The sequence below is a fragment of the Bufo gargarizans genome, chromosome 5 (assembly GCF_014858855.1).
Source record: "Bufo gargarizans isolate SCDJY-AF-19 chromosome 5, ASM1485885v1, whole genome shotgun sequence".
NCBI lineage: Eukaryota > Metazoa > Chordata > Amphibia > Anura > Bufonidae > Bufo > Bufo gargarizans.
Genome location: NC_058084.1, coordinates 399,781,441 through 399,925,619, shown reverse-complemented (window position 1 = coordinate 399,925,619; position 144,179 = coordinate 399,781,441). Strand labels below are relative to the sequence as shown.

Genomic DNA, 144,179 nt, shown 5'->3' with positions numbered 1-144,179 from the left:
GTTTCGAGGCTGTCTCTGTGCAACTCTGAGCTTGAGCTCCCTCCATAGGTTTTCGATTGGATTAAGGTCCGGAGACTGACTAGGCCACTCCATGACCTTAATGTGCTTCTTCTTGAGCCACTCCTTTGTTGCCTTTGCTGTATGTTTTGGGTCATTGTCGTGCTGGAACACCCATCCACGACCCATTTTCAGTTTCCTGGCAGAGGGAAGGAGGTTGTCGCTCAGGATTTCACGATACATGGCTCCGTCCATTTTCCCGTTTATGCGAATAAGTTGTCCTGTGCCCTTAGCAGAAAAACACCCCCAAAGCAAAATTTTTCCACCCCCATGCTTGACGGTGGGGACGGTGTTTTGGGGGTCATAGGCAGCATTTTTCTTCCTCCAAACACAGCGAGTTGAGTTAATGCCAAAGAGCTCTATTTTGGTCTCATCAGACCACAGCACCTTCTCCCAGTCACTCTCTGAATCATTCAGGTGTTCATTGGCAAACTTCAGACGGGCCTGCACATGTGCCTTCCTGAGCAGGGGGACCTTGCGAGCCCTGCAGGATTTTAATCCATTGCGGTGTAATGTGTTTCCAATGGTTTTCTTGGTGACTGTGGTCCCTGCTAATTTGAGGTCATTAACTAACTCCTCCCGTGTAGTTCTAGGATGCTTTTTCACCTTTCTCAGAACCATTGACACCCCACGAGGTGAGATCTTGCGTGGAGCCCCAGAGCGAGGTCGATTGATGGTCATTTTGTGCTCCTTCCATTTTCGAACAATCGCACCAACAGTTGTCACCTTCTCTCCCAGCTTCTTGCTAATGGTTTTGTAGCCCATTCCAGCCTTGTGCAGGTCTACAATTTTGTCTCTGACATCCTTGGACAGCTCTTTGGTCTTTCCCATGTTGGAGAGTTTGGAGTCTGCTTGATTGATTGATTCTGTGGACAGGTGTCTTTTATACAGGTGACTAGTTAAGACAGGTGTCCTTAATGAGGGTGACTAATTGAGTAGAAGTGTCTAACCACTCTGTGGGAGCCAGAACTCTTAATGGTTGGTAGGGGTTCAAATACTTATTTCACTCAATGAAATGCAAATCAGTTGCTATCTTTTATTTAAAGTTATTTTTTCGATTTTCCTTTTGATGTGCTATCTGCCACTGTTACAATAAACCTACCATTGAAATGATACTGTTCTGAGACTTTTCATTTCTTTGTCATTGGACAAACTTACTAAATCAGTGAGGGGTCAAATAATTATTTCCTCCACTGTATATATATATATATATATATATATATATATATATATAATACAGATAGTGGGAGATAGTCAGTGTAGGTTATATCCTGATATAGTGTAGCTGTTGCAGTGCAGTGTGTTAGGCAGCCTGATAGGTTCTGCTGTCCATATATACATGCAGACCTGCTAAAATGTGAAGTTTCAGGTATTGCGCCAAAATATTTGCATCATTAGTGCCGATTAGCGCAATCGCAAATATATTGTTGCACTCTAACTGCATATAAAGCCATTTTTAATGTTCTGCCATGCCAACCATTTTCTCCAGTCTCAGGAAACTTCTAGCAGCTTGGAAAATGTAGCGAAAAGTGACCCACGCCTGTATTTCACGTGCATTTTGCGAATATTACATTGCCGATTTTTCGCAATCAAGAAAATAATCTCGAATTCGCGAATATATGACAAATATTCACCCAAATATTTGTGAAATATCACGAATTGGAATATAGCCCCTGCCGCTCATCACTAAAGCTGGTATCTGATAGATATCATGAGCTTTGTACTGGGCATCTGATTTACACTTTGCACATCGAGGGACTTTTATAAAACACGCAATGTCTGCACTTCTCTTAGTTTTTTGTAAAGTTTCCATTTGCCTTCTTTTATAATTTAATGTATTTACTTCCTGGCATCTGCCCTCACAGTCGTTCTAACCTGATGTGACCTGTTCATTTCTGCTTTAGTCAACACATGTACAGTATAGTGACTAATAGCGAAGCAGAAAATGACCGCAGGAGATAATGTACAGGAATACCAGAACACTCTCATCAATGCTCAGTGCAGGGAGAACCCAACAAAATGCCTACATCACAATATATGCAATATACCATGGAAAGTTCATTAGCTCCCCAACAGTCACATCAACAAATTGGAAAAACTCTTGGGAAAATGTCACTTTTTTATTGCAGACTTTGAATGAATGTCTCAAGTATATATAGCTGGCGCACAACTCAGGTGACTTAAGTGCATTTTAACACTTAGGCTAGGTCTACACTTAGGCTAGGTCGCGCAACATTTTGTCGCACCAATATCGCGCAACAATTCTTATAATGATAGTCTATGGTGTTGCAATGTAAAATGCTGCGACTGTGACGTGACCATCGCAGAAAAATCTATCTCAAATTGATTTTTTGCGACTGTCGCGTTGCAGTAGCAGCATGTCGCGGTGCAACACCATAGACTATCATTATAAAAATTGTCGTGCGACATTGGTGCAACAAAATGTTGCGCGACAAATGTCGTTGTGTAAACGTAGCCTTAATGACGTAATTAATTTAAGCCTAAAAGGGGTTCTGCAGTAGATAGATCATCAGCATCTGATCAGCAGGGGTCTGACACCCGGGACCCCTGCCGATCAGCTGTTTGAGAAGGCAGTGGCGCTGGCAGTAGTGCCGCAGACCCAGTGACGTCACGACTAGTATCACTGGCCTGGGTGCGGCTAAGTTCCATTCAAGTGAACAGAGCTTAGCACCGCCCAGGCTATTGATACTAGTCGTGACGTCACTGGACCTGCGATAAACAGCGAGAAGGCCGCGGCGCTACTGCCAGCGCCGCTGCCTTCTCAAACAGCTGATCGGCAGGGGTCCTGGGTGTCGGACCCCCGCTGATCAGATGCTGATGATCTATCCAGAGGATAGATCATCACTCTGGATAGATCATCAGTTTAAAAAAACTGCAGAACCCCTTTACGGACCAGTAACATTTTTCACCCTCTGTATTCCAACAGTTATAACTTTTTTATTGTTTCTTAATTTAGCTGTATGAGACCTTGAATTTTGTGGGACGAAGGGGGAAGATAAAAAATGCCCTACACCACATGTTTTATGCTTAAGATCTAGCATGTGCAGGATAGGGACAGTATAAGATGGGAACCTTATTGATGTTTGTGTGTGTGGAGTACAAATGCTTGCTGCAACTTATTTGACAACATGATCCGGATGCTGGTAAACGTCAGGGTCCTGGCATCAACGAACATTCTAATTAGGCGCAGAGGAATTGCGGTATTAGATGGACAAACACTCATCATCTCACTCCTTTTCTGGAAAAGACACCCATTTGTCAAGCAAGTATGCTGTTTGATTGATAGCGTAGAGGGGAAATAGATAATATGCACATAAGTCCACGTTACCCGCCCCTGGGACAATGTACAGTGGATTTGGAAAGACCTTTCACTTTTTTTCCACATTTTATGTTGTGGCCTTGTGCTAAAATTAAAATAATAATAATAATTCGTTCTGGGGGCTCCCATTTTCTTGAACTTCTTTAAGATGTTTCTACACCTTGATTGGAGTCCACCTGTTGTAAGTTCAGTTGTTTGGACATGATTTGGAAAGACACATTGCTGTCTATATAAGATCTCACAGCTGACAATACAATACAAACCAAATCATGGGGAGAAAAGATCTGTACACAGGAACTGATCTGGAGAATGGTTAAAAAAGTCTGCTGCACTGAAAGTTCCCAAGGGCACAGCGGCCTCCATAATTCTTAAATGTAAGAAGTTGGGAACAACCCGCACTCCTCCTAGAGCTGGCTGCCCCACCAAACTAAGTAATCAGGGTAGATGGGCCTTGATAAGAGAGGTGACCAAAAACCTAGCTGAGCTCTAAAGATCCTGTGTGCAGATGGAAGAATATTCCAGATGGTCAACCATCACTGCATCACTCCTCAGTAAAAGACACATGAAAGCCCACCTGGACTTTGCAAAAAAGCATCTCAAGGACTCTCAGACTGTGAGAAACAAAAATCTGTATTCTTGATTAAAAAAAAAAGATCAAACTTTTTCACATAATGTCTGGAGGAAAACAGGCACTGCTCATTACTTGCCCAATACCATCCCTACTATGAAACATGTTGGTGGCAGCATCATGCTGTGGGGGTGTTTTTCCGCCGGTGGGACAGGGAGACTGGTCAGGGTTAAGAGAAATTCTTAATGAAAACCTGATCCAGAGTTCTCTGGATCTTAGGCTGGGCCAAAGGATTGTCTTCTAACAAGTCAATGACAAAAGGCACAGATCAAAAGGGCCCTTTACACGGGGCGAGAATTGCATAGATCATTGCTAACGAGCGTTCATAGTAACGCCTGTTAGCGATGAACTGGCGGTGTAACTGTACTGACAATTACCCGATGAACGAGCGAAATGAGCAATCGGGTAACATCGGATAATTGGATTGTTTGTGCGAACACAAAAGTCCTTATTTCCCGACAGCAAATTGTGCTGTGTAAACACAATCTGCTGCCGGGAAACAACGTGTTATGGGGAAGAGCGATGGCATTAGCGACTGCTCCTCCCCATCTCTGGAGGACATCCCTGCATGTAAATTCAGCGGTCTCCTCCACCAGCGAGCAGCAGATTGTAATATCGTCCTGTGTAAAGGGACCTTAAGACAACAAAGGAGTGGCTTAGAAGTGGACTACTCTGTGAATGCCCAGCCAGAGCTCTGACTTGAACTCAATCGAACATCTCTGGAGAGACCTGAAAATAGCTGTCCTCATCCAACCTCACAAAGCTGGAGAGGATTTGCAGAGAAGAACAGCAAAAAATCCCTGAATCCAGGTGTGCAAACCTTGTGGCATCATACCCAAGAAGACTAAGGCTGTGATCGCTGGAGCTTCAACTATTTTCTGAGTAAAGGGTCTGAATACCTACAGTGGATATAAAAAGTCTACACAATCCCTGTTAAAAATTAGACAAAGATAAATCATTTCAGAACTTTTTCCACCTTTAATGTGACCTATAAACTGTACAACTCAATTGAAAAACAAAACAAACTGAAATCTTTTAGGTAGAGGGAAGAAAAAAATATAAAAATAAAATAATATGGTTGCATAAGTTTGCACACCCTTAAACTAATACTTTGTTGAAACACCTTTTAATTTTATTACAGCACTCAGTCTATTTGGGTATGAGTCTATCAGCATGCCACATTTTGACTTGGCAAGATTTGCCCACTCTTCTTTGCAAAAACACTCCAAATATGTCAGATTGCGAGGGCATCTCCTGTGCACAGCCCTCTTCAGATCACCCCACAGATTTTCAATCGGATTCAGGTCTGGGCTCTGGCTGGGCCATTCCAAAACTTTAATCTTCTTCTGGTGAAGCCATTTCTTTGTTGATTTGGATGTATGCTTTGGGTCGTTGTCATGCTGAAAGATGAAGTTCCTCTTCATGTTCAGCTTTCTAGCAGAAGCCTGAAGGTTTTGTGCCAATATTGACTGGTATTTGGAACTGTTCATAATTCCCTCTAGCTTAACTAAGGCCCCAGTTCCATCTAAAGAAAAACAGCCCAAAGCATGATGCTGCCACCACCATGCTTCACTGTGGGTATGGTGTTCTTTTAGTGATGTGCAGTGTTGTTTTTGCAACATGTCTTTTGGAATTATGGCCAAAAAGTTCAACCTTGGTTTCGTCAGACCATAACACCTTTTCCTACATGCTTTTGGGAGATTTCAGATGTGTTTTTGCAAAATGTAGCCTGACTTGGATGTTTTCTTCGTAAGAAAAGGCTGTCGTCTTGCCACTCTACCCCATAGCCCAGACATATGAGGAATACAGGAGATTGTTGTCACATGTACCACACAGCCAGTACTTGCCAGATATTCCGGCAGCTCTATTAATGTTGCTGTAGGCCTCTTGGTAGCCTCCCAGAGCAGTTTTCTTCTCGTCTTTTCAGCAATTTTGGAGGGACATCCAGTTCTTGGTAATGTCACTGTTGTGTCATATTTATTCCACTTGATGTTGACTGTCTTCACTGTGTTCCATGGTATATCTAATGCCTTGGAAATTCTTTTGTACCCTTATCCTGACTGATACCTTTTAACAATGAGATCCCTCTGATGCTTTGGAAGCTCTCTGTGGACCATGGCTTTTGCTGTGGGATGCGACTAAGAAAATTTCAGGAAAGACCAACTAGAGCAGCTGAACTTTATTTGGGGTTAATCAAAGGCACTTTGAATGATGGCGTGTATGCTGACTCCTATTTAACATTATTTTGAATGTAATTGCTTAATTCTGAACACAGCTACATCCCCAGTTATAAGAGGGTGTGCACACTTATGGAACCACATTATTTTAGCTTTTTTTGTTTTCTTCCCTCCACCTAAAATATTTCAGTTTGTGGGGGTGAGGGAATAAGGCCTGGAAACTAGGGAAAGGAGATGGACACCTCCTAGTAAAACCCAAATCGAAGTCCTGACTAACTACCAGTATGAACAGACCCCAGAGGTAGGTGAGTTCATACACAGGAATACCTAGTGCCCTAACTCACCCTATAGTACCCTGGTACTAATGTCAGGACTGAGACAACCTGTTCCTCCAAAAGGAAGGATGAACAGGAGTCTCCCTCAGGTCTTAATACAAACGACAGGGAAATGCAACACACAAAATAACCAAATAAAATACAAAAGGGAAAGAAAACACTTAACTTCAAGTGGCTATGGCAGCACCAGGAACTCAGCTGAGATCCACACACCAGCTATCCACAACTCAAACAGAAGCTATAAACCGCATAGCATAGTGGAAGAAACAACACTAAATAGAGAAGGTTAAATGACCATAATAGCCACACCTGAGGAAAGAAGGTGTGGCAAGCACCAGAAACAACACAGACGTCATTTGATCCAAACAGAAAACATGTCAAATCAAACCACGTGTTGCCAGTCTCACCGATCTCCTGCCACTTGTCGCAGGAACGTCCGTGACAGACATCTGCATCTCAGCCGGCTGAAGAGGGAGGGGAGCTGCTTTAACCCTTTATATCTCAGGCTGTGTATCTATTACAGAGGTTAGCCTATTATAACCAGGGATAATTTGTTCTAATTCAATTTTGATTTTCAAATTTGTTTTCTCATGTGATGTATATGGTCACAAGAAAATATCAGAATTTGTTCTAGGATAATACACTCTGTACAGAGTTTACTATGAATATTGGATTACAACATGGTAGACCTAGATCGAAGCTCTGAAAACAGAAAGTGATACAAACATGTAAATACAGCGAGGTTCCATTAATGCCCAAAGCTTGTAAAAACCTAGCTTTTTTTTACAGCAGACATTTTTTGAATAAGACACGTTGTCCTTTTTTTTCACAACAGAGGACAATGAGCCTGTTAAGGAGTGTTCTACCTGATCATTGAGGGAGAAGTTCAGGGGAGCAGACTTTCCCTGACAAGGGAGGACTGGGAACCTAACGTGGCCCTGGAAAAAACTAAAAGTGGTCCCATATTGTAGGCAGGTTCAGACTAACAGAAGATGGGGCAGCACAAGCAGACTGGGTCAACACAAATAGGTAGAAACAACAGAAGTAATGAATGCTGAGAGCATCAGATCGTTATGTACCCGGCCAGTGGCCATGAGGAGGGCTTGAATGGCCTCCTGGCCATCAGCTCACTGGGAAGTTTCCCTGAGCAGAGAGAGTTTTCAGTCTGTGCGGCCAGCAACCAATAGAGAAAGGTCCGGTTTGAGGTGACATGTTCCTGTGTCAACAGGCATCCCAGGACAGCACCGAAATCCAGGACTGTCCCGATGGATCCAAAACATTTGGAAGGTCTGTATTATGTTAGCACCAAGTGATTGATGATCCTGTTTTAACTTGATAAGGTTTTTTTATTATTTATTCTTCATCACATGCAAGGCTGTACGCTGAATAATCTGAAGCTTATATGATATAATCAGAATGTCCTGAGGAGCAAAGAATATGTCATGTTATTGGTATGTTGATCTTGTGAGGTGCAGCAAACTCTCTGCTTGTGGACAGGCATGTGACTGCTCACATCTAATTACATATATTGTAAGGACAGTCACACTATTAGATTTTTCATTCACACTGGAAAGGATTAGGCAGAAATGGGAATAGTTTACTGATGCTATATCCATAATTACCTAAACCCTCTGATCCCACTTTAGCCCAGAATAATAGTGAGGTTGTATGGATTTAGTCGAAACAAACAGTACAATGTGTGTGTGGTTTTTTGACAGTCAGTAATGTCCTAGCTCCAGAGTGGTAGACTGAACTATAATAGGTTATAATTATATAACATAATGATCTATTCCAGTACGCTGTGAATAGTCCTTCATTTTTTTACCTTCTCTGTTTACACATAGACTTAGATTTTACAACTTAGTAAAATTCCATTAGCTTTAGACCTAGAATTATGTGAAAAACACATGGAGTTGTGCACACAAGAAATGGTGCAGAAAAGAATATATATTTTGCTAATTTCAGCTGAATCTAACTAGTCTATTCCTACTTTTATCTATGCCGCCTGCGCCGTCCTGTTCAGTATTCGGCGCAGGTTCTGCGCCGAATACTGAACGGGACGGCGCAGGCGCGAGATTTACACAGCAGACAGGGCCGGCAGTAGGAGACCAATCCTGCCTGGCCCTGTCAGTCTAGTGTAGCAGGGCGTGGCCAAGGTGGGAAAACGGAGCATCTAGGAGCAGGGGCTAATTAGCAAATTATAAAAGTTAGATTTCTGGAGTAACAGGGGCATAGATAGAAGTAGGAATAGACTAGTTAGGTTCAGCTGACATTAGCACATCGCTAATGTCAGCTAGTTTAATAGGGTTCATTCTGGTGACAGAAACCTTTTAAAGGGTTTGTCCGGGTTCAGAGCTGAACCCAGAAATAACCAGAAGTTCACCCAGGCAGCCCCCTCTGATGTTAGGGTACTTTCACACTTGCGGCAGAGGATTCCAGCAATCTGGACGCAAACGGATGCATTTGTGAGACGGATCCGTATCCGTCTCACAAATGCATTGCAATACCGGATCCATCTTTCCGGTTGTCATCTGGAAAAATGGATCTGGTATTTATTTTTTTCTCATTTTTAAAGGTCTGAGCATGTGCGGATGCATCTGTGAGACGGATCCGGATGCGGATCCGTCTCACAAATGCATTGCAATACCGGATCCGTCTTTCCGGTTGTCATCCTGGAAAAACAGATCCGGTATTTATTTTTGTCTCATTTTTAAAGGTCTGCGCATGCGCAGACCGGAAAGCCGGATTCTTTTTGCCAGAACACTTAATGCCAGATCCGGCACTAATACATTTGAATGGATATTAATGGCGGCTTTCCGGCAAGTGTTCAGGATTTTTGGCCAGGGAGAAAACTGCAGCAAGCTGCGATATTTTCTCCGGCCAAAAAATGTAAGAGGGACTGAACTGATGCATCCTGATGCATACTGAACAGAATGCTCTCCATTCAGAATGCATTAGGATAAAACTGATCATTTTTTTTCCAGTACTGAGCCCCTAGGACGGAACTCAACACTGGAAAAGAAAAACACTAGTGTGAAAGTACCCTCAGCATCGGAGCATTTTATGCGCGATCCAGCACAGGGCAAGGGCTTTTTTGTTTATAATAACACACTGCTAGGCGGAGGCTTCCACCCAGCAGTGGGTTTGTTGACATCATTGACTCTGATGGGCCGGCTTTAGCGCTGCCCTAACCCTAGCCTACAAGCTAGGGCAGCGCTAAAGCCCGCTCATCAGTGCCGGTGACATCACCGGGCTCACTGCTGGGTGGAAGCCTCTGCCTGGCAGCCCTATGGAGAGCCCGGTACATCACCAGATCTACTGAAAATGCCTTTGCATAAAATGCTCCGATGCTCATCTTAGTGAGGCTGCGTTCAGCTCTGAACCCGGACGCGATTTTTCCGTGCGAGTGCAAAGCGTTTTGCAGGTGCGTGAGAAAGATCGGCATGTTTGGTACCCAGACCTGAACCCGGACTTCTTCACAGAAGTTCGGGTTTGGGTTAGGTGTTGTGTAGATTTTATTATTTTCCCTTATAACATGGTTCTAAGAGAAAATAATAGCATTCTTAATACAGAATGCATAGTAAAATAGGGATGGAGGGGTAAAAAATGTATAAATAATTAAACTCACCTCATCCACTTGTTTGCGTAGCCCACCTTCTCTTCTTTCTTTTTCTTTGATGACCTGGGAAGAAAAGGACCTTTGGCGACGTCACTGAGCTCATCACGTGGTCCGTCATATAGTCCATCACCTTTGGTTCAGTATAATTTATTAACCCCAGCCTTTTGCTATGCATATATAGATTATGTACAGTCTAAGGCCTTATGCACACAAATGTTGTTTGTGTCCATTCCATTTTTTTTGCGGATAGGATGCGGACCCATTCATTTCAATGGGTCTGCAAAAAATGCAGACAGCACACCGTGTGCTGTCCGCATCAGTATGTCAGTTCCGTAGTGCCGCAAAAAAAATAGAACATGTCCTATTCTTGTCCGTTTTAGGCATTGTTACAATGGATCCGCAAAGAAAAAAAACGGATGGAATACAGATCCGCAATTTGTGGATGGCAGACAAAAAAATGGATGGCATACAGATTGCGAATCCGCAATTTGCGGACCACAAAACACATACGGTCATGTGCATGTAGCCTAATCAGATAGCCTTATTTCTGGGCTGCTTTACTGCAGCAAACCTGTCACCTGCAGGCAGCATGCTATAGAGCAGGAGCAGCTGAGCAGAATGATATGTAATTTTATAGGAAAAGATTTAACTAAAAGTGATATACATACTCTGATGAAGAGAAGACTGTCAATCACTGATAAAACCGCCCACTTGACTCGCAAACTCAAAATAACACAAAATTTAAAGAAAATAAATGACATAAAATTACATATTAATATGCTCAGCAACTTCTGCAGATTGCACTGCATTTTCAAATTGACATGTTCACTTTAACCTATTCTTGGGTGATCAAAGCTCAGGGATGGAGTTGTTTAGCTATACAATAAGTTCAATCATAACAATAGTCTATTAGTAACTATGGTACAATTCATACATGTCAGTACTAGATTGACATCTCAGGAACCTCTTCCTTTTTGTAGTTATGTAAGGTTATATAGGATTAGTAAGGCCCTTTTCATCATCATGAGTCCTTAGGCTGGTTTCACACGGGCGTGACGGATTTGATCCGGATGCGTTCAGGGTGCGTTCAGTGAAAATGCTGTGATTTTGGCACTAAAACAAGTCCGTTTTGTCTGCGATTGCGTTTAGTTGTTCAGTTTTTTCCGCGCGGGTGCAATGCGTTTTGATGCGTTTTTCACGCGCGTGATAAAAAACTGAAGGTTTACAAACAACGTCTCTTAGCAACCATCAGTGAAAAACGCATCGCACCCGCACTTGTTTGCGGAGGCAATGCGTTTTTCACGCAGCCCCATTCACTTCTATGGGGCCTGTCCTGCGTTACAAACGCAGAATATAGAACATGCTGCGATTTCAAAGCATTGCAGAAGTGATGCGTGAAAAAAAAGCTCATGTACACAGACCCATTGAAATGAATGGTGCCGGATTCAGTGCGGGTGCTATGCGTTCACGTCACGCATGGCACCCGCGCGGAAATCACGCTCGTGTGAAAGGGACCTTAGAGGTCTGGAATGTATTGTATAACATTGACAGCATTATGTCAGAGTTATCTAATACATTCCAGGACTTGGGGTGTGTCCAGTGAAACTTGCACCATTTTGCAAGCAAGTTCAGTCAGTTTTGCGATCGTGTTCAGTTGTTCAGTTTCTTTCCGCGCAAGTGCAATGCGATTTGATGCGTTTTTCATGCGCGTAATAAAAAACGGAAGGTTTACAAACAACATCTCCTTGCAACCATCAGTGAAAAAGGCATTGCATCCGCACTAGCTTCCGGATGCAATGCGTTTTTCACTTCTATGGGGCCAGGGCTGCATGAAAAATGCTGAATATAGAACATGCTGCATTTTTCACGACTGATGCGTTAAAAAAAAATGTAGACAGACACATTGAAATGAATGGGTCAGGATTCAGTGCGGGTGCTATGCGTTCACATCACGCATTGCACCTGTGCGGAAAACTCGCTCGTGTGAAAGGGACCCAAGGATTACATAGCATCATAAATCATTATAATGCTATGCAACCCCGGCAGTGCTGGGAAGTCAGGACGGAAGCTGTCTTATGCTCTGAGTCCGATGCGTGAAACTCGCTGGTCTGAAAGGGGTCTAAATCTGGGCCACTGTTCATGCGTTGTTAATGGTATTGCAGCTCAGCCCTCACAAACACCAGCGGGATACAGGCACATCAGGTAAATGATGATCTGTTGTCCTTTTTCTGTCTTCACTGTTCTAGTGATCCTACAGATAGCAGAGAGTCCTCCCCATAGTGAAATACCGTAAGTCACAGTAGATATACGGTAAATGGATTTATTATACTCACAAGACTTCTTATAAAACAGGCATACAATGTATAAATATATAAGGCTAGGTCTACACCACGACATTTGTCGCGGGACAATAAGTCGCGCGACAGATAGGGTGCAACATTTGTCGTGCAACATTTTGTTGCACTAATGTCGCACGGCAATTTTTATAATGGCAGTCTATGATGTCGCACTGCAACATGCGACATGCTGCGACTGCGACGCAACAGTCGCAGAAAAATCCATCTCAAATGGATTTTCTGCGACTGTTGCGTCGCAGTCGCAGCATGTCGCATGTTGTAGTGCGACACCATAGACTGCCATTATAAAAATTGTCGCGCGCTATTAGTGCAACAAAATGTCACAAGACAAATGTCGTCGTGTAGACCTAGCCTAAAACTCCCGCGTCCTCTCACAGTGGATAGATCATCAGTTTAAACAAACTGCAGAACCCCTTTAAGCAAACGCATAGATGCGAGACTTCAGCTAGTATATGAGCACGTCACCACTGCATTTAGGAATGCAAAGGTGTTGTTGCAGTTTTTATGCCACCACTTCCTGCTGGAGTGAAATTTCAAAATTTTTCGGATTTCTTCTTTAATGTTTCAAAAGAATTTATTGAAAGAACATTAGGTACAAGTTATGTAGAATAAGAAGGCAAAAGTTAAACGTAGCTCTTTTAAGCCAAATATTTGGTCAAATGTAATCGATTTTAATGGAGTAAAGATAACAGAACACGGAACAAGTGTCGTCATCTTATGCCTTATTCACACATCAGTGGTTTGGTCAGTTATATTCATCAGATTGTGCGTCAAAAAAGGAAATCAGACATCATATAGTACATGACAGTCTCTGTCTAAGGCCTCTTTCACACGACAGTATGTCCATTTCAGTGTTTTGCGGTCCGTTTTTCACGGATCCGTTGTTCCGTTTTTTGCTTCCGTTGTGGTTCCGTTTCCGTTCCGTTGTTCCGTTCCGTTTTTCCGTATGGCAAATACAGTATACAGTAATTTCATATAAAAAATTGGGCTGGGCATAACATTTTCAATAGATGGTTCCGCAAAAAACGGAACGGATACGGAAGACATACGGATGCATTTCCGTATGCATTCCGTTTTTTTGCGGACCCATAGACTTTAATGGAGCCACGGAACGTGATTTGCGGCCAAATATAGGACATGTTCTATCTTTAAACGGAACGGAAAAACGGAAATACGGAAACGGAATGCACACGGAGTACATTCCGTTTTTTTTGCGGAACCATTGAAATGAATGGTTCCGTATACGGACCGCAAAAAACGGCCCGCAAAACGGAAAAAAAAAACGGTCGTGTGAAAGAGGCCTAACAAAGCTAGAACCAGCCCTGTACCTCACATGGATCCAGAGATCTCCCCATTCATTGCTCCAATTTATCTGCTGGATTTATTTCCAGCTGACAGCACAGGGGGCATTCATTTTCTCGCGTCCGTTATGTTGCGGCTGGTGGCAGTTGAAGGATGGAACTGAGCTTGTGTGTCCACCTCAGTGAGCTGGACAGAGAATTTAGAAAACATACAGATAGATTTCAGTGAATGAAGTTATACATCTTCTTGTATGTATAGTGATATGGACCATGCTGGTATAACCTGGGTATCTCCTGTATATAATTATATACAGTTGTGTTAAAAAAAATAGCTGTCAGACATCACTAACCTGATCAATCACTGTTTTTGGTATTTCTACATGGCAAATAATTTACTAGCAGGTGTAGTAGAGTAATAGAAATCCAACAGACCCAACAGTCATGACATGCATGCTGCTTATTCTCTGTAATTCAATCACTAATTGAAAGGGGCATGTTCAAAATAATAGCAGTGTGGAGTTCAATGAGTGAGATCATTCATTCTTTGAAAAACAGGTGGCAATTATTGCCCTTATTTAAGGAAAGAAGGCAGCAAATGTTGTACATGCTGGTTACAGTGCATTTCTCTCTGAAATTCTAAGTAAAATGGGTCATTCCAGACATTGTTCAGAAGAACAGCATACCTTGATTAAAAAGTTGATTGGAGAGGAGAAAACATATAAAGAAGTGCAGAAAATGATAGGCTGCTCAAGCTAAAATGATTGCAAATGCTTTAAAATGGCAACCAAAACCTGAAAGACGTGGAAGAAAGCGAAAAACGACCATTCCAATGGATAGGAGGATAGCCAAAATGGCAAGGACTCAGTTAACAATCAGCTCCAGGAAGATCAAAGAAGGTCTAAAGTTACCTGTGAGTACTGTTACAATTAGAAGACTCCTATGTGAAGCCAAGCTATCTGCAAGAAGCCCCCGCAAAGTCCCACAGTTGAAAAAAAAAGACATGTGCTGAAGAGGTTACAATTTGCCAAAGAGAACATTGACGGCCTAAAGAGACATTTTGTGGACTGCTGAAAGCAAGATTGTTCTTTTTGGGTCTAGTGGCCGGAGACAGTTTGTCAGACAACCCCCAAACACTGAATTCAAGCCACAGTACACTGTGAAGACAGAGAAGCATGGTGGCGCAAGCATCGTGATATGGGGACGTTTCTCATACTATGGTGTTGGGCCTATTTATCGCATACCAGGGGCCATGGCTCAGTTTGAATACATCAGAATCCTTGAAGAGGTCATGCTGACTTATGCTAAAGAGGAAATGCCCTTGAAATGGGTGTTCCATCAAGACAACGACCCCAAACACACCAGTAAACGTGCAACATCTTGGTTCCAGACCAACAAGATTGACGTTATGTAGTCGCCAGCCCAATCCTCAGATCTTAATCCAATAGAAAACTTGTGGGTGACATAAAAAATGCAGTTTCTGAGGCAAAACCAAGAAATAGAGAAGAACTGTGGAATGTGGTCCAATCATCCTGGGCTGGAATACCTGCTCACAGGGGCCAGAAGTTGGTTGACTCCATGCAACATAGATGTCCAGCAGTTCTCAGAAACAGCGGTTATACAACTAAATATTAGTTAAGTGATTCAAAGGAAAGCAAAATCTTCAAACATTTTTCAGTTTATATAGTAAATGAGTTTGTAAAGAAGAATACAAACACTGCTATTTTTTTGAACAGTCTAATATTCACTTTTCGTTAAAAATTTGAGGAACAACACAAATTTGTGTGTATGGAAATAAAAGCTATTAGAAGGATTTTGAGCTTTATTAACTTTTTTAAACACACTGCTATTATTTTGAACACAGCTGTATGTACAGATAGTATGAGTTATACTTTTTCTTGTATATAGTGATATGGACCATGCTGGTATAATCTGGGCATCTTCTTTACATAATTATATAAGTACATGGTATAAGTTATATATCCTGTATATAGTGCCAATTGTAACATGGCGTTGTGACATCATGCAAAGTTCGCGTAGCTGCCCTGGTGATGTTTAAAGGGATCGCCAACAGGAATAGAAAACCGCTATTCAATTGTGGTTCCCTGGTTTCTTCTTCATCCACAGGATGCAGATACAGTTTAAAGCTGTGGTGCTGTCTGACCCACCTGTCAGAGGGTTCAATAGGGCCCCATGACAGGAGGGGGTCTCATGCAATTGTGTGGTTTGCATGGTGGTAAAGAATGCCACTGAATGTCCCCAATGGGGCTCACAATCTAAGTTCCCTATAAGTATGTCTTCGGAGTGTGGGAGATACTTTAAGGAGATCCATGGAAACATGGGGACAACATACAAACATCATGCAGATGTTGTCTTTGGTCGACTCGGACTTGAATCCCAGAGCTGCAAGGTACCACTGCTAACCACTGAGCAACCATGCTCTTGCAAACAAGAAGTGCAAACAAACTAAAAGACAAAATGTAACATGTGACACTTTCCAAAGTGGAGAATAATATATTTTATTCATTCAAACTGGTTTATTTAACAGCTAGAATACACTGGAAAAACTTTTCATATTTTTAGATATATATATATATATATATATATATATATATATATGAAAGCAATCACTGCCTACCGGTAATTAGCAGACTGAGATTTTATATAATAAGTTTACTTTGACTGTGCTCACAGGAAAATGAATGCAAAATCTGCAGTGTAAATGTTTTTCAAAATCTGAACACTAGGTGTCACTATATCAATATCATGTCATTTCTCAGGCAAGCATGGATTTCCTTGATTGCAAATTTATATACAGGTGAAACTCGAAAAAATTAGAATATCATGCAAAGTTCATTTATTTCAGTAATCCAACTTAAAATGTGAAACTAACATATGAAATAGACTCATTACATGCAAAGCGAGATATTTCAAGCCTTTATTTGTTATAATTTGGATGATTATGGCTTACAGCTTATGAAACCCCAAAGTCACAATTTTGAGGTACCCTTTGCTCAGGGAATATGGACTAATTATCTGACTAGAGTGTGACACTTTGAGCCTAGAATATTGAACCTTTTCACAAAATTCTAATTTTAAGCTGCATTAATGCAATTCCTTTTAATTTGCATTACTAAAAAAATAAATGTACTTTTGCACGATATTATAATTTTTCGAGTTTCACCTGTATATATATATGTTATTGGTGATGCACGTTTAGTATGTATGCCAGGAAAACAACTGTACCACTGTACATTCTAAGCAAACCTACAGGGCTTCACTCGCCAGAAAGGCTGAAAGAGTGGCCATTAGGCCTCCACCAGGCCGGTATATGTTGGTATACTGCAAGAAAAAGTATACAGTGAAAAAAAAAAGTATAACGTGCAGTATATACAATAGTATAGTCAGATTTATTTCATTTAGTTTGGATGAACTGCATGGTTAGTCTGCACAGTATGGGGGAGGGAAAACGGGTGGATATTAGATGCCTTCGGGAGAAACAATACCAGAGTCTGGCAGCCCCATGGTGGACGATAATTATGTAGCGAATGAAAGACTGGACGAAAACGCTTGTAAAATTGTTTATGTAAATAAACTATTATCATTATTGAACTGTGGTAATATAAAGGTGCAGCATGTGATCGTTCGCCGATGAAAACGGTGTCAAAACAGACGTGTTTTATGCAAATCATTGCTGTCTAAATAGAGAGAACAGTTATATGTACCCCACAGTGGTGCCAATAAAACTAACAGTTGTCCCACGACGGAAAAATAAAAATGTTATAGCTCTTGAAATGCGATAATGAAAATTACATTTGCTTGGTCACTAAGGCCCAAAACAGGCTTGTCATTCAGGGGTTAAGTGAGTAAATGGCTGCATGCAAAAAAAATTGTACATGATAATCTTTGATAATGAAACTGCTAGTGTATCATGTGCGTTATATTGCTAAATGCGTTTGTACCATTAATCGGCTAAATGATCATCTACTGATCTAGCTATGCCTTTACAGAAGTACACAGAGGTGATGACTTCTAGCACTATAGGCTCTGGACTGCAGCTTGTCACTAGTCAGCATATTAGGTAAGGGTGTGACTACAATTCAGGTCCCTGCTAATGGCACTACTCATCCAGGATGATGGGATTATTGTTCATTAAAGAAATTATAGTCAGTGACACGGCAATCTGCATGTCTTAGGCTACTTTCGGATCTGCGTTTTTCCTTTCCTGTTTTGAGATCTGGCAGAAGATCTGAAAGCCGGAGGAAAACGCTTCAGTTTTGTCCCCATTCATTGTAAATGGGGACAAAACTGAACAAACCGGAACCGAGTGCACCAGAATGCATTCCGTTCTGTTTTGTTGCGTTCCCATGCCGGACACGAAACCGATGCAAGAAGTGTTTTTGTGTGCGGCATGGGAAACCGAACACGCCGGATCCAGCCTCAAAACCATGAAAGTCGTGCATTGATTTACAATGGTATTTGATAACGGATCCGGCGTGTTCATTTACGAAATAATACAACCGGATCCGTTCTGAACGGATTCAGTCGGTTGTAGTATTCAAACAGATGCATTTTCATCGGGTTTTGAGATCCTCTGCCGGATCTTAAAACCGGAAAGGAAAACGCAGATGTGAAAAGTAGCCTTACTGAATACAAATGACATCTTATAATGTGCAACAGCAGCTTTGGGATGATAAAGGGAAGCCCTGCCCGAAAACCCAGGTTTGACAAGAGTGTTTTTCTAGGAGCTATTTTCAGTGGCCATTTGGGCTGAGAAGAAGTGACACTTCCATGGCTGTAATCTGATGCAGACAGAAGGCTCATGGGCCCTGGTGCAAAAGTTCAGCTTGGGGCCCCCTTCCGCTTGCTTTGTGGCAAGGGAAATTGAAACGGCACCCCCCATGCCCAGTTTTCAATTTAACCCCTTCTCTCCAGCCCTACTGTTTTAAAGACATACTTGGAAAACGTTACATACAGCACTACAAAACATACAGCGTAATACAGCGCACATACCTCTTACATCCTATGACGTTGTCACGGCCACGGTTATGGTCGTGACTCCTCAACCACATGCGGTTGCCTGCGGTTTGGTTTTGGTGTTCAATCACAGGTGAGGGCCGCTGGTGTGTGGCCTCACTTGTGGTTGCCGTGGGCAACTAGTTGTATGGTGTTGGTCGCAGTATCGCAGCCTGAGCGGTGCTGGGCAGCTTGCTACATGGCATGCGGTTGCACCCAACAACCTTCATGTTGGGTGTTGTGTTTGTTTGTCTGGTGTGCACTGCGTTTTGTGTTGTGTGTGCACTAGGACTCTTCCCTTCACTGTGGCTGCCCGTGGCAACGTTTGGTTGGATGTGTACATGTGGTGGCAGTGTCCCGGCCTTCGGGCTGACTCCCAGGACATGGTTGCCACCCATGTCGTTGCCTGCGGCAACAGCCACAGTGTGATCTTGGTTTGGTCACTTCCCCTTTAAGTGGTGTTTCCCTTCCCTGGTGTTGGAAGGGTTAACTCCCTTTGTGTGTGTGTGAGACACTGGGTGTGTCTGTGTGGGTGTGGCCTCTATGGCCTATAAAGCCTCAGTGTTTGGCATGTGTCAGTGGGTTGCTTCAGCCATGCTTAGCTGGAGCAGCCTCCTGTGTATATCATCTGCCAGTGGGGGCCACCCTTGTGGTCATAGGTTTATCTGTGAAGTTTTTAGTTTTTTTTTTATAACTTGTTGCCCGCGGCAACCACAAGTGAGGCAGCACACTAGCGGCCCTCACCTGTGGTTGAACACCTACATACAAACCGCAGGCAACAGCGTGCGGTTCAAGAGTCACGACCATGACCATGGCCGTGACAGACATGTCCTCTGATGTAGACGTTCTCTTTCCTCATCTTCTCCATTCAGACCAGACCACCATGATGATTTCTTTCAGCCATCTCTCAACTCTGCAGAGTTTGACAAAAAACACATCTTAGTTTCCTACTTTTCCATCATCCTCTCTTCTTTTCAATACCACAATACTGTGCTCCCCAATACTATACTGCAGAAACAGAACTACAGCCCCCATATCAGACCTCAAATCAGGCCCCAAATGAGATCCTCAGAACCCCTTATCAGTTCCTCAGACCCCCATATCAGACCCAAACCAAAAAAATGTACTTACCTCTCCTGCCCCGCAGCTGCTGCATTTTCAGCTCCTGGTCTTCTCAGGGCCCGACCTGAATGTGTACAACATCAGGTTATAGTGATGCTGTACGCAGTCAGGACAGTGCAGTGTGGCGCCCGGAGAAGACCAGAGAGGAGGGGTGAGTACCATACTTCACTCCCTGCTCCTCCATAAAGGAAGCACTTATTAGCATTCGCTTTATAAGACACACTGCATAGGTAGCACCTGAAGAGGCCACAAACCTCTCCTCCCACATAAGACATCTGTATAGCAGTGAAAACACATGAGAGGTGGGGACCCTGTTACAGATTTTAGCTCAGGACCTTTAAGTTGTCCCCTACCTATTGCTGGTGAGCCACAAAGCCACACGTGATATTATAAAAGGATGTCTGTCAAAGACATGATCAGGTCATACCAGTGATATATTTGTGACCCAAGTATTTAGTAAGGTCTCTTCCACGCATCAGTGAATCACAGACGTGTGCTGTCTGTGGTCTCCATGGACAGCACATGTACCCATTGGGGCACATTTACTAAGACTGGATTTTTACACCGGTCTTAGTTTCCCCCTTGCGCTGCTGTAAGATTTGCCTAATTTATGACGAGGCACATCAATGGCAGTCCTTGCAGAACTAGCTGACTGCCTCAATGAATACTTCTGTTCAGTTTTTACAAAGGAAAATGAAGGAGAAGGACCTCAGACTAATGAATCTTTTGATGCATGTGTCTTTACAGAGGAAGAGGTTCTAAGTCAGCTGTCTAAAATTAATACAAATAAGTCACAGGGGCCTGATGGGATACACCCAAAGCTATTAAAAGAGCTCAGCGGTGAACTAGCAAAACCATTAACAGACTTATTTAACCAATCACTGGTAACAGGAGTCACCCCAGAAGATTGGAAATTAGCAAATGTTGTGCCCATTTACAAGAAAGGTAGTAGGGAGGAATCGGGCAACTATAGGCAAGTAAGCCTGACATCAATAGTGGGGAAATTAATGGAAACCATACTTAAGGAAAGGATTGTGGAACATCTAAAATCCCATGGATCATGTCAAACTAATCTTATTGATTTTTTTGATTGGGTGACTAAAATAATAGATGGAGGAGGTGCAGTAGACATCGCTTATCTAGACTTTAGTAAGGCTTTTGATACTGTCCCACATAGAAGGCTTATCAATAAAGTGCAGTCTTTGGGCTTGGACTCCCATATTGTTGAATGGATTAGGCAGTGGCTGAGGGACAGGCAACAGATGGTTGTAGTCAATGGAGTATATTCAGACCATAGTCTTGTTACCAGTGGGGTACCTCAGGGATCTGTTCTGGGACCCATATTGTTTAATATCTTTATCAGCGAAATTGCAGAAGGCCTCGATGGTAAGGTGTGTCTTTTTGCTGATGACACAAAGATTTGTAACAGGGTTGATGTTCCTGGAGGGATACACCAAATGGAAAAGGACTTAGGAAAACTAGAGGAATGGTCAGAAATCTGGCAACTAAAATTTAATGTTGATAAGTGCAAGATAATGCACCTGGGGCGTAAAAACCCAAGAGCAGAATATACAATCAGTGATACAGTCCTAACCTCAGTATCTGAGGAAAGGGATTTAGGGATCATTATTTCAGAAGACTTAAAGGTAGGCAGACAATGTCATAGAGCAGCAGGAAATTCTAGCAGAATGCTTGGGTGTATAGGGAGAAAGAGGGAGGTGCTCATGCCGCTCTACAGAGCACTAGTGAGACCTCATTTGGAGTATTGTGCTCAGTACTGGAGACCATATCTCCAGAAGGATATTGATACTTTGGAGAGATTTCAGAGAAGAGCTACTAAACTAGTACATGGATTGCAGGATAAAACTTACCAGGAAAGATTAAAGGACCTTTACATGTATAGCTTGGAAGAAAGACGAAACTTTTAAATACATAAAGGGAATCAACAAGGTAAAAGAGGAGAGAATATTTAAAAGAAGAAAAACTGCTACAAGAGGACAAAGTTTTAAATTAGAGGGGCAAAGGTTTAAAAGTAATATCAGGAAGTATTACTTTACTGAGAGAGTAGTGGATGCATGGAATAACCTTCCTGCAGAAGTGGTAGCTGCAAATACAGTGAAAGAGTTTAAGCATGCATGGGATAGGCATAAGGCCATCCTTCATATAAGATTGGGCCAAGGGCTATTCATAGTATTCAGTATATTGGGCAGACTAGATGGGCCAAATGGTTCTTATCTGCCGACACATTCTATGTTTCTATGTTTCTTGCACCTGGCTGGCATAGCTTTTCGGCAACATTTACGTGTAAATGTTAGTAAATTTGCTGGGGCCAAAGTCCTGGCTCCAGCATGGCCCCCAACATGCTCCTGTCCCACCTAGCTGTCAAAATGGCGTGAAATCGGCAGTGTGACTAAATATTGCTGCACGGCTGGTTAAAAAAGGGACTTGAGACTATTTCTTCGAATAGTTGCAAGTGACTTAAAGGGAACCTGTCATCAACTTTATGCTGACCTCACTGAGGGCAGCATAAAATAGTGACAGAAATGCTGATGTCAGCGGTGTGTCACTCATGAGCTAATAGTAAGTGGTTGTCGAGAACCAGCATCTTAATCATTCCAGCCCAGGCCTTGAAAAGAGTCAAATCTACCTGAGAAGAGTCCTGGTTATCCATAATCTACTGCTCTCCTGCCCTTCTGCTGATGGTTGGCAGTTCTCTCCTAGAGGAAAAGGGAGAAAACTCCGTAGAAGACTGTCACTCATCAGCAGGTGGGCAGGAGAGCAGGAATTTATGAATAACCAGGACTCTTCTCAGGTGGCCGGGACTCTTTTCCAGACCCAGTCTGCAATGATTGTGATGTTGGTTCTCGGCAACCACTTACTTTTAACTTATAAATGACAGGGCGCTGAAATCAACTCACCTGTCTGTACTTTAAGCTGCCGTTAGTATGGACAGCATAAAGTTGATGACAGGTTCCCTTTAATAATAGACCTCCATTGACTTGAATGTGTGTATTCATAGATCAGTGGTTTTGCACTGTGGGTCAGACTCTCTGACATCTAGCGGTTGTTTTCTTGTAAGACGCCTTCATATTCACTAAGACTGGTCTAATTAGTATGTGCATGAAAATGTGGAGCAACTCACCACGCAAAACAGAGGCAGAAAAGTACGCCTGCCCTGGAGTGGAGTAGAAATCAGACTGTTTTTATGACTAAAATCAGACTCAAAATAAGGCGCACCTACAAAAATTGGCCAGAAAATATGCACAAAAGTTTTAAAACTGCTGAATTGGTCTTAAAACTCAAAATAGGCGCAACAGGCACACATTCCTCCAAAACAGGCGCACAATCAGTTGGTAAATGAGACTTAAAAAATTGACCATTCTGTCACAGATGCCATCACAGGCATGGACGTCTGAATGAGGCCTAACCCAACAACGTGCCTTGTGCTACTAGTGCACAATAAAATTTGACGTTTTTGCACATGCTGAGTGGCACTGTCTTTTTGCTGCATGGCCAATGACCACAAGCGTTTTACCAGGGGTCACCGCGGTTTTGTGAAGCATTTTTAGACCATGCAGTTTCTACAAGTGTTTTGAACTTATTTCCCCTCCAGAAGCTGGGTGTCCAAACAACGAGAAACTGGAAATTCATGGTGAAACTAACATGGTAGCTGGCAAAGTGGCACAAAGACAGTAGGGCACATTTACTACAGTGTCTGCACCTGTTTTCATGAGTAAAAAGGCCATTTCCGACTGTCTTATTTTTTAAGTCTCATTTGACAACTGATTTTGTGCCTCTTTTGGAGGCATTTGCACCAGTTGTGCCTATTTTGAGTTTTAAGACTAATTCAGAAGTTTTCAAACTTTTGCGACTTTTTTCCAACCTATTTATGTTGATGCACCTTTTTCTGTGCCTGAATAAGGCCCATAAACAGTCTTATTTCTACTCTACTCCTGACCAGGCTTATTTTTCCCGTCTATTTTGTCTTACAAGAAAACAACCACAAGATGTCAGACTTCTGATTTATAAATCCGATTTAGGCCTCATGCACATGACCGTTGTTGTGGTCCGCATCCGAGCCGCATTTTTTGCGGCTCGGGTGCAGACCCATTCACTTCAATGAGGCCGCAAAATATGCGGACAGCACTACGTGTGCTGTCCGCATCCGTTGCTCCGTTCCGTGGCCCCGCAAAAAAAATATAGAATGTCCTATTCTTGTCCGTTTTGCGGACAAGAATAGGCATTTCTACAATGGGCCACCCGTTCTGTTCCACAAATTGCGGAAGGCACACAGGTGACTTCCGTTTTTTTGTGGATCCGCAAAAAACGGCACGGTCGTGTGCATGAGGCCTTTCTAAAGGATAATAAATGAGACGCAATACACCCCTTATTATTATTTTTTTGCTCCAATATAAGGCGACCTTGATAAATGTCTCCCAGTGTTAATCAGCATGTGTGAAATCAACCTTAGGCTACCTGCACACATTGCTGATTACATGCATTTTTTCCACACTGATTTTTTCCACACGGATTCTCATGCCGAAAAACTGCAGTGTAATGCCTCATTCACACATCAGAGTTTTGGTCAGTGATTTCCATCAGTGACTGTGAGCCAAAACCATGACATAGACAGGTATAGCCCCCCCCCCCCCCCCCCCCCATAATGCTGCCAGTGTTTTCCAATACATTCCAGAACTGTAATGCCTCATTCACACGTCAGTGTTCGGTCAGTGATTTCCATCAGTGATTTTGAGCCAAAACCAGGTGCAGCTCTAAACATAGAACAGGTGCAGATCTTTCCCTTATACCTTATGTCTGTGGAGGCTCCAATCCTGATTTTGGTTCAAAATCACTGATGGAAATCAATAACCAAATACTGACCTGTGAATCAGGCATAATACAAGGTGTAACAAGGTGTATAAGATCAGACAAATCTCATGGACACTTTGCTTTTTCCCCCCTCTGTGCAGAAATTGACCCGCAGTGCAGATTTAGAAATCTGCAGCATGTCAATCTTGGTTTTTGATTTTTGGTGCGGATTTCATCCTTTTCAATGGAAGGGTGAGATCTGTGGCAAAAACGCATCAAATCCACACAAAAACTGCAAGTATCACTTGTGGATTTTAGTGCACAGTTGGTGCAGGTACCCTAGCACGATAACAATGTTTGTAAACCTGCACCCGTGTGCAAGTAGCCTAAGGCCCCTTTCACACGGGCGAGATTTCCGCGCGGGTGCGATGCGTGAGTTGAACGCATTGCACCCGCACTGAATCCTGACCCATTCATTTCTATGGGGCTGTTCACATGAGCGGTGATTTTCACGCATCACTTATGCGTTGCGTGAAAATCGCAGCATGTTCTATATTCAGCGTTTTTCACGTAACGCAGGCCCCATAGAAATGAATGGGGTTGCGTGAAAATCGCAAGCATCCGCAAGCAAGTGCGGATGCGGTGCGATTTCCACGCATGGGTTCTAGGTGACAGTCTATTCACTGTATTATTTTCCCTTATAACATGGTTATAAGGGAAAATAATAGCATTCTGACTACAGAATGCTTAGTATAATAGTGCTGGAGGGGTTAAAAATAATAAAAAAAGTTAACTCACCTTATCCCCATGATCGCCTAGTTCCCGGTCGGTCTGTTCTTTAGCTGTGGCTAAAGGACCTTTGGTGATGTCAGATCACATGCTCCATCACCATGGTGATGGACCATGTGATTGGAGCATGTGATCTGACATCACCAAAGGTCATTCAGCCCACAGCTAAAGAACAGACCGGGATCTACACGATCATGGGGATAAGGTGAGTTAACTTTTTTTTATTTTTTTTTAACCCTTCCAGCGCTATTATCCTAAGCATTCTGTATTCAGAATGCTATTATTTTCCCTTATAACCATGTTATAAGGGAAAATAATACAATCTACAGAACACCGATCCCAAGCCCGAACTTCTGTGAAGAAGTTCAGGTTTGGGTACCAAACATGCGCGATTTTTCTCACGCGAGTGCAAAACGCATTACAATGTTTTGCACTCGCGCGGAAAAATCGCGGGTGTTTCCGCAACGCACCCGCACATTTTTCCGCAACGCCCGTGTGAAACCAGCCTAAGGGTACATTCACACTTTGGGATAATTTATTAAAGGGTTTGTAACACAAAAAATATTCTAGTTTTCAAACCAGCACCTGGATCTGAATACTTTTGTAATCGCATGTAATTAAAAATTTTCTATAAACCCTGAGTTATTCAATAAAATGTATCAGTATAGCGCCACCTGCAGTTTTTTTTTCTTATTTCTTTGTCCTGCTCACTGATATGGCCGCACATGCTCAGTTTTATCCTTCAACTGCCCCCTGAGCTGTGATAGGGAGAGCATGGACTGAGCAGTGATAGGGAGAGCATGGACACGCCCCCTGAGCTGCAGCATAAAAGACACTCCCCTTGAGCTGCCTGCCTGATATAAATCTAGCAGAGCAATGAATGGGGAGATCTCTGGATCCATGTGAGGTACAGGGCTGGTTCTAGCTTTGTTAAAAAGATATTGTCAAGCACTACATGATCTCTGATTTTTTACATTAGTCATGGGATAACCCCTTTTAAAGGACTTGTGACAATTTTAGTTGAAAAAAATAGTCACAAGCCCTTTTTTTAACCAGTCATCCGACAATATTTAGTTGCGCGGCTGGTTTCACGCCTTGTTCGGCAGTTGGTCAGGGCGGAAGCATGTGGGACTGGTGTTTTTTCACCAGGCGTAGACTGACATACATGCACCTAATTTATGACTAGACACACTCCTCGTCATAAATCAGACAAATCTTAAGGCAGCGCAAGGGGGAAACTAAGACTGTTGTAAAGAGACAGTCTTAGTAAATGACCTCCATTGTGCTGAAATCACAACCTACAAGTGAACCGTTAGGCTCGCCATACACTTTCGCCAGCTTGTTCAATCAACAGCTTTCCCTTCCAACTCCCCTCCATAGACATGCAACAAAATACTCTGGGTGAAATTCATTACTCGCCTTACGTCTGTTTTTAGCTTAGAAAAGTTGCAAATACATAAGATTTGTGACTTTTCTGGCCACAATAGGCATTTCACACCACCCTCACCAATTTTATGAAGAGACGTGTTGAATGTGGGTCCATTGGTGTAAATAAGTAATATTTACCGCAGCTCCAAGCTGTCGTAGATTAGATTCTGGTGCACGGACTGGCAGAGTTGGCATGTAATTTATGACGAGGAGCAGCAATTACATGGCTTCTCTAGCAACGAAGGCCCTATCGAGATTGGCACAGCAGGCACCAGTCTTGGTGAGTCAGGGCCTATGTGCCTGAAGGCAATGGAAACCTTAATTTCACCCTACAATTAAAACATAGCTTTTATGAGTGCATAATTATGAATGAACTGAGGAGTCCTCACTCTTGCATTGTAACTAAATGTATGATAATTCACTATTAAAAACAGCCCCCCCTGATACATGAGAACGAGGCGTCTACAGCATATCTGGTGCTACAGTCAGATAGAGCCTTCAGCTTGGCTGAGCATGCATGTGTTCTGAACTGGGAGAGGAAATTAAGGGCTCATGCACACGAGCGTATTTTCTTTCTGTGTACGTTCCGTTTTTTTTGCGGACCGTATACGGAAAAATCATTTCAATGGGCCTGCAAAAAACTGAAGGTACTCCATGTGCATTCCGTTTCCGTATGTCCGTATTTCCGTTCCACCCAAAAAAATAGAACATGTCCTATTATTGTCTGCATTACTGACAAGGATAGTACTGTTCTATTACGGGCCAGCTGTTCCGTTCCGCAAAATACGGAATGCACAAAGACGTCATCCGTATTTTTTGCCCATCTGTTTTTTTGCACTGCAAAATACATACGGTTGTGTCCATGAGGCCTAAAGCTGATGTTACAGATTTGATGTGTACCTAATGTGTTTAGTGGCCTCCAAATTCCTCCTGCCCCCGAAAGCTGATATCGGGGGAGATGAGGATTGGGCAGGTTGGATTTAATTGCCCAGTCCTTTTGACAGCAGGGAGAGAAGCCTGCTGCCACAGGCTTTCTCCGCTCTTCCCATTCACTACATATGCATGCTTACCAGAATGAATGGGTCTGCATCCAATCAGCAAAAAAAGCGGATCAGATGCGGAAAAAATATGGCGGCACATTAATCAAGCTCGTCTGTTTTAGGGGCATAAACTAAGACAGGGGTATTTCATTCGGCTGTCTTTCTTTTACCGAATTTTTACTAAAAGTCGCACAGCAGTTCATGAATTAGACTCAGCATATTTTCATTAGTCTGACCTCTGGTGGTTGTTTTTCAGTTAGACGGGTTCATATTCACTAAGACTGATCTAATTTACTTGCGCATTAAAATTTTTGATTTTTTTTGGAGAAAAGTCACCTGTCTGCAGAAAAGTGTGCCTTTTAATGCAAAAAAAGTTGCACTTTATCGCTCAAAACAGACGAAGAAAAGTACACCAGCCCCTGGACTAGAGAGTTTTTGCACCTACATACTAGGTCAGAAAACTTCAGAATCAGTCTAAAAAATTAAAATAGTCGAACAAGGCACAAAAGCCTCCAAAACTGGCGCAATTTCAGTAGTAAGTACGACTGTCTAAAACTGATGCTGTCCGCATCTTTTGCGGCCCCACTGAAGTAAATGGGTCAACATCCGGCCCGCAAAAACTGCAGATCGGATGCGGACAAAAACGCGGTTGTGTGTATGAGGCCTTAGGGGGAGATTTATCAAAACTGGTGTAAAGGGAAAATAGCTTAGTTGCCCATAACAACCAATCAGATTCCAGCTTTCATTTTTCAGAGTTCCTTTGAAAATTGAAAGGTGGAATCTATTTGGTTGCTATGGGCAACTAAGCCAGTTTTCCTTTACACCAGTTTTGATAAATCTGCCCTTTAGACTAGGGCTACACAGCGATATCTGTCACGTAACAAAAGGAGTACAACTACATTGCGACTTGTCACGTGACATTTATGTCGTACGCCATTTATTGTACTGATAGTCTATGGTGTGGCACTATATGTTGCATGTCGCAGTGTGACACCATAGACTCTCATTACAATAAATGTTGCGCGACAGATGTCGCTGTGTAGCCTTAGCCTTAAAGAGGTTGTCCGGGTTCAGAGCTGACATACCTCCATTTTCACCCAGGCAGCCCCCCTGACATGAGCATCTGAGCAGTTCATGCTCCGATGCTCTCCTTTGCCCTGCGCTAAATCGCGCAGGGAAAAGGCATTTTTTGGAGATCTGGTGACGTACCGGGGCTCTCCATGGGGCTGCCAGGAAACCCGGTGACGTCACCGGCACTGATGGGCGGGATTTAGCACTGCCCTAGCCAGTAAAACAGCTTAAGGCAGCGCTAAAGCCCGCCCATCAGAGCCGGTGACATCACCGAACACACTGCCGGGCGGAAGTTTCCGCCCGGCAGTGTGTTATTGAAAACAAAAGAGCGCGTGCCCTGCGTGATTTAGCGCAGGGCAAGGAAGCGCATTGGAGCATGGGATGCTCCAATGCTAGCCTCAGGGATGCTGCCTGGGTGAAAAAAAGGGTATGTCGGACAACACCTCTAAGTCCTATTCACACAGTCAGTGTTTGGTCAGTGATTTCCTTAAGCACAGGTAAAAGTAGGCAGTACAGGGAACGAAAATGTGGAATTAAGGGGTAATTGAATACACAGTGAAAAGTTGAAATAGGGCCGCCAAGGAGATATTAATCACCACAATCCAATACTCCAAAAAAATAAAATTAAAATATGACGGTTATACTTTAAGGGCTGTTTCACACGAGCGGATGCCGTGCGTGGCATCCGCTCCGTGAAAGAGTGCCAAGACCCGATGCAGACTGCAGAGGCACGGAGCTTTAACATGACTGATAATGCTCCGTGCCTCTCTGTGACCTCTTTACTACGAAATCACAGCGAGATAAAGTTGTCACTGTGATTTCATAATAAAGAGGTCACAGAGAGGCACGGAGCGTTATCAGTCATGTTAATGCTCCGTGCCTCTGCAGTCTGCATCGGGTCTTGGCACTCTTTCACGGAACGGATGCCACGCACGGCATCCGCTCGTGTGAAACAGCCCTAAGTAGTTGTGGGCCAAAACCTGGAAAGGAGCCTTCACAGAGAGAAGGTATAATGAAAAGATTTGGACCTCTTCTGTGTTTTTGACCCGATCCTGGTTTTGGCTCACACAATGGCCGAATGCACACGGATGTGAGTGGTCAGTGGTATCCCGGCCTGGCATCCTGCTGACAGCAGGAGCGCACAGCGTCATTGGTTGCTATGACGCAGTGCGCTTCATGCCGCCGCTGCACTACAGTAATACACTCGGATGATCTATACCAGTGTACTACTGTAGTGCAGCGGCAGCAGAAAGCGCACGGTTTCATAGCAACCAATGACGCTGTGCGCTCCTGCTGTCAGCAGGATGCCAGGCCGGGATACCACGGACCGCTCACATTCGTGTTTATTCCTAGTAATGGGAGTGAGAAAAAAAGACATGCGTTCACTTAGTGCGGCCACAAGTCACAGTGTAGCCCTACATCTCCATGTAACGTGATCATCAGTAGACACTTGAGAGCATGTCACATAAACGTATATATGTGTGTAAAGTATACACTGCAGTGTTAGATACATGTACGTATATATTCTATATCAGGGGTCGCAACCTCCGACACTGCAGCTGTTGTGAAACTACAATTCCCAGCATGCTCCATTTATTTCTTAAAAGAGTTGTTTGGGTTCAGAGCTGAACCCAAACATATCCCCTTCTTCCCCCACTCAGCCCCTCTGACACGAGCAAAGAAGCATTTCATGCTCCGATGCTCTTCCTTGAATCTGCCAGATTACTATACTTTAGCCGAATGCGCTTGCGCAGCGCGCACATCCCCCTCCTCCAGCTAATTCCAACACAGTCCACGTGACTTCCGCTGCAGCTACATCACTTCCGGGTATAGACTTTTGTCCTGGTACAGAAAAGTGGCAGAACACTGGCACTAATGGGTGGGCTTAGCGCTGCTCTAGCCTGTAAAACAGCTAAGGCAAAGCTAAAGCCCACCCATTAGTAGCTGGTGACGTCACCGGGAACACTGCTAGGCAGAAGCCTCCGCCTAGCGGCGTAAAAATGTGAATGAAAAAAGCCCTTGCCCTGTGCAAGGGGGGGCATCTGAGTATGCCATGCTCTGGTGATAATGTCAGAGGGGATGCCTGGGTGAAGAAGGGGATATGTCCTGCTTCAGCTCTGAACCCAGACAACCCCTTTAAAAGAGCAGAGCAAGTGTGCATGCTAGGAGTCGTAGTTTCACAACAGCTGGAGTGCAGAGGCTGCCTACTCCTCTTCTACATGAAGGCAGTGATTTGAGGCGTTGCTAGGGGTAACCGCTGCCCGAGCTCTTGCCTTCAGATGTGCCACCTTACACGGCAGGGGAGGGGGGTTGTCTCTGCCCTGAACTGTATACGACACCCCGCAACCCCTTCACCGACTCCCGATAAGTAGCTTTTCCCCCTGTACTTTCTGGTGTTTCCTTCTCCAGCTGCCCCCTCCCCGTTGCCTCCTCCTCCGATCCCCACACCCCTCCCGCCTCCTCCGCTATGGACTCTCCCGTCTCTTGTCGGGCTCCAAGTAGTAGTCCGTTTTCGGGGTGACCACAGAAGTGAGGGGGGTCTCCGGGCAGCGGCGGGGGGCTCATGCCGGGGGGCTCAGCATGCAGTGTCTCGGCAGAAGACCGTCCCGGACCAAGTCCCAGGAGCGGATCCTTGAGGAGACGAGCCGGAGAGTGACCCACGTCAACAGCGCCCGGCTGGGTAGGAGACTAATCACTGGCACTAGTCGCTTCCATTGGGGGTACTTGGGGCGCTGCTATGAGGGGGTGATCCCCGGTGTTACACGGGGCTGCTCCAGTCCTTCCTAATCGTCCCTGCTGGTCTCCAACCTGTGGCTTTCCAGCTGTTTTAAAACTACAGCTCCCAGAATGCTTTGGCGTAAGTAAGCTGTGAGAGTATGCTGGGACTTGTAGTTCCACGACGTCTGCCCAGCCACAGCTTGAAGACCAGTCAGGTTTATTACATTTATTATGTCAGGCCATGTTACCACAAGGTATGGACCAGGGGCAGCCCCTGTAATAATTCTATGTATTGGGGTCTGTTCAGACAGAGGATCTTGTCTTCTGCGCGGTGCTGCGGGTTCTGCCGTGGTCTCTCATTAGGACCCCTCCTAGGTTTAGCTCCATTGAATATAAGTAATCAGCGAGCTCCCTCTCCGTAACTGAGCCAAGATCTGACCTGTACATTTTTTGTGTGGTCTTGAAAATAAAATTAAAAAAGCAAAGTTTCTTGGCCGAATGAACTGCGGTATCCCATTGAAAACAGTGGGCGGCGGCATTGGCGCAGATTCTGGCCAGTTTTCGGCTTACACCTGTTAGGACGCCCGAGGGAAGTGAGTGGGGACAGTGGTGTCATTGACCCGATGGGAGAATAAACCGTTGCGAGTCATGGCACAGTTCATTAGCCGTGTGGCATTAAAGGGGTAGGATAGGGGATAACTATACGTGGTAGGGGTCCTACCGCTGGGACCCCCACCCATCACAAGAACAGGGGCCCCCCATACCATGGGGAACCCCCATAAAATGGACGGTGTGGTTGGTCAGAAATGTGCGCCATTGCTCCATTCATTTCTATGGGAGCGCCAGAGGTAGCCCAGCGAGCTTGTACCGGAATACGTTATCACAGACGCGGCTGGTGTGCGGTGCTCGCACTCTGCAGGAGGAGTCCATAGAATTGACCCAAGACTACCACTTGTTGAATATCACAAAATGGCTTGACCCCTATGGGGGCACCTGTGACTAGCAATGGGGAAATCTGCAGCTGGCACAATCGGGCATTTGGGATTTGACAACCTGAAAAAAAGATTACAAAATACAACAGATACTGAAAAAAAGACGTGAGGTGATTTATCAAATGGGTATAAGGGAAAACTGGCGTAGTTGCCCAAAGGAGCTGTGAAAAATGAAAGGTGGAATCTGATTGGTTGCTAGGGACAACTAAGCCAGTTCTACTTTACACCAGTTTAATAAATCTCCCTCATTGTCTTTGCTCGGACAGCACCCGAATATCGCCTGTTCAAATGGGCCCTTACCCTCCCTAGCCTGTCCGTGAAATCAGAGCGTCATAAAGCAGGAATATTGAGGCCGACTTATCCTGTACACAGGGTGGAATGAGACGCTCTAAACCTAATATCACACGGGCCAGTTTTCCGTCCAGATGCGATTCGTTTTGAGAACGGACAGCATCCGGACTGAATTCTGACCCCGGTCTGGGCACATGAGCGTCGTTTCTCACTGATCATCTCTGCGTTCAGGAGAAATCGCAGCATGTTCTATATTGTGCATATTTCACGCAGCTCTGGCTCCATAGAAGTGAATTAGACTGCGTGAAAAAACGGAAGACATCCAGAGGCAATGCAATTTTCACTGATAGGTTGTATTTAGAGAAGAAAACGGCACTACTCACTGGATATCTAAAAAAAATCTGTGCCAATGGTGGCGGTGCCAGCGGTGTAAGGTCCAAGCTCAACGGGCCCCCGGCCATCCATAAAAGAGAATAATTACCGGATTGTAGGAGAAGGTGAGCATTAAGCCTCATGCAGACATCCGTGGAACACGGTCCGTGAGATACCGGACTGGCATTACAGGAGCACACGGCGTCATAGCAACCGATGCCGCCGTGTTCTCCTGCAATGCCAGTCCGGTATCTCACGGACTGTTCCACGGACGTCTGCATGAGGCTTTATTCTTCAGTTTTTCTTCACATGCTTGAAAAACGGATGCAATCTGGATGGGAAAAAAACTGAAACACTGAAGGCAATCGCAGACAAAACTCATTCAATGTACATGCACAACCATCAGTTTTTCAACTGAACAGGCCCTCACCTCTGACGTATCGCTCATGTGAAAGAAGCCTAAGGGCTCATGCACACGACCGTATGTATTTTGCGGTTCGCAAAACAGGGATCTGCAAAAAAAAACAGATGACATCCGTGTTTTTGCGGATCCATTGAAACAATACCTGTCCTTGTCCACAAAACGGATAAGAATAGGACACGTTCTATTTTTTGCGGAACGGCATGCAGACATACGGAAACGGAATGCACACCGAGTCATTTTAGTTTTTTTTGCGGACCCATTGAAATGAATGGTTCTGCATATGGACCTGTGAAAAAATGGAACGGAAACGGAGAAAAATAAGTTTGTGTGCATGAGCGCTAAGACTGCTCTTACACAGGCTGCTGTGCTGTGTTTTTGGTCTAGCAAAAAAATTCATACATCCATGGAGTTGCTGTTCCCGTGGCTGCGGACCACAAACAGCAGGTCTACAAAACACGGGCATCGACTGTGTGAACTCCACATCGTGGTGCGGACCTATTGACTTGAATGGGTCCATGATCTGCAAAAAATGGCAAAAGATAGGAAATGTGATGGAAAAATGAATCCAGCCAGCAAAGGAGGCAATATGGACAATCACAATACATTAGTAAGTGGCTTGTATTAACATCTGCTGAACTGAGACAACCCCTTTTGGGCTCATACAACACACTGCTCGCTCTACAGAACTGGCAAAAAGGAAGTTGATGAACAGTTGGGGCCGACACAGTACATGCACGTGAGCAGTGCTGTTCCTGCAGGAAGCCGTCGTGATTTATTTCTCATACAGCCCCTTTTAAGAACTCGTACACACAGTTCCTAGCTGGAAGGTTGGTCATTCGAGACTGTCATCGGCTGCTTGGATCCTGCAGGGACTGTACAGTCAGCTGACTCGGGGGCCACATCTGGATCGTGTTTGTTAGCCTGCTCGATGCTGTAGTGATGAGCTCCACTAAAAGGTTAACATCCAGCGACTGAGCTGCACCTAAACAGTTGATCGTGGGGGTGTGGGGTGTCAAACTCCCTTCCACCCCTACCCAAGAAAGCTAGTGATGGCCTATCCCGAGGATAGACCATCACTTAGTAAAGCCTGGACAACCCCTTTTAATGTCGTCAATTGATGTCGTATGTAATTGTATATAGTCACATTAATGGTAATAAATGAATCCAGTAACAAAAAATTCACGCGTTTCAGTGTAATTGCCCCTGAAGGGTTCCTGTGATGAGTTCCCGGTAGAGATACTGGTCAGCATTACCGCCTGTCCTCATTCTAAGGCCTCTTCCATACAGTCAATATTTGGTCAGTATTTTTTTATCTGTATTTGTAAGCCAAAACCAGGAGTGGGTCCAAAGTGGGGAAGTGCTACTTGGGCTTCTGATCCGTGCCTCCGCTCTGTAAAAGATAGGTGAAGTCCTATCTTTAGTCGTATCTTGCAGATGGGATTGCAGACCCATTCAAGTCAATGGGTATATGTATTGGGCCCGTATATTGCGTACCCACTGTTCACGGTCCGCAATACTGGCACTGAGCCATTACTCTCGTGTGTATGAGCCTTAAAGGCTATGTACACCTTCGAAGGCAATTTTTGTCATTGCATTTTACTAATTTTTGGCTAAAAATCATATTTTCGATAGGCCTTTATTAAAAATATTGAGCCATTCAGTAACAAATGGTTAACTGTTTGCTTTTCAAACTGTGTGACTGCTACTTTTACAGTCATCTAATAAACCTTATCTCTTACTAAACACTCGTTTAAGCCACATTCGTATCAGTAAGATGAAGATTGAGCTTTAATGAGTGTATATAAGGTCAGAGAGCAGAGATAAGGAGTCCCTCTTCTCCTCAGATGACGGAAAAGACAGAAAATCCAGAGGTAGCTAGTAGAGCATCTCAGCTCTGTACAGTCATAAGGATTCCATATTTTTTTAATAAAGACCAATTGATAAAGAGTTTTAGCAGAAAATAAGAACATTGCAATAATTTAAAAAAATTGCCCCCAAAGGTGTACATAGCCTTTAACCTACTCCGCCCCGCTAGCTTAAACCCCCTTAATGACCAGACCACTTTTTACACTTTTGCACTACACTACTTTCACGGTTTATTGCTCGGTCATACAACTTGCCACCCAAATGAATTTTACCTCCTTTTCTTCTCACTAATAGAGCTTTCATTTGGTGGTATTTCATTGCTGCTGACATTTTTACTTTTTTTTTATATTAATCTACATTGACCCAAATTTTTGCAAAAAAAACCTTTCGGTTGTAAAATTTTTCAATTAAAACTACATTTCTATATAAATTTTTCTCAAAATGTATTGTTCTACATGTCTTTGATAAAAAAAAAATGCTATAAGTGTATATTTATTGGTTTGGGTAAAAGTTATAGCGTTTATAAACTATGATGTAAAAATGTGAATTTACGCACTTTGACTTTCTGAGCACCTGTCATGTTTCCTGAGGTTCTACAATGCCCAAACAGTAGAAACACCCCACAAATGACCCCATTTCGGAAAGTAGACACCCTAAGGTAGAGTCCGCGGATCCGCAAAACACATACAGATGTCTGAATGGAGCCTTACGGGGGGGGGGGGGGGGGGGGGGTGATCAATGACAGGGGGGTGATCAGGGAGTCTATATGGGGTGATCACCCCCCTGTAAGGCTCCATTCAGACGTCCGTATGTGTTTTGTGGATCCGCAAAACACATATGGATGTCTGAATGGAGCCTTACAGGGGGGTGATCAGGGAGTCTATAAGGGGTGATCAGGGGTTAATAAGGGGTTAATAAGTGACAGGGGGTGGGGGGGGTGTAGTGTAGTGGTGTTTGGTGCTACTTGCAGAGCTGCCTGTGTCCTCTGGTGGTGGATCCAAGCAAAAGGGACCACCAGAGGACCAGGTAGCCGGTATATCAGATGCTGTTAACAAAACAGCGTCTGATGTACCTTTCAAGGGTTAAAAAAATCGCATCTACAGCCTGCCAGCGAATGATCGCCGCTGGCAGGCTGTAGATGCACTCGTTTACCTCCTGTTCCTGTGAACGCGCGCTCCTGTGTGCGCGCGTTCACAGAAAGTCTCGCGAGATGACGCGCCGGTGCGTCAAGGAGGAAGAAATCGACCGCCTCCGGACCGCAATCCTGCGTTAGGCGGTCTGTTACCTCTTTTTCACCAATATAACTAAGGCTATTTTCACACTAGCGTTAAAGTTTTCCGGTATTGAGTTCCGTCCTAGGGGCTCAATACCGGAAAAAAACACTTCAGTTTTGTCCTAATGCATTCTGAATGGAAAGCAATCCGTTCAGTATGCATCAGGATGTCTTCAGTTCAGTCCCTTTTGCTGTATTTGGTCGGAGAAAATACTGCAGCATGCTCCGGTATTTTCTCCGGCCAAAATTCCGGAACACTTGCCGGATCCATTAAAATGTATTAATGCCGGATCCGGTACCAAGTGTTCTGGAAAAACTGATCCGGTTTCCTGGTCTGGGCATGCGCAGACCTTTTAAATCTGTGAAAAAGATAAATACCTGATCTGTTTTTCCGGATGACTCCGGAGAGACTGATCCGGTATTCCAATGCATTTGTAAGACTAATCTGGCAGGCAGTTCCGTTAGTGTTCTAACGCTAGTGTGAAAGTACCCTTACGCTGGGTTCACACCTAAGCGTTTCGCAAACGCGCGTTTTTATGCGCGATTTTGTCGCGCGTTTTTATGCGCGTTTTTTGTAATAGTAAACGCGCGTTTGACGCGCGTTTGGGTGATTGACAGCAGTGTTGTCCAAAGAGTCTATGGCCCAAACGCGCGTCAAACGCGCCAAAAAAAGCTCCTGTACTTGTTTGAGCGTCGGGCGTTTTACAGCGCGTTCAAACGCGCTGTAAAACGCAAAAATGTGAACCAGCCCCATAGGGAAACATTGGTTTTCATGTGTTGTGCGTTTTACAGCGCGTAGGAACGCGCTGTAAAACGCTCAGGTGTGAACCCAGCATTAGAGCACTTAGATACACATCCCAAGCATGCTGTCTGTATTCCATGTCCATGAAAAGCACTTTTAGGGCTTGTTCACACGACCGTTTGAAGCTCGTGCTGTGGACCGCATCTCAGCTTAATTTGCATATGTATCAAATCTGTTTTTATACACAATAAAAGCACACAGAGCTATGGGGACTGGGTATTGCGGATGTGCTAGCGGCGATCTAGCAACCCATGTCCTCAGCTCTATACACAAAATCCCGGTGACAGGTTCCCTTTAAATAGCGCAGGTATATCAGTTCTTCAGTGATATTTTTCGGTAAGTCGGCTCTTACCCAATGACTTTATTTTAATGTCTATAAACAGGGGTATACAAAACCACATTTAGGCCGCATGCACATAGCTGTGTGGCGGCTGCATCCATTTTGCGGACTGCAGGCTATCTGCACCTAGCGTAGCCATTGACTTCAGTGGGTCCGCAATCTGCAATATGCGGCCAAAGATAGGACATGTCCCATCTTTTTGTGGTGTGGAGGCACGGACCCGGAAGCCCATGGAAACACATGGAAGCCCTTCTCAGTGCTTTTGGGTCTGTGCCTCCAGATAATAGGACATGTCCTATCTTTGGCCACATCTGGAAGTCAATGGGTCTGCATCACAATGCAAATCGGACACGGCCGTCGCATGAATGCACCCTTATGCTTTTACTGCAGTACTCGTTAAAGAACCAAAGTAAACCAGCTGGTGTATACTGGGGGCCCGAGCAGCACGGTTTCTACATGTACCAGTGGTGACCTTTAATATGTGCCCTAAAACTGTGCAATGGTTCAGTTATTTCCCTGAGGTCTGGAGGTTTCAGGATGTTGCTCATATAATGAGGGTGTGGTACCTGGATCTGCCAGACGTTCACTATTGTAAGTACGCGAATCTGCTGTAGTAACAGGTTCATAGTTACACATAAGGGATTGACCGGCCGCATTGTGTGGGGTCCTTTAGACTAAACTGGGTGAACAGGGAGCTGTTTTTTAAAAATAAATACAAAGTCTAGGCGTCTGTCTGCTTTCATCTGTAAGAGTACTTTCACACTTGTGTTTTTCTTTTCCGGCATAGAGTTCCGTCACAGGGGCTCTATACCGGAAAAGAACTGATCAGGCATATCCCCATGCATTCTGAATGGAGAGTAATCCGTTCAGTTTGCATCAGGATGTCTTCAGTTCAGTCGTTTTGACTGATCAGGCAAAAGAGAAAACCGTAGCATACTATGGTTTTATCTCCGACGAAAAATACTGAAGACATGCCGGATCCGGCATTTTTTCCCATAGGAATGTATTAGTGCCGGATCCGGCATTCAAAATACCGGAATGCCGGATCCGTCCTTCCGGCCTGCGCATGCGCAGACCTTTAAAAATAAGAAAAAATAAATACCGGATCCGTTTTGCCTGGTGACACCGGAAAAACAGATCCGGTATTGCAATGCATTTTTCTGATCAGTCTGAAAAATGCCTGATCAGTCTGAAAAAATGACATGCGTACAGTTTGCCTGATCAGGCAGTCAGTTCAGGCAACGGAACTGCCTGCCGGAATCAAACAACGCAAGTGTGAAAGTACCCTTAGGCCCCCTGCAAACGATCAGGATTGTGTGCGGATTTTGCGCGCAGATTTGCGTGCAGAAAATCCGCACCGTAGGTCATGTACATTGTATTCTATGAGAATTTGAAATTCTCAATGCACACGATGCAGATTTTTTCCGCGCGGATTTTGACCTGCGGTGCGGATTTTAAAATCCGCGACCATGTCAATTAATTTTTTTTTTCCTGACCGGATTTTCTTCATTCACTTAGTGAAATCCGCATGCGGAAAATCCGCACGCAAATCCGCACCAATTAATGCGGATTGACCGCACAGATTTGCCTGCGACACCTGCGGATTTCAGTGCGGATTCTCCGCACATGAATCCTGAACGTGTGCATGTACCCTTAGGGTACTTTCACACTTGCGTTTTTGTTTTCCGGCATAGGCATATCCCCATGCATTCTGAATGGAGAGTAAGGGTACTTTCACATTAGCGTTTTTCTTTTCCGGCATAGAGTTCCGTCCTAGGGGGTCTATACTGGAAAAGAACTGATCAGGCATATCCCCATGCATTCTGAATAGAGAGTAATCCGTTCAGTTTGCATCAGGATGTCTTCAATTCAGTCGTTTTGACTGATCAGGCAAAAGAGAAAACCGTAGCATGCTACGGTTTTCTCTCCGGCGAAAAAAACTGAAGACATGCCTGAACGCCATTTTTTCCCATAGGAATGTATTAGCGCCGGATCCAGCATTCGGAATGCCGGATCCGTCGTTCCGGCATGCGCATGCGCAGATCGGTAAAAATGAGAAAAATGTACAAGACGGATCCGTCGGTCGGCATGACAAGTGGAGAGACGGATCCGTCCTTGCAATGCATTTGTGAGACGGATCCGTCCGACGACGGAACTGCCCCCCGGATCACACTGCCGCAAAGTAGCCTTAGTATCTTAGTATCTGATACTTTGGATATAAAAAAATCTCCTAAAAAGTACCTTAAAGGGATCCTGTCACCGGGATTTTGTGTATAGAGCTGAGGACATGGGTTGCTAGATGGCCGCTAGCACATCTGCAATACCCAGTCCCCATAGCTCTGTGTGCTTTTATTGTGTAAAAAAACCCTGATTTGATACATATGCAAATTAACCTGAGAGGAGTCCTGTACGTGAGATGAGTCAGGGACAGGACTCATCTCGGGTTAATTAGCATATGTATCAAATCGTTTTTTTTACACAATAAAAGCACACAGAGCTATGGGGACTGGGTATTGCGGATGTGCTATTGGCCATCTAGCAACCCATGTCCTCAGCTCTATACACAAAATCCAGGTGACAGGTTCCCTTTAAAAAGGTCGACTTTCTTCTTGTGTGTATGGCCAGCTTTAGTACGGAAAGGACAAATTGTGACCATGGACATGATCTCCTGCAGTCCTATGTAGAAGTTTAGGACAGTAGTCTTCAAACAATGGTTTCACCATGGCCTATCCTGGATTAAAGGGATATTTCAGGCTCCTGGTAAGGATGACCTGTCCTCAGGAGCCCAAAAGGAACTGCTAATTGGTGGGGATACGGGGTATTAGACGCATACCAATGAGATATTGATGACCTTGATCAATATCACAAGCCTGGAAAAAACCTTTAAAGAGGACCTGTCACTACGAAATGCAGGGCAATCTTCAGGCAGAAGGTTATAGAGCAGGAGGAGCAGAGCAGATTGATCTATAGTTCTGTGGGAAAAGATTCAGTAAAACTTGTAATTTCTGATTTAATCAATTATGGGGAAGGTGATGTTGATCAAATAAGTTTTAGGGTACTTTCACACTTGCTTTGTGAGGATCTGGCAGGCAGTTCCGTCGCCGGAATTGCCTGCCGGATTCAGAAATCCGTATGCAAACGGATATCATTTGTAGACGGATTCGGATACGTCTGACAAATGCATTGAAATTCCGGATCCGTCTCTCCGGTGTCATCCGGAAAATGAATCCAGTATTTTTTTTTTCCCGCATTTGTAAAGGCCTGCGCATGCGCAGACCGGGAAACCGGATCCGGTTTTCTGGAACACTTGGTACCGGATCCGGCATTAATACATTTCAATGGGATATAATGCTGGATCCGACATTCATGCTGCGGTATTTTCTCCGGCCAAATACCGTGAAGGGACTGAACTGAAGACACCTTGATGCATACTGAATGGATTGCTCTCCATTCAGAATGCATTCGGATAAAACTGAAGCGTGACTGAACTCAATAACGGAAAAGAATAACGCTAGTGTGAAAGTACCCTTAGGCCTCTTTCACACTGGCGTCATATTTTTGGCCCGGATAAGAGGCGGATGCGTTGCGGGAAAATGCGCAATTTTTCTGCGCGAGTGCAAAACATTGTAATCTGTTTTGCACTCGCGTGAGAAAAATCGCGCATTTTTGGTACCCAAACCTGAACTTCTTCACAGAAGTTCGGGCTTGGGATTGATGTTCTGAAGATTGTATTATTTTCCCTTATAACATGGTTATAAGGGAAAATATTAGCATTCTGAATACAGAATGCATAGTATAATAGTGCTGGAGGGGTTAAAATAAAATAAAAAAAGTTAACTCGCCTTCTCCTCTTGATCGCGTAGTTCCCGGTCTCTTTACTTCTTGAATGATGAGCTGTGGGCTAAATGACCTGAGGTGATGTCAGATCACATGCTCTAATCACATGGTCCATCACCGTGGTGATGGAGCATGTGATCTGACGTCACCACAGGTCCTTTAGCCCAGCGGTCCGCAACCGCCGGGCCGCGGCCCAGGATCGGGCCCTGGGAGATATGTTGACGGGCCGCAGAGGAGAGAGGAGCGCAGACGCCAGGCGCATGCGTGGCCGACGCGTTCATCTTGCCAACATTAGTGGAGACGGAGAGAGGGAATCCCTCCCTCCCATGACGCGGCCGCTGCAGAGCCTAATACAATGAGCGGGCTCTGAGGCGCCGCACCACTGCCACCAATGAATATGTCTCTAATATTAAAGTAGGAGGCGGGACAGGGGAGGGTTTACGGCTGCAGCGTCTCGGCTAGTGTGCTCGGCAAACGGCAGCAGCGGCAGCCTCCTCCCCCTGACACTTGTGTTCTCAGACCAGTCCCCAGCCATTAGTGATCCGGAAAGCACAGGTACCCACACACTGTCCCACAGATGGGGTCACCTATTATTAATCTGAGGTACATGGTGCTATTACATTAGTACCCCATGTACCTCAGATTAAAAGTATGTGGCCCCCAAGCACATCATCAAATAATGGGCAACATAGGGTTAACCATTAATATGAGGTACACATAATGAGGTTTCTTACTATTAATGTGAGGCACATGCAGGTCCAAATTGATAAAACAATGTGCCTCATATTAACAGCATCTACCTGATGCCATTAACCCCATGTTGTCCATTATGTTAAGCGGGGTACTTGACGAGGTTGCTATTAATATGTGGCACATGGTTTCATCAATTTAGACTCCTTGTGCCTCACATTAATAGCCAGTAACCTTATCATACTGTGGTACCCAACACCAGCCTACACATTAACCCCATGCTGCTCAATGTCCATTATGTCAGGAAGTACTTGCTGGTGTTACTATTAATATGAGGCACATGGCTTTATCAATTTAGACCTCTATTTGCTTCACATTAATAGCAAGTGACCCCATCAAGTACCTCCTCACATAATGAGCAATTGATACTTTGCAAAAAGTAAAAATTAAAAAATACTCACACGTTAACCCCATGCAACATGTGGTTAACATGTGAGTATTTTTTTTCTTCATGGTATCGAATTGGAGTTGCAATACTTTTTTTTGGAGTCACATTTAAATAATTAATGTAATCGTTATATAGTGTTATATATCTTAATATGCACATTGTGTTTTGTCGTGCGCGTGAATCAGTCAGCGCTGACCAGCACCCCCATAAACCCCGCCTACCCCCTAAGCCCTACCCCAGAACCCCCCCCCCCCCCCCCCCCCCCACACTCCACCCGGTCCCTGGAAAAATTGTCCTACATGAACCTGGTCTTTGGTGCAAAAAAGGTTGGGGACCACTGCTTTAGCCCACAGCTCATCATTCAAGAAGTAAAGAGACCGGGAACTACACGATCAAGAGGAGAAGGTGAGTTAACTTTAAAAAATAAATAAAAATGTAACCCCTCCAGCACTTTTATACTATGCATTCTGTATTCAGAATGCTATTATTTTCCCTAAGTTATAACCATGTTATAAGGGAAAATAATACAGTGAATAGACTGTCACCTAGCAACCATGCGTGAAAATCGCACCGCATCCGCACTTGCTTGCGGATGCTATGCGATTTTCACGCACCCCATTCACTTCTATGGGGCCTGCGTCGTGTGAAAATCGGCACAATATAGAGCATGCTGCGATTTTTCACTCCACGCACAAGTGATGCGTGAAAATCACCGCTCATGTGCACAGCCCCATAGAAATGAATGGGTCGGGAATCAGTGCGGGTGCAATGCGTTCACTTCACGCTTCGCACCCGCACGGAAAACTCGCCCGTGTGAAAGGGGCCATACTGAATCTTTTCCTACAGAACTATACATCAATCTGCTCTGCTCCTCCTGCTCTATAACATGCTGCCTGCAGATTGCGCTGCATTTCGTGGTCACAGGGATTGGATCAGATCTTTTTTCCCTCTCCGTAGTCTTATAGATATAATATCTAGCAAGGATCAATGCTGTTAGCAGCTTGCTTTCTAGACATTTTGTGATATTCAGTTGGAGGCATAAATATATATTTCTTGTGTACCTCAGTTTTATTTCTGCTATATGAGCTCTTTAATTGTGGTAAGAATTGTCTGTCTCTTAGATGAGCAGATTGTATTTGTATGTATAGCACTGTACCAGCTTTTGCTTATGTATACATGACCCTTGTTTGGCCTTATTGTAGACCTCTCCTGCAGGTGTGTACAGTACTATGATTTGTTGGTAGTTGTTTTTACATCTCGTCCAGAAGCTGCAGAAAATGTCTGCCCCAGAAACTGACATCCAGATCGCCATATGTTAATTTCTACTGCAGATTTTCGCCAGTTTCAGGGAACGTTCACCTAGGCATAGGGAGATTTATCATGAAGGGGGGGGGGGGGGTTAAAGTGGTGGTCTCACTTCAGCAAGTGCCATTTATCATGTAGAGGAAGTTATTACAAGCCACTTACTAATGTATTATAATCCATATTGCTTCCTTTGCTGGCTGGATTCATATTTCCATCACATTATACACCACTTGTTTCCATAGCCACGTCACCCTGAAATCCATCAGCGGTGGTTGTGCTTACACAGACACTATAGGAAAAAGTAACGGCCTCTCTGGTGGCCAGGACTGTGGAAGCGCACATAGGCTGGTGCTTTTTCCTATAGTGTGCAAACACGACCACCGCTACTGGATTGCAGGGTGGTCACAACTAGGGTTGGGTGATATCAAAAATATTCCCACGATAACGATATTAAAAAATGTATCGCGATAAATGCCCATTTAGCAGAAAAAAAACACTTTGGGCTAAAAGGAGACGTTGCTCTGTATGGGGCAGCCACAAGGGGACGTTGCTCTGTATGGGGCAGCCACAAGGGGACGTTGCTCTGTATGGGGCAGCCACAAGGGGACGTTGCTCTGTATGGGGCAGCCACAAGGGGACGTTGCTCTGTATGGGGCAGCCACAAGGGGACGTTGCTCTGTATGGGGCAGCCACAAGGGGACGTTGCTCTGTATGGGGCGGTGTGTGGTAGTGTAGGGATGCCTCTTACGATCCATCTAACTGGTGTAAAATCCTATTAGGATAATTCATAGAGGAAGTCTTTGGGAGATTTTAAAGAAGAGGACAGAGCTCCACATGGGCTAGAAGTGACAACTGGTATGGGGGGGGGGGGGTCATTCTGTGGTGATGTCACTCTCCACCCCCAAAATAGCAGTACTTGAGGAAGCTGACTTCAAATATGAAGTTCTCGTACCCCTATAAATCACCCCATGGACAGTGACTGCAGTCATTACCTGAAGGAGTAGAGAAATAGCCAGGGGTTATGTTAGCAGTCAGTAGTGGGCTGTCGGTCAAAGGACACAGAAAACGCCTTCAATGTAAACCATCAGTCTACCGGAGCCCAGTACACATGATATATACAGATATACACGTCATGTATGTACCCAGTGACGTCTCTATTTATATGCGTATCACATCACAGGTGCACACTGGAGTGAAGACACATGCGTTGGTGACACATATTAAAGAGGACCTTTCATGGGTCCAAAGAATATGAACTTGGTAGCAGTCCAATCACAGTGCAGAGCTCAGAGCCAGGGAGAAAAAAAAAACTCCAGACTTGTGCAGTAGTATATGACAGGTTTATATAAAGTCAAGAAAAAAAAAGCCCCCTCGTCCCTGCAGCCAGGTTCAGCCCTCCGTGTGCTAGTAGTAATGCAGGAGGCAGAGGCCAGTGACCGGGGAACATAAGCAGATGGAATCAGACATTTTAGAAGTAGGTCAGCACACATGCGACCACTCCTATGACGTCATTAAATACTGCCGTTTTTCGGAAACTGTGATATCGCGGTATATCGTGGATACCGATATATCGCTCAACCCTAGTCTTAACCATAGAAACAATCAGTGTATAATGTGATGGAAAAATGAACCAAGCCAGCAAAGGAAGCAATCTGGACAATCACAATACATTAGTAAGTGACTTGTATTAACTTCCTCTAAATAATAAATGCTCTTTCCTGAAGAGAGACAACCCCTTTAAATTCTGTTTTTGCAGAAGTTTGCACCACTTTTGTCAAATGTCACATGTTTGATCTGCAGTGTAAGATGTTACTCCACTTTCTACACCACCCCAGTTTTACAACTTTTTTTTTTTGTCAATAAATCTGGCTTTAATAACCGCAACATGCTAAATACCAGGCCCCAGGCTCTACGTAAAACACATGTCGGTGTTTGGTGTGTAAGTGGCCGGTATCTAACAAGACACTTCTTTCCCTCCTTGCCCTTTCTCATCCCGTCTTGCACTGAGCCACTTTGGCGTTTTATTTGATATTTACATCGGATATATTTAGTACATCATTTTTAGTGGGGTATGTAAGGAAGGTGCATATGGGGGATGTTTATTACTACTGGTTATTTTAAGCACCACTTACTTCCCTGTTATCTGTCATGAGCCTGTCGTTGCCATTTTATTGTATTATTGTTCATGTTTTATTATATCAATAAATGATTTGCAATATTTCATTCGGCAGTGATTTTATGAACACGGTAGATACTGGAAGCGTCAAATACAAGTCTTTAAAAATGCCAGACTGTATGCAGCATTTATGTAGTGAACCATGCTGAACATATCAGTTATAAGGGTATGGCCACACAACGAGGCCGTACTGCAGCTGGGATGTGGTCACCTTGTGTCTAGCCAGCTTTCCGGGGTAAAATAATAATTGCCTATCCTCAGGAGAGGTCATCAATATCAGAACGGTGGGGGTCCAACTCCCATCACCCCTGCTGATCAGCTGTTTGAAGAATGAATTGGCCTGGGCTGCAGTACCAAGCGCAGCCACTATACAATGTACGGCGCTGTGCTTGGTGTGCTGAGAAGAGGCTGTATCGCTCACCAAGCGCCTTGGCCTCTTTAAACAGCTGATTGGTGGCCTTGCCGGTTGATTGAAACCCAACTATCTGCCACAGATGACCTGTCCTGAGGATAGGTCTTCAGTATCTTACTCCTGGACAACCCCATTAAGTCAGTGGGGTCTGTCAGGCCACAACAGCATCATATTAAGGCCTCATGCACACGACCGCTCGGATGCGGACCCATTCACTTCAATGGGGCCGCAAAAGATGCGGACAGCACTCAGTGTGCTGTCCACATCCGTGGCTCCGTTAAAAAAATATAACATGTCCTGTTCTTGTCCGCGCTTGGCGGACAAGAATAGGCATTTATATTGCCGGCTTCCGTTCCGGAAATTACGGAAGGCAACACGGGCGGCTTCCGTTTTTTGCTGATTTGCAGGTTTGCGGACCGAAAAAAAAACGGCACGGTCGTGTGCATGAGGCCTAACTAAGTAGAACACCATTGATCATTCTGTCTTCATTCTTAATGGCCAAGTGGTTTTGCGGGTTACCGCACAGCCGTTAACAATGAAGAGCAAATAAACAATGCGGCTCTAATTAGTTAATATGATGCTGCTGTGGCTTGTATGGGCGGCGGTACTTGGCATCACAGACGCTCCTATGTGCATGCACCCTATTGATGCTGACTATAATTATTATATTTATCATTTTAATTGTGGTTTTACACCTTTGTATGAACTGGGATTTGTAAGTATAAAATGATGAATTTGAGGGTCTTTCCTGGCCCACTGACTGTGTACTTTGTGAGGCTCTGTTCACATTATTAGATTGCATCATGAGAATTCCCCAACATGTGTGTACCTAGGAGACCTTAACATACCTGACATAAATCGGATGCACGGGGGGTCTATAGATGTGATGTTTGTGCAAGGAACAAAATGTGAACAGACCCTAACGAAGTCCAGCGGTATAAAACGATTAAACCTTCTGCATTGCATCATTGATCATGTGAAATATTCCTTCCTCTGCAGGTTTACAAGATGACGAGGATCTAAAGTTTCTTCTGAATGGAACTTCACTGTCTAAAGTTAAATCTGCATCATGGAAAAGGTCACGATTTTACAAGCTCCAGGAGGACTGCAAAACTGTATGGCATGAGTCAAAGAAGATCTTGAAGTCCTCAGATTCACAAGTGTGTGAGTAGATGACAGGAAAAGATTTCTTTATATTTCTACTCTTTGGGAATTTGGACAAATATGATGCTAGCAGCAATTGGCGACCACTTCTGGTTCATTGTGCGAGAAACAGAATGTAAACTGACCAAGAGTATATGTATATAAAATAAGTGCCCAGAGATAACGAGATTACATGATTCTAAAACTTCTCACTACTCCTTGGGTACATGTGGATGCGGAGTCACATAGTCTCTTCACTCGCAGTATCCCAGGTAGTTTACACTCCTCATGGTGCCTACTTCCGGTGACGAAGGTACAATAAAACACCTGACTGGCGAGGTGTTGGACCCCTGGCAGTCAGACACTGGAGGTCTGTCCTAAAGATAGGCCTTCAATATCAAAGTTCTGAACAACCCATTTAAGTTAAATGTAACTTTAAAGTCTGTATACAAATTTGAAAAGTCTACATTTACTTCCTTTTGGTCTTTGGTATTTTTCTGACAATGCTTATGCTCTTGGTATGGCATTTCTTTTTCTTTTCTGTGGTTTTTCTCCATAAGCTTCTCCATAGAACTACAACACTGCCAGTAGAAATGCAAGTACAAGGTGTAATAAAAGAAAAGCCATCCGACACTCACGTAAAAAAAAACACCTTTAAAATGTGGAAATAGAGTGTTTGAAGGGAGTCCTCATGCAGCTTGCGGCTTGTGGGAATTAATGTATACCCATCTTCTCATTGCTTCTACTTGGCTACTAGGACAGCTTGTAAAACTTTCTGGACTGATCCTGTGTGTCTCATTGGTCGAACCACTGGGGCCCCATCGATCATGAAAACATGGTCCTGTGTCCCTTGTTTGAGTGGATTGCAGTTGAATGTGCATGACCCTACTCTATTCAAAGCTATACTACGCTATTTGCCCCAGTTGATCAGACACTTATCACCAATCCTGTGGAAAGGTGATAAGTTGTCGTTCCGGTACAATTCCTTTAGCTATAGATATCAGCCAATATGAAATTATTAAAATATCTGAGAAATTGTCACTTTGGTGTCATCAGCTGCAAGCATTGATATTCTTGCCAGCAGCACAGCAAGGACCATGATAGATCCCAGTGTAAAGCTGGCCATACTCGCCCAGCCGACAGCTATCTCTCCTGATTCTCCCATACAGAACACTTGCTCGGCTAAACATGCATATGTAGTGAATTCGGAGAGGGGCGAAAGTCACTGCCAGACACCTTTTAGCAGTAGCTTATCTTTCTGAGAAGAACAAAAGGATTGGGCACGTCAGTGCTCCAGACAAAAAAAAATACCTAGTAGCCATTGGCTCCTGAACTGAAAAATTTAGGAGCCAAATAAAATTTTTAGTCGCCAAATCGAAACCGACTCAAAATTTTGGTATTGTGACTGATCTGCGTATGTTGTTTAGATTCGAAAATTTTGATTTGCTTTCATCACCATAAAAAAGTATTGCGATACTCAATACCACGCAAAAAAAAAAAAAAAACACAATAAAAAAAACAACGTGCATTTCACATTTTATGAAACGTTCGGCCCATAATAGAACAGTCCTATACTATTTTATGGGGTGACAAGGTCACAAAAAAATTGCGAATCGCATGGTTTTTATTTATTTCTGTTACGGCTCTCACCGCATAGGAGATATTTTTTTATAATTTAATAGTTTGGACTTCTCGGATGCAGCGCTATGTAATATGTTTTTTTATTTATTGTTTTATATGTAAAATTGGGAAAGGGGGGGGATTTAAACTTAATATTGTAGGCTACTTTTACACTAGCGTTTTTCATTTCCAGCATAGAGTTCCGTCACAGGGGCTCTTTACCGGAAAAGAACTGATTAGGCATATCCCCATACATTCTGAATGGAGAGTAATCCGTTCAGGATGTCTTCAGTTCAGTCGTTTTGACTGATCAGGCAAAAGATAAAACCGTAGCATGCTACGGTTTTATCTCTGGCGAAAAAACTGAAGACTTGCCGGAATGCTGGATCTGGCATTTTTCCCCATAGGAATGTATTAGTGCGAGATCCGGCATTCAAAATACCGGAATGCCGGATCCGTCTTTCCGGTCTGCGCATGTAAAAATGTGTAAAAAGATACAAGACTGATCCGTCTTTCCGCATGACAAGCGGAGAGATGGATTCGTTCTTGCAATGCATTTGTGAGATGGATCCGCATCCGGATGCGTCTCACAAATGCTTTCAGTCACATCCAGATCGGCGGATTCGGCAGGCAGTTCCGATGACGGAACTGCCCGGCGGATCAGACTGTCGCAAGTGTGAAAGTAGCCTTAGGCCCCTTTCACACGGGCGAGTTTTCCGTGCGGGTGCGATCCGTGCGGCGAATGTATGGCACCCGCACTAAATCCTGACCCATTCATTTCTATGGGGCTGTGCACTTGTGCGTTCAGTTGAAATCGCAGCATGCTCTATATTGTCCGATTTTGACGTGACGCAGGCCCCATAGAAGTGAATGGATGCCGTGCGATTTGCACGCACGGTTGCTAGGAGACGATCGGGATGGAGACCCGATCATTATTATTTTCCCTTATAACATGGTTATAAGGGAAAATAATAGCATTCTGAATACAGAATACATAGTAAACCAGCGCTAGAGGGGTTAAAAAAAAAAAAAAATAAAAAAATTTAACTCACCTTAGTCCACTTGATCACGAAGCCCGGCATCTCCTTGTGTCTCCTCTGCGCTGAGCGGCTGAACAGGACCTGGGGTGAGCTGCTCCATTAAATACCGGTTAAGGACCTTCGATGACGTCACTCCGGTCATCACATGGTCTTTTACCATGGTTAATCACCATGGTAAAAGATCATGTGACGTACCATGTGATGACCGGAGTGACGTCATCGAAGGTCCTTAACCTGTATTTAATGGAGCAGCTCACCCCAGGTCCTGTTCAGCGCAGAGGAGACACAAGGAGATGCCGGGCTTCGTGATCAAGTGGACTAAGGTGAGTTAAAAAAAAATTTAACCCCTCTAGCGCTGGTTTACTATGCATTCTGTATTCAGAATGCTATTATTTTCCCTTATAACCATGTTATAAGGGAAAATAATACAATCTTCAGAACATCAATCCCAAGGTACCAAACATGCGCGATTTTTCTCACGAGTGCAACGCATGACAATGTTTTGCACTCGCGCGGGAAAATCGCTCATTTTCCCGCAACGCACCCGGCTCTTATCCGGGCAAAAAAACTGACGCCCGTGTGAAAGAGGCCTTAGTGTTTGTTTTTTTTTGTTTTTTTTTTACTTACTATTAGCCCCCTTAGGGGCTGGAACCCTTGTCCTATTCACCCTTAGGCCCCTTTCACATGGGCGAGATTTCTGCGCGGGTGCAATGCGTGAGGTGAACGCATTGCACCCGCACTGAATCCGGACCCATTCACTTCTATGGGGCTGTGCACATGAACGGGGATTTTCACGCATCACTTGTGCGTTGCGTGAAAATCGCAGCATGCTCTATTAGAGTCTATGTTGTGCGTTTTTCACACAACGCAGGCCCCATAGAAGTTAATGGAGCTGTGTGAAAATCGCAAGCAAGTGCAGATGCGGTGGGATTTTCATGCATGGTTGCTAGGTGACAGTCTATTTACTGTGTTATTTTCCCTTATAACATGGTTATAAGGTAAAATAATAGCATTCTTTAATACAGAATGCATAGTAGAAAGTCAATTGAGGGTTATAAAAAATAAATAACATTAACTCGCCTCCTCCAATTGATCCCGTAGCTGCTGGTCTCCTGTTCTTTCTTCAGGACCTGTCAAAGGACCTGTGGTGACATCACTGTGCTCATCACATGGTACATCACATGATCCATCACCATGATGTGATGAGCTCAGTGACGTCACCACAGGTCCTTTGACAGGTCCTGAAGAAAGAACAGGAGACCGGCAGCTACGGGATCAATTGGAGGAGGCGAGTTAATTTTATATATATATATATATATATATATATATATATATATATATATATATATATATATATATATATATATATATATTTTTTTTTTAACACTCATTGGCACTGCGCCACCAATGTTTATTATACTGGGGTGTTGGGGGGGGGGGGGGGGGCGCACTGCGCCACCAATGTTTATGCAGTTCCCTGTCATAGGGGTCGGGTGCCGGCTATTTGATTCCGTCACCCGCGTCCTGTATTTGTATTAACAGGTCAGTTATCCTCATTGGTGGCGCAGTGGCCATAGCCCCTCCCCTCCTCCTCCTGTCTCTCACCTTATTGGCGGCGGCAGCAGCACAGGGGGGAGGGAGAGACTCCTCCACTGCGCTGCTGAGAAGAACATCGGCGGCGGGGCAGAGAACTATCAGCTCCTGTGCCCCGCCACTGTATTCAACGGCAGAGCTGCGGTGGCGGGTCTAGTCGCAAATGGCGACAAAACTAAAAAGTCTTGTCGCCATTTGTAAATTCTGGTCACCATCTGGAGCCCTGCACGTTTAAATACAACATGAACAATCCATATCTTCCCAGATAGCCACATCAGGGGACAGTCGAGAGAACACCATACACCAAAATTAGTGGGTTTGGCCTTCTTAGGATACTTTCACACTAGCGTTATTCTTTTCCGGCATTGAGTTCCGTCCTAGGGGCTCTATACCGGAAAATAACTAATCAGTTTTTTTCCTAATGCATTCTGAATGGAGAGCAATCTGTTCAGGATGCATCAGGATGTCTTCAGTTCAGTCTTTTCAGGACGGAGATAATACCGCAGCATGCTGCGATTTTATCTCCGTCCAATATTCTGGAAGACATGCCGGATCTGGCATTTTTTTCCCATTGACATGCATTAATGCCGGATCCAGCCCAGAGTGTTCCGGCAAAACGATGCGCATGCTCAGACCGCAAAAATTTTTAAAAAATAATAAATGCCGGATCAGTTTTTCCGTATGACACCGGAGAGACGGATCCGGTATTTTTAATGCATTTGACAGACGGATCAGGATCCTAATCCGTCTGACAAATGCCATCAGTTTGCATCCATTTTGACGGATCCGGCAGGCAGTTTCGGCGACGGAACTGCCTGCCGGAATCCTCTGCCGCAAGTGTTAAAATAGCCTTAGATGTAATGTGCATTAATCAGCATGATGAGCCCTGCAGGCAGTATGCCTGGTTTCAAAGGGGTTGATCCTGGGGACGGAGCTTCTTTAAGTCTGTGGGGTTTGGGTGCCAGAACAGAATACCAGAATTTCAACACATTTGTGAACTGCCAAACAGAAGCCACAATGCAGATGTGAAAACACAGCCTTATCATGTATAATTAGTCCACTTGATTACAGGCTTGGTATAAGTTATACTCTTATTGGACGAATTTACTGTTAGTAGGGATTTCAGCCTCTGTCTAGTGAAAGCTGCTCTGTCACGGCTGGAACTTTTGGGGGTTTTGTCTTCAAAGTAGCTGGACCTCCCACAATCTACTCCGGTCTTCTGATGTTGTGGCTTGAAGTCCATCCAGAAGATGTTATTTGTGCTGTTGAAACTTAAAGGGGTTGTCTCACTTCAGCAAGTGGCATTTATCATGTAGAGAGAGTTAATACAAGGGACTTGCTAATGTATTGTTATTATTGATATTGCTTTCTTTGCTGGCTGGATTCATTTTTCTATCACATTATACACTGTTCATTTCCATGGTTACAGACCACCCTGCAATCCAGCAGTGTTGGCCGTGCTTGCACAGTATAGGAAAAGCTCTAGCCTATGTGTGCTCCCATGGTCCTGGCCACCAGAGAGGCTTTTTTTCCTACAGTCTGCAAGAACGACCACCACTGCTGGATTGCAGGGTGGTCGTAACCATGGAAACGAGCAGTGTATAATGTGATGGAAAAATAAATCCAGCCAGCAAAGGAGGAAATATCAATAATCACAATACATTAGTAAGTGCCTTGTATTAACGTTCTCTACATGATAAATGACATTTGCTGACGTGAGACAACCCCTTTAAGAACCTTCAGTTTACAGAGAAAGCTAAACGTCACATTTCTATCTGCTGACTTGTTAATTTATGCTCTGGCTTTTAGAAAATCTAAATTTTCTTGTCTGAATGAGTGGGCTACTTATAATGAACTCCATAACATGCACTGACATGAACAACGATGCAGCAGCAACCTATGTACAGTGTATCTTGTGGTCTGGAATGTGAAGAAATAGTTTTTCAGAACAGGGTCTTCCAGTGACTTCCTTTTGTACCTACTCGTAATGCATTAGGTAATTGGAAAAGTGTCTTGTTTTCTTTCCTCATAGGATTGCTGGAGCTGGTATGATTTGGATGCCGAGGATAAGTTATCCATATAAGATTGACAGGGGCCGACTCATGGCAACTCCGCCGATCAGCTGCGGTCTCTTCGGTGTTTACCCGGTGGTTGGCTAGATTATAGCAGTAATAAATCTCTCCCAGTCAAGTGAATGGGACAAACAGCTGCAGTCTAGACAACGTGCGAGGACTCGGCACTCACACAAGCTTTGCAGCTTCTTTAAACAGCTGATCGGCGAGGGTATCGGGAGTCGGACCCTTGCCGATCTGATACTGATGACCAGTCCTGAGGATAGGTCCTCAATATCATAACACTGCACAACTCCTTTAACTGTAAAATGTTTTAGTCAGGAGAATTTAAAGGGAACCTGTCACCGGGATTTTGTGTATAGAGCTGAGGACATGGGTTGCTAGATGGCCGCTAGCACATCTGCAATACCCAGTCCCCATAGCTCTGTGTGCTTTTATTGTGTAAAAAAAAAACGATTTGATACATATGCAAATTAACCTGAGATGAGTCCTGTCCCTGACTCATCTCACATACAGGACTCCTCTCAGGTTAATTTGCATATGTAGCAAATAGTTTTTTTTTACACAATAAAAGCACACAGAGCTATGGGGACTGGGTATTGCAGATGTGCTAGCGGCCATCTAGCAGCCCATGTCCTCAGCTCTATACACACAATCCCGGTGACAGGTTCCCTTAATAAGGGTGTGAAAAAGTCTTTTATCCAGTGGACATTGGCTGAACTCGATTTTTGGGGTGTTGCTCATGATGGGTTTTTAAAATGCCAAATATTTTATTCTCAAGAGAAATAAGCCCCTGCCAGAGACCTGTGTGCAGTAGGGTATACAGAGGCACACAGAGCCCCTGCGGCTCCATACCATGGAACCCGTATGCTCCGTACAATAAACTGTAGACACCGACCCCCACTGTACGGTGTTCCATGCAGCACCATACTATGGGTTTATTATCCTCTAGTCTAGGACAGGGATGCTCAACCTGTGGCCCTCCAGATGTTGCAAAACTACAACGCCCAGCATGCCTGAACAGCCTGCAGCAGGGCATTGTGGGAGCTGTAGTTTTAGAACAGTTGGAGGGCTGCAGATTGAGAATCCCTGCTCTAGGAGAAATGCTTCTAAGCATTATGCCATCCCATGAAGGGGTGCGCTCTGCTCCATCAGGATGCCACTTTTATCTTGAGTCTTACTACAGGTTTACCATTATCTGGATTTATCTTTGGACATATCTCTTCAGCTTTGATCCCTGATGAACCAGTCAGCAAAATAAATTGGGGAAACTCGTTAGGACTACGTCAACAAGGTTGGAATTATTCTGAACATAGTCACTGAAGAATCATCAGGGCTGTATAGGCGACAGTACCAGGGTTTAGCCACGAGAAGTGGGGGAGCCCGTCTAAGGGAGGCTGCTATGCTTGTAGGCAGGGATAGCCTCAGGGGTTCAACAGGGCAAGATTCAAGCTCACCCCAACTTCTCGATGGCTTACCTGGACCATAACCCTGAGCAACGGAACAGTGAGTAATAAGAACAACATGACTGATATAGCATAGTGGTAATTTTCAGTGGCATCTTTAACTATCTTATACTGTGGTCTTATTATGGACTTGATGGCTAGTAGTGTTGAGCGAACTTGTGTTTTAAGTTCGGTGTCTAAAGTTCGGGTTCGGGTTATCGAAGAATCGCGTTATGAATTCTAAATTCCGTTATGGTCCGTGGTAGCGGAATCCATAACGCGATTCTTCGATAACCCGAACTTTAGACGCCGAACTTAAAACACAAGTTCGCTCAACACTAATGGCTAGCAATTTCTGACATGCCAGTATCATAAGCGCAAGCTTTCTTGTGGTACCATTTTTCTTCTTCATTTATTTTTAGGAGGAGTTTGTTTAATTGTCGTGATTATATATTCATCTTTTAAGTGTACTAATAAAATCTAAGTTTTATAGGGTCTCTTTGCAGTGATGCATTCCACAAATTATATATCATATGGAAAGCTCTATATGCTCCTTATTAAATTGAGAGATGTGGAATTAAAGTGAACCAGTCATCACAAAAGGTAGTGCAATTTATACATTTATATCTCTGCTTTTCTGATCTCAGATGTACATGAGGGAGGTGTTATCCGTGATTGACAGCTTTACTTGAGTAAGTGTGTATACATATATAGCCGCCAGTCACTTCAAAGGAACCTGTCACCTGCACTGAGATCAGTATGGTATACTGACAGACCCACAGATTTCAGCACTTCTTTCATAGCAATCAGTACTTTTAGAGTACTGACACGCCAAAGCCCACATCGTGCGCGAGCACTGCAAGGGAGACCGATGAGGCTCGCTGCCCCTGCCATCCCCATCTCCTGATGATGAATGACAGTTTTCTTGCCTGTTGTGCAAAGTAAAGAAACCTGCCAGTCATCGTCAGGAGGAGGGCAGGGGCAGTAATCCTCATCAGACTCCTCTCTCTTGCAGCGGTGGGCTTCGGCATGTCAGTACTCTGAAACAGTACTGAGAGACGCTCCTCGACAGCACAGCACGTCTGTCCAGACTGTATGCTTGCTACAAGGTTCATGTGGTGGGACTGAGACACTAGTGTCGGCCGTTACCTTATACATTTTTGGATTACCTGGAATAAAGACTATATAATTGCACTGGTATCTTTATTAAACTGTTGATGGAATAATCCTACTACTAATCACCGACCAACCCATCCGGGGCGCTAAAAGTACTGACTGCCATGACAGAAATGACAGACGGCTGAGATCAGTGAGGGCAGTAAAGTGCATTTGACAGGTTCCCCTTAAAGGGGTTGTCTCATCTCAACAGTTAGCCAGCAGGGGCTCCGTACAGTATTAGAATGTATTGGCTTCGATGAGCCAAAGTTATTGCTTAGTAAAGTCTCGCAAGACTTTGTGTAATAACTTCATAAATTTAATTTGTACTTTAAAAAAACATTTCCTAAACTCGGGTTCTGTTCTAAGGTACCATTTGGAACTGAACCAGAGTTCGGGAAATGTTTTTTTTTACAGTACAAATTAAAAGTACAAATTAATTTATGAAGTTACTATGCGAAGTCTCCGTACAGTATTAGAATGAAGTTTCATGTGAATCGACTTCGGATATTTCATCCTAAGTCGATTCGCTCCTCTCTAATCTTCACAATAGCCTCTTTCTAAAGAAAAAAAAATCGTAAGGCCTAAAAAAAATGCCTTTTGTACGGTTTTATAGCCCTATTCAGATCTCCTACAGTACTAACTGTCGGCGGTCATGTGACCATCAAGCCTGTCATGTGGCCTCTGGCATTCAGTTAACTGTCCAGATATTTAACAGGTGAAATAGTAGTTTGAGATGCAGCACATAGTTGTGTATTATATACAACATTACTGCCTGCAGCAGCATCTCATGTCTCAGTGTCCACGTACAAGCACATGTAACAAATGTTACATTTATTAACAACATGACAATATCACCTAGAGACTGGGAGCCATTTTACAAATCACCTAGAAACTGGCAGCTATGTAAACATACATAGAGTAAAGTAGTTGTAATGGCTGGAATGGGTTCCACCATTAGTCCCATGTAGTTATCCCATGGAAGATTCCTGTGTACTCACACAGCACATATATGTCATGTAACACTGTTGCTTACTGAATGTCAGTGGGGTGTCACATGACTGATGCCATATTTTAATTGGGCTGAATGCATTACACAGGGCTTGACTGATTCATGGGCTATACCCTTCTACTGTGCAGACTGGGGTCAACCACCTGATATAAGAAGCGTATATAAATAAAATTTTAAAGACGAAATTTGTATAATACCCCAATTAAATTTAATTGTATAATATCCTACAATATAAACAATAAAAAAAAAACTGAATACCCCATATAATATGGAAGATTTAATGTGACTCTTAAAGCTGTGATGTAAGAAGATTGGGGAGCTACAGCATGAGAAGTAACCTATGTGATAAAAGGTAGGGCATGGTCATAAGTCACCAGAGAGTAAGCCAAGAAGCTCTTCATGTGACGGATCTTATTTGAACAGTTTTGTGGTTTAAAGGTAAAACATATATGACCGTGTCACGGCAGAGCTTGTATTTAATGAAGTGTTTACAGGATACAGAAGAAATTGGACAGGGGCCAGGCTACACTCCCTTCCATCTGTTGGGCTGGAAAATACTTTGCTGTGTATCACCTTTAACTCTCTACTGTCAGTGGTGTTTAAACATGGCCAATAAATAGCATGGTGTGCTATAACCTTGTGGCGTGGGCTAGGCTGGCTGACTGCACATACTATATTATCTCAGCAAAAAACTTTTATTGCAGATTATTAATCAGAATCTATTGAGAATAAGGGCAGTAGTCCACTGTGGTGTAATAACTACCCAGCCTCCTCCATTTTATGGCTTTGCTTCAGGGGAAAATTGGCACATTACGCGTGGTCCAATCTCGGAGCCGAGGCTATTGGTTACAGCCGTGGGCATCATGCACTGGAACCAGTAATAATGGATCAGTCTCCAACCATGTCATCCCTGTGATGACCTATCATAGCTTCACAGTAACTTTGTAAAGAATAAAATAGCATGAAAAAGATAAAAAAAAATTTTTATTACTTTTAGGCTACATGCACACGAACGTTGTTTTTTTTTTCCCCCCGTGTCTGTTCTTTTTTGCGGATAGGATGTGGGCCCATTCATTTCAATGGGTCAGCAAAAAATGGAGACAGCGTTCTGTCCGCATCAGTATGTCCATTCTGTAGCCCCGCAAAAAAAATAATAGAACATGTCCTATTCTTGTCCATTTTAGGCATTGTTACAATGGATCTGCAAAAAAAAACGGATGGCATACGAATGTCATCTGTTTTTTTATTTATTATTTTTTTGTGGATCCGCAATTTGTGGACCACAAAATAGATACGGTCGTGTGCATTTAGCCTTAGATTCATTTTATATTGTTAGGCTATCGTCAATATAAAAAAGTCTCCCCCAAAAAGTATTTTTGTCAGTTTTTTGCAATAAAACTTTTTTTTTTAAATAGCACACTGTAGCAAAAATTACGTACTGCCACAATTTTAACAACCCATAGAATAAAGTTGTTGAACAAAGGGACTATATAGATCAGAATAGGACATGTTCTATAATTTCCACACAGATCAACAAAAATATGGATGTGTCCATGGCCCCATGACAATGAATGGGTCAGTGTGTTTCTAATCATACCCCAGTAATGCCAGGTATACCCAAAATATGCCCCCACACCGTTTTGAATGGAAGTCTTTAAATGAATAAAAAAAAAAAAAAAAAAATACAACTCGTACTGCAAACAAAACTGGATTACTGTTAGAAAATGTAAAGATGTTTTGGCTCTAGGATAAAAAAAAATAGTTTGTTCCTTGTGGCTCACAATAAGCTGGTTCTTAAGGGGTTAAAATGTAGCTGTTTTTCAATAAAAACATTTGATATATCATAGTGACAAGATTTTGATCGTGGGGGTCTGAGTAACGTGAAGCAGGTCTTGAAAACTAGCTGTTTTCAGCTGCCATTTATGGTCAGCACATTTCTACATCTGTTCGGTATAGTATAAAATGTGATCTCTGGGAAATAACTGCAGTGAACCAAACACATAGAAAACACTACATGTGAAGAGGGCCGAAGGCCGCAAGTGGTGTAGATATCCAGACTGATTGTCAGGCAGATTATCACGGACGAACCTTCCCATGAACGCTCACTCTCAATAATCTGCCCATCTAAAGGTGCAGCCGGTCACCCGATGAGCGAAACAGTCATTTGTGCAGGCAAGTAAATTATGGTTTCTGGACGGCAGATTGTACTTTCTAAACGGTGAGCTGCTGCCCAGAAACAACGTGGCTGTATGAGGATGAACGAGCGCAGTAGAGATCCTCATACTGTGGAGGTGGCATGTAAATGCAGCGCCTCGCCCCCACTGAACGAGCAGCCGACTGTTGGGAAGGAACGTCTCCTGATAATCGTCTGCTACTTGAAGTGTGTAAACCCGCCTTTACAGTTCTGTATGTTCATAGATAATTCATATTATCTTCAGGAGCCATAAAAGCTTGAGCCGTTTCTCACGGTTTCTATAAAGGTTATGCTTGTTTTAGAGAGACACAGATATCTGAAACCCTAGCCGACAGCTCTGTGATAGTCCAGGTTTCCTGCCATTGTTACGTATTGCAACTTGTTAACCTGCCTTTTTCTCTGGAGCATTAATAGCTATTCTTGGGAATGGGACAGTATCTATATATTATCATATATTTCATATATTAAAAGTTTTTTTTTTTTTTTTCTCAATACATTAGAGCAGCAATTCCCAGCCTTATTTACTGCAGAGGAACCCCTAAGAATGTTTCAACTTCTAGGGAACCTTTGACAGATATGCACATGCAGTTGTTTACCGCATTTCCATTTCCCCCATGCTTTTTGTCAATTTGGATTCTCCTGACTTGTTTTCACCATGTAATGCAATCCCTCCGGTTTGTTTCCATCCTCTATGTAGCGCTTCCTGTTGCTGCATCAAACCAAACCCATGATGCACTTCTTTCTCTGCTGCAGCACCAGCAGCGCCCCTAACAAAGCCCAGCTAGTTTATAGCCCCTCCCACCCAGCTAGTTACATAGACACGCCCCTTTTCACAGCTGCTTTGACACACCCAAGAACATCACAGGAAATTAGAAAGAGCTGCATGGACATGGTCATGTGACCACTGCCCAGAACGGAAGATAGGCGCAATAAAGGTTAAAAAAAAATAATACAATACAAAATTACAGCTACTTTCATAAATTATTATTTTAAAGGATGTTGATGCAAACTGCAAAATCCCTCCAAGTATAACTGTTTTTATCCCAATTCTATGTTTTATACAGATTTAAATTTAGTAAGCAATAAAACCGAAATACAGCATTGAAATCCGTTAATAATCGCATCAGTGTCAAAAAATTAAAGCGGTGGAGAAATAAAGGGTGCTTACATAATACACTGGCCCATCATATAAAGGTTTATTCTTAATATTGTGTAAGGATGGGGATGTTTAACATTTTTGTAATATACTTTACCAGGGAAAGATGTTTTTTTACTAGAAAACAGGGTGTAAAGAGTCTTCTAAGGGCTCTTTCACACCTGCGTTCTTTTCTTCCGCCACAGAGTTCCGTCGTCGGGGCTCTATGCCGGAAGAATCCTGATCAGGATTATCCCCATGCACTCTGAATGGAGAGAAATCCGTTCAGGATGCATCAGAATGTCTTCAGTTCAGGACCGGAACGTTTTTTGGCCGGAGAAAATACCGCAGCATGCTGCGCTTTTTGCTCCGGCCAAAAATCCTGAAGACTTGCCGCAAGGCCGGATCCGGAATGAATGCCCATTGAAAGGCATTGATCCTTAAGCTAAACGTCGTTTCGGCGCATTGCCGGATCCGACGGTTGGCTTTTTTAGAGTGGTTACCATGGCTGCCGGGACGCTAAAGTCCTGGCAGCCATAGTAAAGTGTAGCGGGGAGCGGGGGAGCAGTATACTTACCATCCATGCGGCTCCCGGGGCGCTCCAGAGTGACGTCAGGGCGCCCCAAGCGCATGGATCACGTGATCGCATGGGGCGCTCTGACGTCATTCTGGAGCGCCCCGGGAGCCGCGCGGACTGTAAGTATACCGCTCCCCCGCTCCTACTATGGCAACCAGGACTTTAATAGCGTCCTGGGTGCCATAGTAACACTGAAAGCATTTTGAAGACGGATCCGTCTTCAAATGCTTTCAGTACACTTGCGTTTTTCCGGATCCGGCGTGTAATTCCGGCAAGTGGAGTACTTGCCGGATCCGGACAACGCAAGTGTGAAAGAGCCCTAAGCAAAGCTCTAACTGAGCGTTATTAAGGAGAGTCTGTCTTCAGTTGTACTGAGCACTGAAGACGCCCGTGTGTGACAAGTCGGATATGCAGGGAGATGGGCAGTGATAGTAAGGGCGCATGTACATAGTCAGGGACTGGGGTCGTGGCAGGGGGCAGCTGGGATCCTCTGCACAGACTGACTCTGTAGTAACGCTCAGTTAGAGCTTGGATAAGAAGATCTTACACCCTGTTTTTAGTACAAAGAAACCTCTTTCCCTAAGAAAGTACATTCGAAAAATATTTAGGGGCACATTTATTAAGACTGGTGGTTTCGAGGCCAGTCTTAATAACCCCCTGCGCTGGTGGTGGACCTGCCGGAGTTATGAAGAGGGGCCGGTCTCTCCATAACTTCGGCGTATCCAGCACCAGTTCTAAATGTAAGACCGCTTCTGAGCTGTCTTACATTTAGACCATTTTCTACGCTGTCCCGTCCCCTTCCCTCCCCATGCCCACAATTTTAGAACTGGCGTGAGCAGAGCGAAGTCGCAGATATCAATTGCACCGCCATCTGCGCCTGACATACGCCTAAATAAGGCGTATTTCAGCTTAGTAAATGACCCCCTTAATGTCTGCATCCTTACACTATATTTGAAATAAACTAAAACGCAAGTTACACTTTACAGAAGTTCGGTGTGGCTGTGAGCGAAGCTTTCTATCATTCTTGTCCAGTGCTATCATTTGGCTCAGATATATTACTAAAATCAGTTCCCTTTCCCTATTGTAAAAGTGACAGTATTGCGGGGTTCCTTGGAAACCTGGTTGGGAAACAATGGCCTGGAGATTTTGGAATTAATAAAGGGGCATATAGATTGTTTCCTGCCATCAGTGCATTTCTGTCACAAAACCAAGCATGACAGACACTGACTGAAAGCAGATAAAGGTCTGTGGAAGGATTTTTTCTGTTGTTGTTCTCAGGTGCTGTAGTTGGAAATCCTTCAGATGACAGATTTGTGCCGGTGTCTTTCAGTATGACAATCTCCACGGGCCAACCATGAACCACAAAAAGAAAACATCTCTCTGAAATGCCTAACGTACAGTATGGCCAGCTTTACGTTTCTGCAGGTCAGGTATGGTCCATGTATAGGATAAAGCTGGCCATACAGTGGCAGTCATAAGGACACCTTGATGTGACTTCTTCCCATTCTCAGAACCCTTCCTAAATTTTCTTTCTGATCTGAAAAGGTATCCATATACTGGTATATGGCCTGATTGGTGAGACTTCATCACCAGAACTCTTCAGTGCTTTCTCTTAGTTTTAGGAGGTATCACGTCTCTCGGCATATATGATATAAAAAGCTCATTTATGTGACCCATTGTCTGTTTATTCTTATATATTAAACATGAAGGAATATTACCGTCAGCAGATGTCCTCCCCAGCCCCATTAACGCTGTTTGCACGCTGGTGTCTTTTCATCATGCACAATGCCTGCAGGACAATTAGGAATGTGCTCTCTATATGTTATTATGTCATCTGCCGGTGAACCCGGCAGGAATAATGCTGCCTCATCCCATACATTTACACATCCCATCTGTTGTATTGTACTGTGTTTTAGTTAGGACTGGAATTGACCTTCTGGAGCTCAAGAGCTTTCTTTGTGATATAACTGGCTCCTAAGTTATCTGCATGGAAGTCAGGAGTTATCACTTAGAATTTTTTAATTTCCTCTACTTTACTTAGTGAATGTAAACTCTTGAACATCATTTCCCCCTGATGTATCTAGATCCAAAATATTGTGTTGATTAACTTCTTTAGATAACTAGTATCACTTAAAGGGGAATTCCCTTCTAGACATTTATGGCATATAAACAGAATATGCTGTGAATGTCCAGGGCCCCATCCTTGAGGTTGGAGTGGGTCAACGAAGTTGGACCCCTACCTATCTGACATTTTTGGCATATCCCTTTGGTTTCTGCATGTTCAAGGTTTTTTGTTCATCGGCCCAACATCAAAGATGACTGAAAGTTGTGTTTAGCTGCTGGCAGCAACAGCGCTGCGGCTCCCTATGTTGGGATTGTGTGGTAAGTGAAAATCTATACTGGCTGCATCATAAGTAATAACATACCCCTGCCGTGCTTTCTGACAGTGCTCGAATTACATTAACTCTATAAACTTTTGATTTTGGATACTAAGAATTTGCTTTGCAGTATATAATATTTTAGATAAATCCACCATGGTAGATGCCCTGTGAATAGAGTAGAACTAATAGCCTGAATAAAGGTCCAGTATTAGGGTTAAAGAGATATTCCCATCACAGACAATAGGGGCATATCGCTATAATAGGGGCATATAGCTAGCACCTACAACCAGAACTGATCGGGGAGAGCTGTGGCTGGTGGACCTCGGATTTCCCAGGGTCCGTCCACCACCAAGCTCTGCTCCCATAGAATTTAAGGGAAGCGCACCGCACTGCTCCCATTCATTTCTATGGGGCAGACGGAAATAACCGAGCCAGCGGCCCCATAGAAATGAATGGAGCGTGCCCTTCATTCCCAGAGGTGACACATGTGATAAAAAACTGAAGACTTACAAACAACTTCTCCTATCAACCATCAGTGAGAAACGCATTGCATCCTGGTTACATCCGGATGCAATGTGTTTTTCCCTGAAGCCCCATTGGCTTCTATGGAGCTGGGCTGCATGAAAAATGCGGAATATAGAACATGCTGCGATTTCTCACGGAACGCAGAACTGATGTGTTGAAAGAACAACGCTCATGTACACAGACCCATTGAAATGAGTGGGTCAGGGTTCATTGCAGGTGCTATGCGTTCACTTCACGCCTTGCACCTGAGCGGAAAACTCGCTTGTGTGAGATAACGTTAAAGGAACTTGTAGAGCACTATTTCCTCATATATCAACAATTTTTATTTTATTTTTTTAATACTTACTTTTTAAAATATAGATATGGGCTTCCCCACCGCAGATGTCTCTTTCTCTTTTTTTTTTTTTTTTTTTTTTTTTTGGAACGACCCTAATAATAAAATGATTAGAGAGAGACAGCAGCCCCGCATAGTGCCAGCAGCCCCCCACAATGACATCAGGCCCCCAGTTCCAAACAACTTTCCCACAGTGCCCTCAGCCCCCCCAATGCCAGCAGCCCCCACAGTTCCAGCCACAAACACCCCCGCAGTGCCAGCAGCAAACAAAGTTCTAGACACAAACACCCCTGCAGTGCCATAAGCACCGCACAGTTCCAGCCACAAACACCCCCGCACTGCCAGAAGCACCGCACAGTTCCAGCCACAAACACCCCCGCACTGCCAGAAGCACCGCACAGTTCCAGCCACAAAAAACCCTGCAGTTCCAGAAGCACCGCACAGTTCCAGCCACAAACACCCCCGCAGTGCCAGAAGCACCGCACAGTTCCAGCCACAAACACCCCCGCAGTGCCAGAAGCACCGCACAGTTCCAGCCACAAACACCCCTGCAATGCCAGCAAACCGCACAGTTCCAGCCACAAACGCCCCCGCAGTGCCAGCAGCAACCACAGTTCCAGCCACAAACACGCCTGCAATGCCAGCAAACCGCACAGTTCTAGCCACAAACACCCCCGCAGTGCCAGCAGCAACCACAGTTCCAGCCACACACGCCCCCCCCCCCCCCCCCCAGTGCCAGAAGCCCCCCATAAAGGCAGCCCACACCACCAGTGCCAGCGGCTCCCACTGTTCCAGACACACACACCCCTTCCCAAGTGCCAGCAGCCCCACCACCCTAGAAATAGAGAGATAGATGGATAGATAGTAAAAAAAGAAAGATAGACAAACAGACAAAACTTCATACACTTACCAGTCTCACCAAGTCGATGATCCAAAATGGCCGACGATGAGGGGGAGGGACAGGAAGTTACTGGGCATGCGCAGAAACATGAACGGATCCGTGTCAAAGCGGAGCCAGGACAGACGGATCCGTCCCCATTGACTTCCATTGTAACTATGAACGGATCCGCACGCCTCCGCGCGGCCAGGCAGACACCAAAACGCTACAAGCTGCGTTCGGGTGTCCGCCTGCTGAGCGGAACGGAGGCCAAACGCTGCCAGACTGATGCATTCTGAGCGGATCCTTATCCATTCAGAATGCATTGGGGCAGTACGGATCCGTTCGGGGCCGCTTGTGAGAGCCTTTGAACGGAACTCACAAGCGGAGCCCCGAACGCAAGTGTGAAAGTAGCCTTTTTAACCTTTTTTTTTTCCTCCTGTGGAGGATGCTTTTGTAAGCTCACAGGTAGGAACCTGATCCTGTCATCCTCTAGCGGCTGTAACGTTACACGTATATATAGTTTTTAGTTATAGATAACACTGCATACCAGCATATATTTGCAAAGCAAATATGAGTTTCAATGAGCAGATTTCAATGAGAATTGCATAAATCATTGTTGTACATTCCTGGTAATAGAGAAGTGGCCGGGTGTGTCCTCAGTCTCCTGGAGAAATCAAAGGGATCCGCTTCCATGTCTGCTGTGACTTTCTCCTTTTATGACTGGACTTTGTATTTCACTGATATCAATACTTGTGTTTTCGCCCCTCTTGTTTGGCTAGCAGATGCATTCGGCATGCCGGCTGAGGGCCAGATTCAACACGCACTGAGCTTTCTGCTTGATGTGCCTTTATAATCCGGATGACCCGTAGGACATTGTGGCTCCTGATCTGTTGTTTTCCCCATGAAACATCTGTATTTACAGTGGCACTTCCACCCTCTCCACCTCCTACTTTAGCTTTGGGAAACATTTTCTATGTGCAACTGCATAACTGCTCTTACCCTCACACTTACATAGGGGTAATTAACGTGTCCCTGTAATTAACGTTTGATAAGTGATAGAGATATAAGGGTTCTGATCAGTGGAGGTCTGGAGCGCTAGAAGGAGGAGAGAGAAGCGCTCACACAGAACACTCTCTTTCCTCGCTGCTGGAGATGGACTCCAGACAGGATCATAGACTTTCTACTGAGCTCGGCTCCTGCAGCGAGGAGAGACGGTGCTCTACGTGAGTGGTGGGGGAAGCAGCAATCAGCCCCCGCTGATCAAAACCTTTGATATTTGGCTGTGACATATTAAAAGTACAGGAACACTTTAAGGTAGGTATGAAAAATGTACCCTTTTGGGTCCATACTGTGGTGCTTTTACCTGTGCAGAACTTATTTTTTAGCACTGATCCCATTCCCCCTCAGTGGGGGGCAACAACGAGCACCTTATTTGTCCAATAGTCCAGAAAATGCACCAGCTTGGTTTTACTGAGATCCAGCAGATTAATAGAAACGTACTTTACCCACAGTCAATATTAACATGATGTAGGTGTATTGCTCAAGCTGCCTACTCGCATTACATAACTGGTGACCACAAATTGTTGAATGTTATCTCCGCTGGTTCACTGTTGACCTGCATTTTGGTTTGGCAAAAAGTACATGTCCTATCTATGTAAATCATTCCTGTACCCGTTCATTTACTTTATTGTGCCACTGACAAATTAATGGGGTTGGCCACTTTCTGGTTACTGTTGACCAGTGTGTTTGTAAGATGATTATATGGCATTTACTTATATAGCCTTTGTTGAAATTCTGCACCATTTTCTATATTTCATAAGGCATGCCCCTTCATTACAAGTCTTTTGAGCTGTCGACAAAGAGGTTCTGTCCATAAAATGGCTGCTGATGGAGGGTCATGTGACCGGGCAAATCACCTCCATGTAATGTCTCCTCCATGCTAATACACTGCACCTGCCACCTGCATTTGTTCTGTTGGGAGTTTAGTGCATTTGAATGGAGGTGATTTGCCCGGTCACATGACCCTCCATCAGCGGCCATTTTATGGACAGGACCTTTGTGTGGACAGCACAAAAGACTTTGTAAACAAGTGGGCGTACCTTATGAAATATAGAAAATAGTGCAGAATTTCAGCAAGGGCAATATTAGTAACTGCCATATAATCATCTCACAAACACATTGGTAAACAATAACCAGAAAGCGGCCAACCCCTTTAACATTTTTATGCCTGCGTATAGATCCGATCAGCAAACTGAGTATTTGCTAGTTTGACAGCTGATCGGGTGGAAGTCTACACGTGGCAATGATCTAGAAAATGAATGTTTCTAGAAGTCTAGTCTTTATGACATATCAAGAGTTTTATGAAAACCCAGTAACCCTTTAAGAACAGTTTAGGTGGTCACATAGATCTGACTGATATAAGAATTGAGCTGTGGGCGGTATTCCAGTTTGTTGGGACCTAATCCTTCCCTTTCTCCGGTAAATGAAGGATCATGCAACATTAGCACATATCTTCAGAGGCGCTATATACCGTAACTATTCTTTATAATGAATAACTCTTCTATATTGTTTTTGCTGTCAGCATCCTTATGTTGTGGTTTGCCATAACCAGCTCTTTTTTATGATGTAGGAATTAATCTAATTTTTCTATTTTCTCGGTCAGTCAGCATTGATGACGTTGAAGATGTGCGTCTTGGCCATGAGACTGAAGGGATGAAGAGGTTTGCCAGTCATGTCCCAAGCGAGCGGTGTTTCTCCATTATCTTTAAGGGCCAACGGAAGAACCTAGACTTAATCGCTAACACTAATGAAGAAGCTGCTCGCTGGACTGGAGGATTAAATAAAATCATTAAGAACTCTCGGGCCATGAGCCAAAAGCAGAAGCTACAACAGTATCCTTGACACATTATCCGTGGCGTTCTCCTAATATATAATGATTGAGCAACTCCGTCCATATTGAATCTTATATTTGTAAGGCCTTATGCACATGGCCATGTTCATGAGGCCTTGGATGTAGATATATGACAACCAGTAAGTTTTATTATTGGTAAACTCTTAGAGCAGTGAGTAGTTCTGAAAAGATATTGGTCATAATTACTATTTCATTTACACTAGCAATCATGGCAAAAATCCTTCCTTTCCCTTGTTGAGAGTTATGTAGGGCAGAATGAATCACTAACGCTGGGTTCAGACCTGAGCGTACTTGAACGTACGCTCTGTATGCGCGATTGTACGGGCGTTTGCAATCGCGCATACAGAGACAAGCGAACGCCCATTGTCGCGCGTTGCCGCTGAAGTCTATGTACGGGAACGCGCGACAAGACGCCCCAAAGAAGCTCCTGTACTTCTTGAGGTGTTTTACAATGCGATCGTACGCGCTGTAAAACGCTCAGGTGAGAACCATTCCCATAGGGAATCATTGGTTCTTGCCTGTTGAGCGTTTTACAGCGCGTAGGAATGCGCTGTAAAACGCTCAGGTCTGAACCCAGCCTAATTGTTACATGTCTAAGGCTACTTTCACACTGGCGTTTTGGATTTCCGTTTGTGAGATCCGTTCAGGACTCTCACAAGCGGTCCAAAACTGATCAGTTTGCATTCTAATGCATTCTGAATGGAAAAGGATCCGCTCAGGATGCATCAGTTTGCCTCCGTTCAGTCTCCATTCCGCTTTAGAGACAGACACCAAAACACTGCTTGCAGCATTTTGGTGTCCGTCTGATAAAACTGAGCCAAACGGATCCGTCCTGGCACACAATGTAAGTCACTGGTGACGGATCCGTTTTCACTCACACAATATGGCACAGTAGAAAACTGATCCGTCCTCCATTGACTTTCAGTGGTGTTCAAGATGGATCCGTCTTGGCTATGTTAAAGATAATACAAACGGATCCGTTCTGAACGGATGCAGACGGTTGTATTATCTGAACGGATCCATCCATGACAGATCCACACAAAACGCAAGTGTGAAAGTGGCCTTAAAGGTCATATTGTTAACGACGATTGATAAATCGTCGTCAGCTTGTGAGGGGGCTTACATTTTGCTTTAGTGTTGCTTTTGAAAAATGTAATGTAAAAAACACATAATTTTTACCATGACTGTATTTTATACAGATTAAACTTGTTAAATCAATGCACATAGGCAATCGAAACCGCATAGGCAAATATCATTAATATGTTTCAATTGTTAAACAAAAAAAAAGCATTTGTGGTAAGAAAAGCCCCCCCCCCCCAAAAAAAAATAAAAAATAAAAAATATAAATGCAGCATGTCTAAGGATAAGGCTGCACATTGGGGGTCATCGTTAATAACCCCCTGTGCTGGCGGTGGATATGCTGAAGTTATGTATTATATAAATCGACTTTATATAACTTCGGCGCTTCCGCCGCCGGTCTAAATGTTGAGCTTTGCTGGCTCGAATTTAGAACATTTTCTACGCCTAAAACAGGTGTAGAAAATGATAAATGAGATGGGCCTGCCGGACTTCCCCCTTCCCCGCCCACATCATACACCCTTTTTTAGACCTGCCGTGATCGGGGAAAGGTAATAACACTTGCGCCACAATCTGTGACACAGATATATGTCAGAATACTGCCATATATCACTTATTAGATGACCCCCATAGACTACTAAAAGCTAGATTGCACTAAGTTACATGCAACCTAATAGGTCAGATATACTGGCGTTACAAATATCATTCTTTAGCCTCATGTTTTTTTTTTGCGGTCCGCAAAAACCGGTTCCGTGTCAGTTTTTTCTTCCGTGGGTCTTCCTTGATTTTTGGAGGATCCACGGACATGAAGGAAAAAGTCGTTTTGGGGTCCGCCTGGCCGTGCGGAGCCAAACGGATCTGTCCTGACTTACAATGCAAGTCAATGGGGACAGATCCGTTTGACGTTGACACAAAATGGTGCAATTGCAAACGGATCCGTCCCCCGTTGACTTTCAATGTAAAGCCAGGAGTCCCTATTAATCTACCATAGGATCGGAGTTTTCTCCAATCCGATGGTATATTTTTCTATGTTAGAATATTCCATCGGATTTGAGTTAGATAGTCAAAACTCAGATCCGACAGTATATTCTAACACAGAGGCGTTCCCATAGTGATGGGGACCCTTCAAGTTAGAATATACTAAGAACTGTGTACATGACTGCCCCCTGCTGCCTGGCAGCATCCGATCTCTTACAGGGGGCTGAGATCCGCACAATTAACCCCTCAGGTGCCACACCTGAGGGGTTAATTGTGCGTATCATAGCCCCCTGTAAGAGATCAGGCAGACCCCCCTCCCTCCCCTGTATTTAACTCATTGGTGGCCAGTGCGGCCCCCCTCCCTCCCCTGTATTTAACTCATTGGTGGCCAGTGCGGCCCCCCTCCCTCCCCTGTATTTAACTCATTGGTGGCCAGTGCGGCCCCCCCTCCCTCTCCTGTATTTAACTCATTGGTGGCCAGTGCGGCCCCCCTCCCCTGTATTTAACTCATTGGTGGCCAGTGCGGCCTCGCCCCCCCCCCCCCCCCCCCTCCCCATCATTGGTGGTAGCGGAGAGTTCCGATCGGAGTCCCAGTTTAATTGCTGGGTTTCCGATAGGACAGGTCATATTTTTTGGACGGACAGGAAACACGGACGCGGTTGAACAACGGTGCATTTTCAGAGTTTTCAACTGACCCATTGAAAGTCAATGGGTCAGCAGAAAATCACGGAAAACGGCACAACGGAGACGGATGCACACAACGGTCGTGTGCATGAGGCCTTTGTATGACATCTGAACCACAGGTCTCTATATAAATTTGGAGCATCAGATGACAGTCTAAGTCTATGGCAGGTATGAGCGAACATAGATTTAATGTATAATTCACGCCATTTTTCAGAGTGATTTACATAAAATCTGACAGGTGGGGTGAGGTCACAGCCTGCCTGCTAAGCCCCACCCCATAGGAAAAAGTTGCAAATCATTGATTGTGTGCGCCATTATTGACTCCCTTTTTATGCCACAGAAGTGGAGTACAAAGCTTACTAAATGTGCCCCATTGCATTCCCTTTTGACAATAGCTGTAGCTTGATAATTAAAATTGGAAAACTTTTGCTACAAGTAGTCTGGGGGGAATTTATCATTTGCGGTTGTTTTGTTGTCCGTTTTTGCTTTGTGAGGGTGCGGCAAATTTATGAAATGGCGCACAGTAATAATGTACTGTATTTGGTGTAAGTGCTGTACGCCTGGGTCTGTAAAAGTACACCACAGGTTTGCCTAACCTGGAAATGCTACTTTTTAAAAAGTTGCACTTCATAAATGAGACATAAGTGTTCTAATCCTGACCTACTTTTCACTCCACTTCTGAAAATGGGGAGACTCAACAAATTTCGCAAAAATAAGCACCAAATGTCGCACGCAGCCATCATATGCTACATTTTTATGCCTCAAAACTGGCGCAGCAGATTTGATAAATGTCCCTTTCTATGTTTAGACTCCGCCTAAAGGGACAATACCACATAATTCACTTGACCATTGGCATTGTCCTGTGAAACAGGCAGGTAGGCGTGTGACTGATGTCCTAATTCCTCTGCTAACCCCCTTCATACACTAGGATGTCTGTCGTCAGACATTTTAGGTTCAGCCTTCTTGCAGTGTCTCACATCCCTACTACCTACCATTGTAATTCACTGGTGATTCTTGAATAGGGCGGGCTTCCAGATAGCAGCCGTGAGGTGGTAGTGTGCCACTCAGCCAAGATCCTGTGGCAAAAATGCAGTCGATTTGTGTGAATTGCGGCAGTTTCTCGGCAAATTCGGGTGAGTCGCCAAAGAACTGCGTCCTTTACTTACTACTGAGAAACCGTGTACTGCCACCCCATGACCACTACATGGAATCCCAGCCTAAAAGCTGCTTGGAGCGTTTTGGTGTCCGTCAGACGAAACTGAGCTAAACGGATCCGTCCTGGCACACAATGTAAGGGTCCATTCACATGTCCGTTTTTTTGCGGAACAGATCAGGACCAGTTCTGGACCCATTCATTTTCAATGGGTCCTGGAAAAAATCGGACAACACAATGTGTGCTGTCTGTTTCCGTTGTTCCGTTCCGCATGTCCGATTAAATATAAAACTTGTCCTATTCTTTTCCGCAAAAATCGGATCCTGGTACAATACAAAGTCAATGGTTCCGCAAAAAACGCAAGACATTCGTATGTCATTACGTATGTCATCCGTTTATGCGGAATCCGTTCCTGGAAATTAAATCCTGCCCACAGAAATCACTTATTCACTTTTTTTTTTCAAATTTTTTTCAAAGAAATCCAAACAACTTTATTTGCTTTGTGAAATTTATACATGTTTCAGTTTTTTGCGGATCCGCAAAAAACGGATGACATACGGAAACATTTTCAGGAACAACGGATCCGCAAAAAACGGACCGAAATTCGGGATATAGAAAAATACTGAAGTGTGAATGTAGCCTAAGTCAATGGGGACTGATCCTTTTTCTAATACACAATCTGGCACAATAGAAAACGGATCTGTCCTCCATTGACTTTCAATGGTGTTTAAGATGGATCCTGTCTTGGCTATGTTAAAGATAATACAAACGGATCCGTCTGTGCAGATCCATGACAGATCCGCACCAAACTGCGAGTGTGAAAGTAGCCTCAACTATTCAGCCCCTGGCATGCAATGAAAATCCCTTGTGTCACTTTAATGTACTTCTCATCCAGAATACACCAATATCACATTTTATGCATTCACCCGTTTCACCTCCAGTGTTATCAGTGACCGTATTATGGACGCCTGCCCTTCAGAAATGCAGATTTATACTTCAGAGTTTGCTTTTTGTGGAATAATGACAACATCCTGTAATTATTTCTAACTCTGACATTAGGCTCTATATCTGTCTGTGTATAAATGTGCTTATATATTTTGTGGTGTATTATAAAAACTACTATCAACCATGTTTTATAGTACACGTATGCTTGTAATTAAAGGGGCCCGCTAACACAGGGCGTAGGTCTTAGGATAAAAATATGTACGAAACCCGCCTCCTACTGCTGGGATCTTGTAATTACTGGTTGGTATATTGGCCATGAGCAGATTGTATTTTACCAACCTTTGGCACCCTTCTGTAGTATTAAAACTGTGAAGTAAGTCAGTACAAGTAGCATTAACATCGCAGAGTTTTCTCTTGTCGTCTTGCCTACATAGGAGTCTGGTTAGTGTGGTCCTGTTGTTGATTGTGCTATCTACTAAGTTGAGGTATTTTTAAAATGGTTTTCTGAGATTTTGATACTGATTGGTGGGGGTCTGACACCTGGGACCCCGCTGATTAGCTGTTTGAGAAGACACTGGCACTCCTGTGAGCGCTGTGGCCTTCTCTCAGTGCCATACATAATATAGCGGCTGTGCTTGGTATCGTGCTCATCCCCATTCACTTCAATGGGGCTGAGCATGATACCAAGCACAACCGCTATACAATGTACAATGCTGTGTTTGGTGAGGGGAGAGAAGGCTGCAGCGTCAGGGTGAGAGCCGGTGCCTTCTTAAACAGCTAATTGGCAGTCGTCCCGGGTGTCAGACCCCCACCAATCAGATACTGATGACTTGTCCAGAGGATAGGTTATCAGTTAAAATACCTCGGAAAACCTCTTTAAGGGCTCTTTCACACTTGCGTTGTCCGGATCCGTCTTGTACTCCATTTGCCCGGAATACACGCCGGATCCGGAAAAACGTGTAAGAACGCATAATTTTTTCTTTCCGGATGCCTCTTTCCGGCTTTTTTGGTAAGATACTGATCCGGAAATCCTGAAGCCAACATCAACGCTTTTTTTTCCGGATCAGTCGTCCGGATCCGTCGTCCGTATCCATCGAAACAGCGGATCCGTCGTGTACTGATGAGTGCATCCGGTATGTAAATTATTTCTTATCAGAAAATTTCTAGTTTGTTTTACAACTAATAAAATATGCAAGGGACAAACACACACACAATACTAACCTCCAGGAGCTTCTTTCACGCCCTGTTTTCTCCCGTGCGGGCTGTTTAGTGGAAGTTTTCGCGCCAGCCAAGCCTGTCCTACTTCCTGGCTCAGGCGCAACTTCCGGATCAGTCGTTGCGTTGTAACAACTGAAGATGTTAGGACGGATCCGGAATAATACATTTCAATAGGCTATTATTCCGGATCTGTCGATGCGGCAAGTGTTCAGGATTATTGACCGGAGCAAAAGGCGCAGCATGCTGCAGTGTTTTCTCCGGCCAAAAAACTTTCCGGTCCTGAACTGAAGACATCCTGATGCATCCTGAACGGATTTCTCTCCATTCAGAATGCATTAGGAGAAAACTGATCAGGATTCTTCCAGCATAGAGCACCGACGACGGAACTCTATGCCGGAATAAAAGAACACAAGTGTGAAAGAGCCCTAAAACTCGTTCCTGATAAATAGCTTCTCTAAATGAGCAGCCGATCAGCCGATGAACGCAAGTAAAGTAAACGCTTGTTCATCAGCTGATGGGCACTTTTCATCAGGATAAAAGATGCCTAATCATCGGCAGCACATCTCCCTGCTGATAATGAATAGAACCAAATGAGAGAGGAATGACTGCAGTAACAATCGTTTATCCCATATTCGGTATGCATCGGCCTGTGTAATCGGGCTGGTGCAAACGAGCACCGATGGATTTGTTATCTTCCATCAGTGCTCAGTAATACCACCCTTAGGCCTCATGCACACGACCGTTGTGCGCATCCGTGGCGGTGTGCCGTTTTCCGTTTTTTTTCGCGGACCCATTGACTTTCAATGGGTCCGTGGAAAAATCGGAAAATGCACCGTTTTGCAGCCGAGACCGTGATCCGTGTTTCCTGTCCTATTTTTTTTGACGGACAACGGTTCACGGACCCATTCAAGTCAATGGGTCAGTGAAAGAACACGGATGCACACAAGATTGGCATCCGTGTCCGTGATCCGTGGCCGTAGGTTACTTTCATACAGGTCTGTGCTATAGGCAATGCGCCGCACAGACCTTTCACTTACCAGTAGGAGGAGCTCCCGGCCGGTCACAGACATCGCAGCTCGCAGGTAAGTATGAAGCTTGCTTCTACAAATTGCTAAGCAACCATGGCAACCGGGACTGCAGTAGCGTCTCGGTTGCCATGGTTCCCGATCGGAGCCCCAGCGATAACACTGGGACTCCGATCGGTACTCTCCACTGCCACCAATGATAGGGGGGGGCGAATTTAATTAGAAGGGGGAGGGAGGGGAGAGGGCCCACTGGCCACCAACGAGTTATCTACAGCGGAGGGAGGGGGGGCCCACTGGACACCAATGAGTTAACTACAGGGGAGGGAGGGGGGGGGGCCCACTGGACACCAATGAGTTAACTACAGGGGAGGGAGGGGGGGCCCACTGGACACCAATGAGTTAACTACAGGGGAGGGAGGGGGGCCCACTGGACACCAATGAGTTAACTACAGGGGAGGGAGGGGGGGCCCACTGGACACCAATGAGTTAACTACAGGGGAGGGAGGGGGGACGGCCGCACTGGCCACCAATGAGTTAACTACAGGGGAGGGAGGGGGGGGGGGCGGCAGCCCTGGCCACCAATGAGTTAAAAACAGGGGGGGGGGGGGGGGGGGTCTGTACACAATCATGTACACAGTTTTTCAGTATATTCTAACCTGAAGCGTCCCCATCACCATGGGAACGCCTCTGTGTTAGAATATACTGTCGGATCTGAGTTTCACGATGTAGCTCATATCCAACAGTATATTCTAACATAGAGGCGTTCCCATGGTAATGGGGACGCTTCAAGTTAAAATATACCATCGGATTGGAGAAAACTCCAATCCGATGGTATAAAAGAACTCCAGACTTTACATTGAAAGTCAATGGGGACGGATCCGTTTGAAATGGCACCATATTGTGTCAACGTCAAACGGATCCGTCCTCCATGACTTGCATTGTAATTCAGGACGGATCCGTTTGGCTCCGCACGGCCAGGCGGACACCAAAACGACTTTTTTTTCATGTCCGTGGATCCTCCAAAAATCAAGGAAGACCCACGGACGAAAAAACGGTCACGGATCACGGACCTACGGACCCCGTTTTTGCGGACAGTGAAAAAAAACTGTTGTGTGCATGAGGCCTTAAGCTGGTTTTGACTCATGAACTACAGATATGTATTATATATTGAAGCTTATAGAAAATCACATTTTTATGTTAAAGGCAATGAACATCTTTTGGAGCATTTTTTTATTATTGCATTGTATTGTGGGCTTAAAAAAATATTTTTTCCATTGGTCTTTATTAAAAATGCCCAGCCATTTTTCCAGTGTAAGGATCCATTCACACGTCCGTGGTGTATTGCGGATCTGCAATACACCCGGCCGGCACCCCCCATTGAACTGCCTATTCTTGTCTGCAATTGCGAACAAGAATAGGACATGTTCTATTTTTTTGCGGAGCCGAATCCTGGAAGTTCGGGGCCGCTCTCTGGAAAAACGGATGCGGAGAGCACATAGTGTGCTTTCCGCATCCCGTTCTGCCCCATAGAGAATTAATGGGTCCGCACCCGTTCCCGATATTGCGGAACGGATGCGGACCCATTTGCGGACGTGTGAATGGACCCTAACTGTCGGCTTTTGTGTGTTTGTAGAGTAGCAGGCTTTCTGTTTCAACGTGTGTAGCCCTCGTCTCTGGAGTCCTGACGAACCATAAACTTATTTAGGCCATATTCTTATCACTTTGATAGAAATTGAGCTATAATGAGTGTTTATGAGCTAGAGTTCAGAAATAAGGGATACACATGAGCTGTCAAATCAGTTCTCAGTTCCCTGATGGGGCTCCTCAACCAGCTGAACATGCACCCATGCCGATCAGCTGGTCGAGGAGATGGCCACGCTCCATGCGAGCGCACCCTTCCCTTCCCTGCTTGCCGTAGATATTGCAGTGGTGAGCAGGTGTAATGACAAGCCGTCCCATTCACTTCTGTGGGACGGCTCCCTCCTATTCACGTGTATAATAGCGAGCCGTCCCATAGAAGCTTCTTGTAATGACACCTGCTCACCACTGCAATGTCGACCATGAGCAGGCAAACAATGAAGGGAAGGCTGCTCTGGCACGGAGCGCGGCCTTCTCTTCAACCACCTGATTGGCAGGGGTGCCGGGGGTTGGACGCCTGCTGATCTGATATTGATGACCTATCCTGAGGATAGTGAGAATAGTAGATGTAGAGCAGCACCCGCGGACCATCAAACAACCACAGAGGAACGCCTCAGCCAAACCACGGCCGCAGATCCTCAGCAGCCCACCGAATAGTACAAACAGGTAACGGCAGCATCTCCAGCGACTTCTTTATTGGGCAGACTTCACAGAAAGTGTGCCATAAAAATAAACAGCAACGTTTTGGCTACTACATGACCTTTGTCAAGCTATGTAGTAGCCGAAACGTTGCTGTTTATTTTTATGGCACACTTTCTGTGAAGTCTGTCCAATAAAAAAGTCGCTGGAGATGCTGCCATTACCTGTTTGTTTGTACTATCCTGAGGATAGGTCATCAATATTAAAATCCCCGAAAGCCCCTTTAAGAACTATACTGAGAAAATGACAGATCATTTAAATAAAGACCAATAAAAAAAAAAGTAGTAGAGTAGAATGCTATAATAAAAAGTCCCTAAATGTCCATAGCCTTTAAACATATTTTTAAAGGATTTTTAGTTGTTTTCACACTTGCCATTAAGCGTCATAGTGCACTGACCATTCATGTTCTGTAGAGACCACTTTTTTGTGCCTTTTATCATCACAGGTAAGATTATTAAGGCAGATAATGCCTTCTTTACATGTAAATATCACAGGATCCACTATTCACAGTAGATGACGGTCACAACTCATCTCCTCCCCTTCCCTGCACAATGACCTATGAACAGGTCACAGAACATGCCTAGAAAATTATCCCATAGAAGTCAATGAGCATCTCCAGGCTACAGCTACCTATAGGCCATGAGGCAGCTGTAAAGAATATCTCCAAATGCTGTTAACTGGTCAGGTAAGGCTACTTTCACACTGCCGTTTCAGAGTCCGCCTGTGAGATCCGTTTCAAGGCTCTCACAAGCGGCCCAAAACGGATCAGTTCAGCCCCAATGCATTCTGAATGGATAAGGATCCGTTTAGAATGCATCAGTTTGCCTCCGTTCAGCCTCCATTACGCTCTAGAGGTAGAGCGTTTTGATGTTCGTCTGACGAAACGGAGCCAAACGGATCCGTCCTGACTTACAATGTAAGTCAATGGGGACGGATCCATTTTTACTGACACAATATGGTGCAATTGTAAAGTCCCATTGACTTTCAATGTAAGTCAAAACGGATCCATCTGCATTATCATGAGAAAAAAAAAAAAAAAGACATTGTTCATGGTAATGCAAACGGATACAAGCGTTTGCATTATAGGTGCGGATCCGTCTGTACAGATACTAGACGGATCCGCACCTAAACGCAGGTGTGAAAGTAGACTTAGATTGCTGCCCCCATAGAACAGAAAAAAAATCTGCAATCAGAAAATAAATGGATTAGTAAAAATAGTGTGTCAGTACCGTATCTATTTTTTAATTATTAATAAAAAAAAATACTGGTGATAAATTCCCATTGAAGGGAATATCTTCCTTTTTAACGCCATGTCATTTTAGGTCACACATTTTGTGGTGATTTTTATAATATGTCTCTGGGTTTGGACAATATAGAAGTTGTTGATAGAAAGTGATCTGTACGATTCTAACCTTGATGTGTGCCCCCATGTCTTGTTCTGACAGTACAGGAGAGTTTTGTACATCTTCATTCCTGGTCATTTTAAGGAAATGCAATAGGCTAGATCTTAGTACCATAAAAATCCTTAATATTTGTTAATAGCTGGATCCACACATGTCTACGGAAAGCTGATAAAAACAAGGACAACAAAATGAGCTTTAAAGAGCTTAAGAGATTCCTGCAAGAAGTGAATGTTGAAACTGATGATAACTATGCAAAACAGATATTCCAGGTAAGATCTCTAAAAGTGACCATACGACGTTGATAACTACTGTATTCCTTCTTATCCCCCATACACATGCACAGTCTGCTTCACCAACTGTACCTGATGATTGCTGATCTCCCTAGGAAACAAAAGGATTTGGCATGTTGAAGTCCAACATGCCGATGCAATGTTTCACTTGACGTCTGTCTCTAAGCAGGTTGTTGGATGGTTTTCTTGTATTAGGACGCATTCACACGTACGTGGTTTGGTTCCGCATCCAAGCCTCATTTTTTTGCAGCTTGGATGCGGACCCATTTACGTCAATGGGACCGCAAAAGATCCAGACAGCACTCCTGGCTGTCTGCATCAATGGCTCTGTTCCGTGGCCCCGCAAAAATTACAGATCATGTCCTATTCTTGTCTGTTTTGCGGACAAGAAGAGGCATTTCTATAATGGGCCGCCTGTTCTGTTCCACAAATTGCGGAAGGCACACGGGTGGAATCTGTGTTTTGCGGATCCGCAATTTGCGGACTGCAAAACACTGCATGTTAATTTGCACAAGCCCGTAGGCTACTTTCACACAGGCGTTTTGGATTTCCGTTTGCGAGATCATTTCAGGGCTCTCACAAGCGGTCCAAAACGGACTAGTTTGCATTCTAATGCATTCTGAATGGAAAAGGATCCACTCAGAATGCATCAGTTCAGTCTACATTCCGCTTTGGAGACGGACACCAAAACGCTGCTTGCTGATGAAACTGAGCCAAACGGATCCGTCTTGGCACACAATGTAAGGATTTTTAACATCTTTTATGCTAGGTTCCCATCTAATTAGAAAGTTCTTTTAGGATTCTCCTTTTGTCTATTTCATCAAGTTTTCCTGAAAAAATATTTTCCGGGAGATAAAATGACTATACCATGTTAGAAACACCTCTATTGGTGTTTTTTCATGTGACCTATCTGCAGGTTTGGACTGGCCATAGACTCTACAGGGAAATTTCTGACCGCCCAAGCACTCTTTACACCGCCGGCCAGGTACATAACAGTCTGATGCTCTCCGCATTAATAAATGCTAGGAACATCACTACTTAGGCTGGTGCCCTCGTGAATTCAAGTCCTCAGGACGGTGATAGTTTAATACTGCAGCAGGGGAGGCCATGTTTTGTGCTCCACTGTAGTATTTGGTTCTGCTGGGGAGGTATTTTTTACTGCACTACAGTATTGCTAGCCCCTCCTACTTCTGTTGTCCCTGCCTACTTGTATTACCCCACATTCTTTCAGTTTGGACCCACCTACATGGGGCTTCTTCTACTTTTTTTTTCCAGGACCACTTTAAGTTCCCAGTCCACCCCTGCTTATCTGGCATTGCCATTTTTTTAAATATTTTTTTACATTTTTTCTCTTAAAGGGACACTGACAGGGCCAATAAGCATATTGAGGTATATATATGGCAGTACAGGTCTTATAATGGGTATTACAATCATCTAAGTATCCCCCCTGTCCACATTATACATACAGTAAACTTAAGTTTTATAACCTGCTCCAACGGTCTTCAATCTGCCCAAGGGGCGGCGTTTCACCTCTCTTGCGCCCAGCCAGCCTCCCCCAACTGCCGCTTTGAAGCGCCGCCCAGCTCATGAATATTCAGTTTGCTGGGCGGCTTCTGCGGTCCCCGCTCTGAAGCGCTGCACTTAACAGTGCCCGGCGCATGCGCAGGATCTTGTGAAGTCCGGTACAGTAAGCGCCGCCCAGCTCATCAATATTCACTTCGCTGGGCGGCGCTTACTGTCCCCGACTTCACAAGATCCGGCGCATGCGCAGGGCACTGTTCAGCGCAGCGCTTCAGAGCGGGGACCGCAGAAGCCGCCCAGCAAACTGAATATTCAAGCTGGGCGGCTTGGCAGTTGGGGAGGCTGGCTGGGCGCAAGAGAGGTGAAACGCCGCCCCTTGGGCAGATTGAAGACCGTTGGCAGGTTATAAAACTTAGTTTTCTGTATGTATAATGTGGACAGGGGGGATACTTAGATGATTGTAATACCCATTATAAGACCTGTACTGCCATATATACCTCAATATGCTTATTGGCCCTGTCAGTGTCCCTTTACAGAGAAAAAAATGTAAAAAAATATTTAAAAAATGGCAATGCCAGATAAGCAGGGGTGGACTGGGAACTTAAAGTGGTCCTGGAAAAAAAAGTAGAAGAAGCCCCATGTAGGTGGGTCCAAACTGAAAGAATGTGGGGTAATACAAGTAGGCAGGGACAACAGAAGTAGGAGGGCTAGCAATACTGTAGTGCAGTAAAAATACCTCCCAGCAGAACCAAATACTACAGGAGCACAAAACATGGCCTCCCCTGCTGCAGTATTCAACTATCACCGTCCTGAGGACTTGAATTCAGAGGGCACCAGCCTAAGTAGTGATGTTCCTAGCATTATTAATGCGGAGAGCATCAGACTGTTATGTACCTGGCCGGCGGGTAAAGAGTGCTGGGGGTCGGAAATTTCCCTGTAGAGTCTATGGCCAGTCCAAACCTGCAGATAGGTCACATGAAAAAACACCAATAGAGGTGTTTCTAACATGGTATAGTCATTTTATCTCCCGGAAAATATTTTTTCAGGAAAACTTGATGAATAGACAAAAGGAGAATCCTAAAAGAACTTCTAATTAGATGGGAACCTAGCATAAAAGATGTAAAATCCTTACATTGTGTGCCAAGACGGATCCGTTTGGCTCAGTTTTCATCAGCAAGCAGCGTTTTGGTGTCCGTCTCCAAAGCGGAATGTAGACTGAACTGATGCATTCTGAGTGGATCCTTTTCCATTCAGAATGCATTAGAATGCAAACTAGTCCGTTTGGACCGCTTGGAGAGCCTGAAATGATCTCGCAAACGGAAATCCAAAACGCCTGTGTGAAAGTAGCCTACGGGCTTGTGCAAATTAACATGCAGTGTTTTGCAGTCCGCAAATTGCGGATCCGCAAAACACAGATTCCGCCCGTGTGCCTTCCGCAATTTGTGGAACAGAACAGGCGGCCCATTATAGAAAGCCTCTTCTTGTCCGCAAAACAGACAAGAATAGGACATGATCTGTAATTTTTGCGGGCCACGGAACAGAGCCATTGATGCAGACAGCCAGGAGTGCTGTCTGGATCTTTTGCGGTCCCATTGACGTAAATGGGTCCGCATCCAAGCTGCAAAAAAATTAGGCTTGGATGCGGAACCAAACCACGTACGTGTGAATGCGTCCTAATACAAGAAAACCATCCAACAACCTGCTTAGAGACAGACGTCAAGTGAAACATTGCATCGGCATGTTGGACTTCAACATGCCAAATCCTTTTGTTTCCTAGGGAGATCAGCAATCATCAGGTACAGTTGGTGAAGCAGACTGTGCATGTGTATGGGGGATAAGAAGGAATACAGTAGTTATCAACGTCGTATGGTCACTTTTAGAGATCTTACCTGGAATATTGTTTTGCATAGTTATCATCAGTTTCAACATTCACTTCTTGCAGGAATCTCTTAAGCTCTTTAAAGCTCATTTTGTTGTCCTTGTTTTTATCAGCTTTCCGTAGACATGTGTGGATCCAGCTATTAACAAATATTAAGGATTTTTATGGTACTAAGATCTAGCCTATTGCATTTCCTTAAATGACCAGGAATGAAGATGTACAAAACTCTCCTGTACTGTCGAACAAGACATGGGGGCACACATCAAGGTTAGAATCGTACAGATCACTTTTATCAAAACTTCTATATTGTCCAAACCCAGAGACATATATAAAAATCACCACAAAATGTTGACCTAAAATGACATGGCGTTAAAGGAAGATATTCCCTTCAATGGGAATTTATCACCAGTATTTTTTTTATTAATAATTAAAAAATAGATACGGTACTGACACATTTTTACTAATCCATTTATTTTTGATTGCAGATTTTTTTTCTGTTCTATGGGGGCAGCAATCTAAGTCTACTTTCACCTGCGTTTAGGTGCGGATCCGTCTAGTATCTGTACAGACGGATCCGCACCTATAATGCAAACGCTTGTATCGTTTGCATTACCATGAACAATGTCTTTTTTTTTTTTTTTTTCTCATGATAATGCAGATGGATCCGTTTGGACTTACATTGAAAGTCAATGGGACTTTACACTTGCACCATATTGTGTCAGTAAAAATGGATCCGTCCCCATTGACCTTACATTGTAAGTCAGGACGGATCCGTTTGGCTCCGTTTCGTCAGACGAACATCAAAACGCTCTACCTCTAGAGCGTAATGGAGGCTGAACGGAGGCAAACTGATGCATTCTAAAGGATCCTTATCCATTCGAATTGCATTGGGGCTGAACTGATCCGTTTTGGGCCGCTGTGAGAGCCTTGAAACGGATCTCACAGGCGGACTCTGAAACGGCAGTGTGAAAGTAGCCTTACCTGACCAGTTAACAGCATTTGGAGATATTCTTTACAGCTGCCTCATGGCCTATAGGTAGCTGTAGCCTGGAGATGCTCATTGACTTCTATGGGATAATTTTCTAGGCATGTTCTGTGACCTGTTCATAGGTCATTGTGCAGGGAAGGGGAGGAGATGAGTTGTGACCGTCATCTACTGTGAATAGTGGATCCTGTGATATTTACATGTAAAGAAGGCATTATCTGCCTTAATAATCTTACCTGTGATAAAAGGCACAAAAAAGTGGTCTCTACAGAACATGAATGGTCAGTGCACTATGACGCTTAATGGCAAGTGTGAAAACAACTAAAAAATCCTTTAAAAATATGTTTAAAGGCTATGGACATTTAGGGACTTTTTTATTATAGCATTCTACTCTACTACTTTTTTTTTATTGGTCTTTATTTAAATGATCTGTCATTTTCTCAGTATAGTTCTTAAAGGGGCTTTCGGGGATTTTAATATTGATGACCTATCCTCAGGATAGTACAAAAAACAGGTAATGGCAGCATCTCCAGCGACTTTTTATTGGACAGACTTCACAGAAAGTGTGCCATAAAATAAACAGCAACGTTCGGCTACTACATAGCTTGACAAAGGTCATGTAGTAGCCAAAACGTTGCTGTTTATTTTTATGGCACACTTTCTGTGAAGTCTGCCCAATAAAGAAGTCGCTGGAGATGCTGCCGTTACCTGTTTGTACTATTCGGTGGGCTGCTGAGGATCTGCGGCCGTGGTTTGGCTGAGGCGTTCCTCTGTGGTTGTTTGATGGTCCGCGGGTGCTGCTCTACATCTACTATTCTCACTATCCTCAGGATAGGTCATCAATATCAGATCAGCAGGCGTCCAACCCCCGGCACCCCTGCCAATCAGGTGGTTGAAGAGAAGGCCGCGCTCCGTGCCAGAGCAGCCTTCCCTTCATTGTTTGCCTGCTCATGGTCGACATTGCAGTGGTGAGCAGGTGTCATTACAAGAAGCTTCTATGGGACGGCTCGCTATTATACACGTGAATAGGAGGGAGCCGTCCCACAGAAGTGAATGGGACGGCTTGTCATTACACCTGCTCACCACTGCAATATCTACGGCAAGCAGGGAAGGGAAGGGTGCGCTCGCATGGAGCGTGGCCATCTCCTCGACCAGCTGATCGGCATGGGTGCATGTTCAGCTGGTTGAGGAGCCCCATCAGGGAACTGAGAACTGATTTGACAGCTCATGTGTATCCCTTATTTCTGAACTCTAGCTCATAAACACTCATTATAGCTCAATTCTATCAAAGTGATAAGAATATGGCCTAAATAAGTTTATGGTTCGTCAGGACTCCAGAGACGAGGGCTACACACGTTGAAACAGAAAGCCTGCTACTCTACAAACACACAAAAGCCGACAGTTAGGGTCCATTCACACGTCCGCAAATGGGTCCGCATCCGTTCCGCAATATCGGGAAGGGTGCGGACCCATTAATTCTCTATGGGGCAGAACGGGATGCGGAAAGCACACTATGTGCTCTCCGCATCCGTTTTTCCAGAGAGCGGCCCCGAACTTCCAGGATTCGGCTCCGCAAAAAAAATAGAACATTCCTATTCTTGTTCGCAATTGCAGACAAGAATAGGCAGTTCATGGGGGGTGCCGGCCTGGGTGTATTGCAGATCCGCAATACACCACGGACGTGTGAATGGATCCTTCACTGGAAAAATGGCTGGGCATTTTTAATAAAGACCAATGGAAAAAAATATTTTTTTAAGCCCACAATACAATGCAATAATAAAAAAATGCTCCAAAGATGTTCATTGCCTTTAACATAAAAATGTGATTTTCTATAAGCTTCAATATATAATACATATCTGTAGTTCATGAGTCAAAACCAGCTTAAGGCCTCATGCACACAACAGTTTTTTTTTCACTGTCCGCAAAAACGGGGTCCGTAGGTCCGTGATCCGTGACCGTTTTTTCGTCCGTGGGTCTTCCTTGATTTTTGGAGGATCCACGGACATGAAAAAAAAGGTCCGTTTTGGTGTCCGCCTGGCCGTGCGGAGCCAAACGGATCCGTCCTGAATTACAATGCAAGTCATGGAGGACGGATCCGTTTGACGTTGACACAATATGGTGCCATTTCAAACGGATCCGTCCCCATTGACTTTCAATGTAAAGTCTGGAGTTCTTTTATACCATCGGATTGGAGTTTTCTCCAATCCGATGGTATATTTTAACTTGAAGCGTCCCCCATTACCATGGGAACGCCTCTATGTTAGAATATACTGTTGGATATGAGCTACATCGTGAAACTCAGATCCGACAGTATATTCTAACACAGAGGCGTTCCCATGGTGATGGGGACGCTTCAGGTTAGAATATACTGAAAAACTGTGTACATGATTGTGTACAGACCCCCCCCCCCCCCCCTGTTTTTAACTCATTGGTGGCCAGGGCTGCCGCCCCCCCTCCCTCCCCTGTAGTTAACTCATTGGTGGCCAGTGCGGCCGTCCCCCTCCCTCCCCTGTAGTTAACTCATTGGTGTCCAGTGGGCCCCCCCTCCCTCCCCTGTAGTTAACTCATTGGTGTCCAGTGGGCCCCCCTCCCTCCCCTGTAGTTAACTCATTGGTGTCCAGTGGGCCCCCCTCCCTCCCCTGTAGTTAACTCATTGGTGTCCAGTGGGCCCCCCCCCTCCCCCCTGTTTAACTCATTGGTGTCCAGTGGGCCCCCCCTCCCTCCGCTGTAGATAACTCGTTGGTGGCCAGTGGGCCCTCTCCCTCCCTCCCCCTTCTAATTAAATTCGCCCCCCCCTATCATTGGTGGCAGTGGAGAGTACCGATCGGAGTCCCAGTGTTATCGCTGGGGCTCCGATCGGGAACCATGGCAACCGAGACGCTACTGCAGTCCCGGTTGCCATGGTTGCTTAGCAATTTGTAGAAGCAAGCTTCATACTTACCTGCGAGCTGCGATGTCTGTGACCGGCCGGGAGCTCCTCCTACTGGTAAGTGAAAGGTCTGTGCGGCGCATGCCTATAGCACAGACCGTATGAAAGTAACCTACGGCCACGGATCACGGACACGGATGCCAATCTTGTGTGCATCCGTGTTCTTTCACTGACCCATTGATTTGAATGGGTCCGTGAACGTTGTCCGTCAAAAAAAATAGGACAGGAAACACGGATCACGGTCTCGGCTGCAAAACGGTGCATTTTCCGATTTTTCCACGGACCCATTGAAAGTCAATGGGTCCGCGAAAAAAAACGGAAAACGGCACACCGCCACGGATGCGCACAACGGTCGTGTGCATGAGGCCTATGGGTGGTATTACTGAGCACTGATGGAAGATAACAATCCATCGGTGCTCGTTTGCACCAGCCCGATTACACAGGCCGATGCATACCGAATATGGGATAAACGATTGTTACTGCAGTCATTCCTCTCTCATTTGGTTCTATTCATATCAGCAGGAGATGTGCTGCCGATGATTAGGCATCTTTTATCCTGATGAAAAGTGCCCATCAGTGATGAACAAGCGTTACTTTACTTGCGTTCATCGGCTGATCGGCTGCTCATTTAGAGAAGCTATTTATCAGGAACGAGTTTTAGGGCTCTTTCACACCTGCGTGTTTTCTTCCGGCATAGAGTTCCGTCGTCGGTGCTCTATGCTGGAAGAATCCTGATCAGTTTTCTGCATGAATGGAGGAGAGAAATCCGTTCAGGATGCATCAGGATGTCTTCAGTTCAGGACCGGAAAGTTTTTTGGCCGGAGAAAACACTGCAGCATGCTGCGCCTTTTGCTCCGGTCAAAATCCTGAACACTTGCCGCATCGACAGATCCGGAATAATAGCCTATTGAAATGTATTATTCCGGATCCGTCCTAACATCTTCAGTTGTTACAACGCAACGACTGATCCGGAAGTTGCGCCTGAGCCAGGAAGTAGGACAGGCTTGGCTGGCGCGAAAACTTCCACTAAACAGCCCGCACGGGAGAAAACAGGGCGTGAAAGAAGCTCCTGGAGGTTAGTATTGTGTGTGTGTTTGTCCCTTGCATATTTTATTAGTTGTAAAACAAACTAGAATTTTCTGATAAGAAATAATTTACATACCGGATGCACTCATCAGTACACGACGGATCCGCTGTTTCGATGGATACGGACGACGGATCCGGACGACTGATCCGGAAAAAAAGCGTTGATGTTGGCTTCAGGATTTCGGATCAGTATCTTACCAAAAAGCCGGAAAGAGGCATCCGGAAAGAAAAAATTATGCGTTCTTACACGTTTTTCCGGATCCGGCGTGTAATTCCGGCAAATGGAGTACAAGACGGATCCGGACAACGCAAGTGTGAAAGAGCCCTTAAAGAGGTTTTCCGAGGTATTTTAACTGATAACCTATCCTCTGGACAGTCATCAGTATCTGATTGGTGGGGGTCTGACACCTGGGACCCCGCTGATTAGCTGTTTGAGAAGACACTGGCACTCCTGTGAGCGCTGTGGCCTTCTCTCAGTGCCATACATAATATAGCGGCTGTGCTTGGTATCGTGCTCATCCCCATTCACTTCAATGGGGCTGAGCATGATACCAAGCACAACCGCTATACAATGTACAATGCTGTGTTTGGTGAGGGGAGAGAAGGCTGCAGCGTCAGGGTGAGAGCCGGTGCCTTCTCAAACAGCTAATCGGCAGTCGTCCCGGGTGTCAGACCCCCACCAATCAGATACTGATGACTTGTCCAGAGGATAGGTTATCAGTTAAAATACCTCGGAAAACCTCTTTAAGGGCTCTTTCACACTTGCGTTGTCCGGATCCGTCTTGTACTCCATTTGCCGGAATTACACGCCGGATCCGGAAAAACGTGTAAGAACGCATAATTTTTTCTTTCCGGATGCCTCTTTCCGGCTTTTTTGGTAAGATACTGATCCGGAAATCCTGAAGCCAACATCAACGCTTTTTTTCCGGATCAGTCGTCCGGATCCGTCGTCCGTATCCATCGAAACAGCGGATCCGTCGTGTACTGATGAGTGCATCCGGTATGTAAATTATTTCTTATCAGAAAATTTCTAGTTTGTTTTACAACTAATAAAATATGCAAGGGACAAACACACACACAATACTAACCTCCAGGAGCTTCTTTCACGCCCTGTTTTCTCCCGTGCGGGCTGTTTAGTGGAAGTTTTCGCGCCAGCCAAGCCTGTCCTACTTCCTGGCTCAGGCGCAACTTCCGGATCAGTCGTTGCGTTGTAACAACTGAAGATGTTAGGACGGATCCGGAATAATACATTTCAATAGGCTATTATTCCGGATCTGTCGATGCGGCAAGTGTTCAGGATTTTTGACCGGAGCAAAAGGCGCAGCATGCTGCAGTGTTTTCTCCGGCCAAAAAACTTTCCGGTCCTGAACTGAAGACATCCTGATGCATCCTGAACGGATTTCTCTCCATTCAGAATGCATTAGGAGAAAACTGATCAGGATTCTTCCAGCATAGAGCACCGACGACGGAACTCTATGCCGGAAGAAAAGAACGCAGGTGTGAAAGAGCCCTAAAACTCGTTCCTGATAAATAGCTTCTCTAAATGAGCAGCCGATCAGCCGATGAACGCAAGTAAAGTAAACGCTTGTTCATCAGCTGATGGGCACTTTTCATCAGGATAAAAGATGCCTAATCATCGGCAGCACATCTCCCTGCTGATAATGAATAGAACCAAATGAGAGAGGAATGACTGCAGTAACAATCGTTTATCCCATATTCGGTATGCATCGGCCTGTGTAATCGGGCTGGTGCAAACGAGCACCGATGGATTTGTTATCTTCCATCAGTGCTCAGTAATACCACCCATAGGCCTCATGCACACGACCGTTGTGCGCATCCGTGGCGGTGTGCCGTTTTCCGTTTTTTTTCGCGGACCCATTGACTTTCAATGGGTCCGTGGAAAAATCGGAAAATGCACCGTTTTGCAGCCGAGACCGTGATCCGTGTTTCCTGTCCTATTTTTTTTGACGGACAACGGTTCACGGACCCATTCAAATCAATGGGTCAGTGAAAGAACACGGATGCACACAAGATTGGCATCCGTGTCCGTGATCCGTGGCCGTAGGTTACTTTCATACAGGTCTGTGCTATAGGCAATGCGCCGCACAGACCTTTCACTTACCAGTAGGAGGAGCTCCCGGCCGGTCACAGACATCGCAGCTCGCAGGTAAGTATGAAGCTTGCTTCTACAAATTGCTAAGCAACCATGGCAACCGGGACTGCAGTAGCGTCTCGGTTGCCATGGTTCCCGATCGGAGCCCCAGCGATAACACTGGGACTCCGATCGGTACTCTCCACTGCCACCAATGATAGGGGGGGGCGAATTTAATTAGAAGGGGGAGGGAGGGGAGAGGGCCCACTGGCCACCAACGAGTTATCTACAGCGGAGGGAGGGGGGGCCCACTGGACACCAATGAGTTAACTACAGGGGAGGGAGGGGGGGGGGCCCACTGGACACCAATGAGTTAACTACAGGGGAGGGAGGGGGGGCCCACTGGACACCAATGAGTTAACTACAGGGGAGGGAGGGGGGCCCACTGGACACCAATGAGTTAACTACAGGGGAGGGAGGGGGGGCCCACTGGACACCAATGAGTTAACTACAGGGGAGGGAGGGGGGACGGCCGCACTGGCCACCAATGAGTTAACTACAGGGGAGGGAGGGGGGGGGGCGGCAGCCCTGGCCACCAATGAGTTAAAAACAGGGGGGGGGGGGGGGGGGGGGTCTGTACACAATCATGTACACAGTTTTTCAGTATATTCTAACCTGAAGCGTCCCCATCACCATGGGAACGCCTCTGTGTTAGAATATACTGTCGGATCTGAGTTTCACGATGTAGCTCATATCCAACAGTATATTCTAACATAGAGGCGTTCCCATGGTAATGGGGACGCTTCAAGTTAAAATATACCATCGGATTGGAGAAAACTCCAATCCGATGGTATAAAAGAACTCCAGACTTTACATTGAAAGTCAATGGGGACGGATCCGTTTGAAATGGCACCATATTGTGTCAACGTCAAACGGATCCGTCCTCCATGACTTGCATTGTAATTCAGGACGGATCCGTTTGGCTCCGCACGGCCAGGCGGACACCAAAACGACTTTTTTTTCATGTCCGTGGATCCTCCAAAAATCAAGGAAGACCCACGGACGAAAAAACGGTCACGGATCACGGACCTACGGACCCCGTTTTTGCGGACAGTGAAAAAAAACTGTTGTGTGCATGAGGCCTTAAGCTGGTTTTGACTCATGAACTACAGATATGTATTATATATTGAAGCTTATAGAAAATCACATTTTTATGTTAAAGGCAATGAACATCTTTTGGAGCATTTTTTTATTATTGCATTGTATTGTGGGCTTAAAAAAATATTTTTTTCCATTGGTCTTTATTAAAAATGCCCAGCCATTTTTCCAGTGTAAGGATCCATTCACACGTCCGTGGTGTATTGCGGATCTGCAATACACCCGGCCGGCACCCCCCATTGAACTGCCTATTCTTGTCTGCAATTGCGAACAAGAATAGGACATGTTCTATTTTTTTGCGGAGCCGAATCCTGGAAGTTCGGGGCCGCTCTCTGGAAAAACGGATGCGGAGAGCACATAGTGTGCTTTCCGCATCCCGTTCTGCCCCATAGAGAATTAATGGGTCCGCACCCGTTCCCGATATTGCGGAACGGATGCGGACCCATTTGCGGACGTGTGAATGGACCCTAACTGTCGGCTTTTGTGTGTTTGTAGAGTAGCAGGCTTTCTGTTTCAACGTGTGTAGCCCTCGTCTCTGGAGTCCTGACGAACCATAAACTTATTTAGGCCATATTCTTATCACTTTGATAGAAATTGAGCTATAATGAGTGTTTATGAGCTAGAGTTCAGAAATAAGGGATACACATGAGCTGTCAAATCAGTTCTCAGTTCCCTGATGGGGCTCCTCAACCAGCTGAACATGCACCCATGCCGATCAGCTGGTCGAGGAGATGGCCACGCTCCATGCGAGCGCACCCTTCCCTTCCCTGCTTGCCGTAGATATTGCAGTGGTGAGCAGGTGTAATGACAAGCCGTCCCATTCACTTCTGTGGGACGGCTCCCTCCTATTCACGTGTATAATAGCGAGCCGTCCCATAGAAGCTTCTTGTAATGACACCTGCTCACCACTGCAATGTCGACCATGAGCAGGCAAACAATGAAGGGAAGGCTGCTCTGGCACGGAGCGCGGCCTTCTCTTCAACCACCTGATTGGCAGGGGTGCCGGGGGTTGGACGCCTGCTGATCTGATATTGATGACCTATCCTGAGGATAGTGAGAATAGTAGATGTAGAGCAGCACCCGCGGACCATCAAACAACCACAGAGGAACGCCTCAGCCAAACCACGGCCGCAGATCCTCAGCAGCCCACCGAATAGTACAAACAGGTAACGGCAGCATCTCCAGCGACTTCTTTATTGGGCAGACTTCACAGAAAGTGTGCCATAAAAATAAACAGCAACGTTTTGGCTACTACATGACCTTTGTCAAGCTATGTAGTAGCCGAAACGTTGCTGTTTATTTTTATGGCACACTTTCTGTGAAGTCTGTCCAATAAAAAAGTCGCTGGAGATGCTGCCATTACCTGTTTGTTTGTACTATCCTGAGGATAGGTCATCAATATTAAAATCCCCGAAAGCCCCTTTAAGAACTATACTGAGAAAATGACAGATCATTTAAATAAAGACCAATAAAAAAAAAAGTAGTAGAGTAGAATGCTATAATAAAAAGTCCCTAAATGTCCATAGCCTTTAAACATATTTTTAAAGGATTTTTAGTTGTTTTCACACTTGCCATTAAGCGTCATAGTGCACTGACCATTCATGTTCTGTAGAGACCACTTTTTTGTGCCTTTTATCATCACAGGTAAGATTATTAAGGCAGATAATGCCTTCTTTACATGTAAATATCACAGGATCCACTATTCACAGTAGATGACGGTCACAACTCATCTCCTCCCCTTCCCTGCACAATGACCTATGAACAGGTCACAGAACATGCCTAGAAAATTATCCCATAGAAGTCAATGAGCATCTCCAGGCTACAGCTACCTATAGGCCATGAGGCAGCTGTAAAGAATATCTCCAAATGCTGTTAACTGGTCAGGTAAGGCTACTTTCACACTGCCGTTTCAGAGTCCGCCTGTGAGATCCGTTTCAAGGCTCTCACAAGCGGCCCAAAACGGATCAGTTCAGCCCCAATGCATTCTGAATGGATAAGGATCCGTTTAGAATGCATCAGTTTGCCTCCGTTCAGCCTCCATTACGCTCTAGAGGTAGAGCGTTTTGATGTTCGTCTGACGAAACGGAGCCAAACGGATCCGTCCTGACTTACAATGTAAGTCAATGGGGACGGATCCATTTTTACTGACACAATATGGTGCAATTGTAAAGTCCCATTGACTTTCAATGTAAGTCAAAACGGATCCATCTGCATTATCATGAGAAAAAAAAAAAAAAAAGACATTGTTCATGGTAATGCAAACGGATACAAGCGTTTGCATTATAGGTGCGGATCCGTCTGTACAGATACTAGACGGATCCGCACCTAAACGCAGGTGTGAAAGTAGACTTAGATTGCTGCCCCCATAGAACAGAAAAAAAATCTGCAATCAGAAAATAAATGGATTAGTAAAAATAGTGTGTCAGTACCGTATCTATTTTTTAATTATTAATAAAAAAAAATACTGGTGATAAATTCCCATTGAAGGGAATATCTTCCTTTTTAACGCCATGTCATTTTAGGTCACACATTTTGTGGTGATTTTTATAATATGTCTCTGGGTTTGGACAATATAGAAGTTGTTGATAGAAAGTGATCTGTACGATTCTAACCTTGATGTGTGCCCCCATGTCTTGTTCTGACAGTACAGGAGAGTTTTGTACATCTTCATTCCTGGTCATTTTAAGGAAATGCAATAGGCTAGATCTTAGTACCATAAAAATCCTTAATATTTGTTAATAGCTGGATCCACACATGTCTACGGAAAGCTGATAAAAACAAGGACAACAAAATGAGCTTTAAAGAGCTTAAGAGATTCCTGCAAGAAGTGAATGTTGAAACTGATGATAACTATGCAAAACAGATATTCCAGGTAAGATCTCTAAAAGTGACCATACGACGTTGATAACTACTGTATTCCTTCTTATCCCCCATACACATGCACAGTCTGCTTCACCAACTGTACCTGATGATTGCTGATCTCCCTAGGAAACAAAAGGATTTGGCATGTTGAAGTCCAACATGCCGATGCAATGTTTCACTTGACGTCTGTCTCTAAGCAGGTTGTTGGATGGTTTTCTTGTATTAGGACGCATTCACACGTACGTGGTTTGGTTCCGCATCCAAGCCTAATTTTTTTGCAGCTTGGATGCGGACCCATTTACGTCAATGGGACCGCAAAAGATCCAGACAGCACTCCTGGCTGTCTGCATCAATGGCTCTGTTCCGTGGCCCCGCAAAAATTACAGATCATGTCCTATTCTTGTCTGTTTTGCGGACAAGAAGAGGCATTTCTATAATGGGCCGCCTGTTCTGTTCCACAAATTGCGGAAGGCACACGGGCGGAATCTGTGTTTTGCGGATCCGCAATTTGCGGACTGCAAAACACTGCATGTTAATTTGCACAAGCCCGTAGGCTACTTTCACACAGGCGTTTTGGATTTCCGTTTGCGAGATCATTTCAGGGCTCTCACAAGCGGTCCAAAACGGACTAGTTTGCATTCTAATGCATTCTGAATGGAAAAGGATCCACTCAGAATGCATCAGTTCAGTCTACATTCCGCTTTGGAGACGGACACCAAAACGCTGCTTGCTGATGAAACTGAGCCAAACGGATCCGTCTTGGCACACAATGTAAGGATTTTTAACATCTTTTATGCTAGGTTCCCATCTAATTAGAAAGTTCTTTTAGGATTCTCCTTTTGTCTATTTCATCAAGTTTTCCTGAAAAAATATTTTCCGGGAGATAAAATGACTATACCATGTTAGAAACACCTCTATTGGTGTTTTTTCATGTGACCTATCTGCAGGTTTGGACTGGCCATAGACTCTACAGGGAAATTTCCGACCGCCCAAGCACTCTTTACACCGCCGGCCAGGTACATAACAGTCTGATGCTCTCCGCATTAATAAATGCTAGGAACATCACTACTTAGGCTGGTGCCCTCATGAATTCAAGTCCTCAGGACGGTGATAGTTGAATACTGCAGCAGGGGAGGCCATGTTTTGTGCTCCACTGTAGTATTTGGTTCTGCTGGGGAGGTATTTTTTACTGCACTACAGTATTGCTAGCCCCTCCTACTTCTGTTGTCCCTGCCTACTTGTATTACCCCACATTCTTTCAGTTTGGACCCACCTACATGGGGCTTCTTCTACTTTTTTTTTCCAGGACCACTTTAAGTTCCCAGTCCACCCCTGCTTATCTGGCATTGCCATTTTTTTAAATATTTTTTTACATTTTTTCTCTTAAAGGGACACTGACAGGGCCAATAAGCATATTGAGGTATATATATGGCAGTACAGGTCTTATAATGGGTATTACAATCATCTAAGTATCCCCCCTGTCCACATTATACATACAGTAAACTTAAGTTTTATAACCTGCTCCAACGGTCTTCAATCTGCCCAAGGGGCGGCGTTTCACCTCTCTTGCGCCCAGCCAGCCTCCCCCAACTGCCGCTTTGAAGCGCCGCCCAGCTCATGAATATTCAGTTTGCTGGGCGGCTTCTGCGGTCCCCGCTCTGAAGCGCTGCACTTAACAGTGCCCGGCGCATGCGCAGGATCTTGTGAAGTCCGGTACAGTAAGCGCCGCCCAGCTCATCAATATTCACTTCGCTGGGCGGCGCTTACTGTCCCCGACTTCACAAGATCCGGCGCATGCGCAGGGCACTGTTCAGCGCAGCGCTTCAGAGCGGGGACCGCAGAAGCCGCCCAGCAAACTGAATATTCAAAGCGGCAGTTGGGGGAGGCTGGCTGGGCGCAAGAGAGGTGAAACGCCGCCCCTTGGGCAGATTGAAGACCGTTCGAGCAGGTTATAAAACTTCAGTTTTCTGTATGTATAATGTGGACAGGGGGGATACTTAGATGATTGTAATACCCATTATAAGACCTGTACTGCCATATATATACCTCAATATGCTTATTGGCCCTGTCAGTGTCCCTTTAAAGGCTGAGTTCACACTTCAGTTATTTGATCAGTGATTTCCATCAGTTTTTGTGAACCAAAACTAGGTGCGGCTGAAAAACACAGAACAGGTGCAGTTCTTTCCATTATACCTGATCTCTGAGTACACTTCACTACTGATTTTGACTGGAACTTAAATACCTAGAGGCTCTTCTCTCTCTGAAGCTGCCGCGCCCTCTCCACTTTAATTGACAGGACCAGGTAGGCGTGATCACGTTTGCATTATGTTTACAGTAATGCGGGCACATGGGACCAACACAGATGCCTTCAGCTGCCGAACGCACATGTAACAGGTCAGCCAGTGTCATAGGTACAGATCTGCTGACAGATGTCCTTTAACTTACTGTAAATGAATTTTACATGATAAACACAGCCTAAACATATTTTATGTAAAATTTAATTATGCTTTTATTATTTCATTCATTTTATTTATTCATTTTCAGCAATGTGACAGATCAAAGACAGGCTCACTAGAGGATGACGAAATAGAAGAGTTTTACAAATTCCTGACAACACGAGGAGAGATAAATACGATATTTTCTGCATATAAGGACAGTGAAAATTTTATGTCTGCCAGTAACTTCCAAAAGTTCCTCCGGGATGAACAGCAAGAAAATGTGACCTCAGACCACGTAAAGTCATTGATAGCAAAGTATGAACCAAGTGAAGAAGGTACGCTTTCCAACCCTTGAATTACTATAAAATAAGACTTGTGTGTATGAGGTCTTAAGCCATCATATCCAATCCCACCAGTAATCAGTGGTCGCACTACATTTTTTCCAAAAGAGTAAAAAATACTCCTCTTACAATTTTTGAGGAGCATTTTTAGCCGAGGAGTAGTACGAAAGTTGCAGTAATTCAAATCATAATATGTAGGCCTATACTTGCTGACATCTGCGTGTTCGGGGCCTCTGTCACAGTTTCTGTCAAAAAGACCGGACAAAAAAGCTTTGCATGCAGAACTTTTTTGTCTGGTAAAAAGACAGGATCCCGAACGGAAGCTGAACGGACTCGTACTCCATCATAGTCAGTGGAGTCTGTTTAGCTCTGTTCCTGTCAGTTAGGCTGGGTTCGCATCATGTTTTTGTCATACGTTTAACGTCCACAAAAAAACATGTACATTAACGAATGCCTCGGACAGATGCCATACTGTGCCATCCGTCACTAGAGTTCCATTGTATTTTTATACAAGAGAATTTATGGTGACTGGTGCCACAGTATGGCAATTGTCTGAGACATCCATTAACGTACATTTTTTTTTTTTGTGGACGTTAAATGTATGACAAAAACATGATGTGAACCCACCTAATCCAGCCCTTTTTTTTTTTTTTTTCCATGTTCTGCTCACCTAACAGAGATTAAATAGCGGTGTTGTGAACATGCCCTAAGCGATGGGGACCATTAATAGTCTAAATAACATCATCAACTCTGTAAAGCAATGGCCTGAGAGCTAGCTCCTTCTCATTACGGCTCTTACTCTTCCCAGCTGCCCCCTGCTGCAGGACATGATACCACTCCGGCAGCCCGCCCAAACCGACCAGTAACAAAACTCCTTGCTGTACAAAGCTTCGTTATTGGTTATATCAGGCACAGGCAGCGTCGTTTCGCTGCCTGTGCCATTCCTAGTATGCCCTGCACTGATGAATGGCAGGGAAAAGTCTAAGGCCCCTTTCACACGGGCGTTGCGGGAAAATGTGCGGGTGCGTTGTGGGAACATCCGCGATTTTTCCGCGCGAGTGCAAAACATTGTAATGCGTTTTGCACTCGCGTGAGAAAAATCGCGTGTGTTTGGTACCCAAACCCGAACTTCTTCACAGAAGTTCGGGCTTGGGATCGGTGTTCTGTAGATTCCCTTATGGTTATAAGGGGAAATAATAGCATTCTGAATACAGAATGCATAGTAAAATAGCGCTGGAGGGGTTAAAAATAAATAAAAAATAATTTAACTCCCCTTAGTCCACTTGCTCGCGTAGCCCGGCATCTCCTTGTGTCTTCATCTTAGCTTTGTGTAGCAACAGGACCTGTGGTGACGTGGACGGATCATGTGATGACTGTGACGTCACCAAAGGTCCTTGTTGCTACACAGAGCTAAGATCAAGACAGAAGGGGATGCCGGGCTGCGCAAGTGGATTAAGGCGAGTTAAATTATTTTTTATTATTTTTTAACCCCTCTAGCGCTATTGTACTATGCATTCTGTATTCAGAATGCTATGATTTTCCCTTATAACCAGGTTATAAGGGAAAATAATAATAATCGGGTCTCCATCCCGATCGTCTCCTAGCAACCGTGCGTGAAAATCGCACCGCATCTGCACTTGCTTGCGGATGCTTGCGATTTTCACGCAACCCCATTCACTTCTATGGGACCTGCATTGCATGATAAACCCGCAATATAGAGCATGCTGCGATTTTCACACAACACACAAGTGATGTGTGAAAATCACCGCTCATGTGAACAGCCCCATAGAAATGAATGGGTCGGTATTCAGTGCGGGTGCAATGCGTTCAACTCACGCATCGCATCCGCGCGATAAAACTCGCCCGTGTGAAAGGGACCTAAGGCGTATTGGTACGCCTTAAACTTTTTCAGGTAGTAAACGGCCTGAACAAGCGTTATTGGGACCTCTGCTGATAATGCATTCCTAGAAAGACAACCAAAGCACATCAAAGATGCATTATGTGAACCTGGCCTTACCATGTTTAGCTAGAATACAGCGAGGCGCAGGATAAATAGTGGGTCTCGGGACTACAATTTTAAGACTGTTAAGTACAGACATCCTTTGTTCCCCTGTTGTCTTGGATTAAATAAATCAGCAACAAATGAAATTTTTTTAAGAGTGATCCAACAATGGCCAGTGTACATTTGGATATGTTCACCTTTCAGTTTCTAAAAATTAGGAAAGACATTTACCAGGTCAAAGTAAGTATACCCATCCACCCAAGCCTTGTTTTAATTATATTTTTTTTAAACTACTAGACCAGTGATGGTGAGCCTATGGCACGGGTGCCAGAGGTGGCACTCAGAGCCCTAACTGTGGGCACCCGCACCCTGAAAAAAAGTCTATGGTGTACCAATATGCCTTAGACTTTTCCTGCAATTCATTCAGCACCGGACACACTATGAACAGCACAGGCAGTTCACTGAATGTAGGCAGGCTATTATAGCTAAATAATAAAGTACATGCAAGATAGACTATACTGGACTGTAGTATTCAGGGTAAATTGCTGGGTTGGCACTTTGTGATAAATAATTGGGTTTTGGGTTGCAGTTTGGGCACTCGGTCTCTAAAAGGTTCGCCATCACTGTACTAGACCATCTTAGGCTTAGCCCTTAGGCTGAGTTCACATCTGCATTGAGCTTTCTGACAGGCTCCTGCATTTCCCTGATGCTATCGGAATGCCTGCCTGCCCCATTCATTATAATGGGATCCGACGGAGATCCGGCCAAGGTCCGGCAAATAAGCCCGAGAATCTGTACCGTATTTGTTAAAAAAGCCTTATCCGTCAGAAAATTTATAATAAAATGAAAATATAAGAATGAAAAATAACTGATCATTCTTATTTTGAGCATTAGTTGTATCTGTTCCATTAGATATCAGTTATTTTTGAAGGTAGAAAAAGTCCTGCTTGCAGAAAAATAACTGATGTCTGACAGAACGGACACAAACTGATCACAACTGATACTCAAAATCAGTCTGATCCATTATTTTAATTGTGATTTAAATTTTTATTTTTGCATATGAACATGTGTCATTATGTATCAGTGGTGTGAATGGAGTCTAGCAGTAAAGTGTCCTGTTCTGTTTTTATGACCTCAGAAAGTGACCGCAAGTTTTGTAATCTTGGCTGAAAAAGCAGGAAGTAAAAGCTCTGGATAGCATTGATGTTAGTTTTCCTCTGTGTGTAACATACAGCGTAATCTTATTCCACGATATGTTTGAACCATATGTGGACATGTTTTACAAACTCATCCAAGTATTAAGATTTAGGTTAAATCATAATTAACATTGTATTAATAACAGCTAGTCATCTATAGCCCCTGAACAGTGATGCAGAAACAAAGCTTGTCCATTCAGATTAAAGGGAACTTGTCACCATGAAAATGCAGTGCAATCTGCAGGCAGCATGTTATAGAGCAGGATGAGCTGAGCAGCTTGATCTATAGTTTTGGGGAATAGATTCAGTAAAACTTGTAGTTTCTACATTAAATTTCTGCTCCCTCTCGGCTGAGAGGGTGCCATCTTTAAAAACCCAACATCTGCTATACATTTATGGCAGATGTCAGAAAGCAGTTAATGCACAACATTAATACAATGAGCAGATGAAAGGTCCAGAGTTCATTTCAAGTCTGCTATTTGCATTTGGAATCTGTCGCTGTCAACTCTCAAGAGGAGATCAAAAGCGCTCTCACTATCAGTGAAGCAAGCCATCATAAGGCTGAAAAAACAAAACAAACCCATCAGAGATATAGCAAAAACATTAGGCCTGGCCAAAACAACTGTTTGGAACATTCTTAAAAAGAAGGAACACATCGGTGAGCTCAGCAACACCAAAAGACCCGGAAGACCACAGAAAGCAACTGTGGTGGATGACCGAATAATTATTTCCCTGGTGAAGAAAACACAACAGTTGGCCAGATCAAGAACACTCTCCAGGAGGTAGGTGTATGCGTGTCAAAGTCAACAATCGAGAGAAGACTTCACCAGAGTGAATACAGAGGGTTCACCACAAGATGTAAACCATTGGTGAGCCTCAAAAACAGGAAGGCCTAGATTAGAGTTTGCCAAACGACATCTAAAAAAACCTTCACAGCTCTGGAACAACATCCTATGGACAGATGAGACCAAGATCAACTTGTACCAGAGTGATGGGAAGAAAAGAGTATGGAGAAGGACAGGAACTGCCCATGATCCTAAGTATACCACCTCATCAGTGAAGCATGGTGGTGGTAGTGTCATGGCGTGGGCATGTATGGCTGCCAATGGAACTGGTTCTCTTGTATTTATTGATGATGTGACTGCTGACAAAAGCAGCAGGATGAATTCTGAAGTGTTTCGGGCAATATTATCTGCTCATATTCAGCCAAATGCTTCAGAACTCATTGGACGGCGCTTCACAGTGCAGATGGACAATAACCCAAAGCATACTGCAAAAGCAACCAAAGAGTTTTTTAAGGGAAAAAAGTGGAATGTTATGCAATGGCCAAGTCAATCACCTGACCTGAATCCAATTGAGCATGCATTTCACTTGCTGAAGACAAAACTGAAGGGAAAATGTCCAAAGAACAAGCAGGAACTGAAGACAGTTGCAGTAGAGGCCTGGCAGAGCATCACCAGGGATGAAACCCAGCGTCTGGTGATGTCTATGCGTTCCAGACTTCAGGCTGTAATTGACTGCAAAGGATTTGCAACCAAGTATTAAAAAGTGAAAGTTTGATTTATGATTATTATTATGTCCCATTACTTTTGATCCCTTAACAAGTGGGAGACACCTGTGTTCTAAAGGAGCCATACTATGCACTGTGCATGTGCCTTAAAAGGGTTATCCAGGCTTTTAATATTAATTTACCTATTCTCCGGATAGGTCATCCATATCAGATCGATGGGGGTTTGACACCCTGCTCGCCCGCTGATCAGCTGTATGAAGAGAAGGTGTACACGTGCCGGATCCTGTCTCTCATCCTGCTCACCGCTGCTATGTCTATGGCAAGCAGGAAGAGAAACAGATGATGGCACACGCGCGTGGCATGCCTTCTCTTCATACAGCTGATCGATGGGGGTGCCAGGTGTTGGACCCTCGCCGATCTGATATTGATGACCTATCCTGAGTGTTGCTTATTTTCCATTACAGGTAAAGAACAGCAGTCTATGACTAAGGATGGCTTCCTTATCTATCTGTTGTCTGATGATGGCAACGTATTCAATCCGGCTCACAATAAAGTTTACCAGGATATGAAGCAGCCCCTGTGTCACTACTACATCTCCTCCTCACACAACACCTACCTGTTGGAAGACCAACTGAAGGGTCCGAGCAGCACTGAAGCTTATATACGGTAAGCTTCTTCTAGTCAGTGTATCACAAAACACGCTGGTGGTCTACAGAATGCAGGTTGTGATGTTGCTTGGTGTGTGGGCAGTATGTCAGACTGATTCATACGTACGTATACCACTTTAGGGCACCGATTTGATGGAGGAGTGTGGTACAATGATGCCTGAATTAATTGTGCCATAATGTTTTTCATACAGGGCTCTTACTAAAGGCTGCCGTTGTGTGGAATTGGATTGCTGGGATGGATCTAATGGAGAACCAGTCATTTATCATGGCTACACACTTACTTCCAAAATCCTCTTCAAAGATGTCATAAAAACTATAAAAAACTATGCATTTAAAGTAGGTGAAGAGTCTGAGAATCACACCTTGTGGTGACTGAGTGTGACCACTTACAAAACCCCAGTATAGGAAAAACATGTTGAAGTAGAACCCCAATTCCCGAAAAGTTGGGACGCTGTGTGAAATGTAAATAAGTGTAAAAAATGCCATGATTTGCGAATCTCATAGACCTATATTTTATTCAGAGTAGATCATAGAACATATATCAGATGCTAAAAGTGAGGTATTTTAGCATTTCATTAAAATTTTTTACTCATTTAGGTACTTGGTGGCAGCATGAGCAAGCTTCCTTCTTTCCCGCACTTGCCACTTTTGGTATAAATTGGGCAAGAGGGTGCAGGACCTAGGCATCTTTACACATTTACCACTACTTGCACTAGTTTTTGGGAGCAAGTAATATGAGCCTACACCAGCTGTGTATACTGTGTACGTATGTACCTTGTATGTTGGGGAGTCTGGAGAAGACAGTAGACAGCAATGTAAAGTGTATGACAGCTTTATCTAAGGCCAAGGGCAAATATCTTATACATATGATTGAAAATACTTTGCTGTAGCATATAGCCTAAAATATTGAATTACCTTGACAGGGGTGCAGACAAAAGCTCTTGTACTGACTAATTTTATATGTCCTTCTTTAAGACGTCTCCTTACCCTGTGATCATTTCTTTGGAAAATCACTGCAGCCTGGATCAGCAGAAAACGATGGCCAAACACATGAAGGACATACTTGGGGATATGCTTCTCATTTTGCCAGTTGAAGGAAAAATAAAGGATTTCCCATCTCCAGAGGTTAGACGGTGATCCCTTATCTCAATTTCTAGCATCCTGGAAATGTAGACTATAAACTATGCATGCTGAAAGCTGTGGGTAGGGACTAGTCATGAAAAAAGTAAACGTCATGTATTTCTTTTCTTTCAACAGATATGGACATATGAAGACATTCAGTCTTCATCAGGATCTAAAATAAAAATGTAAAGAAAAAAAAAAAATATAGATTTTGCAATGATTTATAAAACCAAACCTTGAAAGATGTAATTTCCTTTCAATTTCCACAAAAACTTTACTTTTTCACTTGACTGTATACTTATATTAGCCCCTTCCTGACCATGCCATTTTCAATTTTTTATTATAATTTTCTTTACTTAATGCCTTACAAGAGCCATAATGTTTTTTTTTTTACTTTTTTCCATTCACAGTCATGTGAGGATTTTTATTTTATTTTTTCTGGCTGGACAACTTGTATTTATCCAAGTGGAGTGGGAAGCTGTAAAACAGTTCTAAATTTGGTGGAATTGGAAGTAAATGCATATCAGCCATTGTTTTCATGAGTTTCGTTTTTGTTGTGGTAAATATCACGTTACTTTTATTTTGTGGGTCGGTACTATTACAGTGATAGTACATTTATATAGCTTGTATGTGTTACTTTTTTTTTTTTTTTTTAAGTATTAACAGACTTTGATTATTTGATTTTTTTACCTTGAATCACTGTATTTGGGCTTACCATATTTTTCACTCTCTAAGTCACATCTTTTAGCAAGAAACAATTTTGCTAAAAAGTACTTGCGTCTTATAGTCCACAGTCAGGGTGGTACAACAGTGCCAGACCTCCCCCTGACTACTTTGGTAATGACTTGCGCTCTCTCTTCCTCCTACTACGTTTGGATACTCTAGGGTTGCACCAAAACCACACCACTAGAATGCGTCACTGGCCCTTGACTGTTCAGTTAGGTGCTGCCTGGCCTCCCGCCCCAGTTTTGTGCTTCACAAGATGGCAAGGGCCTTCTGTGAGTACCAGTACTACCAGCTGCTGCCTAACAAGTTGTTTCCTTTGCTCACCTGCTCCCAGTGCTATCTCTGGTAGCCACATTAAAGTGCACGTCAGGTACACAGCAGCGGTAGCGTCGTCTTAACCCAGTGTATGTGCCCAGCACAACTGTCAGGAAGCCGCCAGCACCTGCCTACCGAGTTAGGCTGTTCCGGCAGAGGCACAGCTTAGGGACACCCTGAAACCAGCGTACAAAGGACACTGGGAGTTGTAGTGTAGAGGAATCACCAGTTTTAAATGTTTATACGGAAGTAGAGGTGGGTGGTAGGTGTGCATTGTGTTCATACAGAGGTACAGGCAGGTTTCCCAACCAGTTATTCTGTTCTGTACTGACAAGCTGCTTGGTCATTAGGTGTAGAAACGAGGATTGTGGCTTTCACATGTCAATCATACCTGCCATTACTATTAGATATGCAATAAATTTCTGATCTGTGAAGAGGGAGACTCATTCTTGACTAGTTCTCGGAACAGCATACATATGCCAATACATACATTTGCACATATGTAGGTCTGCACATACAGAAGGGCCACAAAGTGTGTAACTTCAGGGCTAAAGGCTAGTTAAGAGTGGCCACAGAGCTTGTAATGTAACATCATCTACTGACATTGGCCCCTCCACTTCATTAAACCTCCAGGGGCGCTTTAGTAGGTAGAAAATACTTTTTTTCTGTTGTTTAAACCTGGGGTGCGTCTTGTAGAGCGAAATATACGGTATATGTCCATCTACAGAGCTGTGTTAGTTCTCATTTTTTGTCGGGTGATCAGTATTTATATCCATACCACTTACGTGACTTTTTGATCACTTTTTATTTAATATTTTTAGGAGGCAAAACAAAACAAATAGTGATTCGGTCATTTTAATTATTATTATTTTTTATTGCAATGTTCATCCAAAGGGGATAAATACTTTTATATTTTAATAGTTTGGGTATTTTCAGATCTACTGGTACCAGTTATGCTTATTTTTTATTGTTACTTTTTGTATGTGGAAAATAGGGAAAGGGGGCGATTTTGAATTCTTTTTAAATTCTTATTTTACTTTATTGTTAGCCCCCATAGTGCACTTGAATGTACGTTCCTTAGATTGCTTATACCATAGACTTCAGTGGTTTATGGTAAGATCACTACATTCCTTTTAAACCCTGCTTGGGGGGGGGGGGGGTGCCGAGTCACCTGGCAAATTACGGCTCAGGTGCTGTGGCAGCAATTAACCACAGTATCTGAGGGGTTCAGAAGTCCTTGATCAGAGTTATCTTCAATGATGGATTGCTGACTGATGTCTGCTGTGAAAAACTGGAGATGAGAGGGCGCCGCGCATGTATAGTGGATGTTGGGAAAGGGTTAAAGGGCTTGTTCACATTGGTCAACCTCTTTTACATAAGCAGCTTCCTCTCTTTATAGCTGCTAAAAGTATGGATTTGATGCTCCTGTAACTGACAGAAGTACAAATAACATGGAGCAAATCTCAGCGCGACTAAACAATGTAATATTGGCTCTATAATAAATATAGTGGAAATATGTCTTTATTATTTTTGTTTGCTTCTGTTAATCGACTTAAATTTTGTCCCATCATTTCAGCAACTAAAAGGGAAAATATTAGTAAAAGGAAAAAAGCTTAACTCATTGGAAGACAGCATAAAGGAAACCGAGAACAGCATTGCCGAGGCTGACGATGTGTCTGATGAGGATGAAGCTGCAGAAATGGAGGATGAGGCTGTCAAGTCTAATGTCCATGCCAAGAAAGGCACGGTAAGCTAACAGTTTATAAGGCTGAAAAAAAGATATTCAACCAGTTCAGTCTGTCATTCTGCAAAGTTGGACCAGTGGAAGACAAAAATCCCCACAAGATAGAAGGCAATTTCCCTCATTTTAGGGGGAAAAAATCCTTCCCGACTCCAACCGGTAATCAGAATACCTTCTTCGATCAACTATAATTCCAATAAATATAACTTGTAAAATTATTATTACCCAGAAATACATCCAGGCCCCTCTTGAACTCTTTTACTGAACTCCCCATCACCACCTCCTCAGGCAGAGAGTTCCATAGTCTCACTGCTCTTACCGTAAAGAATCCTCTTCTATGTTTGTGTAGAAACCTTCTTTTCTCCAGACGCAGAGGATGTCCCCTCGTCACAGTCACAGGGATAACTAGATGATGGGAGAGATCTCTGTACTGACCCCTGATATATTTACACATAGTTTTCTTTTAAACTGAATAACCCTAATTTTCTAATTTTGATAACATTTCAGGGTACTGTAGTCCACCCATTCCAGTTATTACTTTAGTTGCCGTTCTCTGTGTGTTTTACTTAGGCCTCTTTCACACTACCGTTTTTTTTTTTCCGTTTTGCGGGCCGTTTTTTGCGTTCCGTTTACGGTCCGTATACGGAACCATTCATTTCAATGGTTCCGCAAAAAAAAACTAGAATGTACTCTGTATGCATTCCTTTTCCGTATTTCTGTTTTTCCGTTCCGTTAAAAGATCATGTCCTATTATTGCCCGCAAATCACGTTCCGTGGCTCCATTCAAGTCAATGGGTCCGCAAAAAAAACGGAACACATTCGGAAATGCATCCGTATGTCTTCCGTATCCGTTCCGTTTTTGCGGAACCTTCTATTGAAAATGTTATGCCCAGCCCAATTTTTTCTATACTGTATATGCCATACGGAAAAACTGAATCGAAAAACGAAACGGAAACACAACGGAAACAAAAAACCCGGAACAACGGATCAGTGAAAAACGGACTGCAAAACACTGAAATAGCCATACGGTAGTGTGAAAGAGGCCTTAGTGACTTGTAAAGTGGTAGAACTATGTTCTTATGTGCACCTATAGTCCTTTTGATGCACCCCATAAACTTATTAGCCTTGGCAGCAGCTATAGTTGCTACAAATAAAGGGGTTGTGCCAACACTGATTTTTTATTTTATTATTTATAAATAATCCTGCATTAAAAACTAGTTACTTTTGTAATTTTCAGTATGTTACAGAAATGCTCCAGTTGTGAGATATACCCTTTTACTTCATTATAATTGCATTCCAGTGTTTAATCTGTATAGTAATGTGCTAGTCCACCTTATGAGGCCGTAGCGCATGTTCAGTTCAGTCTGTCAACTGCCACCAGTTCTATTTACTGCTAGAAGCTGTAACAGTTACAGAAAGAGAACGGCAGTAGAAAAGACGCCCCCCTGAGCTGGCAGCCTGAAGAGTCTAGCAGAGCAACTAGAGCAATGGTTCTAGCGTTAATATACAGAGATTGTTGTGTACTATATGACGTTTCATTTTATTTTTTTACATTAACTATGATATAACCCCTTTATATCACTTATAAATCTTCTTTGCAGTCAGGTTTACCCAGTGTTTTCTCATTTTTAGTATGTACTGGTGACATGTATTTTCACTTTTACATAACCTTACATTGTCAGTGTTTAAACCTCATCTGCCCAAGCCCCCAATCTATCCAGATCCATCTGTACCCGGATAATGTCCTCTCCTGTGTTCAAAACCTTAGCCGGTTTAGTATCTCTAAATGTATTGAAGAGATTAGGGCCCAATACTGACCCCTACTGACCCAATCTGAGTGTGTACCGTTAATATCCACCCTCTGTTTTCACTGAGCCAATTACTTACACACATACACACCTTTTCCTCCAGTACAAGCATTCTCATTTTATGTACTAAACTTCTATACAGCACAATATTAAATGATTTGGAGAAATCAGGATATGCAATGCATTCGGAAAGTCTTCAGAGTCTTCAGACCCTTATATTTTGTTATATTGTGGCCTTGTGCCTCCATCAATCTGCACTCAATTCACCATAACGAAAGTGAAAAAAATCATTTTTAAACTTTTGCAAACTTATTAAAAAGTAAAAAATATAAATTTTGCATGGACATAAGTATTCAGATGCTTTGCTATAACACTTTAAATTATGCCCTGGAGGCCTCCAATTTCACTTGATCATCTTTGACATGTTTCTACACCTTGATTGGAGTCAACCTGCCGTACAATCAGTTGATTGGGCATGATTTGGCATGCCACATCTCTGTCTATATAAGGGCCCACAACTGACAATGTAACAGAGCAAAAAACAAGCCAAGAGGAGTAAAGAACTGCCTGTAGAGCTCAGGAAAAGGGTTTTGTATGGGCACAGATCTGGAGAAGCGTACAAAAAATTCAAGAGCACAGTGGCCTCTTTAATTCTTAAATGGAATACGTGTGGAATAACCAGGACTCTTCCTAGAGCTTTAGATAAAATGGTTGAACGGCACTCCTCTTTGGAGATAGGCGGTGCTCAGTGGTAAAAAGGTACCAACAGTAAGGCCCCTTTCACACGGGCGACTTTTCCGTGCGGGTGCGATCCGTGCGGCGAACGTATGGCACCCGCACTAAATCCTGACCCATTCATTTCTATGGGGCTGTGCACATGAGCGATGTTTTTAACGCATCACTTGTGCGTTCAGTTGAAATCGCAGCATGCTCTATATTTTCCGATTTTGACGTGACGCAGGCCCCATAGAAGTGAATGGGGTGCGTGAAAATCGGATGGCATCCGCAAGCAAGTACGGATGCCATGCGATTTGCACGCATGGTTGCTAGGAGACCATCGGGATGGAGACCCGATCATTATTATTTTCCCTTATAACATGGTTATAAGGGAAAATAATAGCATTCTGAATACAGAATGCATAGTAAAACAGCGCTAGAGGGGTTAAAAAAATAAAAAATAATTTAACTCACCTTAGTCCACTTGCTCGCGAAGCTGGCATCTCCTTGTGTCTCCGCTGCTGATGAACAGGACCTGGGGTGAGCTGCTCCATTAAATATCGGTTAAGGACCTTTGATGACGTCACTCCGGTCATCACATGGTACGTCACATGATCTTTTACCATGGTGATTCACCATGGTAAAAGATCATGTGACAACCAGAGTGACGTCATCGAAGGTCCTTAACCGATATTTAATGCAGCAGCTCACCCCAGGTCCTGTTCATCAGCAGCGGAGACACAAGGAGATGGCGGGCTTCGCGAGCAAGTGGACTAAGGTGAGTTAAATTATTATTATTATTTTTTTAACCCCTCTAGCGCTGGTTTACTATGCATTCTGTATTCAGAATGCTATTATTTTCCCTTATAACCATGTTATAAGGGAAAATAATACAATCTTCAGAACATCAATCCCAAGCCCGAACTTCTATGAAGAAGTTCGGGTTTGGGTACCAAACATGCGCGATTTTTCTCACGCGAGTGCAACGCATGACACTTTAAGTTTTGCACTTGCGCAGAAAAAATCGCGCATTTTCCCGCAACGCACCCGCCTCTTATCCGGGCAAAAAAAATGATGCCCGTGTGAAAGAGGCCTAATAGTAGAAACCACGGCACTCGCAAAAGATTTTGTAGTAATTTCTTATTTATTTCATTTCATTATTTAAAGAGGACCTTTCACCTGTAAAAACAATGTGAACTAAGTATGCTGACATGTAGAGCGGCGCCCGGGGATCTCACTGCACTTACTATTATCCCCGGGCGCCGCTCTGGCTGTGAGCTGTGCACTGCGATTGGCCAGCGCTGCAGCCTGGGAGAAGGAGATGCCCACAGGACAAGGGCAGACACCGCCTACTATAACTTACAGAGCAAAGGTACCAGAGGGCATAGTGGGAGAACGGAGCGGCGCCCGGGGATAATAGTAAGTGCAGTGAGATCCCCGGGCGCCGCTCTCCATGTCAGCATACTTAGTTCACATTGTTTTTACAAGTGAAAGGTCCTCTTTAAATCCATCCGCATAGTAATTACTGGCCAACGTTTCGGTCCAACACGGACCTTGTTCACGGCCTATTATAAATATGGACAAAGTAAATATATTGTGGACAAACAGTTACATCATTATGAAAAAGGTTCATGATTTGGTAATGCAGTAGTAATAGTGACTGGAATAGACAATGATTATATTGCATTACATTGCAGCATAGGTAAAGGGGAGTACAAAAGGTCGTACTTAGAGTATATGTATAGAATTATTCATTGTATAGGAGTACTGGAAGTAGATTGGTCCAGTTGCTTCTAGCGGTGCTGGTTGGAGGGTCTGTGAAGTCCCAAAAAGTGTGTGGTGGGGGGGTCAGCTTAGTGAAGTATAAATAACGAGGAGGAGCATAGTAGCATATAAGAATTGAATCTAGGTATTGGAAAGTAAGGAAGGGTAAAAAGATAGGGTATAAAGACATTTAACATTTATCATTTCCAGCTGTGGATTGTAGCCAGAAGTGTAGGCGTCACAGAGTTCAATAGATTATAATATATAATATTATTATAATATGATATTCTATTGTATTCTTTTAAACTCTGTGACGCCTACACTTCTGGCTACAATCTCAGCAGCCGGAAATGATAAATGTTAAATGTCTTTATACCCTATCTTTTTACCCTTCCTTACTTTCCAATACCTAGATTAAGTTCTTATATGCTACTATGCTCCTCCTCGTTATTTATACTTCACTAAGCTGACCCCCCCCCCCCCCCCCTTTTTTTGGGACTTCACAGACCCTCCAACCAGCACCGCTAGAAGCAACTGGACCAATCTACTTCCAGTACTCCTATACGATTCTCTATAGGGTCTATATGCGGTTTATATAGAGACTATGTGCAATTCTATATATCCCATGAATAATTCTATACATATACTCTAAGTACGACCTTTTGTACTCCCCTTTACCTATGCTGCAATGTAATGCAATATAATCATTGTCTATTCCAGTCACTATTACTAGTGCATTGCCAAATCGTGAACCTTTTTCATAATAATGTAACTGTTTGTCCACAATATATTTACTTTGTCTATTTTTATAATAGGCCGTGAACAAGTTCCGTGTTGGACCGAAACGTTGGCCAGTAATTACTATGCGGATGGATTTAAATAATGAAATGAAATAAATAAGAAATTACTACAAAATCTTTAGCGAGTGCTGTGGTTTCTACTATTACTCTTCCTAAAGCTGGCCACCCGACCAAACTAAATAATCAAACTAAATTGGTCACTCTGGCTGAGCTGCAGAGAACCTGTGTGCAGATAGGAGAAACTTCCAGGTTTCACTGCCGCATTCTTCCAATCTGGACTTTCTGACAGAGTAGCCAGAAAGAAGCCTCTGTTCAGTAAAGTTTGCAAAAAAGCACCTAAAGGCTACTTTCACACTTACGTTGTTAGTTCCGTCACCATTGAGTTACATTGTTTTCATTGCCGGATCAGTTTTTTTTTTAGTTTTTATGACAGGACACAAAACCAACCGCAGCTTGCAGCGGTCTTGTGTCCAGTCACAAAACGGAATGCTACAGGAACGGAAGACATCCTGAATGGATGTCTTTCCGTTCAGAATGCATTGGGACAAACGTAAACGTTTTTTCCCGGTATTGGGATCCACTGCCAGATCTCAATACCAGAAAACAACAACACAAGTGTGAAAGTAGCCTTAGACTGTGAGGAACAAGATTCTCTGGTCTGATGAAACAAAGATTGAACTTTTATGGCCTCAATTCTGAGTGTCATGTCTGGAGGAAACCAGGCACTACTCATCACCTACCCAATGCCATCCCTACAGTGAAGCATGGTGGTGGCAGCATCATGCCGTGGGGGTGTTTTTTCAATGTCTGTGACAGGTAGACTAGCCAGGATTGAGGGAAAGCTGAACGGAGCAAATTAAAGAGATATTTTCTTTTTTGAATCAGATAATTTTTATTAAAGGTTTTACATACAGCCAATTGTTCAGATACACCATACATTATATGACAATAGGATATCAATACAGTAAAATCAATCATACTTTATCCAAATCAGCATGTCAATGACACTGCATCAAAAAAAAAATCTTTATTAAATCTCCCAGTCTCCCCCCAACTCCCTCCCCCTCTCCGTGTGGTCATCTCCCTCGACATGGACAAAAATGCTCCAATTCTCTTACATCTTAGCTTCCAAATCCCCTTAGGACCATTCCATTCCAAATATGCATCAATCTCTGAGACTTCCCCCCAGGTCCAGCCAGCCACACCTGCCATTGCTTCTTAAATTTCTGTACAGTGCCTCTTTTAATATAGATGCCACTCTCCATGGATATCTGATCCAGAGTGCTTTGGACCTTAGATTGGGCCATAGGTTTACCTTCCAACAAGACAATGACTCTAAGCATACAGCCAAGACAACACAGGGGTGGCTTAAGGACAACTCTGTGAATGTCCTTGAGTGGCCCAGCCAGAGCCCTGACTTGAAGAACCCAATCAAACATCACTATAGAGACCTGAAAATGACTGACTGTCCACCGATGGTCCCCCACCACAACTGACAGAGCTTGAGAGGATCTGCAGAGCAAATGGCAAGAAATCCCTGAATCCAGGTGTGGAAACCTTGTGGCATCATACCCAAGAAGACTGGAGGCTGTAATCGCTGCCAAAGGTGCTGCAACTAAGTCCTGAGTAAAGGGTGTGAATACTTATGTCAATGCAAGATTTTAGTTTTTTCCTTTTTCAATAAATAAGCAAAGATTTTGAACATTCTGTTCATTATGGGGTGCTTAGTGAAGAATGATGAGAAAAAACTAGATTTTTTTTATTTATTTATTTATTTTAACACAAGGCTGCAACATAACAAAATGTGAAAAAAGTGAGAGGGACCAGAGATTTTCTGAATGCATTTTTTTGACATTCAGTGACTCACTGGTCCAGTCTAGAACTTACCAGCTTATAGAAACTCATCAGATTAGTTTGGCAGGACCGATCCTTCGTAAACCTGTTCTGATCCGGCATTATAAAATGATTTTCATCGAGATACTCGGCGATAGCATCTCTTAAAAACTCTCAGTGAGTACAGCATTGTTTAGGTAACAAATTCCCTTTAAACTTACAGGCCTATAGTTTCTTGAAGGAAAAGAAAAACATTGTTTTTAAACGTTATTTGATTTAACCTTTATAAAAGTATGGTGTTTTACTTCATATTTGAACTAAATTATATCCCAGGGTGCAAAGCTGAAACTTGCCAAGGAACTGTCTGATACAGTGATATACTGTAAGAGCGTGCACTTCCGTGGCTTTGAATTCGCAGCAGAGCATCAGTCATTCTATGAGATGTCCTCCCTGACTGAGAGCAAGGCTCTGAAGCTGGCCAACGACTCGGGTAAGGCTGCAAATCTCTGTTTACCTAGCTATTCTCATTCACATATTTGATTGCCTTGTATTAATCTTATTAACCAGTGGGTTCACTCTGACCATGTTGTCACTGCCATTCTCTGTTGTCAGCTAACAGTGTATGGTGGAAACAGCTCAGTGTGCGATCCTTCCCAACCTACCTTGGTGTGGTCTTATTTGGTTTGTAGTGCTACAATACTTTACTTAGGCTACTTTCACACTCACGTTCGGTGCTGACCCGTCTTGTATCTGCACAGACAGATCCGCACCGATAATGCAAACGCTTGTATCCGTTCAGAACGGATCCTTTTGCATTATTCTTTTTAAAAAAAAGTCTAAGTCAAAACTGATCCGTCCTGACGTACACTGAAAGTCAATGGGGGGACGGATCCGTTTTCAATTGCACCATATTGTGTCGGTGAAAACGGATCCGTCCCCATTGACTTACATTGTAAGTCAGGACGGATTTGTTTGGCTCTGCATCATCAGGCGGACACCAAGACGCTGCAAGCAGTGTTTTGGTGTCCGCCGCAAAAGTGGAACGGAGACCAAACGCAGACAAACTGATGCATTCTGAACGGATCCTTATCCATTCCGAATGCATTGGGGCTGAACTGATTGTGAGAGCCCTGAAACGGATCTCACAAGTGGACCCAGAAACGCCAGTGTGAAAGTAGCCTTAGCTGTTATTGAAAACTACTCCTAGCACCTGTCAGGTTTTCCCTTGTTTAGGATTATCATGTATGTGTCAGCTTCTTGCCACCCTCCCATTGAAATATCCTTTTGAACTGAAACCTGTATTGGACATAGGTTTGCATTTTGTACTAATTATGTAGGCAGTTTTGTCATTTGAAATTGGTTAATTGCAGATCCTTTTTAATCTTGCGTATTATGTTTCTCTTTCCAAAAAGGAAACGGTTTTATTCGCCATAACTCCAGGCAGCTGACCAGAATTTATCCTGACGGCATGAGAACAGACTCCTCCAACTACAGCGCTGTAGACATGTGGAATGTGGGATGTCAGATAGGTGGGTGCATCCTAGTGAAACCCCTGCATTTTCTTCAACAGAATCAAATAAATAGCCATGGCAAACCTCAATTTAACAGGTTGTTCAGCTTTGTGGACGTTTTCTGCAGACCCCATAGTAAGGTCGGTCCTGTGGTGGTAATCATACTTACCTGATCCCCGTAACTTGGTTCCAGATCCATTACTGCTCTGCAGGTCCCGGGTCTCCCTGCATCATCATCTGGTTTGACGCCAGGTCACTTGACCTCTTCAGCCATTGACTTGCCGCAAACTCACTCCCGTAGGGGGGGTTGCTTAAAAAAAAATGGAGTAGTATTTCTAGACAAAAGTTTTAGGTTTAAAGATGTGCCTAATTTAAAGGGGTTGTGCAGTGTCCTAATATTGGTGACCTGTCCTCAGGATAGGTCATGGAAAATCCTATTAAGAGGGTCGACTCCAGTCACTCCGCTGGGGTCACAGCTGTGTTGCGAGTTTACTGAAAAGTTTACTCGCATGCTGTCTCCTTGGTAGCAGTGGTGCAGTGTAAGTAAAGTTGAGGATAGGTCATCAATATTATGGCACTGCACAATCCCATGGGCCATTTGATAAATTTGGCCAGAGAATGCCAATGCAGACACAATCAAAACTGATTAAAGAAAATCACCTTCATAATAAATTCTCCCTCCCCAAATACCTAGGTCCCTAATCTGATACACTTAATTTATTTACATATAAAACTTATATTGGTGATATTGATTTTCTTTATTTATTTGTTTTTGGAAGTAGATTTGGTTTCTATGTGCTCGTCACATCTGATCTAGCTGCTGTTGAAATCCTATTAGTGACCCATCTGTATCTGTCGGGTGTGGTTTCAACAGCCATGTTTAGCCATGTTTGTGTTACATATTCTTGAAATATGTCTATGTGATGTTAAATACTTTTGTGTTAAAATACAAAAGTATTAAAGCAGTGATACCTAAAAAAAAAAAAAAAAAAAAAAAGCTTGATGATGTAGCCTCTGTGGTTAGCTAAAAAAAAGTATTACTTTCCTTTTACCTTGTGCCTTCGCGTTATTCTAAATTTATTATTTTTTGTCTTAATAAACCTACATATATTTTATGAGTGATTTTTCAATGGGGTTATTGGTTTTTCTTCTTTGGTTGGTTCCAGCTAAAAAAAAGTATCACTGCTATAATACTTTTGCCTTTTTTAACACAAAAGTATTTAGCATCACTGGCTAACACAATACCACACTATTTTGGCTATACATGATGAGATAAGTCTAAAAACCTTTATCCAACACCTCTGTAACAAAATGCCTCCAACCTAGTACTGATTCTCTTTTATGTGAAGTTATGAAATAATCCTTCACTTATTAACATGATGTTCTTGATTGATTTATTTATTTTAGTGGCTTTGAATTTCCAGACCCCATGTACAGAGATGGATGTCTATCAAGGCAAATTCCATGACAATGGCTTTTGTGGCTATGTTCTTAAACCATCATTCCTCCAATATCGGCAGTCTAACTTTAATCCAAAGTCCATTAAGGATGGAGAGTGGTGGACTCCAAAGCATCTCCAAATCATGGTTGCGTATTTATTTTTATTTTTTTTAATTAATATATACAACATATGCTCTAGAGTTCATTGTAACATACTGTACTTAAGGGCTGTAGCGGTCTTGGGTTCAATTTTACTTTCCTAAAGTTTGTCTACTTGAGCAAGATTGCGTTTAAAATATATATAGTTTATGGATAGAGATGAGCGAACTTCTGTTTTAAGTTCGGCGTCTAAAGTTCGGGTTTGGATTAGCGGAGAATCCCGATCTGGAACCGGATATGGATTCCGACTTCCGTTGTGGTCCGTGGTAGCGGAATCAATAATCGGCCATTATTGATTCCGCTACCACGGACCACAACGGAAGTCGGAATCCATATCCGGTTCCAGATCGGGATTCTCCGCTAATCCAAACCCGAACTTTAGACGCCGAACTTAAAACAGAAGTTCGCTCATCTCTATTTATGGACCTTTCACATTTTAACTAGTGTTCTCCTTAAAGTTTATTGTCATTTAGTGTAATTACACATTACTAACATGTCAACATGATGTATATTTAGATAATTTCTGGACAGCAGCTGCCAAAACTGAGCAAGAAGAAGAGCTCAATAGTGGACCCCTTTGTGTCTGTGGAGATCTTTGGAGTAGCACGGGACAGAGAGAAGAAGCTCACAAAGGTTGTTGAGAACAATGGTAAGAATGACCAGATTAAAATTATATGCATTAAATCTGGTAGCTATTGTTATTTTCTGTTAGCTCACTGCTAACCACATAAAGGGAACAAGTCTTACTGCGGTCAGAAAGAAATACTGACGGGCTCGTTAAATAAATTACATTTTACTCTGAAATGCTGTGGTGTGTTAGCAAAAAATTTGTTTTAAAGAGTCTGTCAGCAGTTTTGATCATGCAGAACTGCTGACAGTGATAGGTAGCGACTGTGGAGCGCAATACAAACATGTCTTTTTTATGAAGCTTTTATTATAAGGAATATGTGAATGTAAAATTTTATTCTGCCAGGCACTGCTCCTACAAATGCACTGGAGGTGGTGCTACTTTCACACCTGCGTTAGGTGCGGATCCGCACCTATAAATGCAAACGATGGTATCCGTTCAGTACGGATCCGTCTGCATAACTTAGTCAAAAAAGTCTAAGGCCTCCTGCACACGACCATATGGCTTTTTCAGTGTTTTGCGGTCCGTTTTTCACGGATCCGTTGTTCCGTTTTTTGTTTCCGTTGTGTTTCCATTTCTGTTCGGTTTTTCCGTATGGCGTATACAGTAATTACATAGATAAAATTGGGCTGGGCATAACATTTTCAATAGATGGTTCCGCAAAAAACGGAATGGAAACGGAAGACATACAGATGCATTTCCGTATGTGTTCCGTTTTTTTGAGGACCCATTGACTTGAATGGAGCCACGGAACGTAATTTGCGGGCAATAATAGGACATGTTCTATCTTTGAACGGAAAAACGGAATGCATACGGAGTACATTCCGTTTTTTTTGCGGAACCATTGAAATGAATGGTTCCACATACGGAACGCAAAAAAAAACGACCAGTAAACGGGGGGAAAAAACGGTCGTGTGCAGGAGGCCTAAGTCTAAGGCTCCATTCACACGTCCGTGGTGTGTTGCAGACCTGCAAATTGCGGATCTGCAACACACCTGCCCGGCACCCCTATAGAAATGCCTATTCTTTTCCGCAAGCTGCGGACAAGAATAGGACATGTTCTATCTTTTGCGGACCTGAAGATCGGGGCCGAGCTCCGCAAATGCGGATGCTGACAGCACACTGTGTGCTGTCCGCATCCATTCCGTCCCCATAGAAAATGAATGGGTCAGCACTCGTTCCGCAAAATTGCAGAACGAATGCGGACCCATTTGCGGACGTGTGAATGGAGCCTAAGTGTAATTCAAACGGATCCGTCCTGACTTTCAATGTAAAGTCAATAGGGGACGGATCCGTTTACAATTGCACCATATTGTGTCAATGTAAACGGATCTGTCCCCATTGACTTAGATTGTAAGTCAGGACGGATCCGTTTGGCTCCGCATCGCCAGGCAGACACCAAAACGCTGCAAGCAGCGTTTTGGTGTCCGCCTCCTGAGCGGAACAGAGCCAAATTGATGCATTCTGAACGGATCCTTATCCATTCAAAATGCACTGGGGCTAAACTGATCCGTTTGGGGCCGCTTGTGAGAGCCTTGAAACGGATCTCACAGGCAGACCCTGAAACGGGAGTGTGAAAGTAGCCTAAGGCCTTAGTTTCAAGAACACTCTGCACTGAGCTGCTTCACAACTGTTCCCTTCTGCATTGAGTGACAGCTTTCAGGGTCTTCTTGTTGGATGCCACAGTTGTCACTATGAAGCAGCTCAATGCAGAGAACATTGCACAGTGAAGCTCCACCTCCTGAGCACTTGCAGGAGCAGAACCTGGCAGATTCTAAGTTCATATTCACACTACTCCTGATAAAATCCTACAAAAGCTATTTTTGTTCTCTCCTTGGCTCCTACCTAGCGCTGTCAGCAGTTTTTACCATGCAAATCCCTTTAAAAGAGCTAGGCAGCTACCACCTGACTACTCCCCACCCCTTTATTGATAGTTCTCTCCATTTGTAGTTTTAATTTAAAGTTTGATTTGTTTCAGGGTTTAACCCCACGTGGAATGAACATTTTCAGTTTGAAATCGATGTTCCAGCCCTTACCTTGGTGAGATTTCTGGTGGAGGATTATGACGCTTCATCACGGAATGACTTTGTGGGACAATACACAATTCCTCTGTCCAGTTTACAGCTAGGTAAAAAACAACCTGTAACTTATATATGTACTTTCTGAATACATCCTGATTATGTACTATAATGGCCAGTGAATGTTAGACTCAGGTCTGAAATAAGGGCATAGCAGTATTTACTGTTCTATCTACCGCTGTATCTTCCTGCAGACTCATTGGAGGTTCTCACTGTCTATCGGCTTCTTTGGGACACTGTTGTTGTGTTTGTTAGTCTGTACATATTGAAGCTGGGATACGACAAATATTTCCAGCTATATAATGCCTAGTTATAATTCTCTTTTTGATTTGCAGGTTATCGGCACATACACCTTTTGGATAGGAACGGAAATCTGCTTCCCTCTGCCAGTTTGTTTGTGCACGTCATGCTCCAAGAAAGCAAAGGCTGAAATGTTTACAATGTTTTATAGTTTTATTCTTTTTTTAAGAACTTTTTTAGTTGCCATTTTTTAGGTCAGAGATGGTTTTCATAGGTTTCCTGATCAGATGTTAGGATGTTCTCTGACCCTCACCAAAAATGTTATGATTATTTTAATTCAGTTTTATGTTTTTAAACTCATTCAGAGTTTTTAGATTTTTTTTTAGGATGTCTGCTATATTTCCTAATGGATATATGCCGTAATGTGGTTCAACCTCTTTTGCATGTGAATTGAAAGGGAGCCCAAACTAGCACTGTTGTGCCTTCCTCTAAGTGGTTTTCCCACTATAGACATAAATGGCTTATTGAATGGATATGCCATAAATGCCTGAGACGAGGCTGTACGTGAACACAGACGTTCTTCGATTTTAATATGTGGATTTTTCAGGATCAGTTGTTCATACTCAGTCAATAAGCCATTTTTTTGTTGTTGTGGAAAACACCTTTACTCCCCTCATGTGTAGTGCAAATGCAAAAAGTATTCACCACTTTGATTGCATTCTGTAACTTTGTATTGGCAATCACATTTTCTAAATTCTTGTAGAATACAAGTTGTGGTTACTCATATATGACCCATAAGTACCGTATAGTGACAATTCCTATAGCTCAGGTATCCTGATAAACTCAGGTAGTCTGAAAGCCTTAGAATAGCACTACTAAATGTGACAGGAGAAACCTGTAGTCTTACGGGCCTTATTTTTTTATGTGGACGTCTGACCTCCCCTAACACGGGGCACTATACCAGCACTGATCTGGATGGTAGTCTATAAATTCTTATATCACCAATATAATATGCTGGAATGCAGCCACATTATGGATGACCAGACTTGTCTACTTTGTCATAGAAACTCTTTACATGATTCTTTAACCCCATTCACACAGTGGACCTTATTGGTGGCTGAAGGCTTGGCGTGACAGTAAATTCATAATTACAATGCGAGTTTGTATACAAATTACCATAATTTACACTATTTGTTATTTTGACTATGTATCTATATAGGGTTTAGAGCCTGCCTATGTGCTAAAGGAAACCTGTCATGTTGAACATGGTGTCTGAGCTAGAGGCAGTATGTTATAGGGCAGGAGAAGCTGACCAGATGGATATATAAGTTTGTGGGGAAAGATTCAGTATGTCTTGTATTTCATTAACTTAAAGGGGTTGTCTCACTTCAGCAAATAGCATTTATTATGTAAAGAAAGTTGGTGCAAGGCACTTACTAATGTATTGTTATTATCCATGTTGCCTCCTTCACTGACTGTATTTATTTTTACATTGCAATATACACTGCTCGTTTCCATGGATGCGACCACCCTGCAATCAATCAGCGGCGGTCGTGCTTGCACACTATAGAAAAAAGGACTAGCCCATACATACTCTCGTGGTCTCGGCCACCAGAAAGGCCAGCCTCTTTTCCTATAGTGTGTAAGCACGACCACCGCTGATGGATTGCAGGGTGGTCGCAACCATGGAAACGATCGGCGTGTAAGGCAATGGAAAAATGAATCAAGCCAGCAAAGGAAGCAATATGGATAATATTACATTAGTAAGTAAGTAAGTGTATTAACTTTCTCTACATGATAAATGTCACTTGCTGATGTGAGACAACCCTTTTAAGTTCCTGTTCATTCTGAGCTTTGAAGTCCAGGAGACCGGTCCTATCAGTGATTGACAGCCATCTGTGTATGCACAGTCATAGAGGGAAGGCTGTGAATAGTACCGTCTGATAGGACCGTCTCCTGGACTTCAAAGCCCAGAATGAGCAGGAATATAAATTTATAAATTACATGTTTTACTGAATATTTTCCATAACACTCTATATCAATCTGCTCAGCTCCTCCTGCTCTATAACCTGCAGATCAGACACCATGTTCAATGTGACAGGTTCCCTTTAATCTGCAACCCCTCTCTCCATGTAAAATTGAGGACATTTTCCTTGTAATATAAATGACCAAACAAACTGACTCCTTCCTTCAGTCACCTCTGGTATTGGCACATACTGTACTACATACTGTAGGGTGATCTTTATAATGCACTACATGCTGTGATTTATTATAATTTAGTAATGCACACTCTTTACAGTAAACTACCGACACTGAATTTTGTGCCAATGTCTTCTCAGTTTGATAACTATTTAATCCATTTTCCATGGGCCAAGTACTATTGGCACAGACATAATGCAATCTTTGCAGCATTACCCAAATATGTCTGCGATCTATAATGCCAAGTTCAGCTATTACACTTTTTTTTGTGAGCACAGGGTTCACCAATATTGGACTCATGAATATATTACATGTGATTCATTTTGCCTGTTTTTTTACACTACTGCATCCATCTTTTATATAACTATCGCTGCCCATAGATCCTACTGCGGCTAGAATTATTTATATGTAAAAACTGCTTTTTGTATAATATTACCACCATTTAAACAGTTTTTGACCTATGGTCCAACTAAACAGGGAAGCTGAGGTATGGTTTCAGCAGGGAAGTGTATAATCTATATGGTTTACCTCATCTAGTACGTGCCTTTATAAATTATTTTGACATCAATAAGTTGCTAAGTATAGTTTATTGTGTTAACTTGTTGTATATGCCAGAAAATGTGCAATCTTTTATGTTATTGTCATCATATCTTTTATAGCAATTTTAAATTCCATTTTTAGAGCTGGATTTCCTTCTCTGTCCCAGGAAATGTATACATAAGCAATGAAACGTTGGCCTTAAACATATGGGACATGTTTCACAAATAAATGTATTCAGCCTCTTTCCTATTTTTGGGTGTGTTTTCTTTTACCTGTCAGAGGGTGATTATTTTTTTTGAATACACTAAAGGGTTTTCCAGGACCAACATATTGATGACCCGTCGACAGGTGGTCAATATGAAATCGGTTGGGGCCTGACACCCCTTCGAACCGTTGCAGCTGCAGATTCTGGAAGTAAACAGTGTACAGAGCTGGAACAACACCATGTAGTGTCTTCTTGGCAGCTGAAGGCATCTGTGTGGTCGCATGTTCATATGTGCCTGCAGTGCTGAAAAAAATGAAGTTTTAATATATGCAAATGAGCCTCTAGGGACAACTTGGGCGTTATCAGTTACACCTAGATGCTCCTCCTTCGCTGCAACTGCCGCCCCCTCTGCACTTTGATTGACAGGTTAGGTGTGATCACATTTACACTGCCTGCCCCTATCAAGCAAAGCTTAGAGGACATGGCAGTTGCAGAGAGAGCAGAGCCTGTAGGTGTAACGGCAACGCCGCCTTTGCTCCGAGAGGCTCATTTACATATATGAAACCTTCATTTTTCTAAGCAATGCCGGTGCATATGAACGTGGGACCAATAGAGATGCCTTTAACTGCAAAACGCACGTGCAACAGGTTAGCCAATTTCATAGGTATAAATCTGCTGACTGATGCCCTTTAATATAAATGTTACCGTATTTTTCGCTTTATAACACGCATCCGATGATAAGACGCACCCCAGGTTTAAGAGGAGGAAAATAAGAACCAAATTTTTTTCATCAGACCTCATATCAGATCCCCAAAATATCAGGGCATCAGATCAGACCCCCATATCAGGACATCACATCAGCCCTCCATGTCAGACCCCCATCAGACCTCAGATCAGCTGTGATTTACATATACAGTGCTGTTATGAGCGATGTGATTTACATATACAGTGCTGTTATGAGCGATGTGATTTACATATACAGTGCTGTTATGAGCGATGTGATTTACATATACAGTGCTGTTATGAGCGATGTGATTTACATATACAGTGCTGTTATGAGCGATGTGATTTACATATACAGTGCTGTATGAGCGATGTGATTTACATATACAGTGCTGTTATGAGCGATGTGATTTACATATACAGTGCTGTTATGAGCGATGTGATTTACATATACAGTGCTGTTATGAGCGATGTGATTTACATATACAGTGCTGTTATGAGCGATGTGATTTACATATACAGTGCTGTTATGAGCGATGTGATTTACATATACAGTGCTGTTATGAGCGATGTGATTGTGATTTACATATACAGTGCTGTTATGAGCGATGTGATTTACATATACAGTGCTGTTATGAGCGATGTGATTTACATATACAGTGCTGTTATGAGCGATGTGATTTACATATACAGTGCTGTTATGAGCGATGTGATTTGCATATACAGTGCTGTTATGAGCGATGTGATTTACATATACAGTGCTGTTATGAGCGATGTGATTTACATATACAGTGCTGTTATGAGCGATGTGATTTACATATACAGTGCTGTTATGAGCGATGTGATTTGCATATACAGTGCTGTTATGAGCGATGTGATTTACATATACAGTGCTGTTATGAGCGATGTGATTTGCATATACAGTGCTGTTACCAGATACCAGAAGTGCAGCACTGACAGATCAGGAAGTCAGGACCTGCTTAGAAGGGATCTTTGCCCTTTACCATGCAGCTTATAGTCACGACCACGGCTGAGGAGTGTGTGGCGGAGGTCAAGGTTATGGGCTGCTCCGTCCATCACCCTGGAGCTCACAGAGCGGATGCAGGGGGAGGAGGGCGCTGTGGAGGGTGTGAGGTTAATTAATTCAGCCGGCCTAGTCCATGGCACTGGAGACAGATTACCAGGCCGAACAAATTAAGCTCCCACCAGCTGACGCGCTGCGGCTCCGGTACCTGCAGGTGCTCCTGGAAGCGGATGGGTAGTATCTGAGCCATGGCAGCTGTGCTGCTTCTCTCTTCACCCTGGGATGTCGCCTCTCGCAAGCTGCCTCTCTCTTTGTCTCAGGGATTGAGGATAGTAGTAAGGTGTCCTCAGCGCACCGCCTGTCCAGGAGAGGGTGTCCTCTGGCTGTTCCTCGCTGACTATCGGGCAGGAGCCACAATGGCGGAAACGGGGTCACCAGTGAAGTGCCGGCCCCAGCAAGGAAGACCGGGGAAGGTGAGCACTACAACTCCCAGCATGCCCGAACAGCCTACAGCTAGCCTATAGCAGGGCATTGTGGGAGTTGTAGTTTTGCAACAGCCGGAGGGCCACAGGTTGAGCATGGGTGTGGCTTACAGTCTTGCTTTGTTCACATTGCAGTAGTTGTCCTGCTATGCGGTTGTGTGGAAGCTTGGCTGTGAGCTGGATTTCATCACCTTTAGACCTTGTTCACACCAAAAAGAGGTAGCGTAGGTGTAGGACCCCTTGCCATGCTGAGGACCGTGACGTGGTGCATGATGGGCTCCGATATCTTCCTGACAGGAATATATTGGCAAAAGTCTCAGCTTTTAATATCTACTTGTATGACTAGCCAGTATAGTCAGTGGTATATCCGTTTGGTGCAATGTTTTTGTGATATATGATTGTATTTTCATCCGCACAATGCTTTGTTGTGTATGGGATGCCTTAGTGGTGCATGTGGACCGCGCCGACATCCACCATTGTATGCATTTTTTGCTGGGGATAGTAGTCTGCTGCAGTCCACATGCGGTGGGACTGCTCCCCCAATGTAAAACACGCTACAGTGTTAGGGGTTTGAACAGTTCCTCCATGTTTGCCACGATATTTTTTTATTTTTATTTTTCATGCCTGCACTAGAGCCATAACATGCAATAGATAATGGAAAATAACCCCATTCCCCCAGGCAAGACTGTGATTTACAGTGAAAAAGATAATTAGAGAGAGTAAGGAGCAAAAATGTGACTGCACCTAATACATGGTTGTTATACTGGAGGCTGTCAATAGAAGATAGGCATATTATGAACAAATAGTGTATATGCAACATATACATGATATAATGTATATACAAGACATACATATTATCAATAGGGATGAGCGAACTTCATATTTTGAAGTTTGGGTTGGGGTATATGCTGAATTGCGTTATGGATTCCGTTACCACGGACCATAATGCAATTCCATAACGGAATGCCTTTAGAGGCTTTCCGTTATATATTCTGTCATAATAGAAGTCTATGGCCTGCATAACGGATCCGTCCAGGGGCATAGGTCACATTCCATCGTAATACTGGGCATCCATCAGCTTAAAAATGACAAAGGTATGGTAATATGTTCCTGGTACATGCTATAGAGACTAATATGTATAACACATAATGTATGAGAGGGATACTAATGGGGGTGTGGCCTGAGCATGTTGCTGTGAGGACGCACACTGCTGAGCTCCCGGACCCTGGGCCCTTTAATCTCACCCTTGGTCGCCCCCACCCGGATTTCTGAACCTAAGGGAGGATGGTCAGATGCTTCGATCGTCGGGGCACCTCTTTTCTGGTGCCAGAACCCCATATCAGGCGGTACTTCAGCCAAACTCTGGCTCCTTTTTAGCCTGGCGGACTCCAAAATGGGGCCACACCAACAGCTCAGCCAAGCCCTGCTCTCCACTTCAGCTCCTCACCTCCAGAGCAGACGATCCCTTGGCTCCCAGCATCAGTTACACCAACGCCGGTGCCTCTCTCCTGCACACCCCAAGAACACACAGTGATAGAGGACACAGCCGCCTCTCTGGATATGGTGAGTGATGCGCTACCTGTGCACCTCTCAGAACCTTCTGTGCCCAAAACCTCCATGCCATGGATAAGGCTGGTGACATGACCCTACAGCATAAGGATGGGTCGCCCACACAGTCGGCCCAGCAGTGCACTCTCTCCCCTACTGCAAGGGACTTTGTTCCTGATATCTGCCTCAGGCCTCATTCTGTGTCTGACACCATTTTAGACCCCCCGTCTAGCCCTGCAATCTTTCAGACCCCTACTTTCTGTGATAGCTCTGTGACCTCGGCCTCCTCCGTGGGCAGCAGACTCTCCAAATGCCCGAAATGAAAGGATTTCTGGACCCTCCTTAGTAACCTGCCTACTAAACAAGACATGGAAGCTATTATTTTAAGGGTTGAATCCAAGCAAGACCAGGCCATTGTGTCCGTCAAGACAGACCTGAGCAATATTTCTACTCAATTATCTACGCAAGTGCAGGTCGCTTCTGCATTAGAATCTCGCCTTACCACAGTTGAAGAAAATATGGCAACACAGAGGGAGTTGAACAGACACATACTTGTACAAGTAGATGATCAAGAAAACAGGTTGACGCAACAATATCAAATTATGTGGGATACCAGAGGAGGTCCCCGGTTCTGACCTACATAAAGCAGTAACCTGTATCTTCAACACCCTTCTCTCCAGACCACCAGATGCAGTGATTGAATTGGACAAAGTACATAGAGTGCTGGGTTCCAGACGCCAGGTCAACCCGGCTCCTAGAGATGTCTTATGCAGGGTTCACTTTTTCAGGGAAAAAAAGGAGATTTTACAACAGGCTTGGAGATGGGGTCCTACAATGTTTGCGGGGGCCCAAATTAAACTCCTACCAGATGTTTCGAGGCGCACCCTAATAATGATACGCACTCTCAAACCTATCCTACAACTGATCACTGAAGCTGGAGCCAATTATCGATGGGGACACCCTTTTCATCTAATCATCCGCAAATGTGGACTCACCTTTGCTTTACATTCTCCAGACCAATTAGAGGATTTGGCTCGGTTCTTGAAAATTACCACTCTCTCTCTGCCGAACTGGCTGGATGTCCCTATTCTCTCTCCCATAAGACCCATTGTCAGGTCTTCACGCAAACTCTCTCCAGGGATACAGTCCTCTGACCACACCTGGAGACTGCATCGGCGACCTGGGACTGTGGCTGATTAGTTTAGTCTCGAACCAAGATGTCCACCCTAGAAAAGCTCCCAGTTAAACTGGGAATCTCATCACTCACTAAAAAAAGTGGGGAATTATCTGTCACCACTCTCATTTTAATTAGACAAGCCCATATCGGCAGAGGAACTCACGGAAGCCCTAAAATCTATGCAACCCAGTAAAGCCTCTGGACTGGATGGATTACAGTCATCCAATTATAAGAAATACCTACCCCTTCTACAGACTCCACTTACTAAGGCTCTGAACGCAGTATCAACTCCTTTCCCTATAGATATAACGCACGCGCACATTACAGTCATACATAAAGAGGGAAAGGATTCAGCTGTCTATGTAAGCTATTGCCCAATCTCATTGCTCACTGTTTACCTTACCGTAAGTTGTTTGCCAAAATCCTAGCCACGCGGCTAGTTTCTCTACTATCCAACTTGATTTATTCTGACCAAGTTGGTTTCATACCATCCAGAGATGCTCGAAACAACACTACCAAAGTGCTGAACTTGATTCATCAAGCTAAATTACAGCACACACCTTTCTGCCTTTTGTCAGTGGATGCCGAAAAAGGCATTTGATAGGGTGAACTGGCAGTGGTTATTTGAAGTCTTAAACCATGTAGGCATAGCTGGTTCAATGTTGACCTGGATCCGTTCCCATTGAAAAATGGCAAAAAATCATATTTAGCATGGCTGGATCTTAGCAAGGTTCCAAGTAGAGCTTCAACATGCAACATTCAACACAAGCAAGAAGAAATGGGAGTGAGACAAAACATTTTTTGAGCATTCAATTTAATTAAAACAACGAATAAACTGAAACAGGCTGTTTTTTAGCTGATCAAAAGTTTAGGACCACACCTCCAAAAAAAAACTAACCCCCCCCCCTCCAAAACAGAAATCCAACTTCCAAACATGAACTCAGTAATGAGTAGCTCCGCCGTTATTGTTTATCACTTCCAAAATTAGTTTCGGCATGCTTGATGCAAGTGTTTCCATGAGGTGAGTTGGAACACGCACGAAGGCCATCTACTGTCTGGAACTGTTGTCCATTTTTGTAAACTTCCCTTGCCATCCATCCCCAAAGGTTCTCAATTGGATTTAGATCAGGGGAACACGCAGGCTGGGCCAAAAGAGTGATGTTATTCTCCTGGAAGAAGTCCCTTGTCCTGCGGGCATTGCGTACTCTGGGTTTTTCAACACGACAACAGTAGTCGTTACCACACAGACTACGGCCCTCAGTCATGAGGAATGCTCTCTGCAACATCTGGACATAGCCAGCGGCCGTTAGACGCCCCTGCACTTCCTAAAGCTCCATTGTTCCACTGAAGGAAAAAGCATCCCAGACCATTATAGCGCCCCCTCCACTGTGGCGCGTGGGAAAACATCTCAGGTGGGATCTGCTTGTCATGCCAGTAACGTTGGAAACCATCAGGACCATTAAGGTCAAATTTTTTCTCATCAGAGAATAAAACTTTCTTCCACCTTTGAATGTCCCATGTTTGGTGCTCTCTTGCAAAGTCCAAACGAGCAGTTCTGTGGCGTTCGAGGAGACAAGGTCTTTGAAGACATTTTTTGTTTTTGAAGCCCTTCAGTCTCAGATGCCGTCTGATGGTTATGGGGCTGCAGTCAGCTCCAGTAAGGGCCTTAATTTGGGTCGAGGATTGTCCAGTGCCTTGACGGACAGCCAATTGGATCCGCCGGCTCAGTGCTGACATTTTTTGGGGTCTTCCACTTGACTTTTTTGTTCCATAACCATCAGGATCATTTAAGAAATTCCAAATGACTGTCTTACTGCGTCCCACCTCAGCAGTGATGGCGCGCTGTGAGAGACCCTGCTTATGCAGTTTAACAACCCTTTTGCCTTTGTCACAACGTGTGACTACCGGACAGAGAATTAGAATGAATCCACATCTTAGCATAGATTTGTCCTTTTAAAGGCATGTGGTCCTAAAATTTGGATCAGCTGAAAAACAGCCTGTTTCAGTTTAATCTGTATTTTCAATTAATTGAATGCTCAAAAAAATGTTTGGTCTTACTTTTATTTCTTCTTGTTGCATGTTGAAGCTCTACTTGGAACCTTGTTAAGATCCAACAATGTAAAATATGATTTTTTGCCATTTTTCAAGTGGTCTTAAACTTTTGATCAGGACTATACCAGCCCCTCTTCTGCAACTAAAGTGAATGTGGTTTTATCGCCCACCTTTGAAATTAGAAACGGGGCCCAACAGGTTTGTCCTCTCTCCCCCTTAATCTTCGTACTCTCACTGGAACCTCTAGTCTGAACGGTTCAGATGAAGCCTAATATCATGGGCATAACAGTGGAGGGGGGGGGGGGGGGCAGGAATATAAAATTGCAGCATACGCAGGCGATCTGATGTTCACAATCACTAGACCCCTGACCTCTCTCCAGAACCTGATCTTTGAATTTACCAGACTATGTCCAATCTAAAAATTAACTTTCAAAAATTGGATGCTTTAAATATTTTGCTGACTAGCTTGTTGGAATCTAATCTAGCAACCTCTTTCCCATTCTGGTGGACAGCTGTAGCGCTCGCATATTTGGGAACATGGCTCCCTAGAGACCTGAAGGAAATATACAGCAGGAATTTACACCCCTCTGTTAGGTCGAATACGGGGAGACCTCAATAAACGGGCAAAGGGCATGTACACATGGTTTGGCCATTACGCTATTTTTAAGATGAATCTTCTCCCTCATCTGCTATACCTTTTTCAAACACTCCCAATAAAACTACCCCCCAGCTTCTTTGTTACAATACATCGAGACCTTTTTAAATTTATCTGGGCAGGTACAGTAGGAGCCCGAGGCTGACCCGCTCTCTGCTTCATGTCCCGAAGGAGTTGGGGGGCCTAGGGATTCCGGATCTCCGAAAATACTATGCCGCTACCATGCTTCAGCGTGTAATGGACTGGTGTCGTCAAGCTCCTTTTAAGAAATGGGTGACCATTGAACATCAGAGTTCCCGGACCCCTCTCGCGCTCTTGCCTTGGGCAGGGGTGCGGACTCCGACCACACTCTCGGTCCACCCCACCATAGGCCCTACCCTACTCCAATTCCACAAATACACTAAGGGGAGCATGTTATCGCCCACACCTTCCCCATTATTTCCTATCTTGATACACCCAGAATTCCTAGTTAGTTGCTCTGCAGGCCCCTTTATGCAATGGCGTTTGAGTGGTAAATGTCAAGCTCCCTTCTTTAGAACTACAGGGAGATGGCTCACATACTCCGAACTACAGAATCTGTGGCATTCTTGTGCCCTAGGACCAGGGAGGGCTAAACAAATATTTCCTTTCCTTGATTCCTTCGTTCCCAGGCTTTGATAGGCCTCTTACTCCTTTTGAAAAGGTGTGTGTCGGCTCATGTGTATACCGACACTCTTTATCTGAGTTTTATAAGGCGTTGGTAATCGCCCTCCATATATTGACAAATGGAGCTCTGATCTTGGAGTTGACATTCCCCCTGAGCAATGGCTTCTTTTTGTACTCCTCTCGGACCTACCCAGCCACTTGCTTAAAAAATCTATTTTGCATCACCTAGTTAACGCAGCGAGAGCCTGCATCCCAGCCAGATGGAAATCCCCTTTCCCACCGTCAATGGACATGTGGATCAATAAGGTGAGGATATCCAGAGAATGGAGGAACTGACTGTCCTTCTGAAAAACTCCCATGAGGCATGTATTTCGGCATGGACCCCATGGTTTTTGTTCCATAACACACCGGAATACCAAGCTCTTCTAGCTAAAAGGGACCTCTATTTTAAGGGGGGGAAGGGAGGGAAAAATATTTTTTTTTTCTTCTCTCCCTTGTGTATACTTAATGACTTATTTATCTATTTATTTTCTTGTCCTTCCATAGTCCGTCTCCCCCTATTGTTATCCCAACCTCCCTTTGTGTATGAAAAGTGTTGCACTTAAAGTATAGGTGATCTGATGATGATTGTACTTTTCCGTTAACGCTTGAACATCCTTAGGATCTTCGTGCTTTGATTTCCTTTGATTTGCTCCATTTTATTATGCTGACCTACACAGTCAGGTTTTGTCTAGTAGACCGAACATATTTGCGCCGTTTTTGATATGCCAAAGATTACTCTCCACACATTTGTTTTGTTTGTATGATGAGACATTTGTACTTGCCTTTTTATATGTCCACTTAAATAAAGAATTTATAAAAAGAGAGGGATAATAGATATACATATATACTGTACATATAATGAACATATCACATATATGCAAGATAAAATGAAAAAATGATCTGGCCTCTAGCCCACTGTGTCCCCCCACACTATATATTCATCTCAGTCACTATTCTGTCCATATGGTAAACCGGCTAGTGAACTACCCAGTATACTATATAGATGCATTATATAGACGTTATGGTATCTTTGCTCAGCAGGACCCCCTCTCCTCCTTCCACATGGCAGCCTCCTAAACCTCCCTGCCAAGGCCACGATGCAACTTCTTGCTGTCTGCACATGCAGCAGACAGCATATCACTGGAAAAACAAAGTGCCTGACCTTGGCTGTGCCAGTCAGTTAGGTGTTCACAAAAGGGACAACTCTGCCTCGACCAGAGTTCTGATGTTGCTGTTTTGCTGATTGGATTGGATCTCCCTGTCTGGGTCTCTGTTCCTCTCCTTGACAATAATGAGTGTTGTTTGAGATGATAACAACCACTACATTTGGTTTACATGCTGTTTATGTGGTGCATAGGGGCCCCTATTTGCTGTATCTGCCTCGGGGACCAAAATCCCTTGACCCTTACCTGGATTTAGGGCTATTTCCTTTTTCTGATATAGGGTGGGTAGAGTGTTTATGTAGTACATTGACCAGTGTTGATAAAATGATTTTATCCCCTCCACCAACGCCTTCATGGGCGGATTGGCCATAGACTTACAGGGAAATTTCCCGGGGGGAAGGGGCGATGCCCAGGGGACCACTTAATCCTTTTTCTTGGGCATCAGCCAGGGACATACAGATCCGAGGTTCTCAGCATTAATGAATGTAGGCACATCAGGCAATTATGCACCTGGCCAGTGGCTGCAGGTGCCCTCTTGAATTTGTACTGTGGGGCAGGTGGCAGTATTTTGTGCTGCACTGTGGTATCTGGTTCTGCTATGGCAGTAATTTGTGCTGCACTATAATATTTGGTTCTGCTGAGACAGAATTTTGTGCTGCACTGTGGTATTTGGTTCTGCTACAGTTGTATTTTGTCCTGCACTACATTATTACTTCTGCTACTCCTACTTCTGCTGTCCTACCCTTTGTCAATTTGGACCCTCCTAACATGAGGCCACTTTGTTTCCAGTCTGCCCCAACCACTTTTATTTTTATTTTTTAGCTTTAACGCCTACTGTATGCTGACACATATGATAATTTGGAAGAATGTGGTTTTTGGGGACACAATTGCCAAAGGATTGGACCCATCGCCGAGTGAGGAGAAGGATTGAGCTTTGATATATGGTTCTTGTATGGTTGTAGCTAGACATGAGCGAATTTTTCAAAAATTCGATTTGCCGGTTCGCGAAATTTTGGGGAAAAAATTAGGTTTGATCCGAATTTATTCACAGCAAATTTTGTTAAAAAACTGCTATTTCCTGGCTGCAGAGAGCCTTTATAGTGGTGTAGAACACTGTGCCTTGCAGTAACACGTATAGGGAGTCTGCTCTGGTAGTGAAATAACACTGTGAGTCCGTATGACATGCAGATGACAGGCGTCACTCTTAGAATCATTGCAAACTTCACTTATTTGGGAAGTCACGAGGCCAAAACTGACCAAATAACTCAAGTATAAGCTCAGCCTTACAGGTTGATGTTAGCGCCAAGAAGAAGCGCACTCCTTTTACACCGTCGCCAGCTGATTCCACATAGATGTCTACAGAACCTGTTCTATTAAACGCTTATACAAGTAGAGCCCCCCGACAGAGTGGAGAGGGTGTCAGCAGTAAGTTTGTGTTGACGCCACTGATTATTTTGCTCTTCCTCTGATCCGTCAGAACAATAACCCCCAGAAAACAGATCCTGTCTGTGGAGCATCCGCCTTAAGAACAAATAACTGCACCGCACAAGGGCAAATAAGACGTATAAATATTTCCTTGTAATAAACCCTGTTAATGGCTGTATCAAACAGCACTTGCACTCCAATAAGAACGGTTTGCTGGAATTACAGAGCTGTATAATGGCAATTTGTAATAGGAAGGTGTAATAGGGTTGTTCCTATTACCCAGGCTGTAACCTCCCCTACTGAACCATGTTCTACATAAATGCTGTGGAATGATTCCTCCCTATCCTTTCCCTACACCTTGAATAATCTTTCCCTGCATTTGTAAATAGTTTTTTTTTAGCACAATGAAGTCGTTCCTGCTGACATCTCTCCCTGCACTAAGTACACTGGTAAATGGCAGAATCTAAGATGGCTGCCGCTATTTATAGGGCTGTGACATCAGGGCTGGCTGCTGATTCGCTGCATGCATGGCATTATGGGTGATCCCGCCTTCCCGGAGTTCCTTTCTCCATGTCCTCACACGTGCAGGAGCCATTTTAGGAAAAAATTTGATTCGTTACCACGAAGCGCGAGGAAATTCGGCCTCGTTGCGAATCAAATTTTTCCAGAAATTCAGACAAAATTCCACTTCGTCAGCTTCGATTCGCTCATCTCTAGTTGTAGCAATATGGAGACAATAATTGCTAACACAATGATAATGTATATGTCATGAGAGAATAAAGGTTCATATCTTTCTGACACTTGTATGGATTGTCACCTCTTTATACTGTGGATTTAGAGGCACATTTATTAAGACCAGCATTTTAGACATCGGTCTTAATAAAGCCCCATAGCTGGAGGAGGATCCGCCTAAGTTATGAAGAGGCGCAGGCCTCTCTCTCCAACACTTCGGCGCATCCCTGCCAGTCTGAATGTAAGCCATTTGATTTGGTCCAGTCCCAGTAAGGGGTCATACACACAGCCATAGTTTCGGTCCGCATCCAATCTGTTTCAAATTTCAACGTATCATCTGGAGCCTTGTTAGTACAGTCACAGTTGCATGAGCAGCCACATATGATAACATATGGTGCGGCGTCAGGCGCTAGTATGGATGTGACGCACACTCCGGCATTCAGCCTAGATGCAACTGTGACTGTACTAACAAGGCTCCTGATGATACCATGAACATTGAAGCTAGGGATGAGCGAACTTCATATTTCGTTATACATTCCGTCATGAAATTGCATTATGGTCCGTGGTAACGGAATCCATAACGCAATTCAGCATATACCCTAACATACCCTACCCGAACTTAAAAATATGAAGTCCGCTCATCCCTAGTTGAAACACGTCAAGCCATAGGATAGCATTTAGCCACTACTATAGAGAGGTAATGTACATAGGTAGCCTCTCTTGAGCATAGACAGGGATGCTGCAGTTTTGGTGACTAGGAGTAGGGCAGGGACGCCTTAAAGGGTAACTAAACTTTAATAACAATTTTTAATATGTTGTCCCTAATCCCATCAAAATTTTTTCTATATACTTTGTTAATTAATATAGCATTTTTGCTATACTTCTACCACCATTCAGTGTCAGCTTAAAACTCTGTTCTCTGTACAGCGCTGACAGCCCAGCGGTGTACGGAGTATGGAGTTCATTCTCTCAATAGGCAGCAGTGCTGTGAGTACGGGCAGGAGCGCTTATTGCTGTCCCTGCCCGTGCTCCCGGGACAATTATTATTATTTTTTTACAGGATCCTGTATGTTTTCCTCTCTCTTCTTCAGACGGATCAGAAGAACGGAAAGGTAAACGGTCATGTGAATGCACCCTAAGGAACATAAGAAAAATTGGAAGGAAATTATAATTTTTCCCCACTCCAGCAAAATTTTGTTGCAAGTGGAGTTTCTACGTCGCCCTCGCCAGTTTACAAAGAGGGGCAGAGATAAAGCAGGACCAGAAGGTAAGTCACAGTTATCTTCATTCAGGCCAGTTTTCTGGCCTGAATGAAGACATAAATCTACAATAGCTAGGAGGCTGCCATAGATTTCAGTCTGGCGCACAGCTTGCTAGAGGATTCGCCAAATCTATGACTTGGCTGGCGCATTGGCATAACTTAGGCACATCATCCATCTGTGCAGGGGAAATCAACACCAGCCAAAATATGACAGTGTTGATAAATGTCTTCTATTGTATGGTGCAAGAGAGCACAACTGAGAGAAGGGCCCAGGCGTGTAAGAAAAGAGCCTTAAAGTGAAAACGACCACAGTCAACCATGTAAATAGTTGAATATAAAACAGGCTGTTCAGATATGTTAAAGTAATGTGCGCCTTCACATGGAATGCTAAAAGCACTGACTAAAAGTTAAACAGTTTTGCATCTCCTGTTTTTCTGAACCATTACTTTGCAAGGTGGTCACCACCAGACCCATTGGGGAAGACTTATCAAAACTGGTATAAATGAAAACTGGCTTAGATTTGGATGTCCTAGCAGTTTGACCCTACATCAACCTGATTTTCATGACATGCTAGTGTAGGTTATAAATGTCTTCATAGTCATACTATCCTTTGAGCCCTAACCTATTGACCAATACGCAATACTATTGTGTATATCTTAACATAATGTACACATGGTATATATATATATATATTTAGTTTTTTTAATTATATGTTGTTACCCTGCATTATTTGATAGGCCTATGTTTTCTTTGTTTCTTTTCCTGTTCTCTATCCTACTTTAATTTGTTTTAGTGGCACTTACAATTTGGAGGTCATTTATGGATCAGCTGTTCTGGGCATAAGCAGATTCTGGAAAATTAAGATTTGACGATTTGGCGGAAATAACCTCGCCACTGGGTTTTGGAGGGGCCTGTTTGCCATCCTCTTGCCTCAGGATTATGGCTTATATACTAAAACTTTAAAGGAGAAGGCAGACCAGCCACGCAGCCTAAATCTGTGGAACTGTTTTGGGCAGGAAAGCCATGCTTGCGGTTGGTCAAATGTGACTTCCATGGAATTCGGGGACCCCTGCTCAGATCTGGGTGATTTCAGAATATGTTGTTCGCCCAGATCAGAGCTATCCAGGGATTTATAATTTATGGGGATATGTGGGGCTTTGGGATGTTTTGGGGAAAAATGTGTGTTTTCTGCCTGTGAGTGATTAAGTTAGCCCATTGTGTTTGTTAATTGTATCACAGGCAGAGCCTATTGTGTTTGTTAATTGCTTCAGAGGCAGAGCTCATTGTGTTAATTGTATCACAGGCAGAGGGGGGAGGGGGGTTGTGTACAATTGCTGGAAGTGTTTCCATACTGTAAATGCATGTGTTTGGATAATGTATAAACTGTCTCAGTCTTCCACAAGGTCCCCAGAGGGAGTGTACCTTGCTGGAAGACCTGCATAAAAGGCTCACACGTAGCCCCATTAAAGAGTTCCTGTTTTACCCTCAACATAGAGCCTCGTCTCGTGTGTGTGGGGGAAGGTTGCATCTACACTGGGGAATGCTATACACTGTATACTCCCCTGGCTATAATCATTTTAAGAGCTGGTCCTGTTCTCTGAAGGAAGAGAGGTTCACCCACTGGAGCCTGGAACCTTGTCGTAGGTCCAGGGTGGGTAGGAGATGGCGAGACCCTAACCAAGCTGTGACGGTTTGTGGGGTCTGTAGTGCTTAAGGTGTCAAGTGGAGTGCTTGGAGCCCTCTGGAGGCACTAGGAGCATCCATCAACGGAGGTACCCAGTCGGGGTACCAGGAGATCCGTTATAGTGGTGGCATCAGTGGGATTGCATCCTAGTGCAAGGAGAAGCAGCTAGAAGACATCTTTCGTGAATTTACAAAATTGAGGGCAAAGCATGTCCCCGTACAGTGCCTGTGGCCACAGCACTATGGTATCAGTTTGTAACCAAACAGCATCACTAGACGAGGAGGAGGACCTGATCGATCGGGATACAGTCCAGAAAAGCATCTGGTATGAGGCCCTGGAGGGCTTACAGACTCCGCAGCGAGGACCAGCGATGGCAGACGCGACTGGCCCTACAGATGCCCCTCCTGGGAGAGCAACCCCTGGAGGAGTGGGTGAGGGAGCTCAAGCTCCGGGTGCAACAGGAGCTGTGGCTGGAGAATGCCTACCAGACACTCTGGTGGTATACTACTCGGCATACACCCTGGACGGCGGAGCACGACGATCCGGAGGGGTATGATTGATCACGATGGCCCTGGCCTGTTGTGGGAGGTTTTCACAGAACTGGAGTTCGGTAGCACTACGGAGACCCGATTTTATGACATCTACGACTTCAGGGAGGGTATGCAAGATTGGGCTGACCCCAACGAGGTGAGACCAGACTTGGAATATCTAGTGACACTGGAGTGGGGGCTGGAGCAGGACTATCGACATCTGCTGCACGTAATTGAGAATACCCTGCAGGACAGTTGGGTGGCAGTGACAGACTTAAAGTCCTGCGGTGGGGAAAACCCGGCTGAGGTGCCCCCTACTTCACTACCAGCTACAGAGATAGGGGACCTGATAGACTGGTTCTGGGGAGAACTCCATATGTGGAGATGGGACCGAGGTCTCTCCACCGGCCCTACCGGGATGCTGGGTGGTCAGCCCAGATCCCCAACGGCAGCCGGAGTTTCAGGGAGTAGAGACAGTCGGTCCTGCTCCCCAGCGGCAGTATGTTTTGCAGAGAGAGGAGAGCAGTGTCTCCCTTCCCCAGCGGCAGTGTACCTTGCAGGGAGAGGTGAGCATCGTCTCCCTTCCCCAGTGGCAGTGTACTTTGCAGGGAGAGGAGAGCATCGTCTCCCTTACCGAGCGGCAGTATACCTTGCAGGGAGAGGAGACAACTGGTCTCTCTACCCAACTACAGGGGGACACCACCCCTAACTCCAATGGTGCAGTTGGGACCGCGGTCTCTGCACCAGACCTACAGGGATGCTGGATGGCCGGTACAGATCCCCAACCAACCCCGCAGGAATGCCAGGAGGAGGAGGTAAGCGATCCCTCCTCTCCACAGCAGATCCGCAACCAGGTCCTGGGGGTAGGATTCCCTGACCACATCCCAGCGGAACAGCTGGCATCTGGGCAGAACGCATTCGGTCTCTGCCCTCCCCTATCCTCTTGTCCAGAGCCTGACACCCCACAGGCTACCCCAGCAGAAGTGCTGGCATCCAGGCAGAGCACCGCTTGCCTCTGCCCTACCTGTCCCTTTGTTACAGGGCAGGACTGTGCACCAGTTTGCCCAGCTGAAGCGCTGGCACCAGGGAAGAGTACTGCTGATCTCTGCCCACAAAGCTACCTCCACTCCCAGCCAGAGAGCAACACAGAGACCGGAAGTACCAGTTACCAATACAACCTTGGTGGACTCACTGGACAGAGACAGGCTACCAAATTCAACAGGTCCAGTATTTGGTTGTGGGTGGTCTGCCAGACTAACTCAGGTATTGTCCGACGTGAGGTACCTGGTTAGTCTTCCCTGGAAGGGGAAGATGTGTGGTGGAAATAACCTCGCCACTGGGTTTTGGAGGGGCCTATTTGCCAGCCTCTTGCCTCAGGATTATGGCCCATATACTAAAACTTTTAAGGAGAAGGCAGGGTCTGCAGTTCTTACGGTGTCAAGTGGAGTGCTTGGAGCCCTTGGGAAGCACTAGGAGCATCCATCAACAGAGGTACCCAGTCGGGGAGCCAGGAGATCCGTTACATAAGAGACGGAAGCTCTGGCATCAGCTGATTGGTCCATCAGCCATTGTGGATGGAAGTTTACACTTTTATATTGTGGTGATTCCAGCAGTTTGAAGTAGTCAAGAACATTGAATGACTTGTGCCCACCCACCAACTGCCTCCCTTATCTATTCTTTATGAACTGCTGCAGTGTTCATTAGTGGAGTTTTGTCTCCCAGCTAATGCTGGGTTCACATGGTTGATTACGCTTGATGGTCTGTCACAAGGAAATTCACTGTTAAACAAGGTACAATGCCTTTTAGGGCTAGTTCAGTTGTATGTAATTATGCATTTCACTTAGCGACCTGTTGCTTCATTCTGGAGAAAAATAACTTCTGATCCATATGCAAATAGAAGTTAAGTGCACTGAGGGCGGGCCTGAGCCACTCTGTATACCCTTGCTTCTCCTGCTTCCTCTGCCAGCCCTTCCCTCTTCTTGATTTGACAGACCCATGCAAGATGACTATTTAGGAACCTGGCCCTGTTAATTAAGAAGGAGAGGGAGGGACACAGGAGGAGCAAGTGTACACAGAGTGGCTCAGGCCTGTCCTCAGTTCACTTATATGCTCATTTGCATATGGATTAAAAGTACTTTTTCTCCAGAAAGCAATGGATCGCTAAGTGAAAGGCATCCTCGCATTCAGATGCGCTAGCCCTACAAGACATTGTGCTTCGTTTATCAGTGAATTTCCTGGTGGCAGACTTCCTTTAATTATTTATTCTTTTAAAATATTTTATGTTAATATATTCAGCTATTTATTTATGCCAATTTATTCAATTAATTTACACTGTTTACCCTTAATAAAACATGTATCCACTATAAATTATGTCTGGTGTTTATTAATTCATTAAAAAAAATATGGCTCACCTGAAATGTGGAATCCTACTGTGCTGTGAAGAAGTATAACCTGCAGTTCTCCAGCGTGTTCACAAAGATTGGATTAAATGTTTAACCATGAATTCGGCAGAAGGGTGGACACATCGAACACGTCATATAAAGCACTTTAGGAACTTTGACCTTGCTTAAACAGGTAAAGATCAAAACTAACACTTCCAGTGTGTTTCTGAGTAAATTCTGGCCAAGCCTGATATATCACATGACCCCCTTCCCACTGGAAAAACCTGAGCTGAATTCAAAATGAATTTTCAAAATGGCAGCCAAAAATGTTTCCTCTACCAAATAATCAACACCAAAAGAGAAAACAAGCACAGCACGACTAACAATATATATAAACTTTATTATGGTTCCCGGAGGGGAAAATCCAATAAAATGCAATGACAAATAATACAGAACAATGGCGGATAACACACAGGGTGGAGGGATCACAAATGTACAAGGTATAGCATAGAAAAAATATGTTGGATAGAGCCAGAGAGGTACTAGATAATAAATAAATACCCCAGTGGGGGACATATATAAGTGACCTCGCCAACCATGAACAAGATATTGGAGCCAAATTCAGTGCATACTTATTAAAGTGCAAAGTGCATGAAATACAATGTACATGGACAATAAATTGTAATATACTAGATAAATAATGCCATAAATACCAGAATAATGATCCAATGAGCCCCAATGCACGTTTCGCGTAAGCTTCCTCAGAGGGGATGTATGTGGCATCCCCCCTGAGGAAGCTTACGCAAAATGTGCGTTGGGGCTCATTGGATCATTATTCTGGTATTTATGGCATTATTTATCTAGTATATTACAATTTATTGTCCATGTACATTGTATTTCATGCACTTTGCACTTTAATAAGTATGCACTGAATTTGGCTCCAATATCTTGTTCATGGTTGGCGAGGTCACTTATATATGTCCCCCACTGGGGTATTTATTTATTATCTAGTACCTCTCTGGCTCTATCCAACATATTTTTTCTATGCTATACCTTGTACATTTGTGATCCCTCCACCCTGTGTGTTATCCGCCATTGTTCTGTATTATTTGTCATTGCATTTTATTGGATTTTCCCCTCCGGGAACCATAATAAAGTTTATATATATTGTTAGTCGTGCTGTGCTTGTTTTCTATTTTGGTGTTGATACTTGGTATACAGGCCAAGTACGCATACTCACTTTGTGAGTTATTTACGATTGGTGTTTATTCTCTACCAAATAATGCAGCCTCCCTCCCAATTAATGCTTTCACACATTGGAAGTCAAAATAGTTTGCTGAAGACAAGCAGACTAAGGACATTGATTAATGGAACCATGTTCTGTGGTCGGATGAGACCAAGATAAACTTAGCTACAGTTCATTAAGGGATCCATGAATGCCAACATGTACTGTGACATACAGAAACAGAGCATGATTCCCTCCCTTCGGAAACTGGGCTGCAGGGCAGTATTCCAACATAATAATGACCCCAAGCACACCTGCGAGAAAACCACTGCCTTGCTTAAGAAACTGAGGGTAAACGTGCTGGACTGGCCAAGCATGTCTCCAGACCCAAACCCTATTAAGCATCTGTGGGGCATCCTCAAATGGAAGATGGAGGAGCACAAGGTTTCTGACATCCACCAGAGTCGTGATATTGTCAGGGACGAGTGGAATCGGATTCCAGTGGCAACTATAAAGCTCTAGTGAACTCCATGCACAAGAGAGATAAGGCAGTGCTGGAAAATAATGGTGGCCACACAAAATATTCACACTATGGGCACAATTTGGCCATTTTCACTTAGGGGTGTACTCACTTTTGTTGGAAGCAGTTTAGACATTAATGGCTGTCTGTTGAGTTATTTTGAGGGCACACTTAATTTACACTGTTAGACAAGCTGTACACCTACTACTTTACATTGTATCAAAGTGTTTTATCTTCAGTGTTGTCCCATGAAAAGATATAATAAAATGTTTACAAAAATATGAGGGGTGTACTCACTTTCATGAGATACTGTGTATACATATACACTCACATTTTTAGGAACACCTTTTCTATTTCTCATTAATGCGATTATCTAGTGAACTAATCACATGGCAGTTGCTTCAATGCATGTAGGGTTGTGGTCCTGGTCAAGACAATCTCCTGAACTCCAAACTGAATGTCAGAATGGGAAAGAAAGGTGGGCTACAACAGCAGAAGACCCCACCGGGTACCACTCATCTCCACTACAAATAGGAAAAAGAGGCTACAATTTGCACGAGCTCACCAAAATTGGACCATGTCCATCCCTTCATGACCACCATGTACCTCTGATGGCTACTTCCAGCAGGATAATGCACCATGTCACAAAGCTCGAATCATTTCAAATTGGTTTCTTGAACATGACAATGAGTTCACTGTACTAAAATGGCCCCCACAGTTACCAGATCTCAACCCAATAGAGCATCTTTGGGATGCATCCCTCAAATCTTCATCAACTGCAAGATGCTATACCATCAATATTGGCCAACATTTCTAAAGAATGCTATCAGCACCTTGTTGAATCAATCCCACGTAGAATTAAGGCAGTTCTGAAGGCAAAAGGGGGTCCAACACCGTATTAGTATGGTGTTCCTAATAATTCTTTAGGTGAGTGTGTATATATATATGTATATATACATATATTTTTTTTGTTTTTTTTTTGTTTGTACATTGTATTTATCTGTTCTTGTATTCCACATTTGTGACAATAAAAAGGGCTCCCTTTTTTTATTGTCACAGATGTGGAATACAAGAACAGATAAATACAATATACTACAATGTACTGGTTACTGTGTTTAAAGTACCAGCGCCCGATCAGCTGCAGAGGTCTGGCAGTGACTAATAGACGGACATCTGCTGTATGCGCCGGCATCAGTGAAAACACTGATGCCAGCGCCTTAACTCTAGATGTGCCGCTGTCAGCGCTGACTGCGGCATGTTTGTTGTATAGGGAGGGAGCTGCCATCAAGTCCCGTCGCTGATGTGACGGGGACCCAATGGCTTGGATGGCAGCCTGATGCCTTCCTTAGGCATCGTGGCTGCCTTCCTGTAAGCCTGTGAGATCCAGCCCACTGGATCTCATGGTAAGCAGGCTGTAAGTGTATTACTCAGTGTAATACACTTCCAGCCAATGCATTACAATACAGATGTAGTACAGGGGCTCAGACCCCCAAAAGTTGAAGTCCCAGAGTGGGACAAAAAATAAAGCAAAAGAAAAAGTTAAAAATAAAGTTTTACACAATAAAAAATTAAAAGTTTCAAGTAAAAAAATAAAAATTATGCATCCTTTTCCCAAAATTAATAAAAAAAGTAGAAAAGTAGACATATTAGGTATTGCCCCGTCCGTATCAACCTGCTTTATAAAAATATAGCATGATCCACCCCGTCAGGTGAACACTGTAAAAAAATTAATAAAATCTGTTCCAAAAGAGCCATTTTCTGGTCACCTTGCCTCACAAAAAGTGTAATACCAAGCGATCAAAAAGGCGTATGTATCCCAAAATGGTACCAACCAAACCATTATCTCATCCCGCAAAATATGAGCCCCTACCTAAGACAATAGCCTAAACAATAAAAAAATATGGCTTTCAGAAAATCGCAACACAAAAACAAGATTTTATTCTGTTCAAAAAGGTGTTTTAACTATGTAAAACTTAACAAAATTAAAAATAATACACCTATTGGGAATGGCCGCATCCATAACAACCTGCTCTATAAAAATATTACATGGGATGCCCCCTCAGGTAAATGCTGTAAAAAAATAAAAAAAACATGCAAAAACAGTTATTTTTGTCATCTTGACCCACAAATAGTGTAACACCAAGCAATCAAAAAGTCTTATGTATCCCAAAATGGTACCAATGAAAACGTCACCTCATCCCGCAAAAAATGAACCCCCACATAAGACAATCACTCAAAAAATAAAAACCCATGGCACC

The 144,179-nt window shown here is 43.9% G+C and overlaps 1 protein-coding gene across 1 annotated transcript; it reads left to right on the top strand.

Annotated features, from left to right (window-relative positions):
- Nucleotides 1–31,527: 31,527 nt before the first annotated feature.
- Nucleotides 31,528–121,165, top strand: PLCD1 (phospholipase C delta 1). Its single transcript, XM_044294154.1, has 15 exons — nucleotides 31,528–31,766; nucleotides 48,032–48,196; nucleotides 68,801–69,029; nucleotides 80,009–80,138; nucleotides 97,216–97,444; nucleotides 102,623–102,824; nucleotides 103,018–103,162; nucleotides 103,802–103,951; nucleotides 106,566–106,736; nucleotides 113,986–114,142; nucleotides 115,065–115,181; nucleotides 116,571–116,749; nucleotides 117,279–117,411; nucleotides 119,369–119,518; nucleotides 119,804–121,165. Exons 1-15 carry the CDS (start codon nucleotides 31,667–31,669, stop codon nucleotides 119,896–119,898), a joined length of 2,352 nt encoding a protein of 783 aa, XP_044150089.1. The 5' UTR covers nucleotides 31,528–31,666; the 3' UTR covers nucleotides 119,899–121,165.
- The last annotated feature ends 23,014 nt before the right edge of the window (nucleotides 121,166–144,179 follow it).

Coding starts and splice junctions, on each gene's coding strand:
- PLCD1 (XM_044294154.1), top strand. CDS start 31,667: ATGCAGTGTCTCGGCAGAAGACCGTCCCGGACCAAGTCCCAGGAGCGG. Junction 69,030..80,008: donor CAAAAGCAGAAGCTACAACA/GTATCCTTGACA, acceptor ATTTGTTAATAG/CTGGATCCACACATGTCTAC. Junction 119,519..119,803: donor TCTGTCCAGTTTACAGCTAG/GTAAAAAACAAC, acceptor TTTGATTTGCAG/GTTATCGGCACATACACCTT.